Source organism: Haemorhous mexicanus, chromosome 19 (assembly GCF_027477595.1).
Source record: "Haemorhous mexicanus isolate bHaeMex1 chromosome 19, bHaeMex1.pri, whole genome shotgun sequence".
Lineage (NCBI taxonomy): Eukaryota > Metazoa > Chordata > Aves > Passeriformes > Fringillidae > Haemorhous > Haemorhous mexicanus.
Window position 1 is genome coordinate 747570 of NC_082359.1, and position 140811 is coordinate 888380.

The 140811-nt window shown below is 54.1% G+C and overlaps 1 protein-coding gene across 1 annotated transcript; it reads left to right on the forward strand.

The window, feature by feature from the left end:
• Positions 1-4828: 4828 nt before the first annotated feature.
• Positions 4829-92902, forward strand: RTN4R (reticulon 4 receptor). Its single transcript, XM_059863620.1, has 2 exons — positions 4829-5334; positions 90838-92902. The coding sequence occupies exons 1-2, from the start codon at positions 5313-5315 to the stop codon at positions 92262-92264; spliced, it is 1449 nt and encodes a 482-aa protein (XP_059719603.1). The 5' UTR covers positions 4829-5312; the 3' UTR covers positions 92265-92902.
• The last annotated feature ends 47909 nt before the right edge of the window (positions 92903-140811 follow it).

The window sequence follows — 140811 nt, forward strand, 5'->3', positions numbered from 1 at the left end:
CAGAGGGGAGCTTTTCTCTCCTTGCCCTGCCCTGCCCTGCCCAGCCCAGCCTGGCTCTGGTGCAGTGTTTCATGGCAGGAGGAGCAAAGCAGCCCAGGGAACAGCTCAGAGGTGCCTCTTCCTGGGTTCATGAACTCAGCAGCTGGCAGGGCTGGAGCCAGGCAGAGCTCACATCAGGACCAGGGCCAGGGCCAGGGCCAGGGCCAGCAGCAGCTCCTGCCATGTCCTGTGTCCCAGCACAGCACCCAGGGGTGGCAGGCCATGCCTCTGTCCTCTGGGCATGGGGCTGGCCCTGTCAGTGCTGGCCCTGGGCAGCCTCTGAGGTGCTCTGGTACCCAGAGCTCACTAACTGCAGGGGAGAAACCAGGCCTGGCACATCACCTATGTGAGCTGGAGGGACCCACAGGGATCATCCAGCCCAGCCCTGGCCCTGCCCAGACCCCCCAACAACCCCACCCTGGGCATCCCTGGCAGAGCTGTCCAAAGGCTCCTGGAGCTCTGGCAGCCTCGGGGCTGTGCCCATTCCCTGGGGAGCCTGGGCAGTGCCAGCACCCTCTGGGGGAAGAACCTTTCCCTGATCTCAGCCTGAGCTGCCCTGGCCCAGCTCCAGCTGTGCCCTGGCTCCTGTCCCTGTCAGAGCAGAGATGGGAGCTGCCCCCAGGAGGAGCTGTCCCTTCCTGGGGCAGTTGTCAGTGAATGTGGGACAGGACCTGGGGTGCAGTCACAGCTGTGGGGGTGAGCTGGAATGAGCCCTGCTGAGAAGAGCTGGGGGTTTCTGGAGAGAATGTCCCAGGCTGAGGTCAGTGGGTGATACCTGACTCTGGAGAGCCCTTTTAGTTCTGTAGCTGAGAATCTGCCCCATGGTGTGCCCATGCCTGCCCTCAGAGCAGGGGGAGACTGCTTTAAAAAGATCTTCTTGTGTCTCTGCAGGGTGACTCTACCAGAGAGGTGGTCACCACTGGAGTAGGTGACATTCCCCAGCTGCTGCTTGCCCACATCTCCTCCTGCCTCTTGTGAGCACAGGCAGTGCCAGAACTTGGCAGAGACTCAGTACAGTCCCAGGAGGGTCTGGGCTGGAAGGGATCTTAAAAGAGCATCTTGTCCCCCTTCCATTAGAAAGAGAAAAAAAACCTTGGTCTTTTGGTGCCCTTTTCTGCCTCCTTGCTCCTCTCAGAGGTGTTTTCAGGTGCTCCCAGCCACATCAGACACAGGAGAGGTGCAGCCACAAGGCCATGAGGAAGAAAGGTGAAAAGCCTTTACTGGACCAGAACAAGATGCACTTTATTCAATACTGGGATTCAGGTGTCAATTCCTTTTGGCTCTGTTAAAAAAGAAAGAGGTGTGTGTGAGCATAGCAAAGGGCAATGAATTCCCATTTCATGTGCCCTCTCTATTTCCCCACATCCACCTCTCTCAGTGCCCACAGGCCCAGGAATGTGCCCTAAATCCTTTGGGAGCCCTGTGCTCACAGCTGAAGAGAGCAGGGAGGGATGGCACTTTGCAAACAAGACTCCCAACGTGCAGGAAGAGAATTGATCCCGGTGTGATTAAGCATCAGGTAGAGATGAACATATAATTATCCAGTGGCTTCATCTTGAGGAGTGCTGGCTCCTCTCCAGAGTCACTCCCACTGCAACTGTGAGCACCCCAGCTCCCCCTGGAGATCTCCTGCCTGGGACCTCCCTCCTTCACCCAGTTCTTGCTGGACGTCCCCTTGCCACACAGAGAAATGGGAAGCAGAGACCTCCCACAGGGAAACGGGAAGCACAGGTATCACACAGGGAAATGGGAAGCAGAGATGTCCCTCAGAAATGGGAAGCAGAGTTGTCACACAGAGAAACAGGCAGCACAGCTGTCCAGCACGGACACACAGCAGAGACAGTTTCTGTGCCTTGCCACACGGCCTGGAGGCAGGGCTGGCCCGAGGACACCCTGCAGCATCACTGCATGCCAAGGTCACAGCCCCAGCTGCCTCACAGTGGCCTCTGTGTCACAACTGCTGGATCAAACAGCCTGAGGAGGGGCAGGGATCTGCAGCAAGAGTCAGCCCCAGCCCTGTACAGATGTGTTCTCTCCATTTCCAGATTAACCTTTCAGAAATGTCAGCCAAACAACCGCTGCCTCCCTGCTACAACCTGGAATTTTCGGGCCTGTGACTAGAGCTTCAATTAACTCCTTCAGTGCTCCTGCTCACCTTCCAGACCTCTCCCAGGAAATTTCAGGTCCAGGGCCCTTTCTTCTGTAGCTATTTTGATGCCCTGCACGTTTGTGACCTCTCTATCCTGCTGCACCATTTGGGATGGTGGAGTCAAAGGGCACTGCTGAAACAGGAGTGCTTGCAGGTGTGTTCAAAAGGGAGAAGCAGCACATTCCTAACCTGTGCTAGCTGGGCTGCCACTGCAGCAATAGCAGGGCAGGGTGGGATCATCCTCCTCCCCAGAAGATGCCCATAAACCAACAACAGAGTGTGCTGCAGCAGACTGCACAGCAATGTTCCTGGTCTCTTCCCAGAGCTCACCGATCCTAGCATTCCCAGAAATCCCTTCTATTCCTTCAGAGCAGACCTGCCATGGACTGGCCCAAGCATCCAAGAGTGGCCCAAGTGTTCCAGCTGTGGCCCAGCTGTGGCCCTGTGGGTACACTGCTCCTCTGGCAGCACGTTCATCAAGAGCTCTCCTGTTCATGAAGTGTGTACAGGGCTCCTGGAAAATCCAGGATGGGCAGGATGCAGCTGGGAGTCACCCAGAGCAAACAGAGGGAAGGGGGCAGGCAAGGCAGAAGGGGCAGAGGAGATCAGGGGATGCCTGAGCTGGGCTGGAGGTGTGGGAAGGAAGAGGATTAGGGAATCATCTCTGCACCTTTGCACTCTGGAGGGGCAGAAAGAGGGAGTCCCCCAGCCCTCCCCAGGGGGCTGAAGGAAGGGGCTGCAGGCCCTGGGCTGCACAGAACTTCACATGGGCAGCTCTCCTGGATCATTTTCAGATGGGGTTTCAAGGATCTATTGAAGGTATCCCTGCCCATGGCAGGGATCGGAACCAGATGAGCTTTAAGGTCCTTCCTAACCCAACCCATGCTGTGATTCTGTGATTCAGAGCTCAGCACCTCAGGCCAGCTGAGGCTGTTGGCACAAATAAGGCCCACACTGAGTAAATCACCCCCAGCTGCCCCAAGTGTCCAGCTGGGTGCCTTTGGTTGAGTTTCTTTGTTCCATAGATGACTGTGGGCTGGGTTGGTGTGAGGCACCCTCAGCCTCTGTGTGTGGCGGGGGGAGAGTTGCACACAGGAGAAACTGAACCCTGGCTCAGCTTGCAGTGATGCCTATGTGGAAAGGGGGAAACTGGGCAGGCCTTGGAGGGATGTGGTTGTGACAACAACCCTGAGGGCAAGCTGGAGTGATGGCCAATATTGGGGTGACAAACTCAGTGAGGAATGAAGGCTCAGTAGCATTTCAACACCCAGTGTACACAGGTAAAGATAAATACACACAACCTAGAGTGTCAGAATGGATTGGGCTGGAAGGCACCAGCTCTTCCAGTGCCACTCCTGCCATGGCAGGGACACCTTCCACTGTCCCAGGCTGCTCCAAGCCCCAATGTCCAGCCTGGCCTTGGGCACTGCCAGGGATCCAGGGGCAGCCCCAGCTGCTCTGGGCAGGGCCTGCCCACCCTCCCAGAGAACAATTCCTTCCCAATATCCCATCCATCCATCCCTGCCCTCTGGCAGTGGGAAGCCATTCCCTGTGTCTTGGCACTCCAGTTCTTGATGAAAAGGCCTTCCCTGGCTTCCTTGCAGCCTCTTCAGATCCTGGAAGGTGCTGTGAGGTCTCCACACAACGTTCTTTTCTCCAGGCTGAACAATCCCAGCTCCCAGCCTGGCTCCACAGGGGAGGGGCTCCAGTCCAGACCTGCTCTCAGAGTTCCATGTCCCGTATGTTGGGGGCGCCAGGACTGCATGCAGAGCTCCAAGTGGGGTTTCACATGGATACAGACATATCCACACATTGTCCATGGATCGGGTGGCAGCTGAACCTCTGCCTAGCAGGGACAGAGCCACCACCTCCCCATCTGGTGGATGTTCAGCTTTCCCCGGCACAATCCTTCCCTCCTCCTTTCCTCACTGAGCAAATGAGTTCACTTAATAAAAATCCATCTTTCTCCTTCCCAGATGGGACGGCTGCAGATGGGATCTGCCTGTGCAGGAGCCCTTGTCCCTCCAGGCCAGGGAGGGGGCCGGAGGGCTCAGCAGGGTGGGAATCCAGCTTCACCCTGCTTCAGCTACAGTGTAACCCTCGTGCTCTGTGGGTAAACTGAGGCGAGCCGCCGTCCTTCCTGCCCGCGGGAGAGCGATCCCAAAGAGCAGGGATGGCGAGAGGGCTCAGCCACGGGGAGGAGTTCTCCTTCGGGCCGTACCCTAAGGGCTCTCTGACATCCTTCCCTCGGGAAAGCAGCGGCTCCGCACCCGCAGCAGCCGAATCCTGTGAGGAAGAGGAGGCACCGCAGGTTCGGATGTCTCTCGCCGCCTCCCCGGTGCGCAGATCCAGAGCAGGGGAAAACACCCGCCGAGGTCTCCGGGGCCTCCCGAGGGGCTCCGAGCCGCGGCCCCGCGGTCCCCGGGGCGGTGCGGGCGCGGCTGCGGCGGGAGGTGGGGAGGAGGGAGCGGGCCCGGTGCCCGCCGCCGCCCGGGCGTCCCTCTCCGCCGCTTCCTTTAGGTGGCACCTCTCCTCCAGGAATGAGGCTCCCGGCCCCGCGCAGCCCTGCCCGGGCCGCGGCCGCGCACCGCGGGGGCTCCGCCGCGGAGCCGCCGCCGTCGGAGCGGCCCCTCCTCCCCTCGCCAGCCCGTGCCCGGCTCCCTCGTCCTCCCGCTCACTCCTCCAGCCAGTAAATCCGATCTAGGCTGATTCCTCTCACGTCAAACCACATGATCCCATAAAACATTCATCGCCTCTCCATCCCCGCTCGCTCGCCGCTCGCTCCCGGGATACAGCGCAGCCGGCTCCGCTCCCCGCCGCGGGATCCGCCGCAGCCTCGGCCCCGTGCGTGCGGCGGGCGGGCGGAGGGAGGAGGAGGAGGCAGGCGAGGCGAGGCGAGGCGAGGCGAGGCAGGGAGGGGGAGCCTCGCCTGGATGCTGACTCCAGCTCGGGGGCTGCTCATTCCCCCGATGAGCGAGGGCACCGGGAGCGCCCCCCCCTCCCCGTGCGCCGCCGCTCCCCGCTCGGGCTGAAGTTTGGCTCCGGGATCTGCCCCGCTTTCCCAGGGATTGTACTGCTGCCGCTCCACTTTGCGCCTCCAGACGTGCCTTCCCCGACCCCTAAGATGAAGAGGGCGATAGCTGAAGGTAGGTGCGCCCCGGTCTCCCTCCGCCGCCGCGGCTCCCCCGGGCAGGGCACGGCGGCCGCGGCCCCAACTTCGCCCGGCGCCGGGAACTTCCCTCGCCGCAACTTTTTTTTCCCCCCTGGGGTCTTCGGGAGCGGCCAAGGTCCCACGAGGAGAAGAGGGGCCGGGGGCCGGGCCGGGAGCTGGGGCCGGGAGAGGCGGCGGGGAGGGCGCGGGGGGAGCGGGAGCGCCGCGGCTGCGGGAGCGGAGTGGAGGCGAGGCCAGAGGGGGAGCGAGGACCGGGCACGGCTCGGCTCCAGCCGCGGAGCACGGCAGCGGGATGGAAGGAGGACAGAGGGATGGTGGAAAGGGAGCAGCGGGGTGGAGGGAGAGCAGCGGGCTAAGCCCCCTCCAGCCCCCGCCCAGCCTGGCTTGGCTCAGATCGGCCTTGGGGTGACCGGGCGAAGTTGGTGCCTCCGGGGAAAGCGTGTCCCCAGCCCGCATCCCGCATCCCGCGGCGGAGGGGCCGGGACAGGCGGGAGAGGGGATGGGGCAGCCCGGCTTCCCCCGCTCGCAGCCCGGCCGCTGGAGGAGCCCCGGCCCCGCTCCCCGAGCCCTTTCCGCTCGCGGAACCTCCGGACGGGGAAGTTCCCGGAGGGTCGGGGGGCCCCGCAGGGACAGCGGGTCCCGGGGTGCGGTGGGGCTCCCCGCAGAGCCCTCCCTTAGAGTCCCGCCGCTTCGTGTTCGGGAGCCAGAGGCTGGGAAGGGCTGGGGGTGCGGGGCTGGACCCCCTTTCCACTCGCTCGCAGCGCCGGGAGAGAGGTGCGGAGCTCGCAGCCTGGTACGGCCGGACTCTGCCTGAACCTTTTCCATGCACTTTGGCGATAACCTTTGCTTCCCCGCCCCGTGCGCGGGCTGGGGCTGGGGCAGGGGGCTGCGGCGGCTTCCGGACCCCCCCGATCCTGCCGTGCCGTGATCGCTTGCGGGGGCTCCGGGGGCACCGGGCAGCGGCCCCAGCTCCGGAGGGACACTCGCTGCTGGGCTCAGCCCGCTCGAGAAGCTTGTGCCGCCCAGGTGTGCTCGCTGGGAAGCCAGCTCACGGATTGCAGTTTTGAACGGGAGGGATCAGCCCATCGTGGGAGCTCCCGGGCTGGCCGGGCGCTGGCCAGGGGAGGTTTGGGCATGCTGAGCCTCTGCCCGCTCTGACTCTGCTCCCGGCTGTGCCGTCTCCAGCTCGCTTCCCGTTCCCGTCAACGACACAGATATAATTCTCATTTCCTTTCTATTTTGGAGGGCACTCTGGCTGATTTATTTGTGACGATCAAAGGACACATCCAAGCTGTGATCCACACCGCACACTGCCTCCTCGAGAGGCTTTGTGTCGAACTGAAATGTGAAATGGCCAATTTATTCCTGTTTGGGGAACACCTCGGGAGCAGGCTCGGCTACCAGCTTCTCCCCGGGCCCGGAGGGGATGCTGACAGCCGAACCTCCATTTGCCGGGGCGCAAGGGCTGCCATCGATCCGAGCCCAGGGCTCGGTGCCCTGCTCAGCCGGTGCCGGCCTGTGCCCGGGGCTCTTTGTCACCCGCGGTGCCGGCAGAGCCGTGCAGGTGCTGGGTGTGCCCCGATCCCCTGCGCTCCATCCCCGCTGCTGCTGCAGCGCTGCTCTCCCCACGCACTGACACTCCCGGCTGCCGCCAGCATCGTGTGGAACAACACAGGGGATAATGAAATATAAAAACTCTCTTACAACGGCTTTATTTATAGATCAAGGCTTGGAGGAGTTTGGGTTTGAATTGTTTGGTTTTTTGCTGCAGTTTATGAATTGCTCCTGTGAGAGGCTGGCTTGCTGGCAGGTTTGGCTGGAAAGTCCTGAGGAACCTGGGGGATTCTGTTTAGCTGAGTGTCCATCCTGCTGGATCTGGACTACATTTCCCACTGTGGGCTGCCAGGATGCTTCAAGTGCCTTGTAAGCCAGAAATAGCCACCAGGGGCGGTTGGACAGGCAGAGCTTTCCCTGTTCTCAGCACTTGCTGCCTTATTAACACGATTCATTTTTACTGAAAAAGGGCTTTCTATGCTTATTCCTTTTTTTTTTTAACCCGAATACAAACCCCTGTAATATGAGAACCTACATCGACATCACAGATGTGAGAGCAGATCTTTTTTTCCTCTTGAGAGAAGACACCATTCATTGCATTATTCTGTATTTCCTGTCTTTATAATGTAAATTTTTTATCAAGGGCCCGCTGCATTTTCTGGGCTTTGTCCCTCCTTTCCCAGCCCCCGGCACAGACCTCAGACCGGTATTCCATGGGCCCATCAAAGGCTGTGTTTGGAGAGGTTTTCTAAGGAGGAATGTGCTTAAAGAGGAATTTTAGGGCAAAAAGGTAGAGGTGCTATTGCACCACTTGGTGCCTGGGCGTTGAACTGGTGCAGACATCGTTGTTTCCTGCTGGATCTGGGATGTTTTCCTAGACAAAGCTGGGCCAGAGGAGGAGTTAATGAGAAGCAGTGAGGAAGTGTGGAGGGCTGTGGGCAGCACGTGCTGAACCAGCCAGGCCCCTCATGAATTCTCTCAATGCCAAACTCAGGAGCTCAGGAGCTCCAGGCTTGGCTTGGGAAAACCTCCCGGGAGCCTGGTGTGTCCATAAAGGAGTGGGAAGGAGAGGGAGTGGCTGGTGGGAAAGAGCAAAGGGACATTTGTCACACAGCATCTCTCTCTGCTCTGCCCTGCTCCAGGGTCTGGAATGCAAGGGCAGGAGAGTGGCTCTTGCTCCATCCACTCATCCTGTGGAGCTGGAAGCTGGCAAGGGCCATGGGGATGCCCAGCCGAGATGCCACATTCCCTGTGCCAGGCTGTGCCTGCTGCCACAGGCCCTGTGTAATCTTCTTCTGACCCCAACAACGACTTGGGCCTCAGCTTTCCAAAGGAACAACCAGAAGCAGCATAGATGAGAATTTTCCACATTTTTCATCTCAGAAGCAGCAAGGAGCCTGTGAGCTGGGGACAGGGCAGGGGAGGATGCCCGAGGCTGCTGCATCGCTGCAGGTACAACCCTGCCCAGCCCAGCACAGCCCTGCTGCCTGAGGGCACTGGGATCCCTTCCCTTCCCTTCCCTTCCCTTCCCTTCCCTTCCCTTCCCTTCCCTTCCCTTCCCTTCCCTTCCCTTCCCTTCCCTTCCCTTCCCTTCCCTTCCCTTCCCTTCCCTTCCCTTCCCTTCCCTTCCCTTCCCTTCCCTTCCCTTCCCTTCCCTTCCCTTCCCTTCCCTTCCCTTCCCTTCCCTTCCCTTCCCTTCCCTTCCCTTCCCTTCCCTTCCCTTCCCTTCCCTTCCCTTCCCTTCCCTTCCCTTCCCTTCCCTTCCCTTCCCTTCCCTTCCCTTCCCTTCCCTTCCCTTCCCTTCCCTTCCCAAACCTTCCCTTCCCAAACCTTCCCTTCCCAAACCTTCCCTTCCCAAACCTTCCCTTCCCAAACCTTCCCTTCCCAAACCTTCCCTTCCCAAACCTTCCCTTCCCAAACCTTACCTTCCCTTCCCTTCCCTTCCCTTCCCTTCCCTTCCCTTCCCTTCCCTTCCCTTCCCTTCCCTTCCCTTCCCTTCCCTTCCCTTCCCTTCCCTTCCCTTCCCTTCCCTTCCCTTCCCTTCCCTTCCCTTCCCTTCCCTTCCCTTCCCTTCCCTTCCCTTCCCTTCCCTTCCCTTCCCTTCCCTTCCCTTCCCTTCCCTTCCCTTCCCTTCCCTTCCCTTCCCTTCCCTTCCCTTCCCTTCCCTTCCCTTCCCTTCCCTTCCCTTCCCTTCCCTTCCCTTCCCTTCCCTTCCCTTCCCTTCCCTTCCCTTCCCTTCCCTTCCCTTCCCTTCCCTTCCCTTCCCTTCCCTTCCCTTCCCTTCCCTTCCCTTCCCTTCCCTTCCCTTCCCTTCCCTTCCCTTCCCTTCCCTTCCCTTCCCTTCCCTTCCCTTCCCTTCCCTTCCCTTCCCTTCCCTTCCCTTCCCTTCCCTTCCCTTCCCTTCCCTTCCCTTCCCTTCCCTTCCCTTCCCTTCCCTTCCCTTCCCTTCCCTTCCCTTCCCTTCCCTTCCCTTCCCTTCCCTTCCCTTCCCTTCCCTTCCCTTCCCTTCCCTTCCCTTCCCTTCCCTTCCCTTCCCTTCCCTTCCCTTCCCTTCCCTTCCCTTCCCTTCCCTTCCCCCTGATGCATGCACAAGGAGAAGGAAAACGGCCTGAGCCCGAGGCTGCACGCAGAGCAGGATGAGGCAGAGTGCCCAGAGCTGAGCTCTGGTTTCTGCTCGGCCCTGCCATGCTGGAGCCCCTGCCCTGCTGGGGCAGCTGCAGCCGGGATTCACCTGCAGGGGCCAGGGAGGAGCCGCTCCTGCCAGGTGTTTGTCCTCTTCCCCTTGGATTTGCAATGCTCTCTGCTGCTGTCACCTTCAGTGAGACAGATCTCCGAGTGCCAGGCACCTCTTTTGATGTTCCTGAAGAGGTTTTCTCTTTATGCAGGGGGCACAGCCCCCGTGGAACAGGAGCACCCTGCACCACTGCACAGGGGGGCTGTCACGGGCAGCAGCCCAGCCTGGGGCCTGCAAGGGCTGCCACTTTCTGGGAGAACTTGTCCCTCCTGGGACTTTCTGGGAGGGCTTGTCCCTCCTGGCCGCGTGGGAAGCTCTGTGCTGTGTCCCAGAGCCAGGTGGATCTGTCTGGGATTTGTGAGTAGCAGGGTGTCAGGGCTTCTCTATCACAGACACCCAGCACTGTGGGAGGGAGGAGTGAGGCTGATGAGACACAAAGCCCACCTTCTCCTCCCCTTTCCTGCTGCGGCTGCAACTCCTGGAGGTTTCCAGAGGCTGAGGGAAAAGGGGACAATTGTACTGAAAAGTCTTAATCAGCTGAAAGAGGCTGAGGATGGATCCTGCCGTGCTTGCGCAGAGGTGCCGGAGGAATTAGTGCAGAGTTTGCTCAAATGTGCAAACTCACCTCAGCCTGAGCTGTGTGTGCCTGACATTGCTGGGACACAGGGGAGTGGGGGGCTGGGGGTGCTGCTCCTCCTTTGTATGGTGTTCAGAGGGGTGTGTGGGCTCAGGGCAGGTGACATGGCTGCTTCCCTTGGGCTGTGGGCAGAGCACATCTGTGGTGTGGCACAGGCAGAGCACATCTGTGGTGTGGTACAGCCCCTGACCTGCCTGCTTTGCTTTTGGAGTGCTCCTAGAAGGCTTCTGGAGTCTGCTCTTGGCCCTGCTTTGTATCCTTGACCAGGTCAATGAGCCTTTCTGTGATGTAGTCTCAGCTTTTCCAGCACCGTCCTCAGAGATGATGCTGAGTTATGTCCCAGGGGACCCAGGATATGCTTAGACTCAGCCCAGAGCTGAGGTGTGGAGGCTGAGCAGTCACTGATCACCTCCTTAGCCATGCCACAGTGGCAGGTGACAAGACTGATGATCTCTTGAGGGCTGTTGCTGCATCCACAGCAGGTTTGTGTCTCTGGGCTGGCCCACCTTCCTCCCAACCTTCACACTACAGATTTTACAGCATTTTTTGTCCCTCTCCTGGAACCAGGAGATTAACAAAGCACTTGAGTTTTATTTGGAATCCTCCCTGGTTGTCAAGGAAAGCAGAAACACTCCACAAGCACATGCAAAGCATCAAGGAGACTGGAAACAAAGAAACACAAACACTCCAATGCTGGGGTTTTCAGTTCAGTTTCTGGAGAGCTCAGCAGTGTGAGGCATCACCCTGATGACTCTCATGGAGCAGTGTTGGGTCCTGTCTGCATGGCTCAGGCAAGCCAGGCTCAGAATATTTGCTTTCATGAAATAATGGAATATTTTGGATATTATAATCTGGATACACCTGGAGCACATCTGGAGGTATCTAAAGAACCTCTGGCTCAAAGCACAGCTGATTTCAAAGCCAGATCTGGCTGCTCAGGGGCTTGTCCTGTCCAGCATGGATGTCTTCCCAAGGATGGAGATGCCCTGTCCTCCTCCACAGCCTGTCTGGCAGCCCAAGCCTTTCTCACCTGGCCTGGGGCAGCACCATGTCCGGTGACCTGGGGGTACCTGGCTCTGTCCCTGGGTGTGGCAGGGCTGGGGCAGGAGCGATGGGGGATTTCGTGCTGGCTCCCTGTGAGGTCAGAGCAGGTGCTGGGGAGGTAGCAAAGAGGGGTAAAAGCAGGGGTCACAGCCAGGTGCCATGGGAGGGACACTCAGGGTGGCAGCAGGACACTCAGGGTGGCAGCAGGACACTCAAGGTGGCAGTGGGACACTCAGGGTGGCAGCAGGGACATTCAAGGTGGCAACAGGGACACTCAAGGTGTCAGCAGGACACTCAGGGTGGCAGTGGGACACTCAGGGTGGCAGCAGACCTTGCACACAGCTGTCCTGTGCCTGTTTTGCTGTGTGGCTGCTCCTGGGGAAGGAGCCCCTGGCCAGTTTGATGTGGCCTGGTTCCAGCCCCGCCAGCCTCCGGGCCCACATCAATGGTAATTAAACAGAGCTCCCTGCAGCTCTGCAGTCCTCAGATGCTCCTTGTGCTGGGAGCCTTTCCTGACACCCTGCAGGGACAGGGGCCTCTCTGAGGACACACAGACCTGGCCAAATCCCAGAACCCTTGTGGTGCTGGGAGGAGGGGCTACTGCACCTCAGCTCAGGTCTGCTGTGGGTTTCTGCTGTGGATTTCTCTGTCCAAGCTTTGGAAAGCTCCAATGATGGAACCTTGCTGGCCTTTCCCAGTACTGGAGCTGATGAAAAAGCTTTTCCTTATGTCTTAACTGAAACTCCCAAGGTGCAGTGGCTCCTTGCGGTGTCACCTGGCCACACAAAGGTGTGCTTTGCTCTGCCATCCTTTCAACTGCCCTGGAGTAGCTGGAGGCTGGAATTAAATCTCCCTTCACCTTCTATTTGCCTAGCCCAACCATCATAATTCCCTCTGCCTGATCCTGTAGGACATACTAGGACATATATTGGGCAGGAATTGTTCCCTGGCAGGGTGGGCAGGCCCTGGCAAAGGGTGCCCAGAGCAGCTGTGGCTGCCCCTGGATCCCTGGCAGTGCCCAAGACCAGGCTTGGAGCAGCCTGGGACAGTGGGAGGTGTCCCTGCCATGGCAGGGGTGGCACTGGGTGGGCTTTAAGGTCCCTCCCAACCCAACCCACTCTGGACTCTGTGGTTCTCTGGTTCTATGACATCCTATAGGCTTCTGGTCTTCCTGGGCTGTGGCAGCCCTGGGGTGGCAGCAGGATCAGGACAGTGCCCGTCCCCTGAGCTGGCACTGCTGGGGCACCTCCAGTGCTGGGGCAGCTCTGGGACCCTCCTGCCAGGAGAGACCTGGAGGGGCTGGAGCGTGTCCAGGGCAGGGAACGGAGCTGGGAAGGGGCTGGAGCCCCAGGAGCAGAACTCCCTGCACTTCTTGCCCCACTCAGCTGTGGCTGCCCGTGGGTCCCTGGCAGTGCCCAAGGCCAGGCTGGACAGGGCTTGGAGCACCTGGGACAGTGGAGTTCCAGCCCAGCCAGCCCAGAACAAGGGCTGGACATCAGCTCCTTCTTCCTTCCAGGAGCTGCATCCTGAGAAGATCCAAACCCTTGTGCCCCAAGGTGCTTGTTGACTGGAACCGACTCCCAGAAACCTCCTTGTCCAGCATTTCTGTCCTTGATCCGTGGTCTGAGTGCCTTTGCTGTCAGCTGTGCTCTGATCCCGCCCGCAGCTGCAATTCCACAGGGAAGCAGAGGGATCCAGCGGCAGAGGAAGGCTCAGTGCCTGGATGGGAGTTTCCAGCCCAGCTTTTCTCAGTCCCGCTGGAGCTGGACACGTTCCCTCCCTGGCTCTGGGAGTCCTGGTGCCTTTCCAGAGCTCCGTGCTTTGTTTTCTCTCTCCGTGCTGCACCTTCTGCTGGAAACAAAGGGATGTTTGCATTCCAGCGTGATGCTTCCCTTTCTTCCCTGAGTGTAGGGGATAATTACAGTGCCTTGCACTAATTGATCCCTTATTAGTGATAATTGTGATTTACGTGGTGCTTTAGGAAGGGGCATTTCTTTGGCAGAAGTGATGCTCTAATGTCACACTTGTGATGTGTCATCTCATCTCCCGTGAGCTGCTCATGGGGGAAACGGGTTCACTTTTATTTTTTTTTTAAAAACCAATCTTTTGCAAGAACCATCTGGCTGCTAAATTCTCCTCCCGGAGCTGTGCGGTTTGCAGGGAGTTCATTTGCGTCTTTAGCTACTAAAGAGGAAGTAAAAGTGACTGATTAGTCTGAGACTGGGACCATTCACATCAAAGTGACAGATTTTGCGAGCTGGAGTTGGGGAAGTGTTTAAAACTGGTGAGTTTTCATTAAATTTTGAAGACTGTGGGCAGAAGTGCGCTCTCGGCGCTGCAGCACAGCCCTGCACCCTGGGTTGTTGTGTCACCGTAAATTGTGGGGCTGCTCAAATCTCCCTCTGCTTGTTTGATGACTTTAAATATTGATTTTAATTGTGCCTCTTTCTTAAGGCTGTGAGTGATGGTGGGAGCCATGGACAATAATCCCTGAGCACAACACAGCCGCGTGTACCGGGAAGGGGGAACTCAGCCTGGCTTTCTGCACAGGGGAGGGAGAGAAAGGAGAATACCTTTGGAGCCCCCAAACTCAGCTTCCCCTGCTCCCATGGGGGCCTTGCAGGGATGTGCCATGAGCTGCTGGCCAAGCTGGGCTCTCAGAAGCCCTTTGGGGGTGCTAGGGTAAGGCTGGGAGAGCTCTACACTCTCCCCTGTCCAGAGGGGTCATTGGAAAGCCTCAGAGCAAATCCAGAGTTTGGGAACATGGGATTTGTCTGTGCAGAGAGAAATGGTCACCTGGGAGCCACCAGGACCTGTGGGACTTGCACTACAAGGATCTGGAGAGACAGGAGACTGGGAATGGCTCCAAACTGACAGAGAGTGGGTCTAGGTTGGATATGAGGAAAGATTCTGCCCTGGGAGGGTGAGCAGGCCCTGGCAAAGGGTGCCCAGAGCAGCTGTGGCTGCCCCTGGATCCCTGGCAGTGGCCAAGGCCAGGCTGGACATTGGGGCTGGGAGCAGCCTGGGACAGTGGGAGGTGTCCCTGCCATGGCAGGGGTGGCTCTGGATGGGCTTTGATGTCCCTTCCAACACAACCAATCTGGGGTTCTGGGATTGCACATCCCTCGGGCACTGGCATGATTTCAGGAGCAGTGGGAGCTGTGCTGTCCCTCTCCCTGTGCCCAGGTGCCTTCCCAAGCACACATCCTGAGGGCTCTGGCCCTGATCAATGCTCTGAGGCCGTGCAAACACGGTTAGCATTGGCTTTACACTAGAGGGCTGTCTGTCCCTTTCCCTTCTGAGAGCAGCCCGTGTGCCGGGAAAGTTCCTGTGGCAGGATCCCAGTTTGATCCCAGGGTTGGGGAGTGCTGCAGTCTGGTGTGTGGCGCCCAGCTCTGCTCTCTGTGCTGCTCAGAGCAGCCCTGCCCGGGGTGCAGGGGCCCTTTGGAGCTGTTTCTGGTGAAGAGGAACTCTCTGGCTCTGCCTCTGTCCAGCTCAGCAGGAAGCAGCAGTTTCCACACAGGATTCTTTCCCCTCCTGCTTTTCCAGGCCCCTTTTGCTGTCAGCAGTAGAGCACTCTGGTAGCACAGAGGTGCTCTGGATTTCCAGGAGTGTGGCATTTCCTGCTGCTGCCCTGCCCTGGTCATGATCTGCAGCCCTGAACATCTGCACATCCAGCTGTGGGATGACAGGAATTGCTCTGGAAATGGCTCTGGGGGCTGGGGGAACCTTCAGTGTCCTAGGGCTGAAAGAGATTTGGTCGCTTCTGCCTGAAAGTTCAGCTGGGACAGCTCCTCTGGCTCTCCTGTCACCTGCAGGGCTGGGACCTCTGGGGACATTGCCACCATGAAGCCTGGTTGCTTTGGTCCCCTGCTGCCATTTGTTGCATGGAATCCCAGAATATCCTGAGCTGGAAGGACCCACAGGATCATCCAGCCCCGGGCCTGCCTAGACCCCCCACCAACCCCACCCTGGGCATCCCGGGCAGTGCTGTCCAAAGGCTCCTGGAGCTCTGGCAGCCTTGGGGCTGAGCCCATTCCCTGGGGAGCCGGGGCAGTGCCAGCACCCTCTTGGGGAAAACCATCCCTGGCACAACTTCTGCTGGTTGAATTGAATTGATTTGTTTAATTCTGTCCCCATTCACCTTTAACCCAGGTAAAGACAGAACCAGATGGACCCTGCCTTTGCCTCACAGACATGTTGAATTCAGGCCTGCCTGGGGAATTCCAGCCCCAAACACAACCCCTCAGTGCCTGCCATGTACCTCATGCCATGCATTTGTGGCACTGCTTTTTCCTCTTCCTGGATGCCTGGGCAGTCAAGGTTTGGCTCAGTTTGGGCAAAAGTTGTTATTGATTATTGAGAGCAGCCCTGGCCAAGGATGAGCAGGGCTGGGGGGGGGAATGAGCTGGGATGGCCAGGAGTGAGTGGAGGGGGGCACTGGTGGGTGCTGAGAGCACTCTGGGGCTGTGCCCAGCACACACTCAAGTGCAGAGGATGGTTCTTTGGCACAAGCTGGTTTATGAACTCCAGGCACTTCTCTCCCTCCCTCAGGTTGTCCCTGGTGTGTCCTGAGTGGGGCAGGGGTGAATGATGGTGATGCTGAGCTCCAAGTGGTGGCACTGACCCCAGTGATGGTGGTAGGACACTGCTGGGCCGTGGGGACCAGGTGTTGGACCTGCTCTGCATCCACCAGCCACGGCTGGCACGGGAGCAGAGCAGCAGTGGCAGCAGTGGCAGCAGTGACCCTGCTGTCCCCAGGGCTCAGGACAGGGATGTCCCCAGGCTGAGGGTCCCTTTGCTGCTCAGGGTCACTGCTGCAGGCAGCATTACCTGCTGTCCCTGTCCTGTCACCCATGGCACAGCTGGGAGCTGTGGGCAGGCAGGGGGCTCCTACTGGCCCTGCTGGCACAGAGCTGCTGTGCCCTGCCCATGTGCCAGCCAGCCAGGGCAGCTCAGGAGCCACAGAAACATGGAATGGCTTGGGAGGGACCCTGCAGCCCACCAGTGCCACCTCTGCCATGGCAGGGACACCTTCCAGTGTCCCAGGCTGCTCCAAGCCCTGTCCAGCCTGGCCTTGGGCACTGCCAGGGATCCAGGGGCAGCTGCCCAGGCTGGGTTCATGGGCTGCAACTCTCAGCCCACCCTGCTCCCCCCCATTTACACAGCCCTGGGCAGAGCTGCTGGATCCCCCACTTGACTGGCTCCATTTCAGGCCACAAAATGGATTTTAGCCCTCCTGGGGGGGAAGCAAAGGGTTTGTTCCCCCCCAGCCTCCCTGGTATGGCAGGAGGATCAGGCTCAGCCCCTGCAGGATCGATTTTCCAGGTTTGATGTTCCAGGTTTGATGTTCCAGGTTTGATGTTCCAGGTTTGAACCTTGATTTCTGACATCAGGGGTGAAGTGAGAGGGGGCTCCAGCTGGGCTTGGAGGCAGAGCCTGGCCGAGGGGTGCAGCTTCATCTTCAGGTGACCTCCAAGGCCACACCCTTGGGTTTGATGTCACCCACAGGCCCATGGAGCCATTTCTCCCAAGCTTTTACCAAGACTCAGCTTCTACCCTGACACAAATTTTGCTGCTGAGGCACTGAGGGCAGTGTGGGGCCTGGAGATCAGGCAGTGGTTGTTTAAACATTGTTCCCACTACTCCTGTTTTCCTGAGGCTGTGTCCTCTGCTGGGTGCAGAGTGGTCCCAAAGCCCTGGGAAGGGGCTCTGGGAGGGGATGGGGGTGCTGCTGGCCTGGCATCGTGTCCAGTCCCTGCCCCCTTCTCTCCCAGGCTGGAAGGCAGCCCCAGGGGACAGCCCAGCCAAGGAGAGACATTTGTACCAGTGGCACCATAAATGACCCTGAGCTGCCTTGGGGAGCCAGCCCAGGAGAGCCTTTCCTTGGCCATGGTGTTTCATGGGAAATGCTTTGCTTTCTCTGTGTTTATTTTTGGCTTTCCTGGAGTTTCTCAAAGCTTACAACTAATCCTGAGCTTTGGGGTGGCCAGCTGGGCTGCAGGGACAGAGTCTGCCTCAGAACACTGTGTTTGGCCATTTCCTGGGGAGCTTGGGTTTACTGGGAGCTTGGAAAAGTTTAACCTGGGGACACCTGGGGCAGGTGCAGAGTGCTTTGCACTGAGACACAGCTGGGCCAGGGGAAGTGTCCCTGCCCATCGCAGGGATGGCACTGGATGAGCTTTAGGTCCCTCCCAATCCAAACCATTCCAGGGTTCTGTGATCCTGTTTTTATAGTCACGAGGACCCCCCAGCTCAGCCTGTGCCTGCTCCAGCTCTGCCCCCTCCCAGCTTTAGGTGCCACCCAAGGCAGCTCCTGGGTGCTGAGCCCTCTCCTCTGGAAGTGTTGGGACTCTGCTGATTTTACCTGCGTTTCTGAGTGTTCCAACTTGCTCCTCTCCTCCTAAAATTAAGGCCTTAGCGTGGCCCATGTGAGCCCATGACTCCCTTGCTGTGACATTTGTGCCCCAGCCCTGCTCCTGAAGCCACCCCTAAGGCTGGGGGTGGGAGCACTGCTGTGAAAGCCCCTAAAGCTCCATGGGATGTCTGGGTGTGTTCCACCCCTCTGTGGCTGGGGGATGTGTGCACTGGGGCTGTGCTTGCCCTGGGGTCACCAGGACAGGGGGGAGGGCCAGCCCTGCTGTCCAGACCATGATTTAGTGACAGAGGGGTCAGCAGCCCCCCCGGCACCTCCCCTGTGTGTGCCAGAGCACCAGGCCCTCCCAATAAATCCCTGCCAGCTTATCCCAGCCTGTCTGCCTGCTGAGGAGGGGCAGGGTCTGAGTGCCCCTGCCTGTCCCCACGCCCCCTGCTTGGGCTGAATGTCCCCAGGGGTAACCTGGTGCCCTGTGGCACTGCAGGGACTGCAGCAGCTGCTCTAAACCAGGGGCTGCAGCTGAAAAAGCGCTGGGAGCCCTCCCTGCTCAGGGCTGGTGTTTGCTGTGCTCTCTGACCCAGAGAGATCCGTGAGGGAAGGGCATGAGCCCAGCACTTGGCATGGGCAGAGGTGGCAAGGGACGGCGGAGACAGGGCTCCAATGGCACGGGAATTGTCACCGTGCTGGGAGCCAGAACCTGCCTGGGTGTGCAGAAAGGACCAGGAGTGAGCAGGGATTGCCAGGGCACCCACAACTCCTGGGACAGAGCCCGAGCCAGCTCTGGGGCCACCCTGCCAGAGCAGCTGCCCTGGTGCCCTGCAAGGAGCAGGGACGGGCACAGCCCCTGGCCAGGCCAGCACAGCCCGTGGGACCCAGCGTGGAGGGGCCAAAGTCACAGAGCAGGGACATGCCAGGCTGGGGGACACTGGGATTGGGTGTGTGACACTGGGGCTAGCTGTGTGACACAGGCTGGGTATGTGACACTGGGACTGAGTGTGTGACACTGGGATTGGGTGTGTGACACTGGGGCTAGCTGTGTGACACAGCTGGGTGTGTGACACTGGGATTGGGTGTGTGACACTGGGATTGCGTGTGTGACACAGCTGGGTGTGTGACACTGGGACTGAGTGTGTGACACTGGGATTGCGTGTGTGACACATCTGGGTGTGTGACACTGGGGCTGGCTGTGTGACACTGGGATTGCGTGTGTGACACTGGGATTGGGTGTGTGACACTCTGCACACACACGAGGAGCAGGCAGGGCATGGGGACAGCTGCATCGGGGGCTCTCCTTGATCTGTTGTGGTATTTTCTCGGTCCCCTGTCATTGGGAGGAATGAATGAATCGGACTCCATGTTCTTAGGAGGTTAATTTATTATTATATTATATTATATTATATTATATTATATTATATTATATTATATTATATTATATTATATTATATTATATTATATTATATTATATTGTGCTATACTAAACTATACTAAAGAAGAGAGAAAGGATACAGACAGAATGCTAAAAGATAATAAGGAAAAACCTGTGACTGACTTCTCAGAGTCCCACACAGCTGGCTATGATTGGTCGTTAAGTTAAAACAATTCACATAAAACCAATCAAACAATGACCAGTTTGACAAACAATGTCTAGACCACATTCCAAAGCAGCAAAACAAGAGAAGCAATTAGGTAATTATTGTTTTCCTTTTTCTCTGAGGCTTCTCAGCTTCCCAGGAGAGAAATCCTGGGCAAGGGGATTTTTCAGAAAATATGACGGAGACAATCTGTCATGGGACAGGGCTGAAAATCAGTGTGGGATGGGCACACAGCTCATGAAGGTGATCGGGCCATGGCTTGTTTGTCACCCAGGAGGGACACGAAAGTCAAGGACATGATTCAAAAGCAATGAAACAAAGTGGAGTGCTGCAGTCCCAAGGACACCGTTGGAGCAGATGTTATGTTAGTAAATGCAGAGGTGGCTCCATGGCCCTTCCCAAAGTGCATCCACGCTGTCCCTCCCTGGGACAAGGAGGTGGTGCTGGTTTCCTCATCACTGCCCTGGGCTGCTCTGCAGAGGCAGGGCCACAGTGCTGTCCCCTCCACTGCCTGTGGTCTTTTGCTTTGCTCCCTCCCAGGACCAAAGGCCACTGTGGAGAGTCACAGAAAAATGGAATCATTAGGGCTGGAAAAGATCTCCCTGATCATCAAATCCAACCTCTGACCAACACCCCTGGCCACCAAACTGTGCCATGTCTGCTCACTTTTTGAGCACCTCCAGGGATGCTGACTCCAGCCTGCTCCAGGGCCTGACCACCCTTTGAGTGAAGAAATTGTCCCTGATTTCCAACCTGAAGCTCCCTTGGTGTGCACCTTGAGGCTGTTTCCCTTTCCCACTTGCCCAGGAAGGTGCCTGGTGCCACCTGAGCAGGCCCCTAAGCCCTGCTGGCACAGGCTGCTCGTGCTGCCGTGCCCCAGGCTGGCAGCAGCTCCTGCTGGATGCCTGCCTGGCTCTCTGGAGCAGCACAGGGAATATGCAAATTTAACCTTTGCATTTACTGTGCTGTTCTTTTCCTGGGAAATGTCACTGGGTGCACCAAGCTGGGATCGCCTGGCACTGGGGGAAAAAGCACCAGTGGTGTGTGCCTGGCTCCTGGGGAAGATCCAGCATGGAGCTGGCTCCTCCAGGGAGAGTTCTGGGAGCAGCCCTGACCTGCCCTGCCCCACCCTGCCCTGCCCTGCAGGATGGACGGGATGGGTTGGGATGGCATGGCATGATATAGCATGGCATGGCATGGGTGACTGGAGCCAGCTCCTGAGTGCCAGAGGGAGGGTTGTGTCCCTCATGTCCCCATGGCTGGCGGATCTATCAGCAGTGACACATCTCCTGCTGCTGGGAGAGGCTTGGGAGCCAGTGCTGTGCTCCAGGGATGGATCCAGAGGCTGCTGTGGCAGGAGGGAGCTCCCTGTTTGCCTGGAGAGAGGGAGGGAATCCCAGCTGGCAGAGCTGGCAGTGCCTGATGGGACTGTCCCAGCTCAGCCCAGGCTGAGATGAAGGGCTGGGATTCCTGTAGGACAAACAAGAGGGGGGTTGCAGTGGGGACAGGACTGACTGCAGGAGGGAGAGGAATTTCAGCACCAGAATAACCAAAGCCTTTATTAACACCCCTGAAGGTGCTGCCACATTGGCTTTGTGGCTTTTGGCAGTCCCTGCCAGGATGGATGTGCTGATCTCTGCACCATTCTCATGGAATAATTCCATAATTCCACTGAGGAGCAGCTGAGGGAGCTGGGAAGGGGCTCAGCCTGGAGAAAAGGAGGCTCAGGGGGGACCTTGTGGCTCTGCACAGCTCCTGCCAGGAGGGGACAGCCGGGGGGGTTGGGCTCTGCTCCCAGGGAACAGGGACAGGAGGAGAGGGAACGGCCTCAGGCTGGGCCAGGGGAGGCTCAGGGTGGATTTTGGGAAAATTTGTTCATGGAAAGGGTGGTCAGGCACTGGCACAGCTGCCCAGGGCAGGGGTGGATCCCCATCCCTGGAAAAGCTTAGAAAGCTGTGTGGGTATGGCACTGGGACATGGCTTAGTGGTGAACATGGTGCTGCTAGCTCAAGGGTTGGACTCAACAGTCTCAGGGTTTTTTTTTCCAAACCAGACAATTCTGTGATTCCCTGTGGCTGTGCCAGCCCCAGCTGTGGCTTTGAGCAGGCAGAGCACACCTGGAGAGCCCCATGAGCAGCTCAGGGGGTGGCCCTGGTGCTGTGTCCTCTGCAGAGTGACCTCAGCTGCCACTTCAGGTCTATGTCTGTGTGGGACAAGTGCTCAGGGTCAGCAGGAGCTCTCCAAGGACAGACAAGGCTCCCTCCAGGAGCAGCAGGGGTAGCTCTGGGCCAGCAGGACCCAGGAAAGCAGAGCAGGAGCCTTCCCAAGCAGCCCAGAAGGAGCCAGGCAGGATGTCCATGTGGTGGGCTCCACAGGAGAACAGATTCATCTCCCAGTTCCCAGAGGGGTTGGGAAGCAGTAGAGTCACAAAGGGTTTGGAAACACAACAGATGCCTTGGAGGTAACCCTGGAGCAGCCTGAGCTGGTTGGGATTGCACTCCCACCTCCAGGGACTCTGGGAGCAGCAAGGGACCCTGTGGACCCTTGGATCTGCTGTGGTCCTGGATTTGGGCTGCTCCTGAGGAGCAGGTGGGGCTGTGCTGTGTGTGCTGCAGGTCTGCTCACTCAGAGAGGAGCAGGTACAAACCCACCACGAGGTGTATCCAAACCTCCTTCATTAATATCAATAACCTCAGCAGTCCCTGGCAGAGGGGCTGGAGTGCTGGAGAGGGCTGAGTGCAGGATGGAGTCATGGAGCAGTGGGGGGGATGCTGCTGGTCCTCACACCCAGGAGCAGGGCAGGGAAACAGAGGGAGCAGGGCAGGATCCACATGGGAAAGCTGCTGCTCCCACAGTGCATGAGCAACTTCCAGAGCCCTTCGCTCTGCCAGATCATGGACTGAGACAAGGAGACTGACTCAGTGATCAGAATCCCATTTTATTGTGGGATACAAATACTTATATACTGTTTTAGGGAGACTAGTAATGTGTACTACAATGATTAGCTTAAAATCACAATCACAAACTATGCATATTACAACATCTCTTGCTTGCAGACTTTAATGGGATTTTCTTTTTCTGGGAAACCTGTTTGATTTCATCTTCTCGCAATCCAGGTCTAATTTTCAAAGTTCCTTTTGCTTATGCCAAGGCATCCTGTTATCAAATCTCATGTTAACCAGGTCCAAAGTCCATCATCTGTCTTGTGTCCCCCAGCATTCCAACAATGGACGATCCTGAGCTGGAGGGGATCCACAGGGGTCACTGGGTGGCTCTGGAGGGAAGGGCCCATCCTGGGACTGAACCTCGGCGCTGTCAGCACCAGCTGAGCCCAGCCCTGGGGCTGAGGGGCTGGGAGAGCCCCCCAGGCTCTGTCCTGGGGATGGGAAGGTGGGAGCTGGGCAGGGAGGGGTTTCCATTCCTGGGCAACCTCAGAGTGCCTGGCCAGGGGTGGGGCCACTCAGGGGACACTGGGACAGGCTCCTGGGGACAAGAGGGACAGAGCAGGGACAGCCCTGCCAGGGCCAGGCAGGCTCTGCAAGGTGTGGGATTATTTACAGCCAGGGGAACGGCCCCAAAGGCAGCTGGGGACTGGAGCATCCCCAGCTCACAGCAGGGGCTGCTGCGGAACATTCCCTGCCCAGCACTCACAGGAACAAGGCCTGTGATATCCACAGGATTTTCTGCGGCTATCCATAGGATTTTCTGATGATATTCATAGGAAACAGTGAGAACCAGGCCAGCTTCTTAATGCCTTAGAGAAGAACCTCATTCCAAAGATGAGAGCAAAATTTATCCTTTTTTTCATGTGAACCATTTTAAGGAGCATCTTTAAGGTGTGTGGCAGGTGGGAATGGCCAAGGCCTGAATTATTCTTTACTCAGAGGGTGGGCAGGCCCTGGCACAGGGTGCCCAGAGCAGCTGTGGCTGCCTCTGGATCCCTGGCAGTGCCCAAGGCCAGGCTGGACATTGGGGCTTGGAGCAGCCTGGGACAGTGGGAGGTGTCCCTGCCATGGCAGAGGTGGCACTGGATGGGCTTTCAGGTCCCTTCCCACCCAAAGCATTCCATGATTCCATATTTCACTGGCTAATTGGGATCTCAACTGGCCCAAGGACTGGATCAGGGCTCTGACCCCTAGACCAGCTTTGGACTTTGTGTGGGCCTTAACCAGAAGAGCTGCTCAGGGCTGTGAGCAGCAGCTGTGGTCAATCCGTGGTTGCCAGAAGGAGGTGGGTGCCTGGGGAGAACCCTCAGGTGTGGTGGGATTTTGTCCCTGGCAGGCTGCACCAAAGGAGGATCCTGATTTTACTCAGGCTCTCCCAGTTCCCTGCTGGTGCTGGTGCTCTGCAGGAGTGATGGGGGTGGGATGGTGGGTATGGATGGAGATGAGAGATCTCTGAAACCAGGGTCATGGAACTTGGGGCTTATTGCAAAGGGCCTGGGTGCAGGGCCCTGCTGGGAGCTGCCAGCCACAGCTCAGAGCAGGCCCAGAGAAGTAAAGAGAGTGGGAAAGAGAAAGAGATATTAGAATATTCTAATTCTCACTAACCAATCTAGTACAAGATACAAATCCTGTAGCATTTACATACAGCCTATAAGAATCATTACATTCCCATGCTGTGTTACATTTTAAACCCTAAAAACTCCTCTTTGGACCCCTTCTGCCAAGCTAGTAGGGTCTGCGCTGACCCTTGGACCTGCCTGCAAGCAGAGGGTGTTGTTCCATCAAAAGGGGATTGCCTTCAGCCAGCCATGCCATTGTTTTCCAGTTGTTCAGTAGCTAAGGTATCTCCAAGGTTGCTTTCATTTCAATCTCGCTTACAGTTTCCATATTCTCAAAATCTTTTGCCAGGCAATCATATTTATAAGGCTTTCCTGTTTCATCTTCCCCAACAGTGCGGCAGCTCCTTCTGGAGCAGGAAGGGAGTTGTTCTCCTTGCCTGGGGGCTCAGAGGTGTCCCTGATGGGGTGGCTGATCCTGGTGAGATGATTTTGGAGCTTGTTTTCCAGGCTCCCTGTGTGCCCCCAGCCCATGTCCCTGCTGTGGGACAAGGGCCCAGTGCTGAGCTCAGGGCCCAGCAGGGCTGAAGGAGACCTTGCCAGGCACAGAGGCAGAACCTAAACAATCCTCAGGTACCATCTGAGAGCCCTGGTGGCTCCAGACAGGCAGTTTCTAGAAGCGATTCTCCTCTCCACCTTCCCTGGGGCAGGACACTGCTCTGTTCTCTGTTGGCCACGTGTGGTGTTTGTGAGGGTGCCTAGGATGAGGTGAGAGACAAGAATCTGATTCCAAGTTCTCAGAAGGCTGATTTATTATTTTATGATATTATATTATATTAAAGAATGCTATACTACAACTATACTAAAGAAAGAGAAAGGAGACATCAGAAGGCTGAACAAGAATGATAAAGAATCTCGTGACTGACTCCCCAGAGTCTGACACAGCTGGACTTGGATTGGTCATTAATTAAAAACAATTCACACATTTGGATAAACAATCTCCAGACCACATTCCAGAGCAGCAAAACATGGAGAAGCTGAGGCTTCTCCTCTTCCCAGGAGAAGAAATCCTGACAAAGGGATTTTTCAGCAAATACCACGGTGGCAGCCGTGCCCCTCAGAGCCCCCGTCCATCGCTGCCCGTTCCTGTCCTTGCAGCCCCTCCAGAGCCTGTCCTGGGCAGCTCCTGGGGCTGCCCTGCAAGGACCTTCAGTGGCTGGGAGTTTGTTCCTAGGGACAGAGGCTGGGCCCTGGAGTGTGGCCTGGAAATAGCAAAATAGCCAAACTGCTGTGCTTTGGTAAAAAGCCTCTGTCTGGGCTGAGGCTGCCCAGGCTCCCTGGGTGTCTGCAGGGCTGAAGGAACAGGGGCTGGAGGCTCCCACAGGCTCCTCTCCAGCTGTGCTGCCCTGGGGTGGGAAATGGATTTGTAGGGAATTCTCAAAGCCCGACAGAAGGCCCACACAGTGTGCATCTCTGTGCAAACCTCGAGACAAGAAATGCTGACTTAGGAACGCCATGGGATAGGACAGACATTGTTGGGAGAGAAATGGTGCTAGAAACAAGGTTCAAAGGATGGCCTTGCAAATAAGACTGGATACTTTGGAGAAATAGAACTGTGAAAGGTGCATTGTAGTGGGACCCACGAGCGGCAGTTTTAGATGATTGGTTTAAGGCATTTACAACGTGGTGTGGCTAAAGCTGACAGGCCAAGAAATGCTGACAGTGTATTGTAATTAGGAAATGGTTGGTTTCTGATTGTGATGGTGTGAATTATAACATCTGTATTGTCTCACCCTTCTCATGAGACTGAAAATGGAGTAAAAGTTTTTAAAACACCTCTCAGATGCCCCATCTCTGGGTCAGAAAAGGGCATAACCCAAAAAACCCTGGCTGCCCCCAGCTGTTCCCAACTGCTGTGGAACACACTGAGTGCCATGTCCCTATCCCAGCAAGGGGATCCCAGGGGTCACCCCAGCCCACCTCTGTGGGCACCTGTGCTGAAGGTGTCCAGCCACCACTGTCACAGATCCAGGGAAAGGTTTGGGTGGGAAGGGATCTTTAGAGGTCATCTAGAGAGCCCCTGCCATGGCAGGGACAGCTTCAACTGTCCCAGGCTGCTCCCAGCCCCAATGCCCAGCCTGGCCTTGGGCACTGCCAGGGATCCAGGGGCAGCCACAGCTTCCCTGGGCACCCTGAGATTCCATAATGGATGGACCAAATCTCTGGCATTCAGCTGAGGAAGGACAGATGATGGGGGAGCCAAATCCTGGCTTGTCTGTGCAGAGGCAGCTCCACAGGGATCAGATCTCCCAGTGCTGTGGGAATGGGAATATTTGTAATATTTGTGCCCTCCCAGCCACAGCCATGTGTGCATGGAGAAAGGTGGGGTTCCCATATCTGATCACACCTCGTGGTCACACAATGCCACCCATGGCAGACATTGCAGAGGGACAGTTTATGAGGCAATGTACAGACAGGACCCAGGGAATAGCTTCCACTGCCACAGGGCAGGAATGGATTGGATATTGGGAATTAGGAATTGTTCCATGGCAGGGTGGGCAGGCCCTGGCACAGGGTGCCCAGAGCAGCTGTGGCTGCCCCTGGATCCCTGGCAGTGCCCAAGGCCAGGTTGGACAGGGCTTGGAGCTGCCTGGGACAGTGGGAGGTGTCTCTGCCATGGCAGGGGTGGGACTGGATGGGCTTTAAGGTCCCTCCCAACCCAAACCAGCCTGGGATTCTGGGATTCTGAGCTCTGGGGCAGAGCTGTTGCTTCCCAAATTCCTTCAGGAGCAAACGAGGGCTGCTGGTGCAGATGTGGAGCTGCCCCTGGAAAAGGAGGCAGCAGAGGGTTCAGAGGCACTGCCTGTTTTCCCATCCAGGGAGAAGCATGTTCTTTTGTAATTGCCTGGCTTATTTGGAAAAAAACCCACTGTAGTTCCTAGAAATTCAATATTGAAAGCACTGAGTAGGACCCTCTGTGGATTAATTTTGAGGAGAGAAGAAGAATGAGGAATTTAATGCTCACTCTAATGAATGTCAATCTTCTCTCTTAATGAATAGGAATCACAGTTTGCTGCACATTGTTGGGAAATGAAAAGCGTCCTAAGTTCCATTTACTTCCTTTTTTTTTCCCTTCCCCTTTCTTTCTTCTCTCCCCTCTTTGAGCAAGATAATGCTGTGCACAGCAGATGTGAACATTCATTTGTGAGCACGGAGGATTTTTATCTCTCCCTGTACAAGGCAAGGCTCTCCTTCAGCTGAGCTTTGTAAAATTTCCTGTACAGTCCAAACATTGCTTCAGAGCTGGATCCTTCACAGCCAGCTGGGGTGGGGTTTTCCCCTTTTTCTTGGGAAACCATCCTGAGAATGCAAAGCAGAGCTGGCCCAGCGTGTTCGCTGCTCTCAGCCCTGGCTTTGCTGGTTGGAGTGGCAGAGGGGAGGCTCTGGTGCCACTGTCTCCCTGGAAGGGACACAAAAAGACACACACCCACCCCCGCCCCATGCCATCCCTTCCGTTGGCAGAGGGATGCCCAGGGTTGATGCCCAGGGGGTTTGCAGCAGGAGCTCTGGGTTTGGGAAGGCTGGCACAGGGCTGGGCAGGACCCCGGGGTTCCAGCCAGGACAGGAGAACTCCCCAGCACTGCCCAGGCCCTGGGCCTCAGCACCTGCCTCTCGTTGGGGATGGATGGTCCCGGGCCTCTGCAGCAGCAGAGCACCCCCATTTCAGCAGGGGAGGGTTCTGTGAGCAGCAGAGCCCTCTGAGTGCCAGGAGCCTCCTGGTTCTTGTCCTGCTCCTTGGTAGCTCCATCCCTTGGGAGAGCCACGGGCCAAGGGATCTCCTGGGAACAGCTGAGCTCCTGGCTGAGGGCTCAGCTCTGCCAGCCTGCACCTCTGCCCTTCTCCATGACTCTCTCTGGATCTTGAGGATACCTAAGACCCTGGGGACAGTCTGGGAACACCTCAGCACGGGCCCTGGCACTGGAGACAGCAGCAGCAGCTCCTGGGGCTGCCAGGAGGTTTTGGGGCTTCTGGGACTTTGGGAGGGACTTGGGCTGTACATGGGGACTTTGGGCTGTACATGGGGGCTTTGGGCTGTACATGGGGGCTTTGGGGTGTACATGGGGGCTTTGGGGTGGATGTGGGGGCTTTGGGGTGTACATGGGGGCTTTGGGGTCTGTGTGAGGTTTGGGGTCTCTGTGGGGGCTCTGAGGTGTGAGTGGAGGTTTGGGGTGTGTATGGGGGCTTTGGGCTGTATGTGGAGGTTTGGGGTGTACGTGGAGGCTTTGGGGTGTCTGTGAGGTGTGGGAGCACACACAGAGGCCCCTCCTGCTGTTCCCAGCACCCAGGGCTCAGACACGAAAGGGATGAGTGGCTGTAGGAGAGGGAAGGGGAATTCTGAGGAGCAGCGGGGGGACAGAGCTGAGGCCTGGCCCCATCCTCCAGGAGTGAAGCCCAGGAAGCCCCTGGGAAGTGAAGTGAGGTGAGAGCAGAGCCTGGAGCACCTGAGGCAGTCTGGAATCAGTGTGAAAAACGCCAATTACTTGTTTATAAAAGTTTAATGATAATGAAACATCGGGGTGCCTTTTCTGGGCAACAAAAGCCCAAAAAAGGACCCACGTTAACAGAGGATTAACCCTTAAAAGCAACAGCCTGTTGCATATTCATACATCTCATACATGATGCATAAATTCCATTCAAACACAGGATTCTGTCGGGGCAGTGTCAGCTTCTTCATCTTAATCCTGATGGCGTCTTCAGGGTTGAGCGAGGCAGGAAAAAGTTCATTTCTTCTGATAATGGGGGCAATAAATTCTCTTTCTCTGAAAGACTGAGGTGTCCTGTGACTGCTATCTGGTGTGAGTCCTTTCTTTGAAAAAAGTATCCTGCATAGCATAGATTCTATTGTAACATTTTGTTACAACCTAAAACTATATTTAACACACTACTTAAGAAAATTAACATAGCATAACTTTCTAACACAACACATATAATACTCTAAATATTCAAATATTTTAATATTGGCAAAAAGCCAATCATAAAATAGGCATTTTTCACAGTCAGGATGCAGATCAGGAGCAGGGCCAGGGATCCCTGTGGCCGTGCTTTGGGATGTGGAGAGGGAAGGGGGCAGCCTGGCAGGCAGGGCTGCTCTGGAAGGGGCTTTCCCCTGGTCTGTTCCCGTGTGCAGATGGCTCCAGCTGGGCGGATGCTGGCTCAGTGCCAGGGGAGTTTAGAGTTGCACTGTTTTAAAATATTTATTAATGTGAAGATGTCGTTAGCACTTAAGCCGAGGCAATGCCGTAGAAGTCTTTTTGCTGGAGTGGAAGTTAGTGATGCTGAAAAGCCATTAAGCTGTAAATATAAACTATATTAAGTGCTCAGGAGCAACCTTAAATATCCCTCAGCTGGTTGCTCTGCCTGTGCAAGGCTGAGTGTCTGAGAGAGGATTATTCACAGAGATCTCTCTTCACAGGGCCTGGCTCTGCCCAGGGTCTCCAGGAGGGGCCTGAGTGGATTTGCAGGTGAGATTTTCAGCTCAAGGACTGCTGCTCAGTGCCTGATATCCCCCAGAACCACAGGATGCCACGGCAGGGACAAGAAGAGAGAGTGTTCAACCCTGCCCAACCTGGCCTTGGGCACTGCCAGGGATCCAGGGGCAGCCACAGCTGCCCTGGGCACCCTGTGCCAGGGCTTGCCCACCCTCCCAGGGAACAATTCCTAATTCCCAATATTCCATCCATCCCTGCCTTCTGGCAGTGGAAGCCATTCCCTGTGTCCTGTCCCTCCATCCCCTGTCCCCAGTCCAGGCAGACATGCTGAGCCCAGAGAAGGAGGCTGTGGGTGAGATCCTGGGGTGGCTGCTGTCCCTGGACAAGGCTCACGATGCATTCAGCCCCTGCTGAGGCTCCTGCCCATCCCCATGGGCTCCCTGCCCAGTCAGGATCAGCCCTGATCCTCCCATCCTGCCAGATCAGGCACAGGAGCTGGGATTTTCTCAGAAAGGGCTGCCAGAGCTCAGGGAGTCAGAGACTGCAGTGGCCCTGAGCCCTCTCTGCTCACAGGGACAGAGCAGAGGGGGGACTGGGGCTGACCCTGCCCTGGGGTCTCTGGGGTCTGGCTCTGCCCCCCCAGTGTCTGCTCAGCATTCCCCTAAGCTGGGCAGCAGAAGCCCCTGAGCCCTCCTGTGCCCAGGGTCCTGCTGCTGTGCCAGCCCCACTCTGCTGCCCAGGCTGTGCCCAACCCTCCCAGTCTGGGTTCAGGGGAGGCCATGGATGCTCCGAGGGCTGGAGCCAGGCTGGGAGAGCTGGGGGTGCTCACCTGGAGAGGAGAAGGCTCCAGGGAGAGCTCAGAGCCCCTTGCAGGGCCTAAAGGGGCTCCAGGAGAGCTGGAGAGGGACTGGGGACAAGGGATGGAGGGACAGGACACAGGGAATGGCTTCCACTGCCAGAGGGCAGGGATGGATGGGAGATTGGGAATTAGGAATTGTTCCCTGGAAGGGTGGGCAGGCCCTGGCACAGGGTGCCCAGAGCAGCTGTGGCTGCCCCTGGATCCCTGGCAGTGCCCAAGGCCAGGCTGGACAGGGCTTGGAGCAGACTGGGACAGTGGGAGGTGTCCTTGACTGTGGCAGGGGTGGCACTGGGTGAGCTGCAAGGTCTCTTCCAACTATTCTATAATTAACAATTAATAATTCTATGATTCTGTGATTCCATGGATTTTGTTAACCCCAGGGGCTGCTGGGCAGCCTGGCCATGCAGACCCTGCCTCCCTCTGCTGCTGGACCCTCCTTTTGTTCTCCAGCCTATGGCTGGCACTTGATTTAGTAAACTGCCTGCACCCAGGAGAGCTCACATTTCAGTCTTTAAAACCAACCTGAATAAAGATTGCAGAAGTGAGGAGCCCCTGCTCAGGCTACTGAAAGCACACAGTGATATGGATTTCTTAGGCAATTAAATTGCACATAATAGAGTAACTGAATTGTACAAATTTAAAGAGCACCTGGAATATGCAGGCATATTCTGAAATTTCTAATCTCATATTTCAGCTCTAGCCCATTAATCTGTCATATTTAAGGCCTTTATTTTTTTTCTGTTCACCCTGCTGCAGAGTTGGGATGTTGCTGAGAAATGCAGCTCTTCCTTGTCTGCCTGGATCTCCTGTTCAGCTCCTGGGCCATGGCCTGAGCACCTTTTCCTGTTCACGTCCTGTGCTCCATTCTGCTTTTCTGAGGAGAGTGGAGCAGGGCTGGGACAGCTGTGTGGGAGCAGGAGCACCCTCAGCAGGGCCAGCCCTTCCTGGGGACAGGGGCTGCAGCCCCACGTCCCTGTCCCCATGCCCAGCCTGCCCACCCCTGACTTTTCCCTTCTTCCCCCTCCAGACAGCCCCCCCAGTGCTGTGTGGCCCCAGGCCAGCTTCAGTGTGCCATCCCCTTTCCTCTGGGCTCTCCTGGCCCAGCTCAGCTCCCTGCTGGCCCCTGAGCTGCTCCTCTGGCCAGCTGGGCAGCAGGGGGGTCCCCATGGAGAGGGAGGGACGGAGGGAGCTCAGTGCCTGTACTGGATCTGGGAACCTCAGCAGCCACAGCTGCTGCTTATTTGGGGTCTGAGATGCAGCCAGGGGGGTCTGGGCCCTGAGTTTGGGGAGGATCTGGGGGAACACCTGAAGAAGAGGAACTCCAGCTCTGGCCCAACTGCTCAGGGCCCAGAGGAGTCCCCATCCCTGTGGATGTGGGGGAGAAATGCCCTGGGCAGTGCTGGGGGAGCAGTTGGAACTGGGGATCTCAGAGGGCTTTTCCAGCCTTTCTGACTCCATGATTGTTTGGTTTGTGCCCCGCCCCCCCCCGGGGTGTGGCAGCAGCGTCTGTGCCTGTCTCACCCCCACAGGTCCCTTTCCTGCCTGAGTGACAAATCCCCTCTGTGGAACATTCCAGGAGTGCACTGCAGGAACCCCACTGCTGCTGAAGCCCAGCAGGCCCCGTGGCTGGCAGTGGATGCCCCATGCATTTGTGGGTTTGGGTCATGGAGTCATCTGGGGGATTTTTCCCCTTCACAAATCCCAAGACCAGCTCAGCTCTCCCCACAGGAGATCCCTCAGGGATTGCCCTGGGGTGCAGTACTGGGGCAGCCCCTGGGGTGTGGTATTTTCTGGGGTCCCCCGTGGTAGGAAGGAATGAATCTGACTCCATGTTCTTAAAAGGCTGATATTTATGTTATGTTATGTTTTATGTTATATTATGCTATACTAAAACTATACTAAAGAATAGAGAAAGGATACTTACAGAAGACTAAAAGATAATAATAATAACCCGTGACTCTTCAGAGTCCAACACAGCTGGCTGTGATTGGTCATTAAGTTAAAACAATTCACATGAAACCAATCAAACAATGACCAGTTGGATAAACAATGTCCAAACCACATTCCAAAGCAGCAAAACAGGAGAAGCAATCAGATAATTATTGTTTTCATTTCTCTCTGAGGCTTCTCAGCTTCCCAGAAGAATCCTGGTGAAGGGATTTTTCAGAAAATGTGACAGTGACACCTGGTGTGGCTCTGTGCCCACCTGCAGTGCTGGGCTCCACTCATCTGCAGGCTTTGTTCCAGAAGAGTGAAGGCTCCAGGCAGGGCCGTGTCCCTGGAGGCTGCTCAGGGTAACACAGGAATTCCAGCTCCTGCTCACTCCCCAAGCTCAGGCTGTATGTCTGTGCCAGCCGGGGCAGCCCCAGCCCTGTGGCACTGAGCTGTCTCTCAGCTGCCCTGGGGTCTGGTGCTGGGGCAGCCCTGGGGGCCCTGGGCTGCCTCCACCCCCTGACCGTGCCCTGCTCCAGCCCTTTCCACAGAGACTGTGCCTGCAGGAGCACTGCCATGGGACCTGGCTTTGGGATTCCCTCTGCTTGGAAAATCATAAAGTCATGAGCTGCTTTGGATTGAGATGGACACCAAATCCAACCCAGCGCCACCCCTGTTATGGCAGGGACACCTTCCACTGTCCCAGGTGCTTCCAGCCCCAATGTCCAGCCTGGCCTTGGGCACTGCCAGGGATCCAGGGGCAGCCACAGCTGCTCTGGGCACCCTGTGCCAGGGCCTGCCCACCCTCACAGTATTTTCCTAATATCCCATTGTCAGGAAAATTAACCCACAAACACCAAGCAGAGGTTTATGTCCAAAAAGGAGACAAAGGAGCCCTGTAACTTTATTTGGATAAAGGGAGAGCATGGGGCATTCCCCCGGTTCTCTCACATTGCTAGAGGGCACAGCCTCCTTGTTATCCCAATTTCCCGGCTGCATTTCCCTCTCTTTCCACACTGGTTGAGGTACCTGTAAGGTACAGACTTCCCAAATGGCCTGGTACAGGTCCCCTTCTAATGGGCATCCCCCTCCTCCTTTTTCTGATTCTCTGTTCTTGTTCTCTAAGTCCAGGGATTTAGCACAGCCTTGGGTGAGCAACAGTCTGTGTTAATTAGTGGAACTCCTCTGGAATTTATGGTTCCTCCCACTGCTTCTTTCACCTCTCAGTCTCTGGCTTTATCTACCAGCAGGCCCACAGGTTGTTTTAGAGACACCTCATTCCTTTCACCATCCATCCCTGCCCTCTGGCAGCGGGAGCCATTCCCTGTGTCCTGTCCCTCCAGCCCTTGTCCCCAGTCCCTCTCCAGCTCTCCTGGAGCCCCTTCAGGCCCTGCAAGGGGCTCTGAGCTCTCCCTGGATCCTTCTCCTCTCCAGGTGAGCACCCCCAGCTCTCCCAGCCTGGCTCCAGAGCAGACGGGCTCCAGCCCTTGGAGCATCTCTGATGTCTCCTCTGGACTCTCTCCAGCAGCTCCATGTCCCCCCTGTGCTGGCCCCAGGGCTGGGCCAGCTCTGCAGGTGGGGTCTCACCTGGGCAGGGCACAATCTCCCTGCCCCAGTCCCTGCTGGGGTTAAAGAAGGAGCCCCTGGAAGCTCAGCTACCCCCCAAACACAACCCAGGCTGCTGGAGAGTCCTGGCCCTGCCAGCTCCTCCTGGGAAATTCCTTTGGGTACCCCTCAGTTCAGGCATCCCTAAAAGACTCTCTCTCGTTTTTGCCTCTCTGGGGCAACAGGAAGGTGGAGCTGGGAGCTCGGGCTGTCCCCGGGCTGGCTCTGGAAGTTCTGGGAGCCAAGGTCATGGGGGCAGTGGTTCAGGACGCTGCACACATCTCACCCTCCTGGGGCACCCACAGGGCCCTCTGGGGCTCAGGGTCTCTGCAGCCCTGTCTGACACAGCATCTCGCAGCCTCAGATAGATCAGCACCAGCCCTGGGAGCTCCTCTGAAACCCAGTCCGAGGGAAAGAGGCAAAAACCTGACCCGCTTTTGTTTGCTGTGCACAGCCCAGGCTGCTTTCAACTCCTGGCCTCGATTAGTGAAAGCTAAATTGTTTTCCTGTGGAATTGTTTGAGAGTAAAGAGAGGTCTGGGGTGTTAATTTGCTCTTTGTTTTCGCTAGAGGAACCACGGGGGGTTGGAGCCCGGCGGCTCGGTGAGCGAGGCAGGCAGGTTTGCGTTGTTTTTTTTGCAAAACAAAGTTTCAGGGATCGACTTTGCCGAGCAGAACGAGCCAGGATGGAAGAAAAGATGTGAGCGCTCTCTCAGGAGAGCTTTAAAAGTCTGCACATCTCGCAGACGCTTTAGAAATTCAGAGCTGACCCTGCTTGCTTTGTTTAAAAAAATTAAAATATAAATACAATTCTGCTGCACAACCCCGCCCCCGTGGCTTTCTTTGTGAGGAACTTCTGACAGAATCGGAAATGCTCTGGCTGCTGAATAAATTATAAACCCCATCCTCGGGCAGAGGCTGCACAGCCAAAAGCAAATTAAATCCTCTTCAGCACAATATCAAATGGAGATGTTTGCTTCAGTTTGAGGAGTGTGGCTTCAGTGTATTTACCTTTTGCTCAGGCTGCTCAGGAGGGGAATCTCTGCCTGGGAGCCCGGCTGGGGAGAGCTGGGTGGGGCAGGGAGTGTGATGCTCTGAGAGAGGGCTCAGGAGCCTTCAGAGCCAGGGGAGCCGACTGCCAGGGCTGGGCTGGCAGAGGGCAGCCCTGGGCATCCCTCGGGATGGGGCCCGGGATGCAGCTGGGCCTCCACGGGGCAGGGGTCACCTGTAGGGGGGCAGAGCTGCCACACAAACCCCTGGTGTCACACCAGCCCTGGTGGCTAGAGCTGTCACACAAACCCCTGCTGCCACACAAACCTCTGGTGTCACACCTCCCCTGGTGGCCAGAGCTGTCACAGAAACCCCTGGTTGCTGCTGGGCTTTGGGAGCAGCCAGAAATGGCTCAGCAAAGATTTGGGAAGGTCTCACCAGAGTGGAGCCCAGAGAGCCTCACTGGGGGAGCCCAGCCCTGTCTCAGGGACAGGAATGCCACACTCGGATGGGGGTGCTGCTGTCCCTGTCCCTGAGCCTGCTCAGCATCCCAGACATCCCAAATCCATGTGGCAGTGGATGCTCCAGGGCTGCTGAGCACCTCTGAGCTGGGGGTGAGCTCCTTCTGGGCACCCAAAAAGGGAAAAAGTGGGTCCAGAGCTGCTCCAACTGTTCTGATTCCTCACAGGTGACCAGAGAGGCAAGAGCCAAAGGCTTGTACATTAAATTATGCCAGGATTTAACAGCACTTGATGCTGCTAAGCAGTCCCAGCTCCATCCCCCTGCTGCCTGCTCCCTGCACCCACTGGGATGTGCCACTTCCAGCTGGGTCTGGCCGCAGCCTGGTGCCAGCAAAGGCTGGGAGTTCATAGGGAGCACAAAGGAGAACAGAATCCCCCTGGATCTTCTCCACGAGCAGGGGCTGTCAGAAATATTACAGATTGATCTGTATTTTCTCTGGGAGGGTGGATGGCTCCTTAACATCATTAAGTGGTGACCTTTAAAACTCATCTTCTGCTGCCAGCCTGGGCAGGCAGTGGATGGAGCGGAGACGGATGGCGGCGGTGGGGAATCAAATAAATTGTTTGCTGAGATCACTGCGGGTGTGTTTTCAGTGGTGTGGAGGTCCCTGGGCCACTGCTCACTGTCTCTTTCTTTTTTACAGCAGAATAAATCCAGTTTGGTGCCCAAGATGAATTTTCAGGGCCATATGTCACGTTTTACAAGGGGCTGACAGCTCAAATTGGGGCAGAATAATGGTGCCCAGCCTGAAGTCACCTCGATGGCTTTATTAGATTCCTCATCCCCCAGCAGAAGAGCAGGCTGGCTTTGGGGGGTGCTTTCTGCTGGGAAGCTGATCCTGTTTAGTTCCAGCTTTGAATGCTGGTGTGTGGGAAATGCTGCCAGGCCAAGTGCCAGCTCCAGGGCCAGGCTGGCATGTGCAGTGGCTCACATTGGGTTGCCCCAGGTCTGGGGCCTGTCCCCTGCACCCCTGGGACAGGGGGATATCCTGGGACTGTGAAGGGATCAGTGCCACAGGGGTCTGGGGGATTGTCTTGCACCCTGTGAGCTCCTGGCAGCCGGGGGTGGTGAGGATCTGCTCCCTCGTGCTCTGGCGGGGGCACCTGCTCCCTTGTGCCCTGGCTTATGCTCTCCTGTGTTTGGAGCCCCTGAAGGATGCTGGTACTGGGAAAGCAGGATTTCCTCAGGGGTCGCAGCTGGATCACAGCTGGCAAGTGCTGCCCCACAGCAATGTTCTCATGCTGCTGGCTGCCACCTCTCAGCTCCTGCAGCCTGGCATGGTGTAAGGGGTCCCTGCCCCTGGCAGGAGGGCTGGAACCTTTAAGGTCCCTTCCAACCCAAAATTCACAATTCCAGGACTAATTGCTGGGGCAGGAGAAATTCCCAAGGAGAGGCAAGAAAGAGTGGGAAGGAATGAGGTGGAAGCAGAATGCCTGTAACTCCCTGAGGGGTTTCAGCTGCCTCAGGGCGCTGGGGGACTGCTGGATCCCCTCTCCCCCCTGAGGCTGTGGTCAGGATTGTTATTCCTGCCATAGCCTGGAGCTGGATCCAGGAGGGTAAATCCCAGTTTGGGTCCATTTCCAGGAGGGTAAATCCCAGTTTGGGTCCATTTCCATTGGTGTTGCTCTCATCCCTGGGGCTCCCAGCACAGCTGGCCCAGTGCTGCTTCTGCTCCTGCCAGGGCACAGGGCAGTGGCATTGGAGGGTGAGGTGGTTGCAGAGAGGAGCAGGGAAGTGCTGCATCCTTTTCATGGCCCTTTCCTTGACCTCTGAGAGGCCAGTGACTACTCGGAGCTCGTTCTGTGTACTCAGTGAGAACAAACCAGGGGCACAGGGACAGAGGAGCTGCATCCCAAGGGGTGACAGGCCCTGAGGACACAGGAATAACTCAGACAGCAGCCCTGGTCCCCTCTGGGGACAGAAACTGAGGGTTTCCCCAGGCCCTGGGCTGCTGGCACAGCTCCTCTGCCCCCTGAGCTGGGGCGTGTTCATACCTTGTCCCCAGGCCGTGCTCCCAAGGGAAGTGAGGACAGAGTTCCAGTGTCTCCAGCAAGGATGTGCCTGACTTTGGGATGTCTTTGCAGACTCAGACAGCTCTTAAAGCAGAAGGTTACCCTAATTTATGGGCCCTGTATTTATGGGAGGTATATATCAGGCACAGTGTAATAGCTTTCCTGTGGCCCATCTCCTGGGGGGACATCCTGGAGTCTCTGGGAGCAGGGACAGCGGTGGGAACACCCACCAGTGGCACTGCTTTAACTCCTTCAGTCCTGCCACTGCCCCACACTGCCCAAAGTGCCCAGCCTGTGCTGGGAGGAAGCTGGCAATGGGATCCAAAGCCCTTTGACTTCTGGCAGTGAATGGGAAACTTAAGAAGGGGAGATCTCCCAAAGCTCAACCCACCCAATCCGTGCCCTTCCTGCAGTGCCCTGTGCCCACCTCTCTGCATGCCCCTGCCCCCACCAGGGGCGGTTTGTCCTTCCTGTCCCTCCCTGCTCGTACCCAGAGCTGCTGGTGCAGTTCCAGGGCTCTCTGTGCCTCCTGGCCCAGGGACCTGCCCCAAGGTGTCCCTTCAAGCAGTGTCACCTCCTGCTGCTCCTGCCTGTGGAAATGCCCCCAGTGCCCCTTGGTTGGTGGAACAGGCAGAACCCTGGAGGGGCAGATTGGCTCCTCTCTCACTTCCCATTCCCAAAGCTCCTGGGAGCAGCCCTTGGGAGGATGGGATGGAACTGTGGGGACATGTCTGTCCTCTCCCTCGTGCTGCTGTGCCCCACTATCCCCCCCCTAAGGGACGGCCCAGGGGCTGCCCAGGCTGGGGTGGTGCCCAGGCAGGAGAGCTGAGCTGGGGGTGCTGGAACCATCTGTGGAACAGGATTCTGGGGGCAGCCAGTGGCTCAGGACAGCTGGAGTTCCTCTGGGAGCTGAGGATCCCAGCAGCTGCTGGAAACCTCAGCAGGACCCAATGGGAGCTGCTGGGTCAGCCTGGAGCAGCCCAGGGCTGGCAAAGGCTCTGCTGGGTTCGGTGCTGGGAGTGCTGGGGACTGAGCTGGGCGGGAGTAGGCTGCACTCCCTGCAGGATAAATCCCTTGGTGACTCATTCCCGACGCTGCAGGCAGGGCCTGGAGCAGCTGATGGTGCAGAGGCACCGGGAGGTGTGAGGAGAGGGAAAGAAAGGTGAGTGCATGGGCGGGGGTAGGCGGGGTTCCAGGCGCCGGCTGCTGCACCCCCGGCCCCACGCAGGGTAGCACACAAACCTTCCTCACATCCCAGAAAGCAGAAATGGCTGGAGCATCTCTGCTCCCCGAGCCTTTGCTCTCATTGACATCCAGAAAAGCCTGAAATCAGCAGGAATTCCTTAGAATTCTTCTCAGACCCACCAGGGCAGGCTGAGCCCTTTCCCAACCCACCGCCCCCTCCAGCTAGAGCTGGACTTTCAGAGCTGCTTTGCTGCGGCTGTAGGAGGAGGAGGGTTGAAAATCTGCTATTCCTGGGGCCCAGGCTCTCCTGTTCTTCCTCCTCCTCCTCCTCCTTCCCTGCAGTCCCTGTGTGGAAATGGCTGTGCCCACTCAAGAAGTTGGCACTGCTGCTTGAAGATGTTCTGCTTCTTTAACGGAGCCTCAGCAGTTACAAAAACTTGTCTTTAAAAATTCATGCTGTTCTGTATCATGTTAAATATTTATTCTAAAGGAACAATGCATTCCCCCCTCCCCCCTTCTGCTATGATACCTATTTTGCATATGAGCTGATTAATTATTAAGCATCTACATTTTATTTTGACAAACAGAAGATGTGCTCCAGTCAGTTGGATGCTGTTGTGTTCTGCTGAGCTGTGAATTCACCTTCCCTCTCCAGGCACAGAGATCCTCCCTGGCTGTGTCCTGGAGCTCCCCCACACTGGGAACCCAGGCTGCCCACAGCCAGTCCTTAAACCTGCAGAGCCCTGGCCATGGAGAAAACTGCAGGATCCCCTTTCCCTACTCACCCAGCAGGGAGCCAGGGTGGCTCCTCAGCCCCAGCTGTGTTTTAACCTGCCCTGTCCCTTGGCTGTGCTCAGGTGAAGGTGACAAACCTTTCCTAATGGGGACATCCCCCTGGGCTGGGGCAGGAGAAGGTGCTGCTGGTCCAGCCAGGCACCCAGGGTGTGCCAGGGCAGCAGGGAGAGCCTGGTGCCAACTCCCAGCCCTGGGGACCAGAACTGGGATGTGCTGGGCCCGAGGCAGCTGGGTCCCCGCTGGGTCCCAGCACGGAGCTGCTCCATGACAAATGTGAATGGTGGCACAAGGTCCCAGGGGACATTTCCTGCAGTGGAGCTTGGAGCTCCTCTGGGGATGCCAAGACCCAAATTCCCTGAATGATTCCTGGGGGTGGGAGGGCAGAGCCATGTCCTTGGAATAGAGAGCTGCCCTGGGGACACAAACAGGCCTGTCCTCCCTAAGCCCGCTGGGCACTGCCCTGCTGGTCCAGCTCTGGAGCTGGAGCCTCCTCCCAGCAATTCTGTGAGAGAGGGAAGCACAAAGTCTGCAGCTCAGTGGGACTGGAGCCCAGGTGTGTGTCGTCCCAGCAGGAATGGGCAGAGGTGGGATAGGTGGAGAAGAAGAGCTCTGGCATCCAGGGGCCCGTCCTGCTGCAGGGGCACCCCATGGCATCGCTGCTCTGACCCTGCAAACTTGGAACAAGGGCTGAGCAAAGAACTGATCCCAGGGCAAACCCCACTCCAGGATTATCAGGAATTAATCTTGCTTAGAAAATGGGATTACTGCTTAGGAGAGACACTGAAAATCCAGCATTTGTATTCCTTGTGAGATTCCAGTGTTAGCCCCTCTTCTCCCTGCCCCAGATTTCCCAAGGAAGAACAAAAATAACTCTGAAGTTTTCCCATGGAAATGTGATCTCGGCTGCTTTGCAAACATGGGAGCATCTCTCTGTGCTTCCCAAGCAGGCTTTGCACCAATAAAAACGCAGCCACAGGATCCGTTTGGGAATTGATGCTCAGGAAAGCAGGAAAATGAAGCAAATTGGGTTGAGGTGTTTGTTTGGAGAAGAGATGCGACCCCTCAGCGTGTGCCCTTCTAAAGGGTCTGTCAAAAACCCCTCACTCCTCTGGCTCCACCCTTGGGGCTGCAATCACAAAGTGAAGAGACTGGGCAAGGTGGAGATTTCCAAAGCATTTGGAGCAGATTTTTAGGGAACTTTTGTCTCCGGATGAGTTTGGGAGCTCTGTCACAGAGACTGCCCGGGGGGCTGCGGGCAGGGGCATGCGCTGGGCAGCGAATGCTCTCATTAACAGCTGGGCAATTCTCGCTCTCATTAACAGCTTCATTAGCGAGCGATGGCACCGCGGGGGGCGGGCGTGAAAGGCAGCCCGGGGCTGGAAGGTGGCATGGAGCAGAAAGGTGGCACAGACTTGAAAGATGTCACGGGGCTGAAAGGTGTCGCGACAGCTCCGCGCTTCTGGAGCCCCGGGAGAGGCTGCAAAACCGGCCCAACGGGATCGGGATCCTGCTCGGCTCGGCAACAATGGCCCGGGGCAAAGTGGCCATGGGCCTCGGTGCTCTGTGTGCTCCTGGGGCAGGGCTGCTTTGATGCACAGCTGCACACCCCCGGGGTCACTCTGCCACTGGCTGCACTGGAATTTCAGCAAACCCCTGGAAACGCGGGGGTGGAGAAGGCACCAGGCCTGAGCAAGGCCATCGTGCCGTCACTCTAGAAGGAGCTGTGGGCAGTGCTGGGTTTGCTGCCTGCCCCACCCCTGCTTTTAGGGAATGTTGGCAGTCCCACATTGAACGGGGCCGTTTTGGGGAGTCAGGCACTGGCTGGAATAGAAACAGAGCTGTGTCATCCCCTCGAGGAGCCAGAGCAGGGAGCCCTGACCAGGGAGCTGCAGGTGCTGGGCCTGGCCTGGGCCTGATCGCCCCTGAGGGGCTCTGCTGGGAGGGCGATGGAGCAGGGGTTTAACAGTGGAATGTCCCAGGGGAGTGACAGGGACACTGACATGGATTTGAGCAGCCAGAGGGCAGGGATGGATGGGAGATGGGGAATAAGGAATTGTTCCTTGGAAGGGTGGGCAGGCCCTGGCACAGGGCGCCCAGAGCAGCTGTGGCTGCCCCTGGATCCCTGGCAGTGCCCAAGGCCAGGTTGGACATTGGGGCTTGGAGCAGCCTGGGAAGGTGAAGGTGTCCCTGCCCATGGCAGGGGTGGCACTGGATGGACTTTAAGGTCCCTTCCCACCCAAACCACTCTGTGACTCGGTGCCATGGGAGAATGGGAAGACTCTTACAAAGGCAGGCCCAGAGCCCACAGCTCTGTGCCCCGGCTGTGCATTGCAGACACTGTCTGGGGGGGCAGGGCTGCCTGGTGCCCCCGACCAGGCTCAGGAGCAGGGCCAGCTGTTGGGCTCAGCAGGTTCAGCTGCAGCCACTGGGTACAGGAATGCAGGCTGGGTTTTGGACAGTGCCTTGGAAGGTCCCAGCTGGTGGAGCAGCTGCTGCTCCCCCCAGCCTTTGGGGCCGGGGTTGATCACTGTGACTTTCCTTGAACTGAATTCCCAGCTGGAACCTGGGTCTTGCTTTGCCACCTTCTGCTGGATTAAAGAGCCTTTGAGTGTCCACTGGTTTCCTCCCCTGGAAGTGCTCAAGGGCTGTTATCAGGTCACCTTTTAGCTTTTCTTCAGGGCACAGTTAGATCAGGTGTGTTTACTTCACACCATTTGTCCTGGCTCCTGACATCATTTTAGGTTCTTCACAACTGGTCTGAGTCTTGTGCCTTTCTCTGAACTCCCTTGGGACAGATTTCCACTGGAGCAATATTCTAATCCTGTCTTCCTTCTGGCGCAGCGTGGGCCAGTTCCCTTCGGGACTTGCAGAAGGCCACTCAGGTGGGATTAATGGTGGAGCTCAGTCCCAGCACTGTGGCTTGAGCTGGCACTGGCTGCAAGCTGCACTTCTTATGAGCAGTTGCTGGTTTTGGACAAACCACAGCAGACTCGTGGATGGGTGGGGCGGGAAGAGCTGGATCTGCTGTGTTTGGGCACAGAAAAGGAAGCTTTTTTTTACTTTATTCTCCTCTCTGGGAACTGAATCTTGGCTCAAGGCTCATCCAGGGACATCCAGTGCAGGGTGGCAGAGGCAGGCCTGAGCTCCACGCCCACCCCTGCCCCAAGGAGTGACGGCCTGAGGCCCAAAGCCATGAGTTGCATCCCTAGGCTTCCTGGGTGAAGGGAGGGAAATGTCATTCCCCTGGAGGAGCCAGAGATGCTGGCTCAGCTGGAGAGAGAAGAGGGCCTTTTCCAGGGCCTTTGCCTACCTCAGAGAGCTGGGGACCATGGCCAAAGCAGGGAACTGCTTGTGCGGCCCAGGCTGGTGGGATGGTGATCCTGGGGAAGAGGAGCCAGCCCCTCTTCTTTGGCCCAGGACCCTTTCCTGAGGCTGCCAGCACTGCCTGGGGCAGATTTGAGACATTGGGTGGCTTTCCTTGGGGCTTCCAGGACAGCCAGGACCACCCTGAATCCCAGAATCCCTGAGCTGTCCTCCTGCTGCCCCTGTCCCCCAGCAGCTGGGCTGGGCTGGGCTGGGCTGGGCTGGGCTGGGCTGGGCTGGGCTGGGGGTCCTGGCCGCATGAAGGGTGCGGAGCTGTGCTTGTGTCTGTAAGGACACAAAGCCCTGGCGGCTGGGCAGGACAGTCTGATTTTAGTCAGAATGGTCTCAAATCCTACAAATCCTCCATCCTAGGAGGGACAGCACCCACTGATCTGTGCTCAACCCCAGGGTACCTGGTCCTGTGTCCTGCTGTGCTGAGCTGTTGGGGTCTGTGTCCTTGGTCACTCTGAGCTTTACTTCCCTTGTTCCTGTTCCTCTCCATGGATGCTCTGTCCCCAGCACCAAGGAGAATTCCCTCAGCTGCAGGGAGCTCCACATCTGATGGTGGAGATGGTCACACCACATCTCCTGATGATGGAGATGGTCACACCACGTCTCTTGATGGTGGAGATGGTCACACCACATCTCCTGATGGTGGAGATGGTCACACCACGTCTCCTGATGGTGGAGATGGTCACACCACATCTCCCTCAGTCGGGGGCTTGTCCTGCCCCAGGAGACACGGACAGGCAGTGACACTCAGGTCTGCACAAAGCTCCAAGTAGACACTGCTTGCTTCCCTCCTTTCCTATGCTTGGCCATGTTTCCCACAGGAATCCCCTGCCCCATGGATCCCGTAACATCCATTTTGGGTGTTCCCATGGGCTTGGGGCCAGGGAAGCTCTCCTGGACACAGTGTAGGGAGGGTGATGATTCCATCCTCCCCCACTGCCTGCTCCAGGCCCTCTCCCAGGAAAGCCCCCTCTGGAAATAGCAGGCTGAGTATTTCCAGCTTGCAGAGTGCTTCAGCAAAGAATCACATCAAGGGCTCTTAATGCTCGACCTTTCTCATCTCCCTGCAGCTCCTGAGTGCCAGGCTCAGGCTGGGAAGTGCCTGGGGACACTTCTGACCCCACCCAGCCTGTGCTTGGCAGAGAGCAGAGCTGCAGCTGGACCAAGGGGCTGCCCTGCCACCCCCAGCTGCTGCTGCTGGGGACACCTGGGCCACCTTCTGCAGGGCTGCTGAAAGGTGCTGGCAGGCTTTGCCACGGGCGCTGCCCTGGGGAGAGACACTGGTGGGTTGTACTGGCTCATACTGGGTTGTGCTGGGTCATACTGGGGCGTGCTGGGTTGTGCAGGGCCAGACTGGGTTATACTGGGTTGTACTGGGTTATGCTGGGTTGTGCAGGGTGATACTGGATTATATGGTGTTATTCTGGGTTGTACTGGGTTGTGCAGGGTTCTGCTGGGTCATACTTGGTTGTATTGGGTTGTGCTGGGTCATACTGAGTTTCCCTGGGTCATACTGGGTTTCACTGGGTCATGCTGGGTTATATGGGGTTATACTGGGTTGTACTGGGGTGTGCAGAGTTCTGCTGGGTTGTATTTGGTTGTACTGGGTTTCCGTGGGTCATACTTGATTGTGCTGCTGGTTTGGTTCTCTAAATTTCCCTGCATGAAGTCAGGGGAGCCCAGTGATCCCAGAAGTGTGGCACTGGGAGCTGGAGGAGGCCCCTGGGATCCCTGCTGGGAACTCCACAACTCCTGCCAGGAGGGGACAACCGGGGTATCGGGCTCTGCTCCCAGGGAAGAGGGACAGGAGGAGAGGGAATGGCCTCAGGCTGGGCCAGGCCAGGCTCAGGGTGGACACGAGGAGGAATTTCTGCATGGAAAGGGGGGTCAGGCCTTGGCAGGGGCTGCCCAGGAAGGTTTGGAGTGCCCATCCCTGGACATGGCACTCTGCTCTGGGCACAAGGTGGGATAAGCACAGATTTGACTTGGTGACCCTGGAGCTCTTTTCCAGCCTGAATGGTTCCATGATTCTGTGATTCTGATTCCACACTGCAGGAGCAGCTCCCAGCAGCACTGTGCAGAGGCAGGGGCTGTGTAGGGCAGAGCTGTGGGACAGCAGCCCCAGCTCAGGTTCCACCTTGGAGCTGCAGGGCTTTGGAGTGGCTCAAGCACTGAGACACCAGAGTGCAGGGAGCTCCTGTGGTCAGGCAGGGCTTGCTGTCTGAAATCTGTGTTTGAGGAGCAGGAGGTGCCTGCTGGGACAAGGTGAGGTCTGGGGCAGCTGGAGCAGAGGACAGAGTTGGCATTTCCCTCCTGACCAGCTGTGAGAGAGAATTCAGTCCAGGGAGTTCTGTTGTGTCTGCTTTGGAGGAGGTCAGAGGAACAATTCTGTCCTCGGGCTGTGCAGTGCCTCCAGGCAGGAATGGGACAGGCTGCTGTGGCCAGCATTCCCTGCTCACCCTGGCACACTCAGGGGCTGCAGGACAGTGCCCAGGCCACAGCTCCATCCCTGCAAGGCTGGGCATGGGCACGGGCATGGGAATGGGCATGGGAATGGGGATGGGCATGAGAATGGGAATGGGGATGGGCATGAGAATGGGAATGGGGATGGGAATGAGAATGGGGATGGGGATATGAATGGGAACAGGGATGGGCATGAGAATGGGAATGGGGATGGGCATGAGAATGGGAATGGGGATGGGAGTGGGAAAGGAAGTGGGAATGAGAATGGGAATGGGGATGGGGATGGAAATGGGAATGGGAATGGGGATGGAAATGGGGATGAGGATGAGGAGGGGATGGGAATGGGGATGGGAATGGGGATGGGAATGGGAATGGGAATGGGAATGGGAATGGGGATGGGGATGGAAATGGGAATGGGATGGGGATGGAAATGGGAAGGGTTGGAGCTGCTGGTCTTAGAGGGCTTTTCCAAGCAGACTCCATGAGTGCGTGCCCAGAGGAGGAACATCTCCCCAAAGGCCTCCCGGCCCTGCTGGGGGATCTGGTTATCCAAACCAGCTGCAAAATCCAGCTTTGCACAGAATTCCCTGGGTAGGAGGTGGCAGTGGCTGAGCTCTGGCCCAGGGCTGTTGTGTGCAGTGAAACCAGGGTAAGCACAAAGCAATTGGGGAAAAAAAAATAAATTTTTTTAAAAGTTTTTAAAATTTAAATGAGTTTTATTTCTTTTCATGTTGCAAGGCTGCATTTTCTTTCCCTCATTTTCTGCTCCCTCTTAGAGGCTGGTACTGCTGAAGTGGTTGTTTTGTGCTTGTTCCTTTAATTAGTTTCTTAGCAGCTTCCCAGCTTTCCTATGGAGACTTGTTCTTCTTCTGAAGTTGATTTCTTAAGGTTAGGCTTAAAAAAGCTCATCTATACGGAAAGACATGGAGTGAAAGGGAAAGCCAGGCTGTAGGAATGATCCAGGCACGTTTGCTGGCTTCAGTGTCCAGTTCTGATGCACTGGGAGAGATCCAGGGACTGAGATTTGACCTTACAGGTCACAAAGATTGATCATCATCAATCATCAATCACCACAGAAATGGTCAGAGGACTGAAGCACTTTTCCTATTAGGAAGGGCTGAGAGATTGGAATTACTCAGCCTGGATAAGAGGAAGCTCTGGAGAGAGCTCAGAGCCCCTTGCAGGGCCTGAAGGGGCTCCAGGAGAGCTGGAGAGGGACTGGGGACAAGGGCTGGAGGGACAGGACACAGGGAATGGCTTCCACTGCCAGAGGGCAGGGATGGATGGGAGATTGGGAATTAGGAATTGTTCCCTGGCAGGGTGGGCAGGCCCTGGCACAGGGTGCCCAGAGCAGCTGTGGCTGCCCCTGGATCCCTGGCAGTGCCCAAGGCCAGGTTGGACATTGGGGCTGGGAGCACCTGGGATAGTGGAAGGTGTCCCTGCCATGGCAGGGTGGGACTGGATGGGCTTTAAGGTTCCTTCCAACCCAAACCATTCCATTATTTTATATCCAATCAGAGTTTCCAGGCTGAACTTTTTGGGACTTGGGCACCTCAAGCGTTGAAATTCTTCAGCAACCCTTCCCTGTTCCCTTTGGCTGGAGCCCAGGGATGATTTTATCCTGCTCCCTTTGGAAGTGTCAGCCCCTGTGCTCAGGAGTTTTACAGTCACCTTGTGCCTTGCAAGCCAAGATCACTTTTTAATGCTAACAAGGAATCCATTTGTTTTGAATGTGCAAAGATTTTATGCCACTAAGAGAGAAGGGTTTTTAATATGGATATAATAAGCCTTATGCTATGTCCATGGTTTGAATAATCCATGGATTTCTCATTGTCCTGCCTCAGAAAAGATGCTGGAGTAAAGGAAAAGCTGCTGAGAAGGGCAGCCAGGGTGATCAGAGGGCTGGCATGGGCACAGACCCACAAAGAGGTTTTACACCTTTTTGCCAGAGGTGTCCAGGGCAGGGCAGGGGGTACTGAGGAACTGGTCACAGTTCTAACCATGGTGGCACTCTGGGAACAGGTGAGGCTGGAACCTCACCACACATCAATCACCTGTGGAGGGCTTTGCCCCAGGGTGCTGTGGGAGCCAAAGGACAAAGTGAGTTTGAAGAGAGGAAAGGCAAAGTGGCTGTCTGGGATCCACTGTGGCTGTGGGGGGGTGGTGCTTGTGAATAATCCCAAATCTGGAGTCTCCAAAGTTCTGCCTGTTCCCTATGCCTGTGCCAGGGCACACTCTGCCCTGCCTCACCTGCCTTGACCCACGTGGAGCCTCTGCTGAGTCAGGGCAGGATGAAAGCCCCATGATCTTTGTAGTGCTTCAATATTCCAGTGCTTGTACAAAAAAAGAGTTTTAAAAGGAATCACAGGAGCAGGCAAGGCCCAGATTCCAAGCTGCTTGGGTGCTGCAGAAACAGGGATTTTACTTTCAGAAGCTGCAGATTTCATCCTGGCTTACGTCTGCCTTTCTTTTTTTATTTCTTTTTTTAAAATGTTTTTCTAAAATTACAAAAATCACCCACAGATGGTAGAGCTCTGATTGGTTTATTGTGTGTGAGTGTGAAAATCCACAGCATGTTGGTGCTCCCTGCTTGGACTCCAGAGACACACAGACCCTGCAGCTGATTGGTGAAATGAATATTACAGAATTGTGGGATAGGTTGGGTGGGAAGGGACCTTAAAGCCCATCCAGTGCCACTCCTGCCATGGCAGGGACCCCTTCCACTGTCCCAGGCTGCTCCAAGCCCCAATGTCCAACCTGGCCTTGGGCACTGCCAGGGATCCAGGGGCAGCCACAGCTGCTCTGTGCCAGTCATGGATCACATGGCCAGCATAAATATCCTAAATCATGGCAGGTGTTCTGAAACAGCCAGAACTCTTTTAAATGGAAGCTCCAAGTAACTTCATTGACTTTGCCAGTTCTCCGTGCTTTGCTCTCTCAGCTGGAAGTTTTGCTGGGAGTGGGATGAGAACAAGAACCCCCCCTCCCAAAGCTTGCTCTGAGCCAGGGCCTGGCTGTCACCTCCTGAGGACATTTCTGTGCTCAGGACACCTGATGTCACCAGTCCACAAATGCAGGGTGGTGTTGTATTTGTGGAGTGCCCTGTGGCAGGAAGGAGTGATGAATCTGACTCCATGTTCTCAGAAGGCTAATTTATTATTTTATGATAATATATGATATAAAAGAATTCAAAGTAAACTGTACAAAAGAATACAGAAAGGATACAGACAGAAGGCTAAAAAGATAATAATGAAAACTCTTGACTCTCCAGAGTCTGACAGAGCTTGGCCCTAATTGGCCAATAAGTAAAAACAATTCATATGAAACCAATGAAACAATTACATGTTGGATAAACAATCTCCAAACCACATTCCAAAGTAGCACAACGCAGGAGAAGCAAATGAGATAATATTGTTTTCCTTTTTCTCTGAGGCCTCTCAGCTTCCCAGGAGAGAAATCCTGGCGAAGGGATTTTTCCAGAAAATATGACAGTGACAGGGGGGGTGACAAATCTGTCCCAGATTTCCATCCCCTCTCTGTGTGAGCTGGGGTCAGAGTCTCTCTGGCTGGACCACGTGCCACCTTCAGCAAAATGCTTTCACTGCTGTCCTGATGTCTGTAACCACTGTCCTGCTCTGCTCTAGGACACAATCCCTTCCTTCCCGGAGCTGGTGCAGGGCCATGTTTGGGATTTGGTGTGAAGATAACACTGAGAACACCCTGAGCTTGTGGTTGGTGCCCAGCTGTGCTCACTCCAGATCCAGGAGTTCTCTGCATGCCAGGCTCTGGCAGTGAGCTTGGATGGAACGTGGCTAGGAGAGCTGACCCACAGTGGCCACAGGGATTTTCCACACCACAGACGGTCCTGCTTGGGGTAGGAACCAGGAGAGGGGTGGAGTCTCCATCCTGCATGTGCAGATGTGGTGATGGTGAGGAACTGTGCTCAGTGCTGGCCTGGGCAGTATCTGGTTAATGAGGGCAGTGCCTCCATGGCCTTGGGGGTCTTTTCCAACCTTAACTCTGGGACTGTTCAGTGCTTGAAGGGGCTCCAGGAGAGCTGTAGAGGGACTGGGGACAAGGGATGGAGGGACAGGACACAGGGAATGGCTTCCACTGCCAGAGGGCAGGGATGGATGGGAGATTAGGCAGGAATTGTTCCCTGTGAGGGTGGGTAGGCCCTGGCACAGGGTTCCCAGAGCAGCTGTGGCTGCCCCTGGATCCCTGGCAGTGCCCAAGGCCAGGCTGGACAGGGCTTCGAGCGGCCTGGGACAGTGGAAGGTGTCCCTGCCCATGGCAGGGGTGGCACTGGATGATCTTTGAGGTTCCTTCCAACCCAGACAATTCCATGATTCTCTCTTGTATGCCCTTGGCAGGGAGAACTCAGAGCTTACATGCAGGATCCAGAGAAGTCCTGGGGCCTCTGGAATCCCATCCATGCCCATGCCAGACACCATCTCAAGGAGCTTTTTATTCTGCTGCTGGAGCTTCCTTACACTGGCATCCTGCTGCTGCCCCTTGAGCAGCTGAGGCCCTGCTGAGGAAATCCTCTTCAGTCGATTTGAGAAGGAATCTCTTGGATAAGGAAAAGAGACCCTCAAGTGCTGATTTTCTGCCTGGTTGACTCTTCTTGCAAGAGGCAGTTGAACTTCAGTGGGAAGAAGGTTTTGCAACACTTTGCAGCTCACACACTACACCAGGCCCTCGGTGTCCCCACTCATTTGAGCTCATTTTTCTCCTCCTTCCCTTTCCACAGGAACCTTTTCACTCCTTCACAAAGAAGTTGCAATAAGAGCATTTCCGAAATCATTGTTTATTCAATATTTATGACAACCTTGGAATGCAAATTAAGTTGTAACAAACGAGCACACAGGTGGGTGCTTTGCTCCTACACAATTCCTGAATTACCCTCCTGGAGCCCTGATTTTCCATGGTTTCCCTGCAACGCTCTGATGGTGCTTGGGAGCTCTGTACTTCACCACTCTCTGTGAATTTCCTTCTATCCCTGCCCTCAAGTCCTCCAGCAGGAGTGGGACGTGTCTCCCTGAGCTGGACTTGACACATTTTGAGCAGGAAGACAATGGAATCATGGAATGCTTTGGGTGGGAAGGAACCTTAAAGCCACCCAGTGCTACCCCTGCCATGGCAGGGACACCTCCCACTGTCCCAGGCTGCTCCCAGCCCCAATGTCCAACCTGGCTTTGGGAACTGCCAGGGATCCAGGGGCAGCCACAGCTGCTCTGGGCACCCTGTGCCAGGGCCTGCCCACCCTCACAGGGAACAATTCCTAATTCCCAATCTCCCATCCATCCCTGCCCTCTGGCAGTGGGAGCCATTCCCTGTGTCCTGTTCCTCCACACCTTGTCCCCAGTCCCTCTCCAGCTCTCCTGGAGCCCCTTCAGGCCCTGCAAGGGGTTCTGAGCTCTCCCTGGGGCCTTCTCCTCTCCAGGTGAGCACCCCCAGCTCTGCCAGCCTGGCTCCAGAGCAGAGGGGCTCCAGCCCTTGGAGCAATGGGATGTCCTGCTGGGCTCTCCCAGGTTTCTGACTTGACATCTCCAGCAGCTTTGAGTGCCCAGGATGAGGTAACCACTGTGCCACAGCCAGGGAAATCTGTTATTTGCATCCAGAAGTTCAGGATATCAGTGTAAGTTGTCCCAGTGAGTTCTTGGTCTGGATATTTGCTGTGTAAGCCCAGGCCCAGCAAAGCCAGGTGCGGGTGCTCTGCCTTCCCTTCACCTCCCCAGTCTCCTGTGAGCACCTCTTAGGAGCCCAGCTGGCTTCTCTTCCTCCTCTCCTTATGCACACACACAAACTCTTCCTCTGGGTCTTCCCGAGGGATCCCTTCCCCATGGCACTCCCCGGTGCCTAGGCTGTGCTCTCCTGCCCAGGTCTGCCACGAGGGTGCCTGTGCCTCTGTGCTCACAGCTCTGTTGGGAGATGCTCCCCTGCTCTGTCCTGCAGAGGCCCAGCCTGGCATTCTCCAAAGCAAACACTCAAACAGCAGCACCAAAATCATGAAGAAAATCCTGTATTTGTAGGCCCAAAACTTTGGTGCCTTCTGGGTTTCCCTCCTCTGGCAACTGCAGCACGAACGAGATCATCAAGATTTAATTCAGCCTGTGGCTTGAATGTGATCTCTGTGCTTGTCCTGCAGCCCTTTCCCTTCTCCATCTGCCTCCCTGCCTGCATCTCAGCATGGATCGGATCCAGTCAGCTGGATGGAATGGAGCTGTTGTCCACCCAGAAGCCACCTCTCACACTCTTTTATTCCTTGAACTGCTTTTTATTGCTTGGGTGTTGTGGAGAAGGAGCAGCTGTGATGTCCCTGTCACAAGCCCCACTCTGTGCCTGCCATCCCTGGTTCCCAGCTCTTCCCTGGAGGTTGGGTTTGCAGTGTGGGATGAGGTGTCAGGAACAAGAGCTCTGAGCTCGTCCCTGTGCCCTTGCTCCAGCTGGGATAACGTTTTTTCCTTCCCCCGTGCTTACCCCGTTTCCAGAGGCATTCCTGACACCTGCAGAGAGTGTGGCACTCCCAGCCCTTCCTGCAGCTCCGGAGGCTCCCGGATGAGGCAGGACTGGGGCTGGGGCTGCCACCCCTCCTGCTGTCAGGAACAAAACCTCTGTGGGCAGAGATTTATCCCTTCCCCTTGAACAAAACCCTTCCAGGCTGCCTGAAGTAAATCATATAAACATGGAATCTCCTGAGCTGGAAGGGCCTCACCAGGATCATCCAGCCCAACTTCTGGCCCTGCCCAGACACACCAACAACCCCAGCCCGGATTTCCTGTCCCATCCTGAGTCTCTCCCTGCACCCCCAGGGCGGTGTTTGCCCTGGGGGTGCAGGGAAGTGCCTGGAGGAGATGACCAGGGAGGTGAAGTGAGACAATTTAAAGGGCCTGGAGAGCCAGGACAAGGGGAAAGGAATTCACAGTGATAAAGGGTGGGGTTAGATGGGATATTGGGAAGGAATTGAAGGAATTGTTCCTTGACAGGATGGGCAGGCCCTGGCACAGGGTGCCCAGAGCAGCTGGGGCTGCCCCTGGATCCCTGGCAGTGTCCAAGGCCAGGTTGGACATTGGGGCTTGGAGCACCTGGGATAGTGGAAGGTGTCCCTGCCATGGCAGGGTGGGAATGGATGAGCTTTAAGGTCCCTCCAACCCAAACCAGTCTGGGATTCTGTGCTGACTCCATGAGCTGACCCTGAGGGTGGTGGGGCAGCCCTGGCAGCAGGGACAGAGCTCCCTGGAGCACTGGAGATGCCAAGGGGATGCATTCCCTCGGTGCTGGTGGATCCCAATGTTAAGAAGGCCCATCCCTGTGTCCAGGCAGCCAAACCCCTCGTGCTGGCCCTGTCCCATGTCCTTGGATGGGCCCTGAGCGGGGCACGGCATTGTGTGGCTTCTGGGAGAGCAGCGTCGGTTCCAGGCGAATATTAATCCTAACAGGAGGAGGCAGAACCATTGTTTACCCTGCTTTTGTTAATCAGTTTGTTTCCCTTCGTGATCCCAAAATGAAATTAAAAGGCTCTGTTTACATTGCTGAATTATCATCTGCTCCAGCAGGTAAAGCACTTTGGTGGAGAATTAATGGAGCCACAGACAGATTTGTGTCAAAAATATGTGCATATTTTCCCAGCAAAGGATTTGTTTAACTGAGCTAGAATCTCATGGCTTTGTGTTTAAATAAAACATCAGCCACCAGCCACCCACAAAAGCTGCTGGAGGCTGTGGCCCTGGAATGAGTTCACCTTTAAAACAGCTGAGCTGGAGGCTTTTCTTCTGCTGCATTCTGAGGTGATGCTCCAGGAGCAAAGGCACCCTTGGAGTGCAGCTGAAGGATTTATAATCTTCTCCAAGGAAACATCCAACCATGATACCAAGGAAACACAAGGGAGTGTGCACAGGGCTTGTCCTGAAGCTCTTCTGCTGAATTGTGCTGGGGGCAAGGTGGGTATTTCTGTCAAAATTCTCTCCTCTCATCCCACAGCACAACCCAGCACAGAGTTGGGCCCTTCCACCTGCCTCAGAAGGCTGAAAAATATCCAGTTCTGCTCATTTTTGCTCCAGCTGCACTAAATTTATAAGCCAGCACAAGGAAGACAAGATCTAAAAACCAATTTAGCAAAAAATAGCCTTTGTATTAATGCTTGGAAAGGCCTAAATGAAGCTTGAAAATAGCTTTTTTTCCCCTCTCCAGCTGATGATTCACGTGCCTATTTGCAAACAATTCAAATGCAGTAAATTGAGAGGAAATATAAATCAGGTTCCTAAGTGAAGCTGCATAAATCCAATAAATGATTGATGAGAGGATCCTGTTTTAAGGCGCTGTTGTCTGTCTCCAGTGCTGAGGCAGAAAATAACGGGGCCTCCTCCTCTTTGGCCCTGGCCAATGGAGCAGGGTGCAGTGACCCCTGATCCCCTCTGTGCCCCTGGCCAAGCTGCCCAGGCAGAACTGCACAGTGAGGGTGTGCCCACCCCACGGATCCCTGTGGGCTCTCCCTGGGGACAAGGAGCAGGGAACAGGCAGAGGAGCCAGAGCTGGCAGTGCAGCCCTGCAAAGGCTTCAGTGGTCCCCAAGAAATGTGGCACTGTGCCTTGATTTGAAAAGCCAGCTGTCTGCTAAGGAGGGCAAGAGCCTCCCCTGAAATGGAAAATCCAAACCCCCTCCTCTGAATTGTTATATTTTTGAAATTAAGGGGCTCTCAGGCAAAGATATGGGAGCAGGAATTACAGTTCTTCATCCAGTGAGGTGTAAATGGGCCTGCTCTCCCTCTGGGAATGCAGGGCAGGAGAAAGCTGCTCCTCTGGGAATGCAGTGGGCAAAGGCTGCTGTGCTGTTCCCAGGTCAGATTGGATCCAGGTAGGAATGCTTGGCTCCTCCCCTGGGCGGAGCATCTCCCCATGGGATGGTGGAATTTGATCAGCCATGCAGGGACACTCAGTGGCCATGGAGAGCAGAGATCTCCTGGAGGGAGGATTGGCTGTGGGAGAGATAAAGAAAATTGTCCCATGAACAGCAGAGAACTGCCCCAGCTCTGACAGATGGGGACAGAACACACACATTGCCTTGTAATCCAGGACACACTGACTTCTCACAAGGGCACAGAGTGATGGGACAGGGGGGAGTGGCTGTAACTGGGATGGAGTAGATTTAGATGGGATATTGGGCAGGAATTTTTCCCTGGCAGGGTGGGCAGCCCTGGCACAGGGTGCCCAGAGCAGCTGTGGCTGCCCCTGGATCCCTGGCAGTGCCCAAGGCCAAGTTGGACATTGGGGCTTGGAGCAGCCTGGGACCGTGGAAGGTGTCCCTGCCATGACAGGAGTGGCACTGGATGGGCTTTAAGGTCCCTTCCCACCCAAACCATTCCATGGATCTGTGGTTCCATGGAGCTGATGCAATGGGTCCTCTCTGGCTCCAGGGGAAGGAACAGCCCTGTCCTGCAAGAGGACCTTCTGGTTCTGCAGTAGGACCATGCTGTGTCCCACCACTCTCATGGCAGGTCCTGGGGAGAAGCTCTGGTCCCTTTGTGCTCTTGGGGACACCGAGCTGTGTGTGTCCCCTGCTGGCACAGGGGAGCTGCCCAAGGGAAGCAGGAAGGGTGGCTGGAGCTGATGGCTGTGGCAGATGGATGGCACTGCAGAGACCTGAAGACACTTCCAAAAATTCATCGAGGAGCTGCCCCAATCCAGTCAGGGCTCCTGCAGTCTGTCCTGGGGCTGGTGGCATGCTGTGGTATCCAAACCTCTGCTTGAAGCTCAGGTGGTAACCACTTTCCAGCTTCAGGGTACATCTGGAGGCACAGGGAATAGCCAGGGCATGACACTGGTCATCAGGCAGGGGCTGTGGCCACATCACCTTTCTCATATGAAGTTCTTGGTCACGGAATCCCAGGATCACTGAGGCTGAAAAATCCCCCCCAGACCATCAAGTCCAAGCTGTGCCCAATCCCCAACTTATCCCCAGCCAAGAGCACTGAGTGTCCTGTGCAGGCCTTCATTGGACATCTCCAGGGATGGGCACTTCAAACCTCCCTGGGCAGCTGTGCCAGTGCCTGACCACCCTTTCAGTCATTAGAAATATTCCCTAATATCCACCCTGAGCCTGTCCTGGCCCAGCCTGAGGCCGTTCCCTCTCCTCCTGTCCCTGTTCCCTGGGAGCAGAGCCTGAATCCCCGGCTGTCCCCTCCTGGCAGGAGCTGTGCAGAGCCACAAGGTCCCCCCGAGCCTCCTTTTCTCCAGGCTGAGCCCCTTCCCAGCTCCCTCAGCCCCTCCTGGGGCTCCAGCCCCTTCCCAGCTCCGTTCCCTGGAGCCCTGGACACGCTCCAGCCCCTCAAGCTCCTTCTTGAATTACAGGGCCCAGAACTGTCCCCAGCCCTCGGGGGCCTCAGCAGTGCCCCAGGGTCCTTATTCCTGGTGTGCCAGCAGGTCCTGTGAGCACAGCTGGAGCAGGGGGGGGTTTGTGTCCCTGGCGAGAGCTCCTGCAGGAGGGACAGGGCAGTCGGTGGATCCTGCTCCTCCCAAACTCCTCCAAAACCCCTCTAAACCCCCCACCAAACACCTCCAAAGCCCATCCCATGCGCGGGTGCTGCTGTGAGCCCAGCTTGCAGTGGGTGATGGATCTGCAGCAGCAGCAGCAGCTGTTGGAAAAGCCCGCAGGGCAGAGTCTGGAAATAGAGATTCCAGCTGCCAGCACCCTGCCCCCAGCACGGAGCTGAGCCCAGAGCATCCTCCCCAGTGCCCTCAGGTGCCCTGGTGCCCGTCCTGCTGGGATTGAACAGTTCCAGAGGGCTTGGCAGAGCGGGATGGGTCACAGCAGCCCCAAGGGCACAGCAGGAGCAGCTTTTTCCATCCCCACTGAGATGGGAGTATTGAGAACGGGCCCAAGCTCAGAGGAGTCGTTCTGCAGCCGTGTGGAGCTCGATCATTTTGGGGTGCCACCTTTTCCATGCCTCCCTGAGCCCTCTGAGGGACCGTGGGGACTGTGAGGGGCAGGGCTGTGCCTCGCCAGTCCAGAGCAGATCACTGTACAGATCTTTCATCTCACTGCCCTCATCCTGCCCTACCAGCAGCATCCCAAAAACATGAGGGGAGAGGATGAGCTGTTTAGGAGATATCGGTGCAGCCAGCAATGCAATGCCAAGGTGCTGGGAAGAGCCTGAACAAAATCCAGAGCCTTGGCATTGGGAGGTTCAAGTGCTTTTTCAGCATGTGACAGGCCAAGGCAGCTGCCACCAGCTCCTGCTCCCAGCCTGGCATAAATCAGCAGTGGGGGAACAAGGTGACTTGTCTCCACTCCAGGTTGTCCCTCTTTGGAGCTGGCACTGACACAGTTTTCATGAAACATTTATTTTACAAGAAAATGGGTTTTCAATCAAAGCAAGTGTTTCTGCATGAAATATTATTTACATTGACATTTCCCCATTTTTTCTCAATGATACACTTCCCTTCCTTCCTTCTCCCACTTTCTTCCAAAGAGATGAGCCCAAAAATAATTCAGAGGCAGTGTTAATTTTTCAGTGAAAGTGTCTGGCTTTGGGTAACAGAGGACTGCATATTTTCAGAGAAAATCAAATATTTTCCCTCCAAAGTGAGGAAAAGTGAGTTTTCAGAAATGAAACCATCAGCTGGTAATGGAGTGGGGGTATCAGAACGATCTTGGGAAGGGTTTGCAGAGAGGAATGGGGGATGCTGTGTCCCAGAGCAGCCCTGAGCACAGGGAGGGGACAGCAGTGTCCCTGCCCTCGAGTCCGTCCTCCTCCTCGTGACCCAGAGCTCACGATGTGCCTGGATTCCCTGTGCCCATCTCCTGCTCCTGCCCAGTCCTTGGTTTGAGCCTAAGGAGGCTGGATGAGGCACCTAATTAAGGCACCTAATTAATCCACTCTGGTGGCACGGGAGGGAGGAGGCACCGTTCTGGTCCCTGGGGACACCAGCTCCCAGATTCCCACAGGTCCCACGTGGGCTGGCTGCTGCTGGGGCCATGCCAGTCCCTGGATTCAGCTTCCTCTGCCCCATTTCTGCCTGGCACATCAAAGTGCTCAGCTTTCCTGAGGTGTTCCACAGGCAAAGGCTTTGCTTCTCTCAGCCACAGTGGATCATCCCTGGCTGTGCCTGGGAACCAGAGAGCAGCACCTGCAGGTTCTGCATCCTCTGGGTGCTGGACTCCCCTGGCCTGGGACTCAGGGCCAGCCTGGGGGACTCCAGGGGCACTTGGAATGTTCAGCTGGAGCAGACGACACTCAGCTCAGTCCTCACCAGGGGCTGCAGCTCCTCCCGAGGGCAGCTCCAATCTCTGACAGGGACAGGAGCCAGGGAATGGCTGGAGCTGGGCCAGGGCAACTCAGGCTGGGATCAGGGAAAGGTTCTTCCCCCAGAGGTGCTGGCACTGCCCAGGCTCCCCAGGGAATGGGCACGGCCCCGAGACTGCCAGAGCTCCAGGAGCCTTTGGACAGCACTGCCAGGGATGCCCAGGGTGGGGCTGTTGGGGGGTCTGAGCAGGGACAGGGGTGGGAGTGGATGTCCTTGTAGATCCCTCCAGCTGAGGAGATTCCATCATTTTGTGTCCCCTTAACCTGTGATCCCAGAGCAGCCCTGAGCTGGGTGTTCATTCCCTCTCCCTGAGCCAGAGGGGAACAAAGGTGCTGGAGCCAGAGAGGGTCTGAGGCCATGACCATGCAGAGCAGCTGGAGCTGGAGGCACTGCCCCTGCTCCTGCAGGGATCCTGGGGATGCTCCCAGCTGCCCTTCCAAGGAGCAGAGCCAGCTCCAGAGGGGCCTGGGGGAGGCTCCCCGTGCCAGCTGTGGCTGGCAGCTGGCTGGGCATGCGGCCTTGGGAAATTCTTGCTATTTTCCAGCTCTTGCTCTTTTGCAGGGCTAGCAGAATTTCTCAGTGTGGAGACATTTGTCAATTTGCATAATTAAAGCACTGCAAACTCATCCAGATTCACAGATCCCCGGGCTGGCTCCCTGGAGACTCCCCACTCCTCTCCCATGAATTATTTATCGGCAGTGCTGGTTCTAACAGGGCCCTTTGTCTGCACCTTTGCTCCACATTTCAGAGCTCCCAGGTGGAGATGAGGAGGCTCCCCCGAGGCAGAGCCGGGGACAGGATCAGATCCGTGTCCCACAGCCCTGTCCTTCCTCTCTGCCAGCTGGGAACCACGGGAATCCCTGGAAGCTGTGGGGCTGCCGTGCAGAGGGAGGTGAAGGTGTTTGGTCCAAGGCTGGGCTCCATGATCCAGGAGCTCTTTTCCAGCAGCAGGGATCCTGTGAGTGAGCCTCCTGTGGAGATGGAGATGTCTGCAGCAGGGCAGCCCCAGGGCTGTCCCCACACTGCTTCAGGCCTTGGGTGCATCATCAGCTCAGGGTGCCTGGCACCTCTGTCCCCATGTCCCAGCCTGTCCCTGCATGGGACCTGAGGGCTGGGAATGTGCATCCTTGTCCCCTGAGCTGGCACTGCTGGGGCACCTCCAGTGCTGGGGCAGCTCTGGGACCTTCCTGCCAGGAGAGACCTGGAGGGGCTGGAGCGTGTCCAGGGCAGGGAACGGAGCTGGGAAGGGGCTGGAGCCCCAGGAGGGGCTGAGGGAGCTGGGAAGGGGCTGGAGCCCCAGGAGGGGCTGAGGGAGCTGGGAAGGGGCTGGAGCCCCAGGAGAGGCTGAGGGAGCTGGGAAGGGGCTCAGCCTGGAGAAAAGGAGGCTCAGGGGGGACCTTGTGGCTCTGCACAGCTCCTGCCAGGAGGGGACAGCCGGGGGGTTGGGCTCTGCTCCAGGGAACAGGGACAGGAGGAGAGGGAACGGCCTCAGGCTGGGCCAGGGCAGGCTCAGGGTGGGCGCAGCAGGAATTTCTGCATGGAAAGGGTGGTCAGGCATTGTCAGGGGCTGCCCAGGGCAGTGCTGGATCTCCCATCCCTGGAGGTTTTCAACAGCCACGTGGATGTGGCACTTGGGGACAGGGGTCAGTGGTGGCCGTGGCAGTGCTGAGCTGACAGTTGGACTCAGTGGTCTTACAGGGCTTTTCCAACGTTACCAACCCTGGGATTCCATGGTTCTGGAAGGAAATGGACCGTCGGAGTGATCACTCTGACCCTGTGTGTTCCCAGTTTCAGGGGCTGCTTTGCCTCTGGTGAGAACACCAGTGATGACTTTTTCTTTCCAGAAACCACAATTTCCTGGGTCAGGCGCAGGAAAAAATGGAGGTAACATGAGGGAGAAGCCAGAGGGAGGGAGAAAGGCAGGAGCAAGTGGTGAGTACACAGAAACCTTGCCTGTGTTTGCAGGCTCTCCCTGCTGGAGTTGAGTGTGTGCTTGTAAATCCCACAGCAGAGGAATACAAATATTTGTGCTGCAGAAACACTTCCCATGAACTCCTGGAGATCCCCTGCTCAATTTCTTCTAGCCTTTCACAGGCCTGTTGTCCTTCTCGGGCTGTGGGACATGGAGCTGCCTTTGCAGGGACAGGAAAGGGGGGGAAATGGTTTTAAATTTAAATAGGAGAGATATTAATTAGATGTTAAGAAGGAATTGTTCCCTGGGAGGGTGGGCAGGCCCTGGCACAGGGTGCCCAGAGCAGCTGTGGCTGCCCCTGGATCCCTGGCAGTGCCCAAGGCCAGGCTGGACATTGGGGCTTGGAGCAGCCTGGGACAGTGGAAGGTGTCCCTGCCATGGCAGGGGTGGAAAGAGGTGGACTTTAAGGTTCCTTCCAACCCAAATCATTCCATTATTTCTCTGGTTCTCTGGATCTCTCAGTGGTGCTTGCAGAGCAGTGTGGGGCTGAAGCAAGAATGAAATCAGAACTCAGACCCAGGGCTGAGTAATTCCAGGTAAATCTGGGTGTCAGCTGCTGGGTGCAGCTTTGCTGGGCAAGGGTGCAGATCATGGGATGGATCAGGGGAGCAGGGGATGATTGTGGTATTCACATGCCCTCTGAACAGAGAGAAGCTGTGAGACAAGCAGAGAAGAAGGAAAACACAATTCTTATCTTGCTTTCTGTGCCTGTGTTGTGCTGAAGTAGAATGCAATATGGAGATTGTTTACCTAAAGTGAAGATGTTTTGTTCCCTTGGCCTGTCAGGGCCAGGTGTGTGTGGGACTGTCACAGGACAGTCACGAGAGAATCAGAGATGTGTGCAGTTCTCTGCAGTTGTGAGCAAGAGCGAGTGCATGGCAGATCAGTTTAGATGAATTGTACATAGTATAGTACAATAAAGTAATTCATTAGCCTTCTGATGATGGAGTCAGATGCATCATTCTCTCTCCCCTTCATCGGAGTTGTCTTTGATTTACAACAGATGATTCTGGCACATGGAGGGCTCCAGGGACACCAGAGTGGCACTTTCCAACCCGACAGCCCAGACTGCCCTGTCACCCTGGGGCTGGAGCTGGACCTGCTGAGGGAGTTGGCAGCTTCAAACTCAGCCCTAAGAAGGTGCAGTGTGCCCAAATTCCAGGTGCCTGTGCAGTTCTCATCTCTCCCTGCCCAGGAATAAGGATTCAATAGCACCAGCTCTTGTTCTGTGAGCTCCTGGGCTGTGTCAGCCCTGGGCTGTCATAGGCAGGAATGGCCCACCCCCAAAGATGTCCAAGGGTGGGCAGGGCTTGGAGCAGCCTGGGACAGTGGGAGGTGTCCCTGCCCTGGGCAGGGAGGTGACATGAGATGGGCTTTAAGGTCCCCTCTGTTAGGAAAATTCACCCACAAACATCAGAGGTTGATGTCCAAAAAGGAGACAGAGGAGTCCTGTAACTTCATTCCAATAAAGGGAGGGGCCATGAGGCATTCCCCTGGGGTCTCTCCAATTTTTGGAGGGCACAGCCTCCTTTTTATCCCAATTTCCCAGCCCCATTTCCCTTCTCTCTTTCCCCCTTGACTGGGGAGGTTCAGGCTTCCCAAAACACCTGATACTGAAGATTTTCCTCTAATGTACAACCCTCCTTTTAATTTTTAATTCTTACAGAATTTAGGGGTTTTTCCTCCCCACTGTTTCTTTCATCTCTCAATGTCTAATTTCATTTATCAGCAAACCTACAGTTTATTTGTAAAAGCAAATATCTTTTTCCATTCATCAATCAGTGGAATCCTTCCCATTGTTTCTTTTATCTCCCAGTGCTGGTTTTATCTACCAGCAGACCCACAGCTTGTTTGGAAAGACAAATCTGCCGTTCTTCTCACCTCCCTCTCAAACCAGTCTGGGATTGGCCGAACTGGGAGCACTGGGAGTTGGCACTGGCTGGGAAATTTCTGGTGGTTTTTTGTCATGAGCCCTTGTGGCCATGGCAGGAGGCTGAGAGGCCTCCTGGGAATGCTGGGGAGGTTTCCCTGCATGGAGAGCTGCAGGCTGGCCTCTGGGGGGCTGCAATGTTTATTTTGGCCAGCCCAGCGCCGGCTGTGCTCATCACAAGGTGTGATCACGCCTGCAGAGAGAGGCCCCCAGGAATCATTTTCAGCTCCCATCCCCTTGGTTCCAGCAGACAAGGCGAGAAATGGTACAATGCAGTTGGGGGCTATTGTGAAAAGCCTCTGCAAAGGATTTCTCACAGTGTGATGGAAGCTGGAAAACTCATCTGGGCTCCTCTGGTTCTTTATTTTTATTTATTTATTTATTTATTTGGTTTTCCCAGAGCCTGCTGTTGCTGATGTATTATTTATTCAGCAGGAAATTAGACTCTGAGGACTCAAGTATTCTTCAAATAAGCTTCCTAATTCTGTCAATTAAGAATGCACAGGCTGCTGGGCTTCTGGCAGGGGATGAGCTGTGCAGGAGTGAAAGCTGCCCCTGGTCATTGCTCTGATGTGCTGCTGCAGAGATTTTCAGCTGGAGGAAAAAATCTCTTGGTCCCAAAATCAAAGGTGTGAGATGCTGGGAGCGTTATATGGAGCAGCTCTGGCTGGTCCCAGGGGAACAGACACTTCTCTGTGCTCTGGCAGGGGAATGCTGAAGTGCTGAGTGTGTGGTCACTCCCTGTTCTGCTCTGCAGTGAAATCTGGGGCTTTTCCTTGCTGGTAACAAACAGCTGCCAGGGCTAGGAGCCTGTCAGGGATGAGTTTGGGGTCATTTACTCCCTAATTAATGCAGTAATTCTTCATGTGCTCCTAGTGTAGCTCTAGAGGAAATTAGTTGATGTGTAATTAATACATAAAAGAGCATCTTTCCTCCTTCACTGCTTTTCCTTGACCAACCACTTATAAATGAGTTTGGAATTCTTCTGCACCAGGGCTGGGCACAGGGCTGTTCCCACCTCCCTCAGGAAGGGGAAGGTGTGAGCCAGAGGGAGCAGGGAGAGCCTGTGTCTAACATCCAGCTGGGAGTGTTCCCTTCACCTGCAGAGTGCTCAGCCCAGCTGTGCCCCAGCATTCCAGAGACAGGGAAAAGCCTGTCAGGAGGACACGGACACAGCCCTCAGGTGCTGCCAGGGGACAGGACAGGACTTTCACAGCTGCCCCAGGGCAGGGTGGGCTGCGTGATCCCTCTACTCCTGGGGGACTGCCAAGGAGCATTCCAGGGGAGGATGGATTCCCGAGTGCCCCTGGGAATGTGGAACCAGCTCCTGTGCAGGCAGAGATGTCCCCAGCACCCTGCAGCCCTTCCCAGTCCCCAAAGGCTGGCAGGGGACACGGCAGGGCCTGCCTGGCACAGCCTGTGCCAAGTGACCTGGGGATCCCCAGCCACAGGGCAGAGAGAAGTAATTCCCATTGAGGGTTCTGTGACCCTTTGTGCCCTTGGATCCCCCTCCTTCTCCTCTGTCAGCTAAACAAGTGTCTCCTCCCAGCCCTCTGCAGCCTGCTCCTTGTGGAAAATGGGCAGCTGGGAGCAGGCTGTGACTGCTGAGGCAGTTTGGGGTTCTGATGGCAGTGCAGAGAGATGGGATGGGATGAGATGGGATATCCCAGCCCTTTGGATTCCCACGGAAGCACAGCTCACAGCTCCCAGGACTGGAGAGCTGCAGAAGGTGCCATCAGCTGGGTGGTGCCCAGAGGTGGATGTGGGGAATGTCCTCTCCTGCTTTCCATGCAGCCAGAGCCAAAGCCTGGCTCTGTCCCTGTGCAGACAGCTTGGCACCAGCAGCAGAGGTGCTGCTGGGTGGCAGTGACCCTGCAGTGCTGGGGGAGCACAGTGTGGCCCCTGTGCTGCTTTCCCAGCAGCTGTGGGAGGGGAAACACCCTGGGCGCAGCCTCAGGGTCCCTGGGAGCAGGGTGGGACAGAGCAGAGCCATGAGGGGAATGTCCCACCACCCCTGATCCAGGGGCTCTCACCTTTTGTGGCCCTGGCCACACCCAGCCCCTCCCTGGGGGTTTTCCAGGGCCTTCATCCCTGGGAGTCCTGCCTCCCACAGGACTCAGTATTTTGGCCATCTCCATCTCCCCTCGGTCCTCCCACTCCTGCCAGGACCTGCCGGTGCCTTCACTGCCTCTTGCCCTGGGCAGGTTTCCTCTGTGCTTGGTGGGCTGGAGCAGCCCATCCTCCCCCTGGGCATCTCCTCTGGGAGAGCAGCAAATCCATAAATTGGGAGCAAACCTCAGCTCAGAAGCACAAAGGCTTCAAGCCCTGGGTTGAGCAGGAAACAAAAGATGCCAGCAGGCTCTGGCTCCCAGGCTCTTCCTGCTGAGAGCAGCTCTTGGAATCTGAACCACACGTGGCACCGGAGCTCTCTGTGCCCTTCATGCTTGTGGGGGAATAAAGGCTTTTCTTCTGGGCTCTGTGAGCTGAGCCTCTCCCTCTGCACACGTTTGCTATGGAAACCAGGCCCTGCTCCGCCAGCTCAGCCCTCAGCAGCGAGGAAGCAGAGACAGGGCTCCAGGGTGGGAGACAACAAACACCAGAGAGACTCTGAGCCTCTGCTGCACCTCACCAGGGCACTCATGGGGCAGCTCCCTGCCTTTCTGACCTTGCTCCCACTTTGGGAGGGCAGGACTCAAGAGGGGGCTGGGGTACAGGGAGGGCAGAACAGCAGAATTCTCCCCATTCTGCTCTTTTCTAAATGGATCCTTTTCTTCTCAGTATTTCTCTTCTCAGTGTTTTCCAGCCCCTCCAGACAGGGATGGACAGAAATATCAGGCAGTGTATTAAAGAGGCAGCACACTTACAAACTAGGAGATATGTCATTAAAAGTTTGGATTATTCTTGCTTTTCTGCCAGGAGCATGGCAGGGACCTGCCAGGCAGCTCCTGGGAATGTCTGAGGCTGTGGCTGAGAGGAGGAGCTGGGCAGCTCTAGGGATCATTTTCCTGTCATTCTCAGACACCTCTGGCATGGCAGGAATGTCCTGCTGTGCTCAGGAATGGGGGAACCCAGGCTTTGCCTGCCCAGCCTCTGCTGCCAGGTCTGTCCCGAGTGGAGCAGCTCTCTACAGAGCCAGGAGAGAGGGGAGGAGGCTCTGGAAAACAGGGGGCAAAACCTCCTCCCTCAGGGCCTCACTGGGGGCTCTTGCAGGGGTGTGTGGAAAACACCTTCACTGTCCTGGGAACATTTAAAAAGTGTAATAAAGGACAATAAGGGACAAGGAGCACAGAGCAAAGGTTATTATGGCTGGGTGCATCTTGGCACTCAGCTGAGAGCACCCTGTTATCTTCAGGGTACCCTTAAATACTTTTATTTACATCAGCCTGTTGCATATTCATAGACCCTCATGCATAGTAAACTTTTCCCCAAACCTGTTTACATGGTTCAAGAACTGTTTAGCCTGGCTTCTCCCTGGATCCACCTTTTTAGAGCATGTGAATTCCCTGGCTGTGGTTTTGGTCCTTTTTTACCACCTCCTGTTTCTGGGCCCTGGCCCACACTGCCTTCAGTCAGTGAGTGCTGATGGTTGGCAGATCTGTACAGGGGTCCTCATCCTGTGTTCACTGGGTGTTATCCCATCCCAGCTGGCATTTTAGCACAGGACACTGATATCAGCCATTTCACTACTATGTCTAAGCTTAACTAACAGCAGAAATAAAAACTATATCAAAGTTACTTTAACACTGCACAGACAAATCCATTTTAATATTTGCAAAACCCAATATTATATGTATCTATAACAGGTGTCATTGCAAAAAAAAGTGGGATCAGCCCCACGGGGATGTGAAAATCCAACCTCCTTGTCCAGTGACATTTATTTGATCGTTTGAAAGTCCCTGCAGGTCCCTTTTGCCCTCAGTGGAGTCCAGGGCTGGTGTTTCCTCCTGAGCAGCAGTGTCCCAGAGTCTGGAGCCCAGAGTGATGCCCTCCCCAGAGCCGAGTGGTGAAATGCTGCAAACACCCCCCAACCTCAAGCATCTGTGGGGCACAGCAAATCCGTGCTTGAACCACAGCTGGCCCCTGAAAAGGGGGAGAAGAATTCATCCTTCCATGGATCAGCACCAGGAGCCGTTCTGGGCAGTCCCAGCTCTCCAGCAGTCCCACATTTCAGGCAGGAATGCCTGAGCTGCCTCTGCGGCTACTCCAGCTCTGTAAATCACCTCCCCCAGCCTGCCTGCCCTCCCCAGGAGTGCTTAAATCAAGCCTAAATGAGCTCTTTTAAGGAAATGCGGGCAATCAGCGCTGAGTTATTGCGAGGCACAAGGGCTTTCTTAAAAGCGACAAGCACTTATTGGTCATCTGCACTCCAGATGGCACAGCCCTGTAAATCAGAGCCCACGGGCAGGGCGAGCCTGGAGTCAGCCTATGCTGGAGGATTGTCGGCATTGTCCTCCCTGCCTGCTGGCTTTTCAAACCATTCTCTGTCCTGTCAAACCATTTCCTGTCCTTCCAAAACATCCTCTGTCCTTTCAAACCATTTCCTGCCCTTTCAGAACATCCCCTGTCCTGTCACACCATCCCCTGTCCTTCCACACCATCCCCTGTCCTTCCACACCATCCTCTGTCCTTCCACACCATCCCCTGTCCTTCCACACCATCCTCTGTCCTTCCACACCATTCTCTGTCCTTCCACACCATCCTCTGTCTTTCCACACCATCCCCTGTCCTTCTGAACCATTCTCTGTCTTTCCACACCATCCCCTGTCCTTCCACACCATCGCCTGTCCTTCTGAACCATTCTCTGTCCTTCCAAACCATCCTCTGTCCTTCCAAACCATCCCCTGTCCTTCCACACCATCCTCTGTCCTTCCACACCGTCCTCTGTCCTTCACACCATCCTCTGTCCTTCCACACCATCCTCTGTCCTTCCACACCATCCCCTGTCCTTCCACACCATCCCCTGTCCTTCCACACCATCCTCTGTCCTTCCACACCATCCTCTGTCCTTCCACACCATCCTCTGTCCTTCACACCATCCCCTGTCCTTCCACACCATCCTCTGTCCTTCACACCATCCCCTGTCCTTCTGAACCATTCTCTGTCCTTCCACACCATCCCCTGTCCTTCCACACCATCCCCTGTCCTTCCACACCATCCTCTGTCCTTCACACCATCCCCTGTCCTTCCACACCATCCCCTGTCCTTCCACACCATCCTCTGTCCTTCTGAACCATCCTCTGTCCTTCACACCATCCCCTGTCCTTCCACACCATCCTCTGTCCTTCCACACCATCCCCTGTCCTGTCACACCATCCCCTGTCCTTCCACACCATCCCCTGTCCTTCCACACCATTCCCTGTCCTTCTGAACCATCCTCTGTCCTTCCACACCATCCTCTGCCCTTCCACACCATCCTCTGTCCTTCCACACCATCCCCTGTCCTGTCACACCATCCCCTGTCCTTCCACACCATCCTCTGTCCTTCCACACCATCCTCTGTCCTTCCACACCATCCCCTGTCCTTCCACACCATCCCCTGTCCTTCCACACCATCCCCTGTCCTTCCACACCATCCTCTGTCCTTCACACCATCCCCTGTCCTTCCACACCATCCCCTGTCCTTCCACACCATCCTCTGTCCTTCTGAACCATCCTCTGTCCTTCACACCATCCCCTGTCCTTCCACACCATCCTCTGTCCTTCCACACCATCCCCTGTCCTTCCAAACCATCCTCTGTCCTTCCACACCATCCCCTGTCCTTCCACACCATTCCCTGTCCTTCTGAACCATCCTCTGTCCTTCCACACCATCCTCTGCCCTTCCACACCATCCTCTGTCCTTCCACACCATCCCCTGTCCTTCCACACCATCCTCTGTCCCTCCACACCATCCCCTGTCCTTCCACACCATCCTCTGTCCTTCACACCATCCCCTGTCCTTCCACACCATCCCCTGTCCTTCCACACCATCCTCTGTCCTTCTGAACCATCCTCTGTCCTTCACACCATCCCCTGTCCTTCCACACCATCCTCTGTCCTTCCACACCATCCCCTGTCCTTCCAAACCATCCTCTGTCCTTCCACACCATCCCCTGTCCTTCCACACCATTCCCTGTCCTTCTGAACCATCCTCTGTCCTTCCACACCATCCTCTGCCCTTCCACACCATCCTCTGTCCTTCCACACCATCCCCTGTCCTGTCACACCATCCCCTGTCCTTCCACACCATCCTCTGTCCTTCCACACCATCCTCTGTCCTTCCACACCATCCCCTGTCCTTCCACACCATCCCCTGTCCTTCCACACCATCCTCTGCCCTTCCAAAACATCCTCTGTCCTTCCACACCATCCCCTGTCCTTCCACACCATCCCCTGTCCTTCCACACCATCCTCTGTCCTTCCACACCATCCCCTGTCCTTCCACACCATCCCCTGTCCTTCCACACCATCCTCTGCCCTTCCAAAACATCCTCTGTCCTTCCAAAACATCCTCTGTCCTTCCACACCATCCCCTGTCCTTCCAAACCATTTCCTGTCCTTCCACACCATCCTCTTCAGTGCTCAGGCTCTGGTTTTGAATTCTTCTCCTCCTCTTTCCACACTGCCCTGCTTAGAGCCCACACGAAATCAGAAAATCATGGAAAATGGTGCCCTGTTCGTGAGGAAGGGGTGTTGCTCTCTGCAGGGCTGGTGTGATTTGGGAGCCTGTCCCTGAGCCTTTCCTCATCCACCCTGTTTGAAAACAGCTGCAAACATCAGGAAAAGGGAAGGAGATTCCCAGAGAACACAGTTTGGGATATTTCATGCCCCTCCTTCTCTCTGAGGTTCAGGTAGAGTTCATGTTTCATCTTTTTTTGCCAGAAAAGTAAAATAGCACCATAAAGTTGGGAGGAGGTCCTGAACCCAGAAGCTGGCACTCAAACAATGTGCTCAGCACCCTGAGATCAGTGGCAAACCCTGAAATGTCCTGAGAGCTGCAGCGTGAGAGTGCCTCACATCCCTGCCTTGGGGCTGAGCTCGGGGGGCTCCTGCCCCCTCCCTGCCTCTCCTCCTGAGCCTGAGGAGCAGGGATGCTCCATCCTGTGTTTAACAGGAACCCAGACACTCCCCACAGCCTGATCCCATCATTTTCCTGCCAGGGCTGCAGTGAGTGACAGCTCTGTCCTCTCCCTGGGGGAAGTCATCCCCTGGGTCAGCCTCTGGCAAGGAAACCACAGGCCATGTTTGGAGTTCCTTCTGTGGATTGTCCTGCTTTAAAAGCATTTCGGAGTTCCCTCTTGTCTGTAATGTCAGGGGAGTGGTGATAAATGTCATCCCTACCCAGGATATCGCACCTGCAGCCACCTGTGGGTTTCTCACAGGCTGGGGCGGGTTTGGGGTGCAGAAAGGGGAGCAGGAGCTGGAGTTCAGCACAGGGAGAGGCTGCAGGAGCAGTGGGAGAGCAGAGCTGAGTGGCAGCTGTCATAAAAACAATGAGGATGACAAACCCTCGGTGACCATGCTCTCTCCAGGGCCTGGCACTTCTCACTGAAGTATTTATTATTGTTCCAGACGAAGTGTGCCCTCTCAGGTGCCCAAACCTGGTCATGGTCCCCTAACCAACCCCAACTCTGAGGCCCTGCAAGGGGCTCTGAGCTCTCCCTGGAGCCTTCTCCTCTCCAGGTGAGCCCCCCCAGCTCTCCCAGCCTGGCTCCAGAGGGGCTCCAGCCCTTGGAGCAGCTCCATGGCCTCCTCTGGACTCTCTCCAGCAGCTCTGAATCCTTCTGCTGTTGGACCCAGGGCTGGAGGCAGTGCTCCAGGTGGGTCAGGGGTCAGCAGAGAATGTGAACTCCAAATAACTGGTGTCAGCTTGGTGGTGACACCTCCCTGAGCTTTGCCAGCAGGCTCAGACATGGGGGAGCCAAGGCAGAGGCTTCAGATCCATGGTCCAGGATGCTGCCAGCAGCCACCCCAGGAGATGGACAGGTGGGAAGGGAGAAGGGAGGGCAGTGGTGATCTGCAGCTCTTCCTTCCCATCCCAGATGCATCCAGCAGTGCAGGGATCCCGAAGGAGTAAGCAGAGGACAGCAGGAGCATGCAGGGGGGGAAGGAACCCTTTTCCCCTGCCCTTCTCAGTGGAGCATTTCTGTTTTTTGAATTCCCAGCTGTGTCATGTCAGATATAGGAACAGTCCTCAGAGCAGGGCCTGGAATAAACCTTCTCCTTCTGCTCTCTGTCCTGCTCTCAGGTTCATCTCCTGCCTCATTTTCTGCAAGCTCTGGTTGTATTTGTCATGGCAGAACTGTTCCAATTTCCAGTCCTCCTTGACAAGGCTCCTGACCCAGCCCATTTACTGCTCTCAAATCCACTTGGATGTGGCTGTGAGCTGGACAGTTCCCTGCTCAGTGCCCCTGCTTTCTCTGGAGCCTCCCACCAAGCCCTGAGATGGTCAGGGATGCACAGGCACAACTTTAAGCTTGGGGATTTGCCTGGGAAGTGCAGGTGGACACAGAGTTTCACAGGACACCAGGAGCCTCTCCTCTGGCTGTAATGCTCCTGCATCAACATTTTCACTGTGAATTGGTGCAGGGGCTGTCTTTTGGAAGAAATTGGTGATTTTTAACCTGCCATGGGGTCTGACAGCTCTGCTCCCAGGATTTATGTGCCTTGGAGAGCACCTGAGGGACAGCTCTTCTTGCCCAGCAGTTGTGGGAGTGTGTGAGAGTGTGTGTGCAGAGCTGTGGTGCTGGGACAGAGCTGCAGCTGATCATCCAAGAGGGGCTGAGTTGTTAAAAATCGTGATATACACCCAGGGGCTTTGCTTTCCACCCTTTTAATTCACCTTCCCATTTTCCCAGGATCTGTCCCATGCTGTGCTGCTGTTAACAGTGTCTGAAATGTTCAGATCTCTTCAGGAGCAAGACTTTCTTGATTTACATCTTCATTTTTGCTTGGGGACGGAGCCCAGCAGCATCTGGGGTTGTTTGTGCTGTGCTTGGCACCGGGGAGTCAGGAACAGGAGTGAAGGTGACACACAGACGCTGGGTCTCTCAGAAGGCTAATCCAAGTTTAGTAGAAACCCATTCCTTTTTATACACCTTTCCTGATGGGTCATTTAATCAACACCCCTCACACCATAGGCTAATTAAGAAGACACCCTTTGGTAAACATCTTATGAGAAACAACTGTTCAAACACCAGCTGCAAGATTGTTTTAATTCTTTCTCTGAGCTTTCTCAAAATTCCCCAGAACAATTCCTGGGAAAGTTGGACATTGGGGCTTGGAGCAGCCTGGGAGAGTGGAAGGTGTCCCTGCCCCTGACAGGGGTGGAATTCCATGATCTTAAAGGTCCCTTCCCACCCAGACCATTCTGGGATTCTGTGATTTGCCTGTAACATCATCCCTCAGACCAGCACAGCACCACAGGTCAGCCTGTCATTGGTTCTTTGGCCTCCCTTCTGTCATCCCTCTCCAAGGGAAAGGAAGGAAAGGACGTTTGGTGCTCCACAAAAAGAAATATTTCAGGAAAAAAAAGCTTGGGGAAAAGGGGACAACAAAATGTCACCTTTCCAAGGCAGAAATGTGGGCAGAGTGTGTCTGTCCCAAGTTCTGCTCTCCCCAGAGTCAGAACTTCCCTGGAATCCTCCAGCTTAAACCAGCTGCAGTCCAAGAGCTCTCTGAAACCACAGCAGTGAAAGACTAAATGACTTAAACCCTTTTCCAAAGGCAGGGAAAGTTTATCTGGCTTTCTCTCTCTGCCCAGGCTGTCAATCTCCACATTCCCCAGCCAGGACTGTCACCCCAGCCTGGGGCTGGCACTGGGCTGGCACCAGCCCTGGCTGTTCCCTCCAGCCCAGGTGTCTGCAGCTGATGCAAACTTCCTGTGGAAAACGTCAGTCACTTGTTTTTAAAATTTAAAAGTTTGATAGTAATAAAATGGTTATAAAAATAGAAATATAATTAGTGGAATAAAATTTTCGGCAGTTTGGATGAGGACAATATGAGACAACAGAAACAAAGAGTTACAGACATCTGGATACCTTATCTGGGCAACCTGAAAAAGGACCCACGTTAACAGAGGATTAACCCTTAAAAACAACAGCCTGTTACATATTCATACACCTCATCCATGATTCATAAATTCCATTCAAACACAGGATTCTGTCTGGGCAGTGTCAGCTTCTTCCTCTGAATCCTGATGGCGTCTTCAGAGCTGAGCGAGGCGGGAAGAACTCGATAAGAGCAATAAATTCTCTTTCTCTGAAAGACTGAGGTGTCCTGTGGCTGCTATCTCGGTGTGAGTCCTTTCTTTAAAAAGTATCTTATATAGCATAGTTTCTATTTTAACATTTTGTTACACCCTAAAACTGTATTTAACACACTACTAGAAAAATTAACCCAGCATAACTTTCTAGCATAACACATAGAATATTCTTTTTAATATTTGCAAAAAGCCAATCACAAAATACACGTTTTTCAGACTTCCCTCGCAGTCTGAAGTTGTTTTCTCTGCCTGTAATGTCAGAGTGGCCGCAGAGGCCATGCTCTGAAATGTCACATTGTTTGTGCTTCCTCGGGGGGACATCAGGGCAGGGATTGCAGCTGAAGGTCAGCTCCCACGATTCCTTTAAAGGTTGGGCCTTCGTGGAAATGTTGGCAATGATCTCAGGCAGAGCTGGGGCCCCTTCCCTCCCCCTGCTGTCATTCCAGATAGTCCCAGGACAGGGTAAGAGATGGAAAGCTCATCCTGGGCTCCAGCTCCACACCTCAGGTGGGCAGGAAAATGCAGAAGAGGCAGAGGTGGGGCTGTGCCCTTTCAGCTGGTGTCCCACTCTCTGGAAAGCTGGTGGGACCCTCTGCCCCATGAGAGCCCATTCAGACATTCTTTGAAGTGCCACATATTCTCAGAATCTCCGAAATCACAGTTACAGAATCCCAGAGTGATTTGGGCTGGAGGGAGCCCAGAGGGTCCCTGGTGTCACCTCCTGCCCCAGCAGGGCCATCCCAGAGCTCAGGGCACAGCAGGGTGTGCTCACAGCTCTGCCATGGCCCCAGGGAGGAGCCCCCAGAGCCTCTCTGGGCTCTGCTCAGGGCTGGCACTGCCCAGGGCAGCAGTTCTGCCTCCTGGGCAGGGGCAGCTCCTGGGCTCAGCCCTGCCCGTGGCTCTGGGGCCATGGCTGGGCCTGGAGCAGAGCCTGGCCCTGCTCTGCCCTCTGCACACAGGGACACACAGACTGGGACAGACAGACAGGGACAGACAGCCAAGCACAGCCAGGCACCCCCAGGGCTGAGGCCCCTCTCCCTGGGGCTCCTCTCCAGGCTGAGCAGCCCCAGCTCCCTCAGCCTTTCCTGGCCCCGAGCTGCTCCAGGCAGCTCAGCCCCAGGAGCTCCACCCCAACCCAAACTCAGCTGAAGCCCTTTGGTCTGTCCCTCTCACCCTGGCAGGTTTCTCCTCTTAGATTGGATGTTTCTAAAAAGCTCATTAGTCAGAAATGCAGATTTCATGTCTTTTTTCTTTAACTCCTCTGTGGTGCTGAGTTTCTCGAGCTGGGTGAGATCTGATCAGTGGTGACACAAAGTGGATTCAAACAAGTGCTCAGGAGCTGACAGCCTCTTATTTATATATGGGTTTATTTTTTTTAATCAGAGCCCTACACCACTGATTTATTAATTTCTGCACATCTCAGATGCACCAAGGCTTACAAGCATCTCAACAGAAACCTTTTGTGTCCCCGCTTGCCAGGGCTTTTCAAGTCTCTCTTTCTCATTTAGATTTTCTTCTCAGTCTCCTGTAAATGCCACTCAGCCATGGGCTTTACTCCTATTGTGATTGTCAGGAATGGTTGAATTCCTTCCCCCAGGCAGGAGGGATCCCTTCCCTCTCCAATTGCGGGGCTGCTCCTCCCAACATCCAGGGATTATTTTGACAGCTTAGAGAAATTGCTTTGATTTTGTGCATTAATGCTGCTCTCAAGCCTTAACACCTTTTTTATTTTTTGCTTTATTGCCTCCTCTCTGCTCTTCAGGAGCTGTTTTAAGTAGTCAGACTTCCACATTTGCCTTGAATATCTTCTCCCTCTTGTTTGAAGTCCCTGCCTTTAGAAAAGGGTTTAAGTCATTTAGTCTTTCACTGCTGTGGTTTCAGAGAGCTCTTGGACTGCAGCTGGTTTAAGCTGGAGGATTCCAGGGAAGTTCTGACTCTGGGGAAAGCAGAACTTGGGACAGACACACTCTGCCCACATTTCTGCCTTGGAAAGGTGACATTTTGTTGTCCCCTTTTCCCCAAGCTTTTTTTTCCTGAAATATTTCTTTTTGTGGAGCACCAAACGTCCTTTCCTTCCTTTCCCTTGGAGAGGGATGACAGAAGGGAGGCCAAAGAACCAATGACAGGCTGACCTGTGGTGCTGTGCTGGTCTGAGGGATGATGTTACAGGCAAATCACAGAACCCCAGAATGGTCTGGGTGGGAAGGGACCTTTAAGATCATGGAATTCCACCCCTGTCAGGGGCAGGGACACCTTCCACTCTCCCAGGCTGCTCCAAGCCCCAATGTCCAACCTGGCTTTGGACACTGCCAGTTGCTGAGTCCCATTGTGGACTTCAAGCTGGGACTATTTTGCCCATAATTTCCTGGGTTTTTTTTTGTTTCCTAGCTCTTTGCAAGCTGCCTCCTCTCCCTCTCCTCTCCCTCTCCTCTCCTCCCCTCCCCTCGCCTCTCCTCTCCTATGAGCCCTGGAAGTCCTGGAGCTCCTCCTCCTCCAGTTTAGTTATTTCACTGTCCCACACTGCTCCATCCTGTACTTCCAGGATCCTCCAGTGAAAAAAGCCACGGGGGCTGCTTCTAGCTGGATAGCTGGATTCCTGCAGGTTCAGGGTGCCCCAGGAAGCAGGCAGGCCCTTCAGGAGGCTGGGTGTCCAAAACCCAAACTGCTCTGTGGCTGTGGCCACCCTTAGCAAGCTCAGTGATTGTCAGCTCTTAGTGATATCAGCTCTTTTATAGTGTCAGCTCTTTAGCTTGCTAAGGTGCTCTGGCTAGCAGTGGCTTCCAGGAAAGCAGACGAGAGAGAGAGAGAAGGCAGCCTCTGGTGGTTCCACGGTGGTTTTATTGAGGGGTCCGTGAAGGGTTCCAAGGACAACTCCTCTGACAGAATGGGCTAAAGTAGCCCCTTATATAGGGTTAACAGGGCTCAGGAACTGACCAGTTGTAAGGGTTAGGGAAAATAGCCCATGGGGTCACAGACTTCTGGCTTAGTTCCTATGACTTGGCATTTCCTTATCTCTAAGCCTCCGTCCTCCACGAGGCTTTAGCTAGCCCTGTGTCTGCTACATTCCAGGTCTTGGGACACACAATTAAGGTATTTCCACCTGTGCTTCTCCAAGTTCACCTGTGGATAAAGCTCTTTCTCTTCCCCTTTCTCTGAGTTTCTTGGTGTTGTGGTTGAGGAAGAACATCAGCCCCTAAGAGCTGCTGGAGCAGGGATCAATAACAATTGGATTCTTTCTGATCGGCTTCAGGAGCCCCAGGCAAGGAGTAACATTTGGCAGCACAAGCTCAGAGCAAATATTCCCTCCCAGTCCCCCAGCTCTTCCCTCATTATCAGGCATCACCTCTCAGCTCCTGGCAGCTCCTCACACACAACTCTCTTATCTGCAGCCTTTCCCCTTCCTGATGAGCTGGAAGGAGGCTCATTTTCCCCACAAGGAGCAGTTTTCCAGCCTAGAACAATCTGCCAGCTCTTGCCACAGCCCTCCCTGTCATTTATCCCCACTAAAGCTGAAACCTTCCCCAGCTCAGGAGGGGCAGGTTTAATTAACCTGCTGTTTCCCGCCCTTCTCATTAGATCATTAACGAGAGTTCTAATGAGCTGGGTGTGATGGTGGCACTGGTGGCCTGTCCCAGCACGTGTCCTCCTCTCCATCCATCAGCCACTGAACACTGGGTTGGATCTCCCAGGCAGAGCAGGAATTTCTCCATGCAGTGATGTGGATCAGGGTGGATGCTGACAGTTGGGCCAGAGAAAGAGTCATTACTCTGAGAATTGTGAGAAACAACTGCTCACTTTGAAAATTTAAAGAGGTTTATTAAACCTTAACAAAAATACAACAAAGGACTGCATAAGGAAAAAGTTGCAGTGCTGGGAACTGTCCCTTGTGGACACCACAGGGCCAGTTCTTCTTCAAGGTGGATGCTCAGTCTTTTATACCCCTGGGGGTGGCATCAGCCAGCCCCGGCCCCTCCCAAAGTCTGTCAGGCAGCTCTTCTTTGCCATTTATCAGTGCAGACTGCTTTGTAACTGGATTGGAGGGCGGGGGTTGCCATGCTGCACCCCCTGAGCACCGAGCTTTGCCATTCCACCTGCCCCATGCAAGGGACACCTGTGCAGCCTTGTTTACCTGTCCTAGACAACAATACAGGGGGGAAAGGGAACTGTGGGGAGAACAGAAGAGATCTAAACTACAATAACATAACTGCACATCACTAAAGCTTAACATTCACACAATAGTTATCGTTTAATTGCAAGAGCCAATCATCTCATTATCCATCTATAACAGCTTTTGAGAAAGTTCAGAGAAAAAATTAAAACAATCCTTAATATTTACAGCTAGTGTTTTAAATGTGTTGTTTACTTGTAAGATGTATACAAAAAAAAAATGTTATTCCTAATTAACCAATAGTATAAGACGTATTAATTAAGAACCAATCAAGTCTGGCTTTGTCAGAGCTATCTATTAAAAAATGTGCAATATCTAATAAACTGAGCATTTTACCTTCTAAAACGATAAGAATTTCTATCACTTCATTCATCCATCCTTAATACAAGAACAACAGAGCAGTGGTTCCAGTCCCAGCAGAGCTGTCAGGAAGGAGCTGCTGGTCCTGCAGTGTGGTGCGGTCCTGCCTGGGGAGTGAGGGTGCAGGGCTCTCCCTCAGGCCAGGCTCTGGAAGGATAAAATAAACAGATCTCCCTCCCTTGTGCTCCTGGGTGCCTTAGGAATTGTTAAGGAATGGTGGCACAGCCCTGGACACCTCTGCAAGCCTCACCATGCCCAGCTGGCTAAGCAGACCCTGCATGCTCCACTGGCACCTGGGGACGGAAATGTGCACCCTCACACTGCTGGGTGGCAAGAGAATTAATGTGCCACAAAAGTGCCTGGAATTTCATCTAAATTTGACACCTAAACTTTCCAGGGAGCTGGGATGAGTTGGAGAGGTGCAGTGGCAGCTGCAGTTCAGGTACTGGTAGCTCCTGGGGACATTTGTCACTGCCACAGGTCCCCTTGTCCCAAGGACAGGTCACTGCTGCTGCTTCACTCATGGAACCCCAGAACAGTCTGGGTTGGAAGGGACCTTTTAAATGCCACCCAGTGCCACCCCTACCATGGCAGGGACACCTCCCACTGTCCCAGGCTGCTCCCAACCCCAGTGTCCAGCCTGGCTTTGGGCACTGCCAGGGATCCAAGGGCAGCCACAGCTGCTCTGGGCACCCTGTGCCAGGGCCTGCCCACCCTCACAGGGAACAATTCCTAATTCCCAATCTCCCATCCATCCCTGCCCTCTGGCAGTGGAAGCCATTCCCTGTGTCCTGTCCCTCCATCCCTTGTCCCCAGTCCCTCTCCAGCTCTCCTGGAGCCCCTTCAGGCCCTGCAAGGGGCTCTGAGCTCTCCCTGGGGCCTTCTCTTCTCCAGGTGAGCACCCCCAGCTCTCCCAGCCTGGCTCCAGAGCAGACGGGCTCCAGCCCTTGGAGCATCTCCATGGCCTCCTCTGGACTCTCTCCAGCAGCTCCAGGTCCCTCCTGTGCTGGCCCCAGGGCTGGGGCAGCTCTGCAGGTGGGGTCTCACCTGAGTGGGGCAGAGGGACAGAATCCCCTCCCTTGGTCCCCACTCTGTGGGATCGGGCCAGGACATGCACAAAACAGAGCAGGATGTGTCCCTGGTTCCTTTGTCACCCTGATTTGCTGTCACCTTCCTGCAGAGCCCTGTGGGGTCTGAGCAGGCTGTGCACAGGGGAAGAGGGTTTGGGCTGTTTTCCCAGAAAAAGGGCTGTGTGAGGGGGTGTCACCTCAAATAACAGCTAAGGAGGAAAGTAGGAAGGAAGAGGCCACAGGTGGTGAGGCAGAACCAGCAGCATCACATCCTGGGAGGAAACATTTCCATGAGCAGTGATTTAGGATTTGGGCTCTGGAACTGAGGGGAGATTGGCTGAGTTTGCTCTGGAAAAGTCCTCAAGGAAGGGAAGGCAGAGAAAGAGGCATCAGAAGTGGTTCAACAGCACTGGACTGACACTTGGACTTGGAAACCTTAGAGGGTTTTTCCAACCTTATTGTGACAATTTGGAATTCCCAGCTTCACTCCAAAGCATTCCTGCTTTTCCTATGAGAGGTCCCATGATGCCCCCCATGAGGCTGGGAGGGGATTTGCTGGACAGTTTTTGCAGTTTTAGGGTTGAGTGGTGGGAATACTGAGCAGGTCTGGGAAGCAAGGCTGGCACCAGGAACATTTTGGGAAGTGATGTCTGGAGAGCTCCTGCTGGAACCAGCAGGGCTTGTGCTCCTTGTCCTTGCTCCTGTCAGAAGCTGCACAAATCATTTCCCCAGGGAAAGGAGAGTTGGCTTTCACTTTGCCAGGAAAAAAAAAAGAGCAGGAGAACGTGAGGAGATGGGTTTTTTCCTGTCTTCAAATCCACAAGATTTACTCTTCGTTTTCCTTGACTTGCATTGTATGAGAAATCCCCCAAAAAAACCTTGTGAATATCCTGGGATGAGGCTTTTCCAGGCTGGAAGAGATGGGATATTCTGCTTGGAACTCAATATATTACCCATGAGGTGCCATTTGGATGCCTGATGTTATTGCTCCCGCACGTTTGAGCTTTCCAGTGGCATTTCTGTGATTCTGCTGTAATTTCTATTAATAATTTGACCAATTTCTTCCTTTTTTTCACTTGAGTTCATTCCTTTGACAAGATTATTCATATTTCCCCACATCAGCAGTTGGTCCTTGGTCTCCCTTTCATGCTGCAGGAGGTGAATTAAACAAAGATGGCAAATGAAATGGAAAGAAATTCACTTAGTCCCATGAAATATTAACAGGCACTTATGGGAAGGGAGCCCTGCTGCTGTGGAAGGGCTCTGCTGGAGGGAGGGAGGGACCTGCAGGGTGGGAATTCTCTGTCCCCCTGGACACTTGCAGGGCCTGGCAATGGGATGGTGATTGTCTTCAATCAAATTTGTGGTTTGATTCTTTCAATGGAGTGTGGTGTTGTGAGGTCCCCAGGATGAGGTGAGAGATGAGAATTTGACTCCAGGTTCTCAGAAGGCTGATTTATTATTTTATGATATGATATTAAAAGAAATGTACTAAAACTATACTAAAGAAAGAGAGAGGAGACATCAGAAGGCTGAACAAGAATGAATAATAAAAACCTGTGACTGACCAGAGTCCTGACACAGCTGGACTGGGATTGGTCATCAAGTAAAAACAATTCACATGCTGGGTAAACAATTCTCTAAATCACATTCCAGAGGAGCAAAACATAGAGAAGCTGAGGCTTCTCATCTTCCCAGGAGAAGAATTCCTGGGGAGGGATTTTTCAGAAAATATCATGGTGACAATTGAGGAACGAGCGCCAGGGGCTGAACTCAGGGACACAAAAACAACTCACAGCAGAACTCACACAGGCTGAGCCTGTGTGCCTGGGGTGGCAGGGGAAGGACAGGTGGCCCTGCCACCAGGGCTGGAGGGGTGACACCAACGCCCAGTCCTGGGGACAAACAGCTCCCGTGGGAAGGAGAAAATACTGTTTATTCAAGGAAATCTTTTCCTTCCTCTGCAACGATCCTGAATGCTCCAACGACTGTGGAGAGGGATGTCAAGCTGGGATGAGAGCCCGTCCTCCGGGATGGTTTATGGACAACAATCCCACTCCCTTTCTCAGGACTGTGTGTGGGAGCATGGCCAGAACTTGCTGGCAAGATTCTGGCTCGAATTCCTTATAAACCTGAAAACAAGAAGATTCCCAGGGCCAGGGAAGGCCAGGGAAGGTTGGAAGCAGCAAGTGTGAAAGCCCTGGAGGTGAGGAGAGGCTGCTCAGCTTGGGAGCTGTGCTGTGGAGAAAGAGGAGATGTTAACAGAGCTACGTATCAAAGGCACAGAAATCCAGAGAAAAATACCTGGAAAAGCACTGGACCAGGCTGTCCAGGGAGTCACCATCCCTGGGAGTGCTCCAGAAACGTGTCCCCGTAGCACTTGGGGATGTGGTTCAACAGCACTGGGCTGACACTTGGACTTGGAAATCTTAGAGGGCTTTTCCAACCTTATTGATTCTACAATTCCATGAAACACCAATAATTTCCACTAGTATATTTCCCAGAATTTTTTTCTAAACCCAGTTGTCTTCTTTTCTCTTTTTTTTTTTCTGATGTTGTTTTTAAAGGTATTGCTGTCACAATTATTGATTGATGGCATCACCTCGATGCCAGTAAGCCTCGGGCTTGGACCGATGTCCTGGTGGACGAGATGTGCACCAACCTCCCAGCCTCTGCTTATGGATCTGGATTATCATAATAAATTCAGATTTATGTCAGGAGCTCGATTTCCATGGTGGAGAATATCCTGTCTATGGAATCAATGGACAGTTATTAAATGGATTAAGAAACAGGCAGCTTAAAGCCCTCAAAATGTGATTGTTGGTAGAGGATCAGTGCAGAACAAGCTGCTTGCACAGGAGCTTTGCAGGATTCAGCTTCCACCCTGCTGTATTTCCCTATTTTCATGAATGATCCAGAAAATATCTATGAATTACTGCCTGTGCAGTTGGCAGCTGGCTGGGACTTTGCCCTGATAGATAAAGCTGAAGGCAGGGCTCCAATGCAGAGCAATGCAGCTGCCTGGGAGAGGGACAGCAGGGAACAGGGAATTTAAATCCAGCAGGTGCTCGGACTGGGAACAGGGAATGGGGGCCTCTCCAGCAGCCTGGGAGCTGCAGGGCCTAAAAGTCTGATTTGAGGCCCCACTGAAGAGCAGGTGATGCTGGACATTTAATGCCCTGGAGTGAGGAAATGGATGGACACAGGGAACAGAGGAGGCTGCAGGTGGAAGAGGAGTTTTATCCACCTGGAGTGAAAAGCAGGAGGGGGCTCTCATTTCTCAGCCTGCAATGAGACCTTGAACTGAGGACTTCAGGCGTACATGTCTGGTGTGAATTCCTGGTGGAATTCTGTGGGATCTCAGGTTGGGTGTGAGGTGAGGGCAGCTCAGCCCAGCACCAGGGGCTCAAACCCTGCTGGGCTCCTTTCCCCATTTCTCACATTCCCATGAAAACAGGGAGCTGTGTAATTAGCAGCCTGTTGTGTCCTTGCTCAGCTTGGCACGTTTTAGAGGAATATGTTTATTTATAGAGCTGTGGGTGTCATGCTCCTCACCTGGGGAGCATGGCTGAGTGAGCTGCACTCACCTGAGACACACACATCTACCAAAAACCAGTCCCAGCTTGATCTGGGAATGAAAGGACGAGCCAGGGATGTGTGCCAGGAGCTGGGAGAGATGCTGGGGGAAAGGGGAAAGGAGGGTGTGGCATTCACATTTTCTGGAAAAATCCCTTTGCCCAGGATCTTTCTCCTAGGAAGCTGAGAAGCCTCAGAGAAAAGGAAAACAATTCTGATCTCATTTGCTTCTCCTGTGTTGTGCTGGTGTGGAATGTGTTTGGAGATTGTTTACCCACAGGTGATTGTTCCATTGCATTCTGCTGTGAGTTGTTTTCACTCTTTGGCCAATCAGGGCCAAGCTGTGTCAGGATTCTGGAGAGAGTCAGGAGATTTCATTATTATCTTTTTAACATTGAGTAAATATCCTTTCTGTATTCTTTAGTATAGTTTAGTTTAGTATTCTTTAATATAATATTGTGTCATAAAATAATAAATTAGCCTTCTGAGAACATGGAGTCAGATCCTTCCTTCCTTCCTTCCTTCCTTCCTTCCTTCCTTCCTTCCTTCCTTCCTTCCTTCCTTCCTTCCTTCCTTCCTTCCTTCCTTCCTTCCTTTCACCCCTTCCTTTCACCCCTTCCTTCCTTCCCCCACTTCCTTCCTTCCTTCCTTCCTTCCTTCCTTCCTTCCTTCCTTCCTTCCTTCCTTCCTTCCTTCCTTCCTTCCTTCCTTCCTTCCGCCACTTCCTTCTTTCTGCCACTTCCTTCCTTCTGCCACTTCCTTCCTTCCTTCCTCCCTCCCTCCCTCTGGGGGGAACCCGAATACAATAGGAGGGAGAGGGGCAGCGTGGCCAGGCTGGAGGGGCTGGGTGTCCCAGGGGGGATGAGGAATGTCCTGAGCCTGCTGAAGGCCACCTTAAGGTGGAGACCTCACAGCTCTGCTCCTCCCCTGCTACAGGTGACAAACCTGGGGATATCTGGAGAGCTCTGGTCCTCCAGGCTCAGCAAGGGGAGCAGCAAGTTGTGAGCAGGACAGAGAAATCTGATCTCCAGTCCCTTGTGTCCCTCTCTGCTGTGCTCATTCCCACTGTTCTCTGGGACCATGGCTGTGTCCAAGGTTGGGGTTGGAAAGTTCTCCCCTTCCCTGTCCTGCCTGAGCTGCCTGGGGCTGTTTGCTCACTCTGCATCCACACATACGACCAAACTGAGGCCATGGGGGATATGTTTGGAACAGCTTTCCCTTCCAGGCTCTTTCCTGAACTTCATTCCTGCACTCCACATGATGCAGATGCTGGGGCTGCGAACAAAAACTGAGATAATGTTATTTCAGAGGAAAACGAAGGAAAGTGCTGCCTTGGGCTAGGGGGCTCTTCCAGAAGCTGTGGGCGTGGGATTTGCAGCTGGCAGGGGGTGCAGTCCCAGATGGCTGGGGGGGAGCAGGTGTAAATTCCATCTGGAGCTTCACCTCTCCTCTCCCTGAGTCACTCACACACAGAGCAGCCACCAATGCCAGGTTTGGAGCTGCAGGAAATTCTCCTTCTTCCTGAGAAGGTTTTGAAGATTCCTGAGGTACTTTGTGCCCCATGGGAGACGTAAATCCTCTCAGGAATCTGCATTTCCTTCCTTTGGACACCTGTTTGTCCCTGATTTTTTACATATATGTCACAGATAATCCCTACTTCTGGAGGAGCTGCTTGTGATTCACAGTGAATATTTTGTCACTTCATTCTTGCCAGCGTGGGGATGGGATGGTGGCACGATCACACATGATCCTGCTCGTGCAGTGTGCTGGATGCATCCCATCTGGACAGGACGGCAGTGAGGACTGGGATGAATTGGGGTGCCCTGCCCTCAGCAGAGTGCTGGAATCAGGAACAGATTTTCTGGTCTTGTTCTTAGGGATCTGCTGGGTTTGGCATTCCTGGGCTGGGTGTGGGTTTTGGCCATGAGATTCTTTGCAAAAGGCAGCATGACAGGGACAGATTTGGGGAAAAAATCCTACACTGTGAGGATGGGCAGGCCCTGGCACAGGGTGCCCAGAGCAGCCGGGGCTGCCCCTGGATCCCTGGCAGTGCCCAGGGCCAGGCTGGACATTGGGGTTTGGAGCAGCCTGGGACAGTGGGAGGTGTCCCTGCCATGGCAGGGGATAGGATTTAAGGTCCCCTCCCACCCAGACCATCCCATAATCCTGTGACAGCTGAAACAATACCATGGCCATTGGTGGCTGTCACTTGGAGGAAGTGCAGCTGTGACATTTCATGTACCCCTGGAATGGTTTGGGTGGGAAGACACCTTAAAGATGAACTCGTTCCAATGCCTCTGGTTCTCCCAGGCTGTGAGGAAGGACCCCTCCCTCCTCCTCCTCCTTGGCTCCCTGTGCTCAGTGTGGCTGGACCCAGCCTGGCAGGTGCCCAGTGCAGCCCTGGGAAGTGGATCAGGATCACAGCAGCTACTCAGAGCTGTTCTCCAGGATGAATTCAGTGGGATTTGGAGAGCTCAGAAAGTGCTGCAGCCTTTCAGGGATCTCCCCCTGCCCTGCAGCCTTCCTGCCCATTCCCTTCCCCTTTTGGTGCCCATTTTTTCCCAGAAGTGCCTCAAGTTTTCCAAATGCACATTCCAGGCCCTGTGCTTTCACCTTCTCTTTTGGCTTTTTCTGCCTCTCATCCAGCTCCCACAGCCTTGAGTCCCTGACTTTGGCACAGCTGGCCCCTGCTCTGTGCATCTCCAGGAGATTTTGCCCTCTCCTCCTTCTGTCACTGTGGAATTTGGTACCTGGCAAAAGGCAGACTCACCTGCTCTGATCCAAATCTCCAGAAATCCCATGTGCTCCCAGAGCCCTGAGCCTGCTGCTGTGCTGCAGGGGCTCTGTGCTGTCCCACTGGAGGAGAGGGCACCAGGACAAGGCTTTGCATCGTGTGTTCAGGAGAGCTGGACATGTCCATGGTTATTCCAGCTCCAGACATGATCACATCCTGAAAAGGGCCACACTCCTGCAGGCACTGGGGAAACCAGTTCTGGGGAAGGAAATGGGAATATTGGGAGTTTGGGTGGGCCAGCAGCGTCTGAGACCTGCAGTGCTTGCACAGAAAGGAGCAGGGTTGATCTGTGTCAAGCCCAGGACTGGAATAAACCCACCTAAGAGGCCTTTTCCACAGGAATTCTCCATGGTTTACTTTAAGCTCATCATTTCCTCCCTTTAAAAGCTCAGGAGCTTTCCCCTTCAGATGTGCCACAAATGGAAAGAGGTCAGGTGGCAACCATGCAGATTTATTTGGTACTACATGAGAACAGCTGAAAATTCTGCATGTGCTGATGGGCCTGGCAGAGAGAGCCCCACCAGGTGAGGGGCAGAGCACTGGCAGGAGCACTCACTGCAAAATGGGCTGGTGTAGCCACTGGATTTCCCAGTGCCTATCCATAGGAAACAGGAATAACTAGGTCAGGTTTTCAGTGCTTAAGAACCTCAAAGATTATTCCTGATTTAATGAAAATAATTGTAAATACCATCTTTGACCTGTGTGGGTTGGCCAAGTCCTTATTTATTGTTGCCTGTAAGGGAGGGGAGGTGCTAAAATGGAATTTCCAGAGAAGCTGTGGAACTTCTGTAGAAGTCCATCTGAAGGACTGTATACATTTGTTTAAACCTCTGCAGCTGTCCATCTAAATCTGTGCAAAATTCCTGAATCTGAATCTCTGCAATAGTCCATCCAAAGCTCTGCAAAGTCCATCTTAATGTCTGCAAAACTCCATCTGAACGTCTGCAAAATTCCATCTGAACCTCTGCAAAATTCCACCTGAACCTCTGCAATTGTTCACCTGAACCTCTGCAATTTTCAATCCCAACACCGGGAATCTTCCATCTAAACCTCTGCCATGGTTCCTCTGAACCTCTACCAAACTCCATCTGATCCTCTGCAATTTTCCATCTGAACTTCTGCAAAATTCCCTCTAAATCTCTGCCCAATCCCATCTGCACCTCTGCCATGGTCTGAGCTGCCCCTGAACCCCAAGTATTGCACTGTGGAGTACAGCAAAAACGTCCGGAGCAGCATTCCTACAGGACCTGGGGCTTGGAAGAATCCCCAGGAGGAGAAAGAAGGTTTTCTGTCTGGTAGGAGCCAGGGAAGCTCTGCCTCAGGCCACTGTTTGCCCAGGGCTTGGAGAAGGTGCCAGGGAAAGGCTCCCACAATTTAGAGCTGCATTCCCACCCCGGTCTGCTCCTGGATCCCACCTCAGCCCAGCCCAGGTGTCTCCCTGACCTGGCTCCCTGCAGCTCTTCTCATCTTCTTTTATTGGAATCGGGACTTTTCCCATTCCCTGGCCTCCCAGGGCACTCCTGGGCTGTAATAATTGATAATTGTTATTGTTAACCAGGGACCTGATGACTCCCTAGATATTTCCCTCAGAAGGGTTCTGTGACCTTTTCTCTGAGCAGCTCTCACACCTCCGTGCCTTGCAGCAAGCCTTGGGAATTCAGCAGCATGGAAACCCTCTGGCTACAGAAGAAACTTTAATTTTTGTGCTCCTCGTTGGGTTCCCATTCAAATGGGCTGAAATACAAACTGTTCACTCTGCCCTTCTCCTTCCTCTCCCTGCTGCTGCCCAGGGAAATGCTGGCAAAGCACCAAAAGCATAACCCTGACCAAATGTTCTTAAGCTAAACCCAGGCTTCTGCCAAAATTTTGGGAGTGAGGGAGAGTCACTGGCAGGAATGGGGAGCCCCTCAAGTGGGAGCTGCTTTGGCACATGCCAGGGAAGGATGGAGCTGTCCCAGGAGGGAAGGGTTGTGCTCCCTGAGCTCCTGGAATGAGCCGTGGAGCTCAGCCCCCAGCTGAGCTGAAGAACCAGTGTTCAAACACCCCTGGGGGTTTGAGAGGATGGAGTGGAAGAATTGCACAAGATATAACTCGTTTTTACCTTCTTCCCCTCAAAATATCCCTGCAATATTAAGTCTAGAAACCACATTAAGGGAGTCTGATTTAAGAGGGGAAGATGAAGACCCGAAGTGAGGAGCTAGCACATGCACTGCCTGCCTCCCTGCCGGGATGCATTACGGAAATGACCTTTCAGCCCTGACCACAGCTGGGATTTTTCCTGCTCAAACCCTGTTCAGGATGTTCCAGAGGGGCTGTACTGACAAAGGCAAGGAAAAGAACCTCAGTCCCAAAGGTTAATGGGCCTGGATGCAGTCCCAGAGGATGATCAGGGATCAGGGACAAGCCAGGAGTGGGGTTCAGGTGCCTAAATCGCTGCCCCTGCTGCTGCTCACACCCCAGCAGCTCCAGACAGGTCTCACATGGAGCTGCCCCAATCCTGCCCGCAGCACTCCCGCTGCCTCAGGCCCCCAGGCGTGCCCAAAAGGGAATTAGCTCCCTATTTTCAGGCTGCTGGGATTCATCACCGGTGTTCTGGTGTGAGCAGCCCCTGGACCTGGAGCATCCCCAGCAGAGCCTGGGCAGCCATTTAGAACCCCAGAGCTCACCCAACCCAGTGACCTCGCTGTCTAAGAGGGGTGTCTGACACCCCAAAATCCCCATGGAGATACAGAGGTGCCCAAGGACCTGCTTCGGCCCCAAAATGCTGTGCTGCAGCTGCCTGAGGGCGGCAGGACTTGCTCTACACCACAGCTGTGACTCTGGTGCCTATCCCAGGTGTTTCATGGAGGCAAAGCTTCACCCCCGTCCTCCCCTCCCAGCTGGAGCCACACCAGCTGCACCTCTATGCTCCATCCTTCCTCTCCGCAGCAGAAGGGAGGGAAATTCCACACTTCTGCGAGCCGATTGTCCTTCCTCACTGACCTCTCGATCCACCTCTGCTTGAAATGCATCAAAGCGCTGCCCTCTTCCCGTGGCACAGGCACAGCCCCACCTTTGGCCACAGGACAAAGCGGGAGGCGCCAGGAGCTGCCAAGGGCGGAATTTCAAAGGATGCCCGCGGAATTTTAAACGATGCCCATGGAAATTCAAACGATGCCCATTCCGAGTGGGGAATTCAGCAGCTCCAGTGTGTCCCTATTATAAACAAAAGGGAAACGCTGTGTGCATCAGCAAAAGGCTTTGTATTGTAAAATGTTCCCTCTATGTCCGAGCAGGAGAGAATTCTGATGATTATTGACCCTGCACTGCCGGAAAGGCACATTAGAATATCTCCGAATCAATGGCAGAGCAGAGCAGCGGGGAGAGGCCGGGCTCTGCAAAGGGCATCACATTGCAGCTCGCTCTGGCTTCCTGATAAAAGTTTGCAAAGCATCTGTTGGAGGCCCCCCGAGCCTTTTCTTTCTAATCGCCGCGTTTGACAAGGCGATGGCCCGGGGGAGCGGAGAAGAGGTAGATAATGGACCCACTTTAATTGCTTCCAGTTCCATGAGTCAGAACACTCGGGAATGGCAAAGGGGAAGCGCTGCAGCTTCGCTGAAGGAGCTTTCTGGCTTTCAAGAAAGCTCTGGAGGAACAAATGCTAAACTCAAAGCCAAAGTCTTGGAGGGACTGAAGGTTCCAGGTTCTGGAATTTCTTTCATGTTTTGCTTTTGACAGGAACTCTCGAGTTAAATTTTAATCCTGCTCTGAAAGAGGGAGAGATGGTTTCTCAGCTAAGAGAGGAGGGGACAGGTGTCATTCCAAGAGCCTTCTCCTCAGGGATGGGCACTGAGATGGGAGCTGAGGTGGAAGAGTCCAGCTGGAGGTGGAGGACCAACATCCATTGGTGGTGGGGACTCACTGCAGATACAGCAGTCGGGATGGATTTATCTGGAAGCTGAAGGGAGGATGCTGTTCCCCACTGGGAGCTGAGTGTGGCACGTTCTGGGAATGGGCAGACAGGGAACCTTCTGACCTCCCTCCTCCCTGACAGCCCTGAATCACAGAATCCTGGAATGCTTTGGGTTGGGAAGGACATTTAAGCTTATCTTATTCTACCCCCTGACACCTTCCACTTACCCCAGGTTGCCCCAAGCCCCTTCCAACCTGGCCTTGAATGTCTCCCGTCCTTCTGGCCTAAGGGCAGGGTTTCTTTTCCTGGAAAAGTGAGGAACTCACAGCCAGAGCTGAACCCAGTGCTCCAGGAAAACAAATTCAAATATCCCTGTGGAAGGTCTGGGTGGCTGATGGCACTTGGTGTCCACTGGGGTCTGGGACACACTGAGACCAGGCACAGCTGCTGGTTGGACACCAGTCACTGGAGAAGGGTTTTGGAGGAGCAGGGAAAGCCGTGGCAGGGTCCCTGGGGTCTCTGTCACGTCACACCCAGCCTGGCTGGGGACAAAAGGGTCACCTTGGCTTCCCATGGCTTCATCCACTCCTGCCCTTCCCCCTGGCCCTGCCCTGGCTGGGACTGACAGGGCTGGGCTGTGCCATGGATCAGCCAGGACATGGCTGGGCTGCACGGTGGGAAAGCCACTGGAAAAAGGCTTTGGGGGATGATTGACAGGAACTGTCTCGCTGGAAGGAGCTAATCCGAGCAGCTCATGAACACCAGGTCCCTAATTAAAGCGCACAGCCTGGCCCTGCTGTAATTAATTTCCCAGCAGCTCTGAGTGCCACTGACTCAGCGCTGCTGGCAGCCTCCGGGGCATGGGGGCGGGACAGGGGGGCCGAGCCTGGCAGCAGGATGTGCCCCTTCCCTCCTGGAGCCGCCGTGCTGCAGCCCTGGGCACAGCCAGGAGCTGGGCAGGACCCTGCTGCCTGGCTGGGAGCTTCCCAAGGGAAGAGAGATCCTGTGGGTCACCTGTGCCTGCTCAGCTGTCGGGACAGCTGGCACAGGGCAAGGTGATGCTCATGGCTCACCTCTGCCAGCAGCTCTCTCCCCGTGTACACATGGATTTACATGGATTTACTGTGTCCTTAGCTGGAGCTGGGACAGGGATGGTGTCACTGTGACTCCTCTCTCTTGGCAGTGGGGTTTTCATTCCCTCTGCTGTTTCCTGTTTATTCCTAAGGCCTGTGGGATGCACTTGGGCTGTGACTGGATTGTCCTCAGGCCGTGGCAGGGAGGAGCAGCCTGGGGACAGCTGGATGCTGCCCCAGTGTCCCAGTCCGAGCTGTTTTGCCAGAGTGGGAGGTGTTGCATGAGGAGGTGACTCCAGTGCCGCCCCCGGCCCCATCACCCAAATCACGGAGCTGACAAGGGAGGCTCCAGCAAGTCCCGTTTCTCTGCCCACAGGGTTTCATTATCAGCTGCAGAGGGATGGCCAGAGAGTGGCCAGCACTGTTTTAATTTCCCAGGAGGCTGCTCTTGGTGTGCCATGGCTGCAGCAGGGAGTCTCAGCTGTATCATTTTACTGTTCTTCATGCAATGGGACGTGACACGTCAAAACATGACAAACCAGCCAAAATGTGTCACAACGCTGCACTCAAACTCTGCCTTGCAGGGTTGCTCAGCAGCTGATAGCATCAGGCTCCAATTATCTCTGCATGCTGAGCTGGGGATTTTATCCCTTGTGGAATATGATATATGCGAGTCTCCTGCCTGTATTGGACTATTGGATCACATCAGATTTATTAATCACACACAGTGAATCATTCTGACCAGACTGACACCCAAAGCTGGGATCCCGGCCTGCTCTTGCAGGAAGGAGACTTTCTCACCTTGGCTTTTCCAAGTGTTTTTCCTTCAGTAAAGATTTGGTGAGGTTTCTGTGTGATTAAAATGAGTTATTGTTGGTGTTTGACGTGGTTTCATTGGCCACGTCAGCACCTGCCAGGCTCTAAGGCAGGTGCAGCCACTGCCTTCAGATTCCCCCTGCAAGGCTGGATTTGGCTCCAGTCTTCCCAGTTCATCCCATTCTGCTCTGCTGGGCTTTCCTGCCTGGCTTTTTGCACTCTGCTACCCCACCTTACTTTGGAATGAGGCATCAACATTCCAGAACAATGTTCTGAGTTTTCCAAAGGAAAAACCCTCCCACAACAGAGATAAAACCCTCCCCGGGCTGGAGAGTCCCAGCAGTGGGGAGGACGTGTCCTTTGGCCAGAGGTGCTGTCACATGTGGCATTCCCAAATGGAGCCTCCCGCTGCTCTGGCTGCTTTCCATTCATTTTATCTCCTGTTTGGAGGAATCAGACTAATTACTGGCTGCTAATTGCTGGGAAAGCAGTGCTGGCACTTCCTCTCTTCCCACCAGTAGCAGGGAACAGCCTGGCTCCCCTCAGGTCTCTCAGCAGGACCTTCAGGGACCCTCGAGGTCCCTTTGGGGAAGGTGCTGCTCTGTCCATCCCCTCCCTTCTTCCAGGCTCATTCCCAGCTCTCCAGCTGGGAAATTTGGTGAACCAAAATGCTTCCCTGGGATTCCAGTGCAGCCCAGCTCCTAGGGAGGTGGGTGGGCACCACCAGGAAAAAAATTGTTCCTCTCTGGAGTTTTCCAGCCCCATGGGGCTGCCAGCATGCTTGGACACATGGAATCTCTTCCTGCCTTGCACACTTGGTGGGATCCCTGAATGAAGCCTTGCACGTGACTTTCTCCTACAACAGCACGATGGAAAATCCTGCTCTTTCCTCCTCTTCCTCGGTGGCTGCAAAGGTTCAAAGGAAAAAAATATGGGGAGAGAGGAAGCAGGAGTATGTGGCTTAAAGTTTTGAGCAGGAAAAGGAAAGGATCCTTTTGGCCCTGAGACTTCTCCAGGCAGTTCTGACCTGAAAATTATTCTGGGAATGTCTCACAGTTATTTCTCCCAGGAGATCAAATCAGTCCAAAATTATTTGTGGAAAGTCACAGTCATTTTTTGAGAGCAGTGTGGGGACACCTGCTTGTTTGGAAGAGTTGTTCTGTGACCCTGCAAAGTGAGGAGCTGGTGGCACTGCTGGGATGGGATTTGGGGTTTCCTGGTACATCCCAGGTGCTTTTCCAGGGGCTAAGCTGTGCCAGGTGTGCCCAGGGCAGAGGGAAATGCCCCAGAATTTGGTCCCTTTGCTCACAGGTAAGATCTTGGGAACAGGGCTGGTGTTGGATGTGCAAATCCAAAGCACTGATCCCACTCTTTCACCTCCTGAGGTGCAGGGCAGAGGAGGCACTGGGACTCCATCTCTACAAGTGTACATTGATTTAAGCTCTTGAGCTGAGTGACAGAATCCCATTTTTAATCCTACATTTTAATCGCTGGCTGCCCTGGTATCTGTTTGTGGTTGGTAGTTCCACACTTGGAGGGGGAATTTCAGGCTCCTCTGCCAGGAGAAGTGCTCTCCATGACCCTGCCTAATTCCCACCCTATTTCTGTCCTCAGGAAGCAAACTGCTGATTTTGGTGCTTTGCTTGAACATCCCATCAGAAGTGGAGTCCTGCCCTGGGGCGTGTGTATGCTACAGTGAACCCAAGATCACCATCAGCTGCCAGCAGCAGGGGCTGACAGCCATCCCCACGGAGATCCCCATCCAGAGCCAGCGCATCTTCCTGCACAACAACCGGATAACCCTGGTGAGGGCCACCAGCTTCACCTCCTGCCGCAACATGACCATCCTGTGGATCCACTCCAACAACATCAGCCTCATCGAGCCTGGGGCCTTCTATGGGCTCACCAAGCTGGAGGAGCTAGACCTCAGCGACAACACGAACCTGAAATCCATCAACCCCGTCACCTTCCGGGGGCTTGTGCACCTCCACACCCTCCACCTGGATCGCTGCGGGCTCCTGGAGCTCTCCACAGGGCTTTTCCGAGGGTTGTTCTCCTTGCAGTACCTCTACCTTCAGGATAATAACCTCCAGATCCTGCTGGACGACACCTTCATCGACCTGGCGAACCTCACGTACCTGTTTTTGCACGGGAACAAGATCAAGAGCTTGTCGGAGAATGTCTTCCGCGGGCTGATCAACCTGGACCGGCTGCTGCTGCACCAGAACAGGGTGAGCCTGGTGCACCGGCGCGCCTTCCATGACCTGGGGAAGGTGATGACTTTGTACCTGTTCAACAACAACCTGACCGTGCTCACGGGGGACACCATGGCCCCCCTGGTGTCCCTGCAGTACCTGCGCCTCAACGGCAACCAGTGGATCTGCGACTGCCAGGCCCGCTCGCTCTGGAATTGGTTTAAGCAGTTCAAGGGCTCCTCCTCGGAGCTGGAGTGCCACCTGCCCCCTCGCCTGGCGGGGCGGGACCTCAAGCGGCTGCAGAGCTCCGAGCTGGACAGCTGTGTGGACTCCTTCAACCAGATCCGCACCAGTGTCTTCAGCACCAAAACCAGATCAGGGAAGCTCCCGACGGGGCTGCCCCCGCTGGGCTCCCATGACGGCTCCTCCAAGTGCTGCCAGCCAGAGATGGACAAGTCCTTTATTTACGAGGCCAAGGGCAAGGCAGGGCCCTCCTCCCACAGCAGCCGCTCATCCAACAACCACCTCAAGGAGAAGGAGAACATGTCCAGGCCCAAGTACATGGAGACGGACCCTTCCAAAAACGGCAGCAACAAGCAGATAAATGATTCCCCCTTTGGGACCTTCCCCAGCATTGTAGACCCTCCTTTGACCAAGTTGAGACCCGAATTTCTAGAGCCCATTGAACCTTCCACAGTCCCAACCAAAAAGAGGCAGGGCTGCTCTAAAAAGAACAGATCAAAGGCCCAGTGCCGCCTCACCCAGCAAGGGAACAGCTCCACGTTACAGCTCAGCCTAAGCCTTTTGATCCCCCCCTTGGTGTGGAGCTTACTGTTATTCTGCTAAAATTAACTGTTTTCCTGGGTTGATGACACTTTAATACTCGACTTTTGCTGACCTCCATAAATGTTGCAAACAAAAGCAGGACTCCCATCCACCCTGAGAAAGCTTTGTTACACAAAACGTAACTGGATGCCTTTATTAAAACAAACAAACAAACAAACAAAAACAAAACAAAACAAAACAAAAAAGACAAATACTGAGATGTACATAATTTATTTGTCCTGAAACCTGTGAATTATACCTTTGGTCTTTGGAACTGCACTTGCCCACAAAGCAGCTTTTGCTACAGCAGATGGTAAAGAAATATGGTTTATTTACAGGAAAAAAAAAAAAAAAAAGAAGTGTAAGAAATGTTCTGAAAAGAATGTCTAAAATCTGTTTGTAACTCACCATCTCACTGAACAATGTTGCAGGTTCCCATTTGCAGAGGTAATGGATTTGATGCTGTTTTAATCCTATGTTGATGACTCTTGCAGTTTTTCCGTCTCCATTCCACCCCTCACACCACGTTTATGGGCAGCATTTGTTAAAGAATGCTGCCTGCCCCTTCACAAGATTGCAGTATATATAGATATGCATTTTATTTTACTTGTGTACAAGTATACAAAAAAAACCTATAAAATAAAGATTTCTTTTTCCTAAGTGGTTGTGATCTGCGAGGGGTGAAGGACTGGGAGCAGCTGAAAAGCTGAAGATTTAAAAGGATGTGGAGTGTGATCTGAGCGTTTAACACCACAGTGATAAATAAGGCATTTTTGGATGGTTATGCAACATATAAGTGGTGCCAGCAAAGGGTTTAGTTGTGTGAAACATGCCCTGCTCATGCTCCTGTTTCCCTGCAAACTGTCCCACCTCCTCCCGCATCATTCAGGTTCCAGAATGATCAGAAGAGCAGGAAATGCTGGCCCAGCACCTCAGAGCTGGGGTAGAGGAATGTCAGAAACAATCCCAAGCTTTGGGCAGGGCTGTTTTTCTCCTGCTCTGCACAGATGGGCTCAGCTCTGTGGAAGTTCCCGAGTGGAGCAGCACTGGGATTTAGAAATAGGGAGGTTCTCCCCAGAAACACAGGGCCTGGCAGCTCAGGTGCCCATCCCTGGAGTCACTGTGCCACTGGCGTCATCTCCAGGGTGACCCTGGGACGCTGAAAAAATAAACCATTGCTGTCCACGTGCAGTGGATGCCACCCATCGGACCTTGTGGGCCATAAAGTGGAGCTGGCTGTGCCCCCTGGCACTGCAGCCACCCCCTGGGCCAGGCTAGGAAGGGCTGGGCACTGAGCTTATCAGAAGACTGCTTTTCCTTATCAAAGCACAGGGATTGTCCTGTGTCCCTCTCTCCTGCTGGGGTTTGGAGGTCTCTGAAGGCAGGAGCAGCCTGCCACACACAGGGGACGGGGGCCAGAGAAGGGCAGTGGAACAGTGCCAAGGGAATGTACACTCCAGGATTATGTGTGGAAGTCAGACTGGGGGGCTCCAGGCTGCACCATCCCTTAGGGTTCCCAGCACTGTGACTGGTGCTGAGCTTCCCAGAAGAATGAGGCACTGCCAGCCAGGAGTGAAGGCCATCAGCAGGGCCATGGCTGCCTTCCAGCCTTGTCCTAGGCTTGATGGCTCACAAGGAAGGAGCAGAGACCATGGGGAGGAGCAGGAGGATGCTTGGATGGCCGATCTCCCACCTGGGGATGCTGTGGGGCAGGGCCTGAGCCCCACTCTGGGGTGCTGCTGGCTCTTCCCACCTCTGCCACAGCCAGTTCCCAGCTGGGTGAGTGACAGCGTGCCCAAAGTGCTGCAGCTGTGATCTGTCTCCAAATCCATCCCTGGGGCTGCCAAAAAGGTGTGGCGCAGACCCCTGGCAGTGAACATCTCCCTCGTGTCACCACGATGGGGACAGGCCTGTCTGCCAGCTGGGCAGGAGCTGCTGTGCAAGACAGCCCTGGGATCCCAGCAGATCCCATTCCTGCCAGCCCAGCTCCATGACCCAGCCTCTGCAGAGGCTCCAGGTGTGTTTGGGTGCAAATTCATTGTCCTGCCAGAAGAATGGAGCAGGAAATCAATGCCTGTGCTGGGACAGTGCTGGGTGAGCTTGCCAGCCCTGCCAGCCCTGCTGTGTGTGCCCAGTTTGGGGTGCACTTGCCCATGCTCACAGGCCACTGACTGGGACCTCCCTAGCCCCTTCCTGCCATTCCTGCTTGGATGTCTCCCATCATGTCAGCATGGAAGGATTTCCCAAGATCCTGCACTCTCTGTCTCATCCCAAAAAGCCCCATCGAGACTCTTGAAGGACTCAAACCTACACTGGAATCTGAAGCTCAGGAGAAGAGAGCAGCTTGTCAGCAGTGCCCCAAAGCCCGTGGAAAAGCTGGAAGATCTGCTGGATGCTGTGACGGGCTCCCATGCAACCTCCTGTTTGGGTCATAGGCTCAGTGTGACTGAGCAATATACAGCAATTACTGAATCTTGTGGTCCCAATTCCTGCTACTTGGGCATGAGGAAGCCAGACCAGGTGGCAAAAATTCAGGATGAATCTGGAAGGAAAAATTTGAGAAAAAAGAGACCATTGTGGCACTTCCCCCAGCAGCTGAAGGGCAGAGCTGAGAGCTGGGCTTGCCCTGCCCAAAGCAGGGTCTTGGGGAGTTTAGCTCCCTGTGGACAATGCAAAGCAGACAAGGAATTCCTGCCACTCATCCTGAATGGAGCAGGAGCTGTGCTCTGCCAACCCAGTGACACCATTCCTGCTTTCTAGAGCTCGGCTCTGCTTTCAGTGGCTCCTAGGACTATACATTGGCCACAAGCCCAGGAGAGTCCCTCGTGCTAATTTCCTAGATTTCCTGCTGTCCAGATGCCAATTCCTGTGTTTACAGCCATTCAAATGACAAATATTGGAGAAGGGGATGCAGTGGGCAAGAGGAATTCCTGTAGAAGCTTGGTCTTCCAGAGGCTGAACTCTGGAGGTAGGAAAGGAGTTCAAATGAAGGGAGTTTCACTCCTGCATTGTGCTTTGCTGGGGTTGGCACAATTCTTTCAGATATTACCGGACTTATTTTACACTCAGAGGTTGCTGAGTTGAGTGGGATTCACCCAGCAGGGCTCAGGACCTTGTTGGCTGTTCCCCATCTCAGGATACTTCCTCTCGCTTCCTTTATCACTGTGCATGTCACACTCAGTTTTCTGCTCCTGTCACTGATGCCAGCAATGAAATCAAAGAGACAAAGGCAGCAGCAAGGAGCCAGGAGGGATGTGACCCCTGGGAAGAATGGGCTCCTCATCAGCAGCAGAGAGCTGCAGCACTCAGCACCCACTGTCCCCTGGCACTGCCCCCACCAGACCCGTGGCACTGCGAAGAGGCAGCCACACCACAGGCCCTCAGGCAGTGGTGGGAACACACCGTGTTCATCCTTAATTCTCCAGAATTTGTCTCCATGGATTGCTGGCTGGTAGTTTCAAGCAGAAGCAGAAGCAGAAGAGAAACCCTTCTTCCAGGTTTTCAGGTCCATCTGGAAGGACAACCCAGGCTGGCAAGGAGATGATTGTGCCCCTCCTTGTGGTCACATGGAAAGGTGTTTGTCCCCCGCCCCTCCCTCCCCCTTCCCATCCTCCTGCACAGGGGATGGGGCTGTTCCTCTGTCTGTGAATAGGGAAGTGGATTCCAAAGGCTTATGCAGGTCGGATTTGTCCCATTCTGAATGGGGTCCCTGGCACACAGGTGTGGTGACCCCCCCACTGCAGGGCACCCCATCTCTGCTGCCAAGCTACAACACCTGATGTGGACAGGTTTTATGGAGAGGAATTTCATCCAACTGGTTCTGAAAGATTTTCTTTTCTTTTGCTAATGGATAACTGTGATTCACTGGGATGAAGCCTTCATGGAGGGATGCTGTGGCTCTGATGTAATTTCCATCAGTGAGACCTTTCCCATCAAAGCTGGAGGCAAGAGAGGGATAATGCAACGTGGAAGAAGCCCCCTGATGGTCTGGTTGGGCAGATGTCCTGGCCAGGGATTAGGAAAATATCCTGGCCATGGATCAGGAAGGACTGAGCTGCTTTGACACCTGTGGCTCGGGAAGTTCGAGTACAAGCTGTGTTCTCCTGAGCATCCCTCCCTGTTCCTGTCCAGAGCCCCTCCAAGCCTTTGGAATACAAACACTCCGAGTCTGGGCAGTGACAGACCCCCCATGGGGCTGGGGCTGGAGCTCGTGGCTGCAGCAGCTGAGTCAGCCCTGCTGGAGCACCCAGCAAGGGACTGGGAGAGAGGGAGCAGGACAGGGGCAGCCAGAGGGATCATGGGCAGGCAACTGGGGCACAGCCTCTGTCCACTGCCCACAGCACGCTGTGTCCCCAGGAGTGTTCCAGGCATTTTGCTCCAAGCAGATTGACAGAATCACGGAATATGCTGAGCTTGACAGGACAAAGGTCATGGAGTCCCCCCCAGCCCTCCCCAGACCCCCCAACAACCCCACCCTGGGCATCCCTGGCAGCACTGTCCAAAGGCTCCTGGAGCTCTGGCAGCCTCGGGGCCGTGCCCATTCCCTGGGGAGCCTGGGCAGTGCCAGCACCCTCTTGGGGAAGAACCTTTCCCTGATCTCAGCCTGAGCTGCCCTGGCCCAGCTCCAGCCATTCCCTGGCTCCTGTCCTGCTCCCCTCGGTGCCTGCTCTGGTGGTGTCTCTTGCCTTCAGACCTGAGGAATCCACAGTTGCCTCAAATGTGTTAGTTTCCCACTTCTCTCTCTTCCACTGGATGTGGGAGGAGCCGCCTTTGCCTCTCCTGCCCTTCCCCTGGGACAGGGAACTCCCATTTCCAAGCTGTTCCCCCCAACAACAGCACTGGGGCTCAGCTCAGCTTCCTGAGCTGAAATCAGCTCCTTAGCAAAGCTCACCTGAGTCCTGCTTAGCTGCAAAAGGGTCTGGAGACCCTTTTCCCAAGCTTTTCTCATCTGAGGCTGGAGTCATCCCACTCTTCCTTGGAGTTGAAGAACCAAACGAAAAACCCCAAATCCCTCAAGAATGAGGAGAGCACTGAGAGCTGTGTCAGGGAGCTCCTGTCCTCACCTGTCCATAGGGACACCTGGGCTGCAGGCAGATGGCATCTCTGCTCCATCCTTCCCCAAAAGAAGATCCTGGAGCAGATTCCCAGCTGGCTGTGGCTCCACAGGGATGAGATCTCTGCTCCTAAAGAGATTCCCCATAACCCTGTGAGCAAGCTGTGTTTCCACATCTCTGCTCTGACACGGAGCAGATTATCCGAGCTGCTGAGTTTTGCTCCAAACAAACATGATGCAGAGAAATAATAAAGGCTGGAAGGGTTTTTAATTCCAAGCTGTGTATCTGGATTAGTTCCCCATCATTAGGCAGTCAGGGAGTAGAGTTTTTGCTGTTCTGCTTCCGTCTCAAAATCAGGAAGGGGTAAAAAATCCCAGAGTCATTGAGAGCTGAGGGTGGGCAGGAGAGCAGAGAGCAGGCAGGAGAGACAGGAGCTTTTTTAGGGATGATATCGGACCACGGTGCATGGTTGCGGGTGGGAAGCTCTGGAGACAGCAGGAATTCTGCCTACAACCATGGTGAGGGCAAGGAATCTGTGAAACCTTTCTTATAAATCCAAAGTCAAACATTTGAGTCTGGCTCGGGCCAGAAACTCTAATTAGAGCCCCCTTGATTTGTGCTATAAGTAGGACACTGCAGGGGGAACTGCTGAGGCAGGTGAGACTTATTGGAATTGCATCCCAGGGTATCTATAAATAGGGATAACAGAGCCTGGGCAAAAAGAGGCACAATGAGAATAACGGTGCACCCTGCCCACTCGCTGAAGGATGAGGCACTTCAAATCTCAGAGTGACCCACCTTCCATGCCGGTGGAGAGACTTGTTCTAGGTCAGCAGGTACCAAAACGGCCCAGCTGTCATCAAGCACAAAAACAGGGCCGTTTTTTGGGATGAAATCATCGCTTTTGAGAGCCTGCTGCACTCCACATGGCAGCGACACGGGCGCTGCTCGCATGACTCATGGGCTGGGCTCCTGCACAGCCTCTCGCGGGTGGGCGGCTCCATCTGCACGGATTTACTGGAGTCAGGGTCCTCCTGCAGGGCCTCACTGGAGTCAGGGTCCATCTGCACGGATTTACTGGAGTCAGGGTCCTCCTGCAGGGCCTCACTGGAGTCAGGGTCCATCTGCACGGATTTACTGGAGTCAGGGTCCTCCTGCAGGGCCTCACTGATATCAGGTTCCACCCTCAGGGGTTTATTTGTGCCCAGTTCCACCCTCAGGGGTTGATGTGTGCCAGAACTCAGGGGTGAGCTCTGGGTCTGGCTGTGGGCAGTGCTTTGCTGACTACTCAGCTCCTCCCTGCTGCTGTGATTGGGGCTGGGTCCCAGCTGCATTTGTTGTTCTTTGGCTGGTCTGGAGTGTTATCCCTGGAATTTCAACGAGGGAGGGAACAACTGCAGAGTCTGGTGTGAGGAAGGAGGGCCGGACTTTTCCATGGGAATGGGTAGCTCACAGTTTTGAAGCAGTGAGGCTGCACCTCTGGGGGTGGTGGTGCTTGCTGGGGTTTAAACTGGAATTCCTGCAGCTCCCTGCTGAGCTGGGACATCCTGCTCTGCTTTCTGCTCCAGCCTCTCCAGTGCAGGTTAACCCAGCACCTCTGGAGAAGGAGCAGGAGTTCCCTGGCATGGGCAGCAGGAGCACAACAGTGATACAGGGAACCTTTCACCAGGTGCCCTGACAGGCTGGGGACCCCCCTGATGCACTGGGCAGGGGCTGTGCTGGGCTCTCCTGTGCCCGTGCCTGCCAGGAGGGGCCCGGCACCTTCCTTCCACAGCACCCACCATGGGCAGTGCCCCCAGACCCTCTGAGCCCTGGGGCACAGCTGAGGAGATGCTGCAGCCCCCAGCAGTGTCACCTGCGCTCGGTAACACCACGGGTGTGTCCTTCAGTCCCTTCCCAGGGCTTCCTGGGTGCGTGGGCTGGCTCTGCAGACACATCCAAGCAGCAGGAGAAGGGCAGGACGCTGGGCTGCTTGCTGCTGTCACGGGAGCCCAGCCCTGGAGTGGCTGCCAGAGGACTCGGATTGAGCTGCACGCTGCTAAATAAGGGCAGAGCTGCTCTTTTCTCCCCAGTGTTTCCATTCAAACCACAACAACAATGGAATATTTATGAGCTGTCTGCAGAAATGTCAAGAAGAGCCAGCAGTTGTACGAACACCCTCTCAGAGCAGTGGGTTGTGAGAGTTACCCTGTGTGATTCTTGCTCCGAGTGCTGTGTGGAATGGTTATGAACCCCTGTGACATTCCTGTGCCCTCACAGCGAGACAGGAATCGATCACCATCGCTCCCCCAGGAGCATCCCCACGCTCTCTCCAGCCAGCACTGGGGCCTGGGGGCTCTGCCTGCCCGGGAGGGCTCCCAGGAGGTGCAGGAGGCTGGGCAGCAGCAGCTCTTCTCCCCTGCCAGGCGCTCGCACCAGCTCCAGGCTCACTTCAAGGCTCCGGGACTAAATGTTCCCGTTGGCTTTGGGCAGTAAAAGCTGAAATTCTAACGAGGTTCTGAGCCAGACTGTTACATTCTGTATTTCACTAAATGCCTTTTCTTTGCTCTTTTCCTGCCTTGCTGCCAGACTGACCTTGCTGGGACGTGGGGACGAAGGAGAAGCAACTTGAAGTCTGGGAATGCATTCTCACACACATCCTGATCTCTATGAATTTGGGGTGGGAGTGGAACCCAGGACGTTTAACTTTTCTCTGTATTTTTTAATTTGTGTGTCACTTTTAGGAATTTTCCAACAATTCCAGCTTACCAGGTGTTCAATCCCTGCTTTCTCCACACGCCATGAGGGTAAGTTCTAAATTGTTGGTTTGATATGACCTGAGAGGTGCTTTGGACTTTGACCACATTGCTCTTGGCCAACTCTTGTCAGCTGGAGGGTCAGGAATATTTAGGTGATGTCAGAGGACCCTTTAGTTTTTGATTTGTTCTCTCCCTTGGAACATATTCTTTATTTCCAGCAGATTTATGGGCTTTAAACAACCTATGAGATGATTTCCAGCCACTGGGAGAAGCAGAGCCATCCCAGAAGGAATGGAGGTTTTGTAGAATCATGGAATTTCCTGAGTTGAAAAGCACCCACAAGAATCATCAGTCCGACTCCTGGCCGTGCACAGACACACCAACAACCCCAGCCTGGGCCTGGCTTTCTGGGAGAAAATATTTGGGACAAAAAGTGGCCTGAGAGTTCAGGGAAGGAGCAAAGTGACCCTCAGCAGGCCCGCTTTCCCTTGTGTTGGTGGTGCAGCTCCCACCTTGCCAGGGCCCTTCTCTAACTCTGGGTGCTCCTGGTCCTGGACAGCCTGGTTTGGTGTCTCCATCCAAACCCTGAGCCCAGGAGCTCCAGTTTTGTCCAGCCTGGTGCCTCCAGGCCATACTGAGGAGTGCTGCTCTGTACTGGCCATTGCCATGTCCTTCCTGGCTTCTCCATGGACTGATTTCATGGCTTCCCCTTGGAGCTCTGTGGGCTCCTGGCTGGTTACCTGGCACCAACCCTTGATTTGCTCCCTCACCCAGGGCCTGTGGGGAAAGGTGTGGCTGGAGGGGCCTTTTCCAGTCGTGGCATTCTAATCCCGGCCTTCCCTGAGGGAGCAGCTGCTCCTGCTGCTCCCTGACACATCCCAAACCTCACAGACTCTAGCTCAGAATGGGTGAGCAGAACAAAAAGCCACACAGGGGGCCAAAAACTGCTCTGTAGCGGCCTTAGCTTTCTCCAGAGCTGCTAAATTCTGCTGCTTGCAAAACCTTTTGTGGTGCTGGAACAATGCAAGTGTGTATAAGGAGAATCTAGGCAAGATTTCTACTTTCCAGTTATTTTTGGTTTGCTTGGAAAAAATGAGGAGGAGAGTGGGCTCCAAACCACGTTCCAAAGGCTGGGAAGGAAGCATCTGGTGTGCCCAGGGGTTGTCATAGTGAAGATGAGTGACACATAATAATGATGAATCCAGAAACTTTCACCTTGATTTCCCTGCCTGGTGGAGCTTTGAAGTGAGCCTCTAATATTATGTTAGCAGTTTATTGTGTGTGCTTCATTAAAAATACATCACAGGCCTCTCGGAGCTGGAAGGGACGCAAATTAGGTCAGCGAGTCCAGGCTCCTGCTGCTCTGCCAGGGCTCTGATCCTGCTAATGACTCCAGCCCAGCCCTGGCAGGTGCTCGTGTGCTGCCAATTCCAGCTCTGGGCTGACAGGGAAAACACGATTTCACTCTTTAAAACATTCAGTTCTTGTTAAAAGGGGTTTATTTCATGTTCCCTGCCTGGACGGTGTTTGAGTGAGAGGGGGCAGCTCTGCCCCAGCCCTGAATCTCCCCCTGAGCCTGGGCTGAGCCCTGGGGGGGGGGGGGCAGCAGGGAAGGGAGGATTCTGCCCCTCTGCCCCACCTGCAGAGCTGGCCCCAGCCCTGGGGCCAGCACAGGAGTGACCTGGAGCTGCTGGAGAGCGTCTGGAGGAGGCCACGGAGATGCTCCAAGGGCTGGAGCCAGGCTGGGAGAGCTGGGGGTGCTCACCTGGAGAGGAGAAGGCTCCAGGGAGAGCTGGAGATGTCCTGCAGCTCCCTCTTTGCTTTCAGCCAGGCAGAAGCAGGCTCTGGATTCAGCCCTGGAGCAGGGCAGGTGTTGAGGTGTGATGTGGAGCTGCTCTCCTGTGGGACATCTCTTCCAGGCTGGAAGCACTTCAGTGGAGGAGTGAATCCAGGAATGTGGCTGTGGCAGTACTTCCTCGTGGCTTGGCCCCAGCCCTGCTGTTCCCTCGCCCACTCCTTTGGGATATAGTGCAGGTTTAAGTGCCTCAGTAGCACCAAGGGAACAAGAATCCCTTTGTTCTGAGTTCTGTGGTACGAGAGAAGAAGGGTTTGCCTCCAGCTCTTCGTCACTCTCAGCTGGAGGACATGAGGGACTGAGAAACCCCAGGGCTTGCTGCCACCCCACTGTCCTTCTGGCTGACTCTGGAGGGGTGAAAATCCTGGGGTCAGTGACACCACAGCATCCCCCATTTCGTGTCTAGACTGGGCTGCTGGTGCTGTGACTGAGCCCAGGCTTAGGTGGGATATTGGCAAGAAATTCCCCCCTGGGAGGGTGGGCAGGCCCTGGCACAGGGTGCCCAGAGCAGCTGTGGCTGCCCCTGGATCCCTGGCAGTGCCCAAGGCCAGGCTGGGCACTGGGGCTGGGAGAACCTGGGACAGTGGAAGGTGTCCCTGCCAATGGCAGGGGTGGTGCTGGGTGGGCTTTAGGGCTTTTTCTAACCCAACCATTCTGGGATTCTGTGATCCACCAACTCCATCAGCTCTCCTGTGGGCATCCCAGGGAATCCAGGCACCAAGGCCTGCACCTGGAGCTGTGGGTCCTCCTGATGTGGGTCTGGAGCAACCTTGGAGATGCATCTGAGATGTGACTCAGGGCAGAACAACCTGACCCAGAGTTCTCTGCTCCTGGAGAAAGGTTTGGCCGGGGTCAGTGTGGGGCTGGCACTGCTGGGGAGGAACAGAGCAGGTCAGCAGGAAAGGCACCAGCGGGGTTAGCCCTGAGGGACCATCACAGCCCAGAGCTGTTGTGCCCTGCACTGAGGTCCTGACCCTGTGGGGAGTTCAGAGCCTCAGAGAGCTCAGGGACCCCTGACTCTCACCTGCCTGGCAACCCCCAGCACCCCGAGGTGTCCAGCCTGGACTCTGTGGCAGGACACCCATTCCAGCTTGAGGATGCTGCTGTTTTCTACTCTGGCTCCCCGGGGGAAGGAGAGCACAGCCCTTCATTAGCTGTAATGAGTGTCTGTCTGTCTTGGGCTGGGGCCACGGGCTCTGGGCTCTGCCAGAGCCATGCTGAGCAGCCCGGCCTGACCTAGAAAAACCTCTTAATGTTGGTGTTCGTTCTGCAAGGGGCAAGGCTCTTATCTAATCAGCAGCCCCATCCTTCAGCAGCACAGCCACTGCAGCCCAGTTAACTCAATTAGGAAATCACCGCGCCGAGGTATTTCCAGGCTGAGTGTAATGGCTGTAGCAACAGGAGACAATAACAGGGAAACAAAGGGCACAAAGGGCTGGGATGGGATAACCGGCATCCCCTGCACCCCCAGGGCCTGGCCAAGCCCTGCTGCTCCATAGGGCTCTCTCCTTCCCACCGAGCCCCTCTCCCTGGGGCTCTTTCTTTGTCATCTCTCAGCCTCAGAGAAACTCTCACATTTCAGCTGGAGAGGGGGCATGGTGGGGGGGTTTTTTTGCCTCTTTTTTTTTTTCCCCCCAAGAACCTTATTTTAAGGCTGTCCTCTCCCTCTCCTTTGCTTTGCCTTGTGTTGCCCACTGGAGATGTCAGAGCTGCCCCCGGGTGCTGCCTCCTGCCCAGGGGATAGAGCCCAGGTGCTGTGCTGGACATCCCTGGAGGTTCCCCAGGGAACGGGTCAGCCCCTGGAAGGTTTGGGAAGCTGTTCCTTTAGGGCTCCCTGGACCTTTCCTTCCCACCTGCAAGAGCAGCCAAAGCAGGGTCACCAGAGCCCTGGTGACAGGAGTGTCACAGAGACAGAGCTGCTCTTCCTCACCCCTTCCCTCCAGGAAGGGCTCAGCCCTATGTTGTCACTGTTCATAGAGCAACAGAGGGTCTGGGGGACTGAGATGCCCCAGATGGCCTCAAAGGGCTAGAGCAGAAGTGGGATTTGGGCACAAACTGCTGTGTTTTCATCTGGGGCTCACATAATCATCAGAATTTAAATCCTGAATTGAGCAACCACCAGCATCTTTCCCAAATATAAATTCGTTTATATATGGTTTGTCCTTTGTGTTTCCTCTCATGTCTCACCACCAGAGGAACAGATCAGGTCTGAGTGAATTTTGGAGACATTTTCCCCTCGGGATAGGCAGCTGGAGCTGGAAAGCCTGGCCTGGGGAGCGACCTTGTGGTGGGATGAGGCAGGAATTCCAGGGCTGCCCCGTGTGGGGTCAGACTCCTGGCAAACATTCCTTCAGATGAGGAACGAAATGATCTCATCGTTTCCCCCGTGGCCTCACCTCACTCAACCTCGAGAGCACCGGGGGTGGAAGAGGAGCTCTGTTCTGCTTCCCACAGGCACCGTTTCATGTGTGGCCTCTTCCCCCCAGCCCTGCTCTGCATACGGCACTACAAATGGGCTGCTGCTCACTGCCCGGCGCTTCCCAGCCCGCCAGGAATGTGTGTCAATGCTGGGAAATAGGGAGGTTATTTTATCAGCATTGTAGGCAGTGTTTTTTTCCAGGTGCTTGGAGAGCAGGGTTGGGGTTGGTGACCTGTCAGCTGCCCAAAATGCACCTGGGTTGTTGGGTGGTTAGAGCAACAAAAATGCCAGGAAGCTGCTCCCAAACTCCTCCTTTTCAGCAAACAAAATATCTGTGATTGGACTGCTCTGAGGATGACAAACAAGTTAAAAAAAACCTAAACAAAAGCCACAAGAATAACAAAAAACCTGTCAAAATTGTGGCATTTCTATTGTTTCCATCCCAAACATGCAGCTATCAGGCAGCATTTAGAAAATCATGGAATGGTTTGTGTTGGGAGGGGCCTTTAAAGGACATTTGCTCCCACCCCCTGCCATGGCAGGGACACCTTCCACCATCCCAGGCTGCTCCAAACACCAATGCCCAGCCTGGCCTTGGACACCTCCAGGGATCCAGGGGCAGCCACAGCTGCTCTGGACAAATTTCCCTGTGTCTCTGATGAGAGTGTTTTGGGGTGCAGGTCCATTCCCTGAATGTGGACCCCACACCAACCCTCAGCATTTCCATGGTCACATCAGTGTCTTGAAGCTTTTCCAGCATTTTTTTGCTCTCAGTACCCTCTCCCAGGGCAGTTTGGAAGTCTCAGTGCTCCTGCCTCAGTCTCAGCAGGGAGCTGAGCCACCCAACATCCGAGTAATCTTTGAGGCCAGAAGAATTGGACCCAATGGAAATATCAGCATTTTTCCAATTTTTTTTTTTTTTTTTTCCTCAGGAGGACTGGAAAGATAAAAACTGTGTGTTCAACAGAAAAAAAAAAGCTGTGGGATTGATTCTATTTCAGGTCTGACATTGGAAGCAGAAGCTCAGTAACAGCAGCCTGCAGTGTGGTGCCAGTCCCTGAGAGGTGGGTGGAAGCCGCCTCCAGTCCCCCAGGCCAGCCCTGGGAGCTCTGCCAAGGGTGAGGAGCACAGGCCTGGTCCCTGCTCTGTTTCTGCCCCTGTGAGAGCGTTCTCAGCAGTGCCAGGCAGCAGAGAGGACACAGGAGGCCATGGGAGGTCCCAGAGCGTCCCCTTTGCTTCTTCTCACGGTGCACATTGGGCTCGGTGTGAAATCCCCCAACTCCCTTCTCCTCTGGGGTCATTTCCCAGCTGCAGCACAGTGCCAGGCTCTTCCCATGGGCATGCAGGTGGGCAATCCCACCTGTCCCTGCACCCTCAGCAGCACCCTGGCCTTGCCCTCCTTTGTCCAGGGCCCTGCTTTCCCACATGGAGCAAAGACTGCGTTTGTACCTTGGTGTCCCCATGGTGCCACATCCCACACTGGACTCCCTGGTCCTGGGGTGCAAACTCACCCCCCCAGCACCACCCTCAACATTCCCATGGGTGCCCATGGGTGTTGCAGAATCATGGAAACATGATTCTGTTGTGGAATCATGGAAACAGGGTCGCCAAGTTTGGAAAAGACCTCCAAGGCCATCAAGTCTAATGTTTGACCATGCCCAGCAGTCATCAGTACCACCTCTGCTCATTTTTTGAACACTTCCAGATTTGGTGACTCCACCACTGTCCTACCAGCCTGTGCCAATGTCTGACCACCCTCTCACGGAAGAAATTTTCCAAATATCCAGCCTGAAGCTCCCCTGAAAGCTGGAAGCTTCACAAACATTTTTGTGCCCAGAGTCACCATGCGTGGAAGCTTGGAAGGCTCAGTGCTCCCACATCAGTCTCAGGGAACTGAGTCACACAAAGACTAAAATGTCTCCAAAACATCTCAGTTCCTTTCATGAGCTTCTTTTTCTCCAGCCTCAAGAAATGTTTTGCATGTTGAGAACAGCCTGGGCGCCTCCTGCCTGAAAGCAATGGGTTTTTGGTCAAGATGGAGCTGAGGGAAAAAATCCCCCCCAAAAAATGGGATTTTGCCCAAAATGCCTGTGGGCATCTGTAAATCTGATAAGAGTCTGGATTCCTTTTCCTCAAGTTTTTGCAGGAAACATTTGCAACGGGAACACGCTGATGGATTTCTCACAAGGGCACGGAGTGACAGGACACAGGGAATGGATTTCAGCTGGAGGAGAGGAGATTTAAGTTGGATATTGGGAGGAAATCCTTCCCTGGGAGGGTGGGCAGGCCCTGGCACAGGGTGCCCAGAGCAGCTGGGACTGCCCCTGGATCCCTGGCAGTGCCCAAGGCCAGGCTGGACACTGGGGCTTGGAGCAGACTGGGACAGTGGGAGGTGTCCCTGCCCATGGCAGGGTGGCACTGGATGGGCTTTAAGGCCTTTCCCAACCCAAACCATGCCATGATTCCATGAATCCACAGCACTGTAACTGTCACTGAAAAAAACCAAAAGACAACAGCTTTAAAAAATGAAAATTTTAGTGGAAAACTGCAATCCCTGGGTGATTTCCTTTCCCAACGCTAAGGGGAAATGTTGAAAAAAGTGGAATTTTGCTGCGAAGGAGTGTGAGCTGTTGCTGTTCCTCAGGCAGCTGGAGCATGAGCTCATAGAGGCAAAATAGAAGTGGAGCCTGTGCTCTGGGGGCGAAGGCGTCTGGGGAACAGGAGCAGATTGTTGCACCAGGGAAAGGCATTAGGATTCAACAAGTGCAAACTGACAGTCACGAGGAAGGAGCAGGGAGGGAGAAGATCAGGTTAATTAGCAGCCCGGAGGAATTGGAGGCCACGAGCTCAGCAGAACTTTGTGGAGGAATTAATTAAAGGTTTGTTTGGAGCTGAGCTTGATGATAAAGAAAAAACCTAAAAATCCCTTGTTGCATCCTGACACTGGAGCTGGTCCTGGAGCACTGCCAGGCACTGGCACAGCCCCTGTTTACACCTCCAGGAGCCAGTGGACAGCAGGGAGAGTTAATTGCAGAGAGGCAGACGAGGGAGGCTGTCAGAGGAAGCCTGGCAGAGCTGCCTCATCCCTGCTCCCTGCTGGGTGGGCAGGATGGGGAGAGGGAGGATGGCAGGATGGGGAGGGATCGTTCCAGGGAGGCTGGCATGTGCCAGGCATCACTCGGTGCTGCAGCACCACCAGCGACAGGGACAGCCCCACTCTGGGGACAGGGCAGGAGCACAATCCCTGCAGGCTCCACTCCCTGTTCCCCATGGATAATTCACTCACCGTGCTGGAAAAAGCACAGGGGCAGGGCAAGGACTTGCAGAAAGGCTCTGCTGGGGCACCAGGAGAATTGCTTCAGGAGGAGCGGTGGGAATGCAGCTCCAGTCAGGGCAGAGGGAATTCCTGGCTGGACTTGGATCAGAGAATCCCCAAATGGTTTGGGTCGGAAGGGGCCACAAATCTCATCCAGTTCCAACCCTGTCTCAGGGCAGGGACACCTTCCATTATCCCAGGTTGCTCCAAGCCTCCAATTGAGGTCCAGGTTGCTCCAGGACCTCAATTTTTGCTTCAGAGCTGCTGTGAGGTTCAAGGACCTTTGTGTGTGGCACGACTAAAGCAGGACACAATGACACAATACTGGACTCCAGGCCACTGAAGTACCTCCCAGCTTGGAGCTGACAGATATAACCATGAAAGGGACCTGACATCATCCTCTGTTTTTAAACATTATTATTTGGGCATTACCTAATCCGTGTGAAATGGGTTGGGATGTGACAACAAACTCCTGAACACGAGTAATCAACACAGAACTGTCACTGAATGGGGACATTTCTGCTGGGATCGCAAGGAAACACTGAAGCCTTTGTACTTTTTAACTTTTCTATCAATTATCTAAAAATAAATGTGAATTTGCAGATAACATCAGGCCTGGCAGGATGGATGTACAGATAAAAGCAGGCAGTTCTGCAGCCTGAGATAATTCCCAGGAGCAGAGCGGGGCTGCTCCATTAAAATGTGTTTTCTCACCAGCAGATGAGTGTTGGATGCTTTGGGACAGGGCACCTGGAGCTGCTGCAGGCTCCACCTCTGGCAGGGAGCAGGGGAAGGGGGCAGTGCTGGATGTCACTGCCAGGCCAGCACCTTGGGGTGGGATTTCACAGCACCCAGGACAGGGGAACAAAGGCGATTTTGGCTTTGTACAAGGTAGAAAGATGCTTTTCCTTTGACACTCTGCTTAGTGAGTCCAAGGAATATTGATGCTGTGGGGTTAACTAGTGCAGTAACTGGTGTTACTGGTGGGCAGTGTGCTGTCAGCTCACAGCCAAACCGGGGCTCTGCTTTGGACAACTCCCTGTGCCCTTGGGGTGATACAGCTCCTCTGAGGCAGGAATCACAGGGAGATGCCATCCCCAAATTCCTGCAGGATGTCCCTGGAGGAGTGTTGAGTGCTGGGCTTTGTGCTAGGGAACGCCCAGGGTGCCCCACAGGGATCACTGGAGGTTCTTCCACCGGGCTTGGATGCACCAGGACAGCCCACCCAGAGCCCACCCAGGTGTGACACAGAGCCCTCGGTGGGACCCAGCTCTGGGGTCCCTCTGGGCCAACAGAGGAAAGAGTCAAACACAACTTTTCAGCTCTTTTTCCCAAGGGATGTGTGCCAGGTTGCACTCTGGTACACACCAGTGTGGGATCCCTGAGGAGCAGCAGGAGTTGGGAATGCTCCAGCCTGGTGGTGGGGATGCAGATGAGTCTAAAAATGTCCCTCAGTGCATCACAGAATCATGGAAAGGCTTTGGGTCCATGGGACCTGAACGAGTCTTTGGGATGATCTATTTTGTCTCAGCTCTGTTGCATTTAAATCATTTCAATTTTACACCTGAGTAGGAACAGCCCTGGCTGAAGCTGTGTCCCAGGGGCTCCTGCAATTCTGTATTTCAAATCTGTTCCTGCTCTGTAGCAGGTTACAAATGTCCTGTGAGGGCATTTATGTGACATCAGGCACAGCTTGTCCAGCTTTGAGACTAGAACTGGACCTTCCCTCTGCCTGATCAGCACGGGGATAGAAGCAAACTGCCATTTCCATGGATGCAGGGCTCCAGCACAGGCAGGTGCCTGGAAAATAAACAGCAAAGTGCCCCTGGAAGAAGAATTTTAGTAGGAATATCACATTTTGCAGGATCTGTCCATGCAGCCTTAGGGGTTACAGAGGAGGGGCAGGGTCTGGCTGCAGCCACAGCCATGAGAGCTGCTCCATCAAACCAGGCTGGGAATCCTTCCCCAGCCTGTCCAGAGAAATAAATAAAGGGAGCTGAGGCCAGAGGAGAGGAAGGTGGGGATGCTTTGGGATGCTGGGCTGGTTTCAGTGGAGAACTAATGATACATGTAAAGAGGGAGCTGGAATGTTACAGGGATCCTGAGATCAGAGGGAAGATAAGCAGATGTAAACATCTCCAGTTACTGCGATAGGGGGATTCTTTTTCTGGAGGTGCCGAAGAGAAAAGAAGAATTTTACCAGCAGCCCCAGAGCTGACTGGGGGTGACACAGCAGCCCTGAGCCTCCTGAGAGAGGGGGATTTATTTAGAAGACAACCACAGGCAAATATGTTCTTTTTTCTTCCCTTGCTTTTTGATGAGGAATATTGCTGGAATCAGCTCAGGAGAGAGAGGCTTTGATCATCCTTTCGGAGAGTGAAAAAGCTGCTTTGAATTCTACTGCAAAGCAGGTCCCAGGAGGGGCTGTGGGAGGGATGCTCACCCTGGGGCCCAGCCCTGGGCAGATGTGGGACTGTCTGGGGAGAGGGAGCAGCCCCTGTCCCCATCCTGCCCTTCAGACAGACCTGCAGGGGCAGAGGAGCCTTGAGAGCACAGAATTATGGAATTGTTTGGAATGGGAGGGACCTGAAAGCCCATCCAGTCCCACCCCTACCACGGGCAAGGGACACCTCCCACTGTCCCAGGTGCTCCCAGCCCCAGTGTCCAACCTGGCCTTGGCCAGGGATCCAGGGGCAGCCACAGCTGCTCTGGGCACCCTGTGCCAGGGCCTGCCCACCCTGCCAGGGAACAATTCCTAATTCCCAATCTCCCATCCATCCCTGCCCTCTGGCAGTGGATCCCATTCCCTGTGTCCTGTCCCTCCATCCCTTGTTCCCAGTCCCTCTCCAGCTCTCCTGGAGCCCCTTCAGGTCCTGCAAGGGGCTCTGAGCTCTCCCTGGGGCCTTCTCCTCTCCAGGTGAGCACCCCCAGCTCTCCCAGCCTGGCTCACCCTCAAAGGGCTGCAGACGAGGTGAGGAGCTAAAGGTGCCACACAAACCTGAGCTGCTCCTTGAGAGGAGCCCAGAGCACAGGCACCTCCAGAAGACAACACATACCAACCACCTTAGGCTCTATTTTAAGATAAAACCATCCAGAATCCAGTTCTGGTGTGGAGGAACCCAAGGTCCAAGTGGCCAAGGCTTCTTTGGTGACAAAACCAGTGCCCAGATGAGCTCAGAATGGGAGGGAAGGAAGAACAAAGGGTCAGGAACAGATTCCTGGCAGGAGCTGCTAAATCCATCCCTGCTTTGCATGGAAAAGTTGTGGCATCAGGAATGTTCCAGAAGAACAGAACTTTGGTTTGAAGTGGGTCATAAACACCCTTCCCCCAGGAAAACACCTTTGGGATTTTTAGAGTGGCTGAGGACAGAGAGGAACCAGCTCCAGGGCTGTGGGAATGTAAAAAACGCAGTGCTTGTGGATTTGCCTGCTTTATCCTGCTCTCAGAAACAAGTGTTTGTTTAGACGGTGCTAATCGGAGGAGCATGAAAAAATTCCCAAAATAAATGTCTTTCTTAATTGAAGAGCCAGTGTTTCTCTGAAGGAAATTGCTTTGAGGGACTGACACTAATTTTTTTTTTTTTTCATTCTCTGCTTCTATTTTAAGCAAACAAAAAGAAAACCTCACAAGACTTTGAAAGTGCTCTTTGTTGAGTGGGGTTTTTTCCTTCTCTTTCCCCACTGAAAACCCCATGAGAATGGTGATAACTCAGCTTCTCCCATGTGGATATTGGCTCTCACCTGATAAAATCAACTTTTTTCCAAAGTACCTTTATGAAATCGTGAATATTTAAAACCAAAACTTCACTTGTTAAACATGAGGAGCTCTCCTCTGCTTGCCCATGGTTTTGAAGTGGACAAAGTTCAAATGAGAGGGAAACTCCACATGGGAAAATGAAACCCTCCCGTGAAAGGAACTGTAAAGAGATTTCTTTGCTTCCTGAAAATGCTGTAATTGAAAAAAAACAATCAGAGGCCACCTCGGTTCTCCTATCAGTTTTAGCGTTATTATTTCTCTGTGCCATTTTCCAGGATTTTTCTCTGACTGCTGGTGGAGACAAACCAAGGAAAATTTATTCCCAACACCTGCACAATGTGTCAAACTGATCCTGCCAGGCATCCCAGATAATTGCTATGGAATGCTTTCTTTTTAGGAAAAGCCTGCTCTGGCACCATAGCTGGGGGCATTAAATGACATTTATCTCACCCCATGAGATGAAACCCTGGGAAGGGTAGTCTGGGAAAACCCCAGGAGCAGAGCTGGGCAATCCCACGGCTCAGCCTGGAGAAAAGGAGGCTCGGAGGGGACCTTGTGGCTCTGCACAGCTCCTGCCAGGAGGGGACAGCCGGGGGGGTCGGGCTCTGCTCCCAGGGAACAGGGACAGGAGCAGAGGGAACGGCCTCAGGCTGGGCCAGGGCAGGCTCAGGGTGAATATTGGGAAAATTCCTTCCCTGAGTGAGTGGTTAAACCTTGGCAGGGGCTGCCCAAGGCAGTGGTGGAGTCTCCATCCCTGGAGGTGTCCAAGGAAGACCTGGATGTGGCACCTGGGGACAGGGCTCAGTGGCTGAAGAGTGGTTGGGCTTGGTGACCTTGGAGATTCTTCCCAGCCTTAATGACTCCATGATCCTGTGATTCCATTCCTTGTGGGCTCAGAAGCTGTTGGGCTGTGCCAAGCTCTTCCTCAGCTTCCCACCACAGCCTTTGCTGGAGCTGATCCTGGAGCTGCTGCTCAGAAGTGTGGGAGGAGAAGCCAAGGACACCAAGCCAAACCACTTGGTGCAGCCCCAGGGATGCTCTGGGTGCAGCCCCAGGGGTGATCTGGGTGCAGCCCCAGGGGTGCTCTGGGTGCAGCCCCAGAGGTGCTCTGGGTGCAGCCCCAGAGGTGCTCTGGGTGCAGCCCCAGGGGTGCTCTGGGTGCAGCCCCAGAGGTGCTCTGGGTGCAGCCCCAGGGGTGCTCTGGGTGCAGCCCCAGGGGTGATCTGGGTGCAGCCCCAGAGGTGCTCTGGGTGCAGCCCCAGGGGTGCTCTGGGTGCAGCCCCGCTGAGTGACCCAAACCCAGCCCTTGCACCGGGATCCTCCAGGGCCTGGCTGCTCCTCCAGGAGCTGCTCTGTGCCATGGCCCTGTCCCTGGCTGTGTCCCTTGCTGTGTCCCCCTGGCTCTGTCCGCACCTCTGTCCGTGGCTCTGCCCCCAGCTCTGTCCCCTGGCTGTGTCCCAACGGCTCCGTCCCTGGCTCTGTTCCCGGCTCTGTCCCCGGCTCTGTCCGTGGGTCTGTCCCTGGCTCTGTCCCCCCGCCTGTGTCCCCTGGCTGTGTCCCAACGGCTCCGTCCCTGGCTCTGTCCCCGGCTCTGTCCGTGGGTCTGTCCCTGGCTCTGTCCGTGGGTCTGTCCCTGGCTCTGTCCCCCCGCCTGTGTGCCTGTGTCTGTGGCTCTGTCCCCGGCTCTGTCCCCGGCTCTGTCCATGGGTCTGTCCCTGGCTCTGTCCCCCCCGCCTGTGTCAGTGGCTCTGTCCCCGGCTCTGTCCATGGGTCTGTCCCTGGCTCTGTCCCCCCCGCCTGTGTCAGTGGCTCTGTCCCCGGCTCTGTCCATGGGTCTGTCCCTGGCTCTGTCCCCCCCGCCTGTGTCAGTGGCTCTGTCCCCGGCTCTGTCCGTAGGTCTGTCCCTGACTCTGTCCCCAGCTCTGTCCCCGGCTCTGTCCCCGGCTCTGTCCATGGGTCTGTCCCCGGCTCTGTCCCCCCGCCTGTGTCTGTGGCTCTGTCCCCAGCTCTGTCCCTGACTCTGTCCCCGGCTCTGTCCCCACATCCCCGCCTTTGTACTTTGCCGCTGCCTTTGTTCTCCTTTCATCTCGCCTTTATCACGGCAGCCAGGCAGCGCTCCCAGCCCCGCAATTAACAGCGGCAATTAAGAGCTGCCGAGGTAGGTGTTTCCCCTCCGAAGGGACCTGATCTTTTCCGTGCTGAGCAGGAGAGATTCCCACTGAGGGAGCTCATTTGTGCTGATTAGGAAGTGTTGTCCTTGCTGCAATCTGAGCTCAGGATAAAAAGTTGCAAAGTATCAAATTGGTATTGTTTTTTTATCCACTGCCAGTCCCAAATCCCTGTCAAAATAGGAAAGCACAGAAATTTCAGGTGATTGCTGCCCAGCCTGTGCTTTTTGGAGCTCGGGAAATCAGGTGAGGAAAAGTAGCAGTCACCCAGGCAAGGCCTCTTCTCCCACATCCACTGAAGGGAATGGCTGTTATGGAAAGGGAGGATGCAGCCACTGCTGAGTAAATGCTGCCTCAAAAGGTGTCTGTTGAGCCTCTCAAACCCTTTAGTGAATGATCAAATGGAAAAAGCTGGGAAATAATGGTAAAAGATAATCTGGGCCCAAATGGAAAAAGCCATCTGCAAAAATCTAATCAAGCCACCGGTGACACTGAGCCTTCTCAGGGACTTTTAGCTCGGAATTCAAACACTCCTGGTGTCCAATAATGACGTTTTATGTCCTGTGCACTGAGTGCCAGTGTGGAATTAACTGGGAAAATATGGATTTTTATAAGTAAGGCTGACTTTCAGTACCTGGAAAATAAGTTTAGGTCTCACCCTGCTTGTTCTCAAAGTGATCTAATGTTGAGAGGGAAACAAGAACAGCTTCCACCACTGTCTGGGTGCTGATGAGAAATGATTAATCCAGTCCTGGCTGGAATAGCTTCTTAGGCATCCTCAGGACAGCTGGATGGATGGGGCACTCCACAGAGACAGAGCCCTGTGCAAATAAAACAATGAGGAAATAAGGGAATGTTACTGATGGAGATTATTTCTCCCCTTACTCAATCATAACAGTTTTATATCTGTGTAAAAATGAATTCTGCTCGGTAATGTGGTCTCTGGGAGTTGTATTTATCCTGTTTATTGCTATCAGGAACTTATTCCTTTGCATAAATTATTCATGGGAATTAGACGTGCTTGTGAGGCCTCATTTGTGTGGGGAGGGATGGGGAGCAGGGAGGCAGCAGGAAACTTCCTGGGCTGGGTTCTTTGGAGGAAGAGCACTTGGAGACCATGGGAAGTGAGGGAAGCGTGAGAAATAGCTCCTCACTTTTCATAGTTTAGGAAGGTTTATTAAACCTTATCGAAAATACAGCAGGAGACTGAATAAAGAGAAAAGGTATCAGCTCTGGGAGCAAAAGATTTTCCCCACCCTGTTCTCACCCACACAATGGAGATTTTTCCCTTTTAACCCTTTAACCCCTCCCAAAGTTCTGTCCATCAACCCCTTCTTTGCTCTCCAGTGGTGGAGATTTCTTCCTCAAGTCCTGGCTGGAGCTCAGGTGTTCCACAGTGACAGCCAGCCCTCCCAGGTGTCCCAACCCAGCTGTCCCTGGATAACCACACGAGGGGTGCAACATAACTGTAAATCTATAAACTTTTCTTACCCTATATCCATGAGATTTGTCTGTTAATTGTGAGAGTCAATCATGGCATTACCCATCTATCACAGAAGCCAGTGGGAATGGATCCCACCACCACGTTCTCCTGGGCACAGGAGCCCTGGGGCTGCTGGGGTGTCTCTGCCACTCTGCAGAGCTCTGGGGGACACAGAGAGGCCCTCGGGGCAGCAGAGAGCAGGAGAGGAGGAGCTGCCCCCTTTAAAGTGGCACAAAGTTCATCCCCCGCCTCCAAAGGTGCAGCATTCTGTGCAGACAGAGCATTTGGGGGATTTCAGGTCCTGCTGGAGCAGCTGCTCTCCCTCAGCCATAAAAAGGGACTGGATGGCCATGGGTGGGAGAGGGAGATGGGAGAAGATCAGCACTGGTGCCCCCTGTGGGGAGGAGTGTGTGACAGGGCACAAGCACTGCCAGCACAGGTGCCAGGCAGGAGCAGCCTTGGGATGAGGGACTGAGAACAATGACAGATTTGTCTTTACAAACCATCTGTGGGTCTGCCAGTTGATAAAACTGGGACTGAGAGGAAAACAATGGGAAGGATTCCACTGATTGATGAATGGAAAAAAGATATTTGCTTTCACAAATAAACCGTAGGTTTGCTGATAAATGAAATTGGATATTGAAAGATGAAGGAAACAATTGGGGAAAACCCTAAATCCCATAAGAATTAAATATTAAAAGGGAGGGTTATACATTAGAAGGGGCCTTAGGTATTGGGTGTTTTGGGAAGTCTGAACCTCTCAAGTACCTCAGCCAGTGGGGAAAGAGAGAAGGGAAATGTGGCTGGGAAATCGGGATAAAAAGGAGGCTGCGTCCTCCAAAAACTTGACAGACCCCAAGGGAAAGGCCCCATGGCCTCTCCCTTTATTCAAATAAAGTTACAGGACTCCTCTGTCTCCTTTTTGGACATGCACCTCTGGTGTTTGTGGGTGAATGTTCCTGACAGGGACAAACCCCTGGGATTGCGCCTTCAGCCCTGCCCACCCACAGAGCAGGGGCTGCTCCTGGCCTTGCCAACCAAATCTCTTCTATTTTAAAGTGCATTATTATGCTCAAAAGCAAATTTCTTCCCTAATGTGATGGGATAATGATTTCAGTATTGTCCCAGTGTGGTTTTGGTGCCAGGAGCTGGGTTTGCAGGGCTACTGCAGCTGGAGGGGATGGAACTGCACCTCTGACCACAGATCTCTCCTCTCTTGGTTTTCCTGCAAAATCCTCTCTCAGGTGGCTATTGTTCCATGTCCTCTTTCCCAGTGGTAATTCAGGAGGCCTGGGTGATTCTGGGGAGCGTTCCTTGTGCTACTGGGGTGTTCTTGTGACCACCTGAGCCCCGTGTGTGTCCGGCACAGCTGGGCCTGCATGCATCAAACCCCAGGGCCATGCTCAGCCTGTCTTGATATCTCACCTGGAGAAAAGCTGGGAATTTGTCTGGGATTTCTGCAGCTGCTGGGTGGATTTTCTGTGCAACATTCACAGGGCTGTGTTGCACACAGAGCCACAGGCATAGAGCTGAGGCTCCCATGGCTTTGTCCTTGGAAAAGAGCAGCTCCCTGTGAGCCCCACAGGCACCAGGTTGCAGCTCCAGGGCCTGGGTGTCACTTCTGAGCTGTCAGGTGGCTCATTCCTCCTCCAGGAGCCTGGGAAGCTGCGAGGGAAGTGGCCAGGTGCTCTGGGACTTGCTCTTTTCCAATTGGCAAGGGAAGAATGGAATATCCTGGCAAAAGCCATGATGGAAAACAGAGCAGGGAGGAGAAAGGTGTGATATGAGTTACTGGCAACTTCCCCTCAATGCACACAGGAATCACTCAAAATCCTCCTCTCACTGAGGAAGAGGGTGAGGAGTCACTTCTTTCCCCACGGTGTCATTCCACATGGGAAATCTGGTGAAGCAAATCTCCACAGAGCTGCCCAGCCCCAGCTGGGAGCTGCCCCCCACCCTCTGCTGCCTTGGGGATGTTTCCAGCTCCAAACCTCTCAACTCCTTCCCAGCTGAGCTGGAGGAAGCTACAGGAAAAACACTGAGAAATCCACAGCTGGGAAGGGTCAATTCCAGCTGGAGCAGCTGGGAAGGGTCAATTCCAGCTGGAGCAGCTGAGGACACTTGGAATGTTCAGCTGGAGAAGATTGAGGGGTGATTTCACAGGGGCTGCAGCTCCCGTCTCTACCCTGGGCCAGGGCAGCTCAGGCTGAGATCAGGGAAAGGTTCTTCCCCCAGAGGGTGCTGGCACTGCCCAGGCTCCCCAGGGAATGGGCACGGCCCCGAGGCTGCCAGAGCTCCAGGAGCCTTTGGCCAGCTCTGCCAGGGATGCCCAGGGTGGGGTTGGTGGGGGTCTGGGCAAGGCCAGGGGCTGGGCTGGATGATCCCTGTGGGTCCCAGCTCAGGATATGCTGTGATTCTATGATTCCAGGTGTGCATCGAAACCCACCAGACACAAGAGTCTCAATCAGGGCACAGACAGCACAGATCAGATTGGTGATATGAGAAATGATAAAGCCATGACCCCACCAATGACTGGGAGATGAGCAGAGATAACAACTTAATGGGAGCTCACTCTGAGATAAGGAAATGGGGATGGTGAACAGGAGCCAGGAATTTATTCATAGGGAAATGCCAAGTGGAGAGAAAGAGGTGCTGTGATTTCTGCATCCAACAATGGGGAGAGATAATCTGTGCCCCCAGAGTTGATATCCACATTGTTCAAACACCGTTGTCATGCTGCAAAAGGGAGACAAAGCCTCACAAGGATGAGTCAAGGCTTGGAAAACTGAGTGTGCCAAACAGAAGCAGCTCCATCCTTCAGTTTATTAAAGTGAAGTTTGTGAATAATAGTACAGCACAAAAATCCCCCCAGAGGGTGCAGATTCCTGATAGCAAAACAATGTCTAATTTTGCAGATAAGCACAGATCAAGATCCAGGGGTAGGAAATTGCAGGCATGGGAGGCTGAGGCTGGGAATGACGCAGGGACTCCACTCCCGATAACAGGAGCTCTTTAAAAAGCTCAGGATCTGTTGTTAGAACCTCTGAAAACCAGACACACGCTGCACCAGGGGGCCCAGGCTGAAAGGGCTGCAGAGAAATCCAGAGCCCTGGGGCTACAAAGAGCCCAAAGTGAGAGATTTTTTTTTTTTTAGGCAGCAACCTGAGATGGCATTTTAGGAAATTTTGGATATTCCTGAATTACAGCCTGAGGCAGGGCCACCCACGTGTTCCTGGGTGTTGCTTTGGTGGACCCCAATCCTTCAGTTTTCTCAAGGAAGGAGGGAATTCTGCCATAAATTCCCATCTCAGACCCCAATCCTTCAGTTTTCTCAAGGAAGGAGGGTAATCTGCCATAAATTCCCATCTCAGGCAGAAGGAGCAAGGTTGTGCTGTGTGGGATGCCAGGCTGCTTCCCCAGCTCTGAACCCCAAATATTCTCTGCTCGCTGGGGCCATCCTGCTGCCAGCATTCCACAAACCAGGAGCAATTAGCTCCTGATCATGGATATAAAAATGAGAAGATGCTGCTGTCAGTCCCTCCTTCCAAGGTGTGATTTGGTTCCTCAGACAGTCCTCTTCCACAGGGATGGAAATGACACCAAAAACCCCAGGGGACATAGTGGAAACCACTGGAAATCATTCCCAGAATGAGCAGTGAAAAGGAAAATCCACCTTCCACCCGTCCTGCCTGGAACCTGCATCCCCATCACCACTGCACAGGTGCCAGGGTTTGAGCAGACACGGGGTGTCTTCTGGAATCCCCCCGTGGAAGGAGGGATGTGAGATTTGCTAGAAAAAAGATGGGACCTGCAGCTGAAATCCTTGGAAAATGTTGTTCCTTTTGTTACATTGAACTCACAATGTAATTTCTCCCTGTTTTCTGAATTTTTCAGATTTATGTGCCCCTGTTGGCTGAAAGCAATGGCAGCAACAGGCACAGAGCTGTCCTGCAGTGGAAAAAAATCCCCAGGATGTCGCTAAGAAACTGCAAATATTTAATTATCGATAGCTCTGGGCCAGGATCTGTCGTGATTAGATCCCCTCTGTAATCAGTCTAATTGGGAACAGTCCTGGATGGAGGTGCTGGGCTCTCATTGAGGGCTGCTCTGCCTTTCCTGGAAACATCAATGCTGCCACTGACGTGGGCTCTGCCTGCATCTCATTTCCCTTCCGTGAATCTCCAAACCACATCCATTCTCTGAATCACAGCCCCGCCCGCCCTCACCGCTCCGGGCAAGGAGCTCAGAGAATAATTCACTTTCCTGCACAATCCCTCTGCTCCTGGGCCCTGGGGGGAGCTGGCAGCAGTTGGGGTGAGGTTCAGATCTTCCACCTCCTTCTGCCCTTTGCAGATGGGGGCAAGGCTGCCTTGTGGAATTGTCAGGAGCGGGGATCTGCAAGGAATTGTTCCCTGAATTTGGCCAGAAAGAAATACTAGTGTGAGACTGACCCAAAACTACAACTCGACAGAGATTTCGGTGAAGTGAAGCTGCTCCTTTTGGGGTAAAATGCCAAAAGAAACATTTTGTCTGACAACAATTGGGTTATGTTGGGGGAGTTGTTTTTGTTATGATTTGTAGGAAAGGGGGAATTTTAGTCCCCAGCTGCTCACCTGGCTTATGTTGGAGCTGGGATGGGAACCCAGAGGCTTCATGGACAAAATTCGCACTGAGATATGGGGAAGAGACACAGAATCCTGGAATGGTTTGGGTTGGAAAGGACCTCAAAGCTCATCCAGGCCCCCTCCCTGCCATGGGCAGGGAGACCTTCCACTGCCCCAGGCTGCTCCAAGCCCCAGTGTCAAGCCTGGCCTTGGGCACTGCCAGGGATCCAGGGGCAGCCACAGCTGCTCTGGGCACAGGGATGGGGAGTAGGAGAGTAAGAAGGATGGAGAATTCTGTGAAATGTGACCCTCAGAGCAGGGGAAGGATGGGGCTCCCTCTGGACATCTATGGGTGCCAGAGGGATCAGGCACCCAGCAGGATACATCTGCACAGGCACTGGGGCAGAATGGAGAAGTCTGCATCCCAGAAATGATCCAAAGTCCCATCATGGTCAACAGTGAGGGATCCTCCCTGCCAGGAATCCCACAATCCATCCTGCTGCCAGCAGGGAGATCTCTAAGCAGCCACAGCAGTGATTTTCCTGCTGAAACCTGGAGTTTTCTCCACTAGGCTCTATATGCTGAGGCTGTTGAAGGATAAATTTGGGCTGATAAATTTTTCCTTTCCTTGCTGCTCTCCCAGTTCCCAGTTTTCTCCTGGAGGAGCAGGTGCAGGACTGGAGGAACACTCTGGTGTGGGGCACAGTCACCCCATCCCTGGGGGCTGCTCTACACAGGCAGGAGATGCTCCTTGTCCAGTTCTCCCACTCCAGCTTTGCACCTGCAGCTCCTCACAGCTCCAGAATCCTCATTTGGAAGCAGAGTTTCCCCTCAGCTACCGCAATTCATGGATTTGGGTCCTGCTTTGTGGTGCTTCCCCAGCGCTGGGACACGGCCACCATGGGCAGCACAGGGACGGGGTTGTGCCACTGTCACTGAACACTTGGGCATTTGGGAATTGCTGAACTTGGAAAAGGAGGGAAGCAAGAAGAATTGAGCACAGCTGGAGGTCAGGAGAGAGGCAGTCTTCTTTGGGAAGGCCAATACTTGCAGTGGCCTTGGTATCCAGGTCATAAACCTGCCCTCCCAGGCTGTCCTTGGTCTCTGCAAGGTGAAGCTGGAGCTGAGAGAGGAGTGGGGAGCACAAAGCAAAGGCCCTGAACAGCTCCAGTCCCAAACAACCCCACCTGGAGTTTGGGAGGGGCTTGGGAGCTCCCACCTGGAGCCAGGGTTTGGGAATTCCCACCTGGAGCTAGAGTTTGGGAGCTCCCACCTGGAACCGGAGTTTGGGAATTCCCACGTGGAGCCAGAGTTTGGGAATTTCCACCTAGAGCCAGGGTTTGGGGGCTCTTTGTCTTTCCCCACCCCTTGGTGTCTGATTCAGAAAATCCCAGCCATGGCTGTTGGGTTTCCCAACTGGAAATCCAGCTTTGTCAGGAGGGCTGGGAGCATGAATGAGGGTTGTCTGCTCCTGAGAAAGAGAAATATTTACTTTATTCCCACAATAAATATAGGATAAGCCTCAGGAGCTTTGCTCATCCAATCAGGCATTGCACACTTCCTTCCTTCTTTTGTCCATTGTTGGGTTTTTTTTTTTTCCTTTCCCATTGCCATCTGCCCAGGAAATGGAAACACTCTCCTGCCTTCCTGGGTGATGCAAATCTCAGAAGAGCTGGGAGGCACCTGCTGTGCTCCACAGTCTGGGCTCTCTCCTTCCTTCCTGCCCAAGATCTGAGGGATGCAGGGGAGCAGTGCCATGGTCCCAGTGCCCCTGGCCTTCTCCCATGGATTGCCTGTTCCCTCACTGAACAGCACATGGAAAAGTCCTCCTGGGAATTTTGGTGTCCATCCCCTCAGCCCCCTCCTTGAAAACCTCGGATTTCCCCCATTTCCCCCGGGGATTTCCCTTTACACCTGTGGCTCTCCGAGGAGGGGCTCCATGGAGGGTCTCCAGTGGAGCTCTGCTCCATCCATGGACAGCATTCCAAGCACAGGGAGATGCTGAGCACCTCTGGGGAAGGAGGACAACAACCCACACGTGGTTCATCCCCAGCAAATGCCAAAATGTCAAACACAACAATTTTCCAGGGCTTTTCTCAGGAAAAATTAGCTGGGAGTAGAGAAGGCCCCTTCCTGTGTCCTTCAGTTGCCAGCCCTGATGCAGATCTCATCTGGGTTTTGAAGAGGAAAGGAAGAAGAAAGGAAGGAGACAAGCCTCTGACTGATTTGCTGACTGAGTATTTATTAAAATAGACTGGAGCAATTAAAGACAAAAACTCCCCAAACTTGGGATGCAAATTGAGGAGCTGGAAAACACAAAAGGAGAGGATTTGGTGGCAACTCGAATTCTGTACAAACCCAGATCTTTCACAGAATCACAGAACTCAATTCCAAGCTAAAGCCAATCTGAAATTTTTGGAAAAGCAGAAAGCCAAAGAAGAATTTATTATGGCTAAAGTGAAAATTAGTTTGACAAACCACATACATTTCAATTGAAAACTGGGACATTCTCTTTTCTCTCTCTCCTTTTTTAATTAACCTCAAACTCTCAAAAGCACAATGATGGGAACCCAAGGAATGTGACATTGCCCAAGTGTCTCTAATAAATGCACAAGCTGCAAAAAAATATGGATTTGCAAAACATTTTGTTTTCCCCACATTTCCATTTTCCCTGACTAGAAGTATTCCTGCAAAATTTCAGCCAATTCCCTCTCTAATATTGGTCTGCCTTAATGCAATCATTTAATCCTGATTTAAAGGCTGTGAAATGAAGGATGAAGAGCTGATATTTCTCTGTAACCTTTTGAATTTCTATATTCTGACTCCGGTCCATTGGATCCATAACATCCAGATTGCAGGAGCAGAAGGGATTTTTTACATTTATTTTCATAATTTAATGTTTGTTTTAGAAAAAGGAGGGGAGGCAAAGCTGCCAGGGCTTAATCATGCAGCAATCTTGAATCTCACCACGACTGGGGGAGGCAAAGAAGCTTTGGCATCTTTGCTGCAGTGCTAATTTGCATTGGGGAGGATCTTTCCCCTCCACAGCTAAAAAAGATGAAGTGTGAACTTCCAAAGTGACATTTTGGAGTTTGTGTGGAGCTCCTCCCGCTGCCAGGGCTGCAGTCAGAACTCTGACTGCTGCTTTTACTGGGGCAGGTTTGTCCAGAGCAGTAAACGCTCTGGGGGGAGGGCTGCTCTGGGGGATAGCTTGGGAAGGGAAGCTGAGCCCACAAATAAATGCAGGTGGTTGAAAAGCCATAGTGTGGACACGCAGGAGGTGGAAAGCACTGATCACCCAGCCATGGGGTCCTCAGCAGAGACCCCCTTGTGCCCAGCCAAGGGCCCTTCTCTGGGCCAAAATCAAGAGACAGAAAAAGCAGCTGGGTAAATCCCAGGGCAGCCAATGTTCTGTACCTGCAGCTGAGCCTGCTCCACTGCTCCTTCCCCACTGGGAGGTCTTGTCCTTCTGCTCTGCCACAGAGCACATTCTGCCCATGTCTGGGGCAATCCACAAGGAGCCAGGAATGGCTGGAGACAAGCTCTGGGAGAAGATTTGGGGTGCTGCTGGATGAGAGCTGGACCTGCCCCAACCCTGAAACCCCCAAGCCTGGGCTGAGCCCCAGCATGTGCAGCAGGGAAGGGGGGATTCTGCTTCTCTGCCCCACCTGCAGAGCTGCCCCAGCCCTGGGCCCAGCACAGGAGGGACCTGGAGCTGCTGGAGAGAGTCCAGAGCAGGCACCAGAGATGCTCCAAGGGCTGGAGCCCCTCTGCTCTGGAGCCAGGCTGGGAGAGCTGGGGGTGCTCACCTGGAGAGGAGAAGGCTCCAGGCAGAGCTCAGAGCCCCTTGCAGGGCCTGAAGGGGCTCCAGGAGAGCTGGAGAGGGACTGGGGACAAGGGATGGAGGGGACAACAGGACAAGGGGAAATGGCTTTAAACTGAAAGAGAGTACATTTAGATTGGATTTTGGGAAGGAATTGTCATCTGGGAGGGTGGGCAGGCCCTGGCACAGGTGCTCAGAGCAGCTGTGGCTGCCCCTGGATCCCTGGCAGTGCCCAAGGCAAGGCTGGATGGAGCTTGGAGCAGCCTGGGGCAGTGGGAGGTGTCCCTGCCATGGCAGGGGTGGCACTGGATGGCCTGTGATGTCCCTTCCCACACAAATCATTCCATGATTTTATGAAGGCCACTGGAGCACCCTGGTCCTTGCTCCCCACTTGATGCTGGGAGCAGCCATTGAGCCACCACCACTTCCAGAAGCTCCTGGCTCTGCTGGGAGCTGCTTCCATGAAGGATTGTGTGAATGGATGTGGGGACATCCTCCCCTTGTCCTCCTCTGCAGCTTCACCCTCTCATTCTGGCAGGTCCCTGGAAGTGGAGTGTCAGAATGCCAGGATGGTGTCTGCTAGTCCAGGTGGTGCCCTTCCATTCCCAATTCCTCAGGCTTCATTAGAGCTCTTTGTTAAGCATTAATGAGAAGCCTGAGGAACAGCTGCCATGTGGTGCCAGCATGGAGCAGCCCTTGCAGTTCCTGCTCGTGACAGTCAAACCTCTATTCCAGGAATTTGGGCAGGAGGACAGAGATTGTGTGGAGCAGAGCAGGAAATCAGCTGTGGTGGGCAGGGAGCTCTGCTTGTCCCTCCTCAGAGCCCTGAAACAGGCCCAGAGCTCCTCTCAGGACATTTATTGGTGGGTCATGGAATTTTGGAACACCAATTACACATGGGCCTGGTAAGAAAAAACTCAGAGTTTGGGGGGTTTTGTTGTAGTTTTTTAAAGGCAGGGGAAAGGTTTTCCCAGAGTGGTAGAAGGGAAAGGCTTTCCCAGCATTTAAAGGACTTTGGCCATTTTTATGGTTATTGTGATGGAGAAGAGGATGGCATCCTGGATTTGGGGTTGTATATAATGGTTGGAAGCTGTATTCCCATTTCTCTCCCTCCTCAGTGTCCCTCAGCCCAGCTGGCTCTGGATGAGCCACACATTCTGAGCACCTGGGCCAGTGGTAGGTGTCCCTGCCCATGGTAGGGGCTTGGAATGGGATGGGCTTTGGGATCCCTTCCCACCCAAACCATTCCATGATTCCATGATTCTACTTTGAAAAGGTCTGGTTTGGGTTTGTAGCAACTCCTGGCCCTGTAGGAAGGGTCCCAGGAGGGTGCCAAGGGGAGCAGCAGGTAAAGAATTCTATATCATCCCCAATGTTTTTTCAATTCATGGGGGAAAAATGCCCCCCCTAATTAAAAGAAAATACCCAGCACTCCTTAAACCCTTCCCAAGGCTCTGCCATGTGCTCCATTTCCAAGGACTGGCAGGAAATCCAGGCAGATGCTGAGCTCTGCTCCTCCCAGGCATGGCTGCAAAGGCCACCCCAAGGGCCTGTTTTGGTGGCTCCTGCCTCAGTTTGTAAAGGCAGGAGTCTGCTAAGGAAAGCATGAGCCTCCCCTGAAATGGAGAATGTAAACCCTTCCCACCACTCTGAATTGCTACAAATTTTAAATTAAAGGGCTCTCAGGAAAAAATATGGGAACAGGAAATAACAGTTCTTTAATAGGGAAGAAAATAAAATGATAAAATAAACAATGCAGTGAACTAAACCAACCCTGCCAGAGCACAGCCTGACACCCTGTGGGTCAGGGTGCTAGCAGCAGTCCCATTGGAATTGTGGCTCAGCCCTCCTGCAGTGCCAGGGGTGGTTCTGCTGGAGCAGGGATCCTGGAGAAGGGTGGAGTCTTTCTCTGAAGATCCAGGGGAAGAAGAGGCAGCTGCTGCTCCTCTGGGAAATCCAGTGGAGAAGCCGTGCTGGTGTTCCAGAATCTCCAGATTGTATCCAGGCAGGAATGCCTGGCTCCTCCCCCTGGGCTCACATCTCCCAGTGGGATGCTGCAGTTCTTATCAGCCCTGCAGTGACATTCAATAGCCTGTTATCAGCAGGTGTCCCCTTCCAGAGGGAGGAGTGACTGTGGAAGAGATAAGGAGAATTGCCCACTTGACAAAAGACAACTGCCATACAGATGGTAATAGAATACATCTTGTTCCTTGCAATCTGGAACAGCTCCTCACTGGGACATCCTACCCCTTGGATGGGCATTGGGGAAAAGCCACCATGGAGGAAAAAACAGGAAAAGACAAAGGCTTCTGGTATCCTCAGTTTTGCTCAGTCCTTCCCCTGCAAATCCTGGGAAGGAGAGGAGCTCAGGGAACCTGCTGAAGGCCTCAGGAGCCAAAGGTGACCCAAGGGTGGTGGAGGGTTTGTTATGGAAAAGTGATAGGAGAAAATTCCTGTTCCTTTGGTTTCTTTGCACTGGAACATGGAGACAATCCTTGGCCAGAGCCTTTGGGTGGTGGGAGAGACAAATCAGAGAAGCTTAAGAGCCAGAAGAGGGGATTTTAGACTGAATCCATCAAGGGAATAATGATAAACTGTCCATCCCATCTGGAGTCCCAGCCTTGTCAAGGAGCCCAGATATGGAATTGCTGAGCTCTCCCCTGGCTGGGAACCCCTTGCTGGGGTTCTGGCCCTGGTGCCAGAGGGAAGGGAGGTGGCAGAGGAGTTGCCAAGGTCTGAAAGGAGCTCCCAGGGAAGCTGGGAAGAACAGAGCAGTCTGACTGCTGTCCTGGGAACACTGGGAAGTGTCGGAACCCAGGATATTCCTCTGGCTGCCCTGGGTGATTCGAGACCCTGGCAGGGGGCTCAGAGACCTTGGCACAGAGTCAGAAACACCTGTGCCTTGGATTTTAGCCATGGAAACAGTTACCAACTTTGTGTGAGGAGTTACAAACCACAAGCGTTTGAGTAGAATGATAGTGAATTTGTCACAGGTGAAAAAGTACAATTTTGGGGATTTAGAATGGGGGTTGAAGAGGCAAGATGGGGGAATCTGGGCATGTCCTGTCCTTCTTCTTCTTCTTCTTGTCCTCCATCTTCTGCTGTGATGAGGACACTTCTGGATTGGTTTAGAGTAGAGACAGACTGTCTAACACAGGTGATAGGTGTTGGGAAATTATTGTAAATAAAGCACACGTAGTTCTTAGTATAAAAAGCCAACACCACCCCAAGGGCAGGGACTGTGCCACAACCCGACCTGCTGGACAGACCTCAGCAGGGCAGAGAAGGAATGTAACAGATAAGGGAAAATAAACAACCTTGAGAAGCAGAGCTGAGGAATTCTGAATTCTTCAGTTGCGGGCCTGGGGAAAAGAGACTTTCTGATACCTTGGGGGCCATCTCAACCACAGAAACCTTGGAGGAAGAGCTGCAGTGCAGAATGGGTGAGCAGCAGGGAGAAATGCCTCAGGCATCTGAGCCCTTTGAAAGAGCAGGCAAACGCGGAGAGGAGGGTGATCCTGGATTTCCCAAAGGCCTCCTGCATGTTCCCTCATTTGGAGCTCCTCAGGAACCTTGGCTTGGGTGGGAACACATCACAGATTCAGGAAGAGGAATAAAGAGCAGCAATAAATGGAAGTGGTTGCCAGGAGTGCTCCCCAAAGGTGTCTGCTGGGATTTGGGATGTGTAATATTCCTAAACTACCTGAAAAGGAGCAAATTAAAAGGTGGCAACATTTGCATGGGATGTGTGTTAGAGAGCAGCCAAATCTGAGGCTGCTGGTGGGAAAGGGAGCAGGAATCAACAACATCCATGGGCTCAGAGTTTATTGCTCAGGATAGAGGTTGATAAAGGCAAAAGAAAGTAAATGGGGAAATAATCATCAATCCTTCCCACCTGAGTACAGGAATGAGCTCCAAAAACTCCTTGGGAAGGGGAAGAGCTGGACAAGGCTGTGAGGGCTTTGGTGGGCTCTGATCAGCAAGAAGCAAGGGGAACTTAGAAGGGTGAGGAATGAGGAGCAGAGCAGCAGGAAGGGATCTGCACCCTGCAGGCCAAGGGCCGTCCTGGTTGTCCCATTTCAACAGATTATATGGGAATTCAGGAAAAAATCAGTTAGAAAAGGCCGGTGGGGATGAACAGAAACACAAATCTACTCTCAGAGGGCTGAGAGTACTCCAGCTTCCCAAGGAAGGGATTTTATGTCTGGATGGAGCTGAACTGGGAATGTTCATTGGCACCAAGGTTTCTTGGATCAGAGCCAGCCCAAACTGCAAATGGTGATGTCAGAGTTTTCTTTTTAAGTTTTTTTTACAGAATCATGGAATGGGTCAAGTTGGAAAAGGCCTTAAAGCCCACCCCATTCCTACCTGCTGCCATGGGCAGGGACACCTCCCACCATCCCAGGCTGCTCCAAGCCCTGCCCAGCCTGGCCTTGGGCACTGCCAGGGATCCAGGGGCAGCCACAGCTGCTCTGGGCACCCTGTGCCGGAGCCTGCCCACCCTCCCAAGGAACAATTCCTTCCCCATATCCCACCTAACTCTGCACTCTTTCCATTCAAAGTCTCTTTTTTTTGCTTGTTTTGTTTCTTTTGGTTTTTTGTTTTGTTTATTTGGTGGGGATTTGGGGGTGTTGTTTGTTTATTTGTTTCAGAGGGTTTTTGTGTCTGGTGTTGCTTTGGCAGAGTTTCTAGGAGCTGTCCTGCTTGCCAGTCTGACAAATCCAAACCTTCCCTGAGACAGAAGCACCAAAGTGAGATCCAGTTCCCTACTTGGAGACAGCTCCAGTACAGCCACTTGTGTGTGGGTCACCCAGGGCCACCCCTCAGAGCCAAGGAAAACCCTTGGGCTTCAGCCAGTGACTCCCCAGTTCTTCCTCCAAGAAGGATGAGGATGTAGCCCTGGATTCCCTAGGGACTGGAGGACCCTTCCTGACCCTTTCTCCTGCATGGATGTGGCCATGCTGCTTGAAAGCAAATCCCTATTTTTCTGGAATATTTTTTAGATATGTTCTCCCTTCTGCTCCACCCCCAGCAGTTCTTCCAGGTATCTTCACCTCCTGGGCCTGGTGCATCACCTGGAAGTGGCAGTTTTCCAAAGGCAGTTTCCCAAAGGCCATGGCCAGTCCTTCAGCTCAGAGGAACAACTTCCCAAACGCTTCTTTCCAAGCCCCAAGGCAGCTCTAGGGGCCAAAGCAATCCAAGCCTGAGGGCTTGGGCAGACCCACCACGGAGATGCTGAGGTGTCCCAGTTCATAGAATACACAGAATTCACAGAATGACTGGGTTGGAAGAGACCTTAAAGATCGAGTCCAACCCAGCCCCAACACCTCAACTAAGCCCTGGCACTGGGTGCCATATACATCTTGTTTTAAACACATCCAGGATGGGGACTCCACCACCTCCCTGGGCGGGCCATTCCAAAACTTTATCACCCTCTCTGTAAAAAACTTTTTCCCTAATATCCAACCTATATCTCCCTTGATGCAGCTTGAGACTGTGTGCTCTGGTTCTGTCAGTGCTGCCTGGAGAAAGAGCCCAGCCCCAGCTGAGCTCAGTCACCTTTCAGGAGCTGTAGAGAGTGATGAAGTTGTGACGTTCCCACTGCCTCTGGGTCCGTGGAGCACCACAGCACATCACTGGTCCCCCTGGGACTCCGGCTCCTGGCAGGAGCCAGGCTCTGGGCAGGAGCTGGCACTCATTCCAGGCTCTCCTGAGCAGTAGGGGATCCCTGGGAACCCCCGGCTGCAGGAGCTCATTAACAAGCAGGGCACATTGCCCGGCCCAGCAGCAGCCCCGAGCTGCAGCGGTGTCACATCAGCTGCTCAGCTCTGTGACAAATATTCCATGGCTCATTATCCTTGAGAGGAATCTCCCTCTCCAGTGCTTTTAAGACCTGGAGAAATTGGCAGGTGCTGTTTGCTTTTTGCTCAGGCGGCATCGAATTCTCCAATTAGGGATTTGTTGGAAGCCCCCTCGTACACGGAGCCCGAGGCCAAAGCCGGCTGTGCCAGCAAGGGGTTCCCAGCTGACCAAATCCTTGCCTTTGGCACAGCTTCCATGAAAAACCTTGCACTTCAGGAGGGAAGTGTCAGCATTTTCCTCAGCAGCACCTGCCTGCCTTCTAATCAGAAAATGGGGATGGTTTTGCTCTTGGAAAAAGCCAAATTAAGAACAGAGCAGAGAGCCCCTTTTGATGTTGAGGAAAGCTGGAATGCTGCATGTGGAGAATCCTAGGGGATTCTTCCTGCTGACTGCTGAGGGCTTCTCCATCCACTGCCTCCTTGTGCTGGGAATTCATCCTGAGTGCTCAGGATCAGGGGAAAATTCAGGGGTCAGAGAAAGCTCTGGAAAGCCTGCAGCTCATGCAGCTGTCCCAGCATGTCCATGATGCTGTTCCCAGGCATTCTCTGGGAATGCCCAGCTCAGATCCTGTGTCCCCATCCCAAAGCCACACCAACCCAGAACTGATGAGGTGCCATCAGTTATTCCGTGCACAGCACAGTGCTCAGGGATTTATGGCAAAACCAGCTCCTTTGGGCCTCTCCCATGAATATCCAGCTCATTGGATAAGTATCAATATTTGAAGGAGACTGTTATGCTCATTATGGCCCCAAACCCCAACAAAAATAGGAAGCCCAGATGCCAGGTGAGACTTTCATCATGCTCAGAGGAGAAAAAAATCAAGGGACAAAAGAGGAAAACAGTGAGGAGGGAATAAAATCCAACAAATGCTTAATGACCTCTTTGGGGACTCTGAGTATTTCTGAACAAATGCACCAGCAATTCCTGGGATGTGCAGGAGAAGGGGCTGGGGATGGGAACAGGGTGCCACCTGCAATGTGGACAGATGGGCAAGGATTTCCTACCCAAACCCTTCCTGGATGGAAAGCTGTATTCTCGACTAAACCAAATTGATTTCAGAAAGTTCCTGATTCCTGTAGGGATAGGAAATCATATTTTCAACTGAAATTTTGAGGCAGAAGAAAAAGGAGAGCTTTGATGAAAAATCAGCTCCAAGAAATGAGCTTCTGTCTGCAGCGATTTCCCTCCTGATCCAATATTGTTACAGCTGCTTAATATTTCCCCAGTTAAGTCCTATTTTGATGGAGAATTGAATATTTTTTCCTCAACTACTCCTTTTTTCCCCCAAGTTTTTCCTGTGCAGGCTGTTGAACTTCTCACAGAACCACTTCAGATAAACCCTCGGCTTTAATTTTTTAATGACTAATAGAAAATGCTGAGGGAAATATAAAATCATTTTCTAGAGACATTTTCGTTCTGACAAAACCCTGCCCTGAAATCCAAATTTTCCTGGTTGCTGATGTCTCTTCAGGCTCTGGTTTTTTGTACAGCTGGTGCTCCCCATGCACCCAAAATCCTGGGATCAGGCAGGCCCTGATGGACATACGCATGGTGCTGGGTGTGCCAGAGCTTTTCCTCAGGAATGTGGAGGGAAGGCTGGAGCCGCAGGAACAGCACCTGGACGGGGATGTGTGAGGTCCAGCTGTGGGTTTAGGGATGCTCCACTTGGCTCTTGTTCCAGGAAAGGTGGCATGAGGCTCTGGATAACCCTGCAGATGGCAGAGAAGACGATGGACCCTTCCAAACCAAACCACTCTGGGATTCTGGAATTCAGCACCACCTCAGCACCTCTGGTGTCCCATCCCGGGGGAGCTTGTTTAATACACAAGTCAGTGAGCAAGAGTGGATCAAAATGAGGCATTTCAGGGCAGTACAGCTCAAAATAAACTGGGTTTATGAGATACCAGACAATCATTTGTGTTATTGCCTCTCTTGTCTTACCTGCTCTTTGACCTGCCAGCACTGCTAAACTCCCAATGCAGGGCAGCCTGGAGGGTTTGAGGGATTTATGATGTGCTGAGAAATGGGTGGAAGTCAAGGGGAGGGAAAACTCATGGAGGGAAAAGCAGAGACTGCAGGGGAACGGGAGACTCGAGGCAGAGGTGGCACCTCAGGAGGGCAGCAGGGAAGGACATGGGTGACACACAACAGGGAAGAGAGGAACAGGCTGAGGAAGGGGCAGGGAGAAGGGGAGCAGGGGACATTCTGGGGCCCGGGACAGAGCTTTTCTCCTTGGAAATGATGGCAAAATCCAGTGGGGACACATCCTGCAGAGGAGGAGAAGGCAGTGAAGGATAACAAGGGAGCCTGGCAGCAGAATCAATTAATGAGCGAGTCAGCTGCTGCTGAATGAGATTTGAAATTCACACCAGTGCTGGAAACCCCAAAATAAAACTTTCCCCTCCCTGGTGAGTCAGAAACTCTGCCTTTTAAGGCAGCATTGCCCGCTGGATGTTGGAGGGGCAGACAAGGGACAGAAAATAAACTCCAAAGCCCCTCCTTTTGTATCTCTCCAGCCCTTTATTCTGCTCTAATCCACAGCTCCCGGTGAAGTTGGGAAGGGTTCACCCAGGAGGGAGGAGAATTCCCATGGGATGGAGAGCAACAGAATTCCAATTTCTGATTCAGTGCCTGCAGCAGTCCTGCAGCTTAGTGGGGGAAAAAGGCACCTGGCAAGGTGTGCTCCCCTGGGAGCTGAGCTGTCCTGCCTGCTCTGGTGGAATGGTCCTGGAAAATAGAGCTGGGGGCAGGGCAGCCTGGGGGCACCTCAGTTCCATGGATGGCCTGGGCAGGCTGAATTTCAGGGGAGTCAGCCCCAGGCAGAGCAGGGGCAGGTTTGTAATGGGATTTAAGGAGGCAGAGAATCCATGTTGTCCTCAGCATCAAAGAGGCTTCCATTTCCAGGGGATGGCAAAGATTTCATTCCCAAATGAGCACGGAAATACCTGAAAATCCTCAGCATTTCCTGAGCCCTTCCTAAATCCATACAGCTCTGCCAGCCCCAGGGAAAAGCCTGCCCAGAGCCAGAGCACCTGGCGTTGCATTGGCACCTCAGTGACATCATGGGCCAGGGATTGTGCCAAGGAACATCCTGGATCACCCATTGATACCAGTCCATGGAATCATGGAATGGTTTGGGTGGGAAGGGACCTTAAAGCTCATCCCATCCCACTCCTGCCATGGAGAGACATCTCCCACTGTCCCAGGCTGCTCCCAGCCCCAGTGTCCAGCCTGGCCTTGGGCACTGCCAGGGATCCAGGGGCAGCCAGCTCTGGGCACCCTGTGCCAGGACCTCCCACCCTCACAGTGAAGAATCTTTGGGGCCATGAGATGTTTTACCAGGAATTCTTCCCAGGATTGGGCACCTCTTTAAAAGGGGATGTCCACTCAAACCTCTCTTCTCCTTTTGAAACAAGCATTACTCCCAATCCTCTTCCCTCTCTCCTGGATTTATGTCTCTTCCCATGGCAATCTGGGAAAATTTCATCCCTGTGGACATACTTTCCTGAAGCTTCTGATTCCTAAAGTCTCCTTGACTTCTCATCCTCTCCATGTGGTGACAGAGCCAAAGACCTTCCCATCACATGGAACCTGCTCAGTACCCCCTGCAACAGCTCCACTGGCTTTTCTTCCTCTCCTCAGCTCCTGAACCACCCACTTGTGCCATGTCTCAGCCTCCAAACCACTTTTCCTTCTTTCTGCTGAGCCATTTTTCCACATTCAAATTTCCCAAGCCCTGAGTACTCTGGATCATTTAGGAAAAGCCAGAACTTGGGACCTGTAATCAGTTTTCATTCCTTTAAAGCTTCTTTTTGGAGAAGACTGAGCTGATAATTCTATGCCACATGTAAATAACAGTTTTTACCATGTCTAAGATGTTGGAATTTATGGGCTTGTGGAAAACCTCCTTAAAGAGCTGAGAGAGTGAATTCCTTTTGCCATAGGTTGTTCCTGGAATGTTTATTTCCAATGCAGAGGGACAAAACCACTGCATTTATTCTCCCTCACAGGAATAAGCACATGAGTGGTCCTAGCCCCCCTATGCTTCACCACAACCCCTGTGCCTGTTCTGGGAAGTCCCACGGTCTGGATTCCCCATCCTTTTCCATAGGAAAGAATCACAGGGTTCCTTCCCTGCCTCCCCCACCCACCTCTGCTCTCCCTGTCACAAGAGCAGAATCTGATTCCTCCCAGCAGGGCTTTTCCACTCTCTCTGTAAAGCTCCACCAGGACTGGCCCCGTTCCTCCTGCTCCTGCCTGGAATCATCCTCTGGGGACTCCTGCATCCCTCTGCAGTTCCCTCGAAAATCCTCATGGATTTATATCTGCATCCTCCCTCCCAGTCTGGATGGGTGGATGGATGGATGGATGGATGGATGGATGGATGGATGGATGGATGGATGGATAATGGATGGATGGATGGATGGATGGATGGATGGATGGATGGATGGATGGATGGAAGGAAGGATGGATGGATGGGTGGATGGATGGATGGATGGATGGATGGATGGATGGATGGATGGATGGACGGAAGGAAGGATGGATGGATGGATGGATGGATGGATGGATGGATGGATGGATGGATGGATGGATGGATGGTGCAGTTCTGCCAAAGATCACCAACAAGTCTGTGCTCCTGACTCCACCCTGCAGCTCCACCTCCACCATCCCTGTTTCCTGAGGATTCTGACTTGGTTCCCAGCAGCCCCTTCAGCTCCAGCAGGATCATTTCTTGAGGATGAAAAGCTGAAGTTGTGCTGTGTGCTGGAAGGGAACCAGCAGCTTCCCAGGACCTGCCTTTGGACTGGCAGGAGCCTTCTGCAGAGGGAATGCAGCAGGATCCACCTGGCAGGTCCCAGAGTTAAGCACAAACCTCCCCTCTCCCACATCAGCTCTTCACTGCTGGCCAATCCATCCTCCCCTTCCAGGTGACTTATCTCCCAACATCCCAGCAGAGGTAATTTCCATACGGCATGCTGGAGCGGGCATTTTTCAGGATATTTAGAAGCTAAGTCACTTCCATTGGCATAGTATTTCTAAGTGTTGAAAACAGTCCACAGGAGAAAAACAAAAGGGTGGCCCATAAATTCCTTTTCCTTTGCCTCTGGGTACAGGGAAACTTGTAAAGGTGCATCCTGAATCAGTGCTGGGAGAGCACGGAGCAGCTTTGGAGTCGAACCTGGTGGGAAAAGGGAACGTGTGGAGAGGGAAATGAGCACCTGCCCAAACATGCAAAGTAAGGAGGGGGTGTCTGACTGTTCCCTGTCTGTCGTAGTGAGGGAGGCTCGGGTCATCTCAATATGAGAATTCAGCAAGCTTCGTTTATTGATTAGAGCATCAGACATTTAAGCACAACACATAATAAGCTCATGCATATTCTGTAAGCTAAGCAGTCTATTGGTTATTCTTACTTCCTCATTCTTTACAACTTACATCTCCCTTGTCTCATGCTCTGCTCTCGGCTACATCATCCTGCTATCAGACTGCAGCTATACCCAAGGCCACGGAGGCCTTGCAGGTGCAGGGACTCAGATTAGCTGGGTTCGGTACTTTTCCAATTCTCAGCTATCCAGAGCATGTCTACGTGGCTTTTGTCATGTAACTATCATCCCTCCACACCTGTCAGAAAGGTTGATTGGATCTGGGAATTCAGCTCCATTCCTTCCTGTTCTTCCCTGACTTTATGTCCATGGAAGCATCTCCCAGTGCTTCCTTGTCTGACCAGAGAGCCTCATCCTTTTAATTCCCTGGTCTACACAATTCCTCTGAGCTAGGAGCTGGGAACAGGGACATGGGACACCTGGAACAGGGACATGGGACGCCTCCCACCACACAGCTTTGCCCAGGTGAGCAACACCCCAGTGCCAGGGCAGAGGATTCCCAGGGAAATCACACACAGGTTTTCCATCAGGGCTGGAGGCACTGGAGTAGATCCCAGCCTTGCTCGCGAGCTGATCCCTGCAGCAGCCTCCATTCCATGCTCCAGACTGTCTTCCCTCTGAAGTTCATCCCAAGAAGGCTCCTCACTGTGTTTCATCCCAAGCAAACCTCTTTTCTGTTTACCTTGGATAAATATTAGCAGATTCCAGAGCTCAGATCCTTGGGAGGGATTATGCAAAAATCCCTGTGGCCCCTCCACCTCCCAGACAGGATCTGGGACGTGCTGCCAGGCTGGGCCCTGCTCCCAAAATCCTTAAATTGTGCTTTACCTGCCTACTGCCTGCATACCTGAGTGCCTGTGTTTCCCCATGAAGGCTCTGGGAAACACTGGGAAGAATTTATCCACGGATTTTGCTGAAATGGCATAAATAGAACAATGAGCAAAACCACAGCAAATCCTTTTCATCCCATTGGCTTTGATAGAGATACAGCGTTTGTTTGCTGTTTAATTTTTCACTTTAAATATATAAATAAATATGGGATTCAAGCGGGATGTTTTTCCCCCATCCCTATCCATCTCCTCCCATGCCTGGATTTGAGGCATTCTGTAACTGGTGGAAGAGGCTGAGTGGCAATTTGGCTTCAGTGGGCACCCAGTTCTCAGCAGGGGCTGGGAATTGGGGCAAAGAAGTGGGCAGCAGGGAGAGGCTGTGATTCATGTTTGAGGGAATGGGAAGCACCTCCCAATCTCCTCTCAGCATCAGCTCTGCTCTCCCAGAGCATAAATAACTGGCTCATCCCTAATGACTCCACTCTCAGTAAGGGGAAGCTTTGTCTGGGAGCTGTGCAGCCACTCAGAACTCACCCAGCATCCTGCTGAGTGTGAGGCAGGGTGGCTTTGATCTCCTCCATCCACGGGGATGGTGCTGAGCAGGAGAATCCATGTCCAGCTCCTCCTGAGGCTCCCAGACCTGCTCTCCCCCTTGCTGGGATATGGGGGTGCTCTGCTCAGCCAAGCTCCTGGAAGCTCCTGGAAGGCTCCATCCCCACCTGGATGAGGAAAAAGAGGATGCTGACCATGGGTGAAGCTCCTGGAAGCTTCTGGAAGCATCCTGCTTCACCTGGCTGATGGAAAAGGAGGTGCTGGCCCTGTGTGAAGCTCCTGGAACCTCCCAGAAACCTCTTTCCCCACCGATGGAAAAGGGGGCCGACGGAAAAAGGGGTGCTGACCCTGTGTGTCCCAGGTGAGCCCGTGGATCCCATGTCCTCCAGAGGAGCATTCCTTTGAGCAGCCAGTTGGGCTTTCTATATGCCAGGATTCTGGGAATCTCACAAAAGGCACCTTTGGCATCCCACTGCCATGAAATGTCTCAGCATTTCCCCAAAGTACATTCAGGGCAGGATAATCCCTCCACACTCCATGGCTGGTTGATTGCAGTCGCCTCTTTTCCAGACTTGGAGCTCTTTGGAGAAGGAAGACTCTCGTTTTGTTTCCTTCAACCCCAGCAGGGTGGGATCTTGGCCCATGGTTGGGAAACTGGTGTGTTCTGTGAATACAAATGTAATTAATTAATGAGAAGAACCAGTGGGGAGGCACAGCTCATGGCTGGAGGGGCTGATTCCGGGCAACAAGATTTCTTTTATTCATTCCAAGCTCTTCTGTGCAGGAAGCAGCTCTGAGCTGGCACGGACCACCAAAAGTTCTTCCACCTGTTCCCAGCATTAACCTTGCAGCTCCAGCTTAGCTGAAGTGAGATCCCAACCCCCTGCGTGGCCGGGAGTGTCTTGAGCAGAGTCACTCAGCAGCTCTGGAGGGCTGAAGGGCCCCTCTGGCATCTCAGAGCCAGGCAGGAAAGAGCTCAGGGCTCCTCATTAATCAAACATCACACAGGGAAATTCCAGTGTCTTCCAGCAGGCTTTTTCCCCTGGATGAGGAAGCAGCTGCCTCTTAATTAGAGGCCAGCTAAGTGCTCTGTGTGCTCTGCCAGGCTGTGCATATTTAATAGCTCAGCTCCCAGCTGCTGCTGTGTTGGAGGGAGCACAGGCTGCAAAGTCCCCTTTGATGTTTCCTCACGCAGGCTGCCCTTGGAAACAGGGGGAGCACAGCCACTCAGGCACTCCAAAATCCACGGTGGGCAGGGAGAGGCAGGGAGGGGCCTCCTTGGCTGCACTGATCCGGCTACTTTACCCAGGGTGGGGCAGGGGCAGGGGCAGGAGCTGTGGCTGCTCCTGGTGAGAAGCAGGACTGACCTGGGATGGGGCAGTGGGACATTGCTGCTGCCCTTCCTCACCCAAACACATCCAGTCTGGGCTCTGCCAATGGATTCCTTCTCCTGGTGCTGCTGGGGACAAAGGTGAATGTCCGTGCGGTTGGGGCTACTACAGTTCCTCACACAGTGACCATCCAAAGGTGGCCATCACTGCGCTGTCACCTGCGGTGAGCCAGCAGCAGCAGGAGGTGGCAGAAGGAGGTGTGGAAGTTCTCCTGCCACGTGTTGAGAGCCTAAGGATGCCCAGAGGAATTCTGCTCATCCCTGAGCACTGCTCATGTTCCAGCCCTTGTTAACCGTGTTTGAGGACTCTTCTGTCTGTATTTTGTGCTTTCCAGTACGTGTTCCCCATGTAGCTCCCTGGATATTTCCATGTCTATCTTCCCCTCCATTTCTTGATCCTCCCTGAGGCATTTTGCAATTTTAAATTGCAGCGCTTTGGCTCCTCACCCTTTCCAACCCAGTGCATTGAGGTGTCACCAAATTGCTCTCAGTATCTTTATTTTTCCTCTTTGGATGACAGGAAAGGGCTCCACAATATCCAGGTAAAATTTGTGTTCAGTAACTGAACACTTGGAGGATTAAATCAGCCTGGTACTTGTAACTCCTTAAAGACTTACAGAATCCCAGAATCCCTGAGGCTGGAAAAGCCCTCCAAGGTCATCGAGTCCAAACTGTGCCAAATTCCTACCTTGTCCCCATCCCAGAGCTCTGAGTGCCACATCCAGGCCTTCCTTGGACACCTCCAGGGATGGGGACTCCACCACTGCCCTGGGCAGTCCCTGCCAAGGCCTGATCACCCTTTCCATGGGGAAATTCCTGCTGATGTCCAACCTGAACATCCCCTGGAGGCCGTTCCCCCTCTGCTCCTGTCCCTGTTCCCTGGGAGCAGAGCCTGACCCCCTCAGCTGTCCCCTCCTGTCAGGAGTTGTGCAGAGCCACAAAGTCCCCCCTGAGCCTCCTTTTCTCCTCCTTTGCCCCCTGTAGCAGCTGCTCCTGCCCCTGGTGCTGCTTTGTCCTGCCAGAACTCTTCATCCCAGAGAGCAGCACCTGCAGTCCATGAGATCCAGAGAGAGGAGAGCCAGGACAGTCTGGCTGCTGCTCCCCAGAATTTCCCCCAGGCAGGGGTTTGCTCCTTCTCCATCCCCTCCAAGGTGTTGTTCCCCCTCAGCCAAGTGGATTCTGAAGTCCAGGACCACGCTCAGGTCATTCCTCCGCAGGGACCCCAAATCCACAGGGGTTGTGAGGCACCAGCAGCTGGGAGGAACCAGATTCCCAAGCAGGAGCAGCTCTGGATACAGCCAAAATAGGCTTTATTTGCAGGAACAGAAGCAGATTTTTGTTTGGGATGAAGACAGCCAAGAGGCTGAGCAGGGAATTTGCTAAATACAATATTTTTTTTGCCACCTTTCGCTTGTTTGCTTTTTTTTTTTGTCAAAAGTGAAATGTCTTGCTGGAAACTCTCCATTAAAGCTGAACTGGGAAAGCTGCCAAGATCTGGGATGGGATCTTAGGTCAAAAATGTGCTAGGGAGTCAACCTTAGAAACAAGGCTCCGGTGCAAAGGATTTGCCATGGAGTGGGAGCTCCATGCTCCAGTCCCTTCTGGAGGATCAGGATTTCCTTGGAGTCCAATGTCAGGGCCCCAAACACGGGGCAAAGTGTTCTTGTAGTCTGTCACTCACGGATTAAAAGTTTGCTCCTGGACCAGAGAAACAATTTTCCCATTAATATTTCATCAAAACCGATGTGTTTGGGTGGGAAAAAAAAGAAAAAAAAATGGATGAAATGGTGTTTTCTACAAAACAAACACACACTGCATCCAAAGCAATTCCATGCTCCCACCCCCATCCAGCAGTGCTCTCCTGGGTCCTGCAAGGCTCCTGGAGCTGAGCCTGGGCAGGAGAGCCTGGAACTAAACTGGACATTGGCTGGGTTGATATCCCTGACCTTCCATTCCTGTCCATTGCAGGAGGAAGGGAATTCTGGCAGGAGGAGACTGAGGGGTGAATTCAGCAAGGGGCAGCTCCCATCTCTGCTCTGGGACAGGGACAGGAGCCAGGGCACGGCTGAAGCTGGGCCAGGGCAGCTCAGGCTGAGATCAGGGAAAGGTTCTTCCCCCAGAGGGTGCTGGCACTGCCCAGGCTCCCCGGGGAATGGGCACGGCCCCGAGGCTGCCAGAGCTCCAGGAGCCTTTGGACAGCACTGCCAGGGGTGCCCAGGGTGGGGTTGGTGGGGGGTCTGGGCAGGGACAAGGGCTGGATGATTCTGTGGGTCCCTTTCCCACTTGGGAGATTATGTGATTTTAACATTTCACCTGGAGGGAAAAAAACAAACCAAAAAAAAAAAAAAAAAAAACAAACCCACACGAACCCCCCCCCCCCCCCCAAAAAAAAAAAAAAAAACAAAAAAAAGCTCTGTTGGAAGAAGAGACCTGGAAGTTTCTCTCCTGGGCATGGATGCAGCTGATGGCATTGGGGTGGGATGGAGGGGATGTTCCAGGGGTGCTCCTGGTGTTGAAGGACGAGTTGTGGCTGGAGGTTCCTCAATCCTCCAGCACAGCTCCTGCTCAGCCCACTCTGGGCGGGAACTGAGTTAATATTTCACAAGCAAATCTCCTAAACTCGGGCTCCCCGTGGGGCTGGCATTGATCACTGATCCTCAGAGCTCCTCTTTCTTCCTTCAAACCTTCCCTGGGCTGGAAAGGCAGCTGCTGATTGATATTCCAAGGCAAACGTTGCAGTCTTTCAAACGCTGCCAGGCTTTATGAAGAGCTGTTAATAAAATGGATTCACCCGGCAGGAGAAGCAAAGGGAAAGGGAATAAAAGGCTGGAAGGAGCAGAAGGGTCATTTCCAGACAACTGAGGGTTTTCCCCTACACTGCCTCCAAGGTCTTGACTTGGGATTGTTCAGGAACAAGAATTCCAAGGGCAAATTGTTGGGATTTTAGCATTGGAGCAAAGAGCTCATGTTGAATTTGTGAGAGGGGCTTGGCTTGAAGAATTTGGATTCAGCCATCTTCAGATGTTCAAGATTGCAAAGCACTGGATGATCTCTGGGGAGAAGTTGTCAGCTATCCATGTTTTTTTCGCGGGGGCAGATGTTCCTTAAAGAAAAGAAGAGGATGTGGCACCTGAACCCCGCCAGCAGGAGCCCTGTCCCTGGGGACTCAGCAGTTCTCACTTTGTGTCACTTCCTGACCTCTCTGCCTTTGCAGGAGGGATGCCACACCCCTGTGGGACAGCCACAGAGAAACCCTCGGAGCACCTTGGTTCCCCTTCTTTCCAGCATCCCTCAGTTTTGTCTTTGGCAGTGGGAAGCCAGGAAAACCAAGTGATT

Coding starts and splice junctions, on each gene's coding strand:
- RTN4R (XM_059863620.1), top strand. CDS start 5,313: ATGAAGAGGGCGATAGCTGAAG. Junction 5,335..90,837: donor GAAGAGGGCGATAGCTGAAG/GTAGGTGCGCCC, acceptor TTCTGTCCTCAG/GAAGCAAACTGCTGATTTTG.